Genomic DNA, 144,179 nt, shown 5'->3' with positions numbered 1-144,179 from the left:
GGTCTGGGACCTCATACAAAAGGCAGTTTAAGAATAGACCAAGCTTTTGTCAATGGCATTACAACAACGCCAGCGAAAAAATGTAACGATAAAATTAGTGAACATGGTGAATGGAAGTCTCATATAAAATGTGAAGACATAATGTGAACCAGAAAAAAGCAGGCTGTAGAGAGTGGTAATGAAAACAGTGCTGAAGTGTAGAGAAATCTAAATAAACTAAAACAATGTGACTGTATCGCCTATATAACCACCGTTTAGATGGTTATATAGGCGACTACAGGATGATACAGGATAGGATGATACAAAGGCGACTGTATCGCTTATATGCCTCCGCATATTCCCACAACGGGTATATACCCTCGTTCACTGTCCTAAAAATAAACAAGTTTGATTTAAATCCCTTCAGCTGTTTTCAAGTATCACATTTTTACCAGCCATGACAGGTTTCATATCGATCGGTGAAGCAGTTTCAGGGAAGGGAATTTTTTAAATATCGGCTTTCAAGCTAATATGGCTGCCATACCACATGGCATATGACCTTTAAAATGTACACTACACTCTGCATTTGTATGGGAAGGGGATCATGTTTAGTGAAGTTTCATATTGATCAGATAAGGTTTGTTTTTATATTCAAGACTCGCAGAAGTACCCGGCATTGCCGGGCGGGGGAGGGGAGGGGAACGGGGGGGAGGGGAACGGGGGGGGGATGGGAGGGGAACGGGGGGGAGGGTAGAAGAGTGGGAGGGGGAGGGGAAGAGGGGGGGATGGGGAGGGTGAGGGATGGGAGGGGGTGGGAGGGGGGAGAGGGGGAGGGGGGAGGGGGGAGGGAAGGGGGGAGGGGGGGATGGGGGAGGGGAGGGGGGAGGGGAGGGGGAAGGGGGTAGGAGGGGAGGGGGGAAGGGGGAGGGGGAGGGGGAGGGGGAGAGGGGAGAGGGAAGAGGGGGGATGGGGAGGGTGAGGGATGGGAGGGGGAGGGGGAGGGGGTGGGAGGGGGGGGTGGGGGAGGGAAAGGGGGGAGGGGAGGGATGGGAGGGGGAGGGGGAGGGGTGGGAGGGGGAGGGGGGACCCGGCAGAAGTACCCGGCATTGCTGGGTGGGGGAGGGGAGGGGAGGGGAGGGGGAAAAGGAAGGGGGAGGGGAGAAGGGGAGGGGGTAGGGTGGAGGGGGGAAGGGAGGGGGGAGGGGGAAGGGGGAGGGGAGGGGGAGGGGGAGGGGGAAAGGGAGGGGGAGGGTGAAAAGGGAGGGGGAGGGGGAAAAGGGAGGGGGAGGGGGAGGGGGAAAAGGGAGGGGAAGGGGGAAAAGGGAGGGGGAGGGGGAAAATGGAGGGGGAGGGGAGAAGGGGAGGGGGAGGGGAGAAGGGGAGGGGTAGGGTGGAGGGGGGTAGGGTGGAGGGGGAAGGGAAGGGGGATGGAGGGGGGAGGGGGAAGGGGGAGGGAAGGGGATGGCCAGTCAACAATGACGTTGCAGTTCTCATGGTCGGAGAGCAGCACAACAATCGGACATAGTCCTGCATATTCGCAACAGCACGACGCGGATTTTGGAGACTCACCGATCCTGTGACGTCCTCCAGTACCGGCGTTGCCGGGCGGGGGAAGGGAGACCGTACATTCCAAACCTGTACATTCGCCCTCTCGACTCAAGCTCACTCGGACAAAAGCCTCGCACAAATTACACCGTGAAGGCCCAATGGTCATGTCTATGCCACAAATCACAGGTGCACTGAATTGAAAATACTAGGGCATGCCCGTACTATATATAAGCTAGGACGTGCCCGTACGTGGGTGCCCGTTCCTTGCCAAAAAAAAAAAATAATAATAATTTGTGTAGGGGTGTGTGTGTGTAAACATCCTAGGGCGTGCCCGTACGTGGGTGCAAAAAAACATGCGTGCAAACAACAACAACAACAAGAAACTTTGAAACCACGTGGCAGTAACGACCACAGAACCCCCCCCCCCCTCTATTTACATGAATGGTTTGGTCCATTCGCAACGACCACAGAACCCCCCCCCCTCTATTTACATGCAATGGTTTGGTCCATTCGCAACGCCAAAGCGAACGGCGAACGGCTAAATCGCCATAGCTCGGTAAGTACTTGTCCGATTAATTTCAAACCTTGAAAAGGCACATCCTCGGGTCCTCAGCAATATACCTGGCAAGTTTAAAGTATATCGGACCCGTGGTTGTCGAGAAACAGCGGTCACAGACAAACAAACAAACGTACAAACGTACAAACGTACAAACAAACACACAGAGATTACTGGAATTATAGATAGATATAGAATGCTCATACTCCGTGAAAAGTGAAGCCGCCGTGTCGCCATCTTGGTCAGCACGACTTGACCAACTCGCTTCGCGGATCTCGTTTTGTGCGGCAATAAACTGCTCCAATCGGTTACGGAAGGGTTTTGGAAAGACGTTTCACAGCTGTTTCAAAGACATTTAATTCATATCGCACAAAATCGTTACAAAACACGATCACATAAAAGGTGAAAAAACGTGTGACGTGTGACGGGATGAAACATCACGTGATCGCTCTGAGCGAATCAGTCTGGCGGCGGTAATGGAACATCACGTGATCGCTCTGAGCGAATCAGCGAGCTGCTCTGGAACCGGCTGAGATTAGCAGGTACTTCGCTGAAATGCGCTGAGGTAAATATGAATAAAAAATATGGATCGTCAAATATTTTGAGTTCGGCCATGTTCGTCCCAGGCTCAATGGCCATGTCTATGTCAAATATCAAGCACGTCAGCCTCTCCGTTTAGGAGTCTATCGGTAACATTACACACACACACACACACACACACACAAACTGTGTTTTATAAAAGACTAGCAGAAGTACCCGGCATTGCCGGGCGGGGGAGGGGAGTGGGTGGGGGAAGGGGAGGGGAGGGGAACCGTGGGGGGGGGGGGGGAGCGAGCCCCTTGGCAAAGCGAGCGATTTTTTTTTTTCATCGTCATAGCGTCATAGCGTTCATAGCGTCATAGCGTTCATAGCGTCATATCGATTATCGTTCATAGCGTCATAGCGTTCATAGCGTCATAGCGATTTTTTTTTTTCATAGCGTCATAGCGTCATAGCGGTCATAGCGTCATATCGTTCATAGCGTTTCATCGCGATTTTTTTTTTCATAGCGTCATAGCGTTCATAGCGTCATATTGTTCATAGCGTTCATAGTGTCATAGCATTCATAGCGTCATCACGTGCGTCATAGCGTTCATAGCGTCATAGCGATTTTTTTTTTCATAGCGTCATAGCGGTCATAGCATCATATCGTTTCATAGTGTCAAAGCGATTTTTTTTTTCATAGCGTCATAGCGGTCATAGCATCATATCGTTTCATAGTGTCATCGCGATTTTTTTTTTCATAGCGTCATAGCGTCATCGCGTTCATAGCATCATATCGTTCATAGCGTCATTGCGTTCATAGCGTCATAGCGTCATCACGTGATCGCTCTGAGCGAATCAGCGCCCACCTGCTCTGATTCTGTTGATTCCGTGCGCTGAAATGCGCTGAGGTAAATATGAATTAAAAATATGGATCGTCAAATATTTTGAGTTCGGCCATGTTCATCCCAGGCTCAATGGCCATGTCTATGCCAAATATCAAGCACGTAAGCCTCTCCGTTTAGGAGTCTATCGGTAACATTACACACACACACACACACACACACACACAAACTGTGTTTTATATATATAGATGGCTGCCAAACCACGTGACCTACGACATCATCATATGCAATAGTGGCGTTAAAATGACATTTGTAAAATTTCACATCAATAGGGTACGTGATTTCAGAGATATAATTATTTAATATTTTCCTTCAATCCAATATGGCTGCCACACCATGTGATTAATGATGTTTTCGTAATCATCTTTTAATCACAATGCCTAGTCAATGGCACATGTAAAGTTTCAAGTCTCTTTTGGGTCTCACCATCTGCCATGATCTTTCTTGGGAAAACCACATTTCCAAGCTGGCCTCCAAAGCCAGTCGCCGACTGGGCATCCTCCCGTCGTGCGAAGTCCTTCCTAGGCACACCTGAGCTCCTCACCACAAACAAGGCTTTCATCCGCAGCTCAATGGAATACTGTTCTCCCCTATGGGCTGGTGCTCCTGCCTCACACCTGGCTCGGCTTCACGCTGTTGAATCCAAAGCTTTCAGAATCATTGGAATCTCCCGCGATAAAGCTATCTCTGAGGGCCTTTCACTCACTCACCGCAGGCAGGTAGGTGGTCTTTCTGTCTTCTACCGACTCCTCTCCGGCCTTGCTCCCCCAGCTCTCTCTGTGCTCTGTCCCCCAAATATTCCTACAGGTCGCACAAGATCTGCCTGCAACCCTCTTATGGTTAAACTGCCGAAATCTCGGCTCTCTGCTCACCTTCACTCTTTCATTCCTCTTTTCTCCCGCCTCTGGAACAAACTCCCACACTCACTTCAATCACACTCCTCCCTCCAGGTCTTCAAAACAGCTGTTCACCACCATCTCTTATCTTCCCCCATCCAAAACCTTGATCTTTTCTACCCCCACTAATTCACCCCAGATCCACCTTGTTTGAAATTCCAACTTCTTTCCTGGAAGTCTTGGCAGTGTCCATATGTTTTATACCTCTCCCACCTCCCCCCAAGCCCTCTCCCTCCCACAGTTCTCTCGATGTCCCTGCTCTCAAATGATGTGTTTGTGTCCTTCCCCCCTCTCTCCCGCATCTTGTCTACCGCTCCCCTTATTTTGTGTTTTATGTGTCGGTTTGACTTTTTGTGTGATTAATGCTTAACCGAAAAAAATATATTGCTGGTCTCTGGTCAGACCAAAGTTCCAGAATTGATGCGGCGATGTGTTTGTTTTTTTGGAAAAGCATGGATTGCACATATAAAAGTGTTGTTTTTTGTGTCCTCGTGCCTTGCGGTCCTCCTCATCTGCCGTGGCGCCGTCCAGAGAGAAATTAAAGGCAGCCAATGGGACAGGTCGGCCTTTTTGTAAATAATGAACACAAGCTTAATAAGTTATTTTAAAATGTATTTATTCTGAAAATCATTAAGTTCTTCAAGCATATTATAGACTGCCATTTCGTTCTCGAGATCGCCTCGCCGTACATCAAACATTTCAATGCGTCGATCGCGTGCGTCAACACTGCCGAAGATTGCCGAAGCATTTGAATGCTGAAAAAATGGCGCATGCGCAAATGACTACACCCCTGGACCAATCTTCGTGTACGGGATGACGCTGCATGTGTATCAAAGCCGCGCATGTGCAGATGGGCTGTATGGTGTGGTTCAAATCGGCGCATGCGCAGCTGGGCTAAACGGCTAACGCGGAGGGCACTTGAATCCATGCCGATGGTCTCGCACGATCTCTTCTCCCAGTCCACTAGATTATCACAGACAACTAAAGGACAAACGAGATAGGATCCAGGCCTAACTAACGAGACCAATCGCAGCTCTCTAGGCCTTCTGGTTGCTTCACACGAACCCAACAAAGAACGTCTTCGTTTAAATAAATGACAATATCCAGCCGATTGGATTCATGACGGCACACAAAACTACTCATATTTTTTTTGTTTTGTTGTTGTTGTTGTTGTTGTTGTTGTTGTTGTATACAGAGTCGGGGCTCGTGAAAGAGCTAACATTTATCAAACAAACAAATCAAACAAACAAGCAAACAAAGTATATAAAAAGGGGAGCGGTCGACAAGATGGGGAGAGAGGGGAAGCACACAAACAGGTTTTTTTTTTTTTTTTTTTTTTTGTATACTGAATCGAGGCTCGTGAAAGAGCTGACATTTACTTCACAAACAAATCAACCAGACAAACAAAATATATAGTGGGGCGGCTTAGCCCAAATATTCAAAAGAATTGTGCATTTTGTGATACAAGCACCAAATTTGGCACAAATGTACATTAATATGTTGCGAACATTTTCAGATATTGGGCCACTTGAAATTCCGTAATTTTTTTTTTCAAATTTTTTCAAATTTCGTAATTTCAAATTTTTCGGGTGACACCGTCACAATTTCGGTCTTCGAGGCCGGCCGATAGGCAAAGTGTGACCGGAAGGGACGAGGTTCTCCTGACCACGTGGCCCTCGATCTGGGAAGCGAGAGGCATTCCATTAGTGGACGCGCCCCTCACGCCCGACTTTTGGGCGGCCCCGGCAGGCCGTTTGTTTGACGTTCCGTGACAGGCCCCGCACCCCCACCTCCGGGCCGACCGGAAGCTTGTGCTGAGTACATCATACCTGAACAACTCAGTGAGGCAGAACACAGCAGTGCACACCAGGGTGACCCCTTCAGTGCATAAACCAATTAACCTGTCCACTGCAGGGCATATAGAAATGAAGTTATTTTCTGCATATAATAATAATATAAGTTCAGTTCTATATAACAATTTCTGTTATCACCACTACCACTACAACTACCACGACTACAAGCTTTGTCTGGAATTTTGTGGACTAACAGACAAACAGACATACAGACAAGCTGGGATCAAAACATTACCTCCTTCCACCATTGAGTGTAGAGGTAAACATCATGGAAATTATATCATGCCCTAGATTTAATTCATGCTTACCCGTGTATTTGCTTCACTGGTTCACAAGGTCTTTTGCATACATGTAATTCAGACTCTCGTCTTCATTGCTGACCACACAATGTTCGCAACATATTAATGTACATTTGTGCCAAATTTGGTGCTTGTATCACAAAATGCACAATTCTTTTGAATATTTGGGCTAAGCCGCCCCACTATATCGGCCGGCCTCGAAGACCGAAATTGTGACGGTGTCACCCGAAAAATTTGAAATTACGAAATTTGAAAAAATTTGAAAAAAAAAATTACGGAATTTCAAGTGGCCCAATATCTGAAAATGTTCGCAACATATTAATGTACATTTGTGCCAAATTTGGTGCTTGTATCACAAAATGCACAACAGGTTTGCTATGCTGCTACACTAATATAAAAAGAGGGAGCGGAAGACAAGAGAAGGGGAAGCACACAAACACTTGAGAGCACACAACATTTAAGGGCAGGGAGATGTGTGGGAGGGAGAGGGCTTGGGGGGAGGAGACGTGGGAAGGGGGGGGGGGGGTGGGAGAAGTATAAAACACAAGGACACCAAGGACTTCCAGGACCAGGAGGTTTGCTCCAGGACATTTCCAGGACAATTCCAGGACATTTGAGAGCAGGGGCATCGGGAGATGTGTGGGAGGGAGAGGGCCTGGGGGGGGGGGGGGGGCAGGATAGGTATAAAATGCAAGGACACCAAGGACTTCCAGGAAAGAAGTCGACACCTCAAAAAGTGGATTTGGGGTGAAATTAGCGGGGGTAGAAAAGTTCAAGGTTTTGGATTGGGGAAGATAAGAGATGGTGGTGAACAGCCGTTTTAAAGACCTGGAGGGAGGACTGGGATTGAAGAGAGTGAGGGAGTTTGTTCCAGAGGCGGGAGAAAAGAGGAATGAAGGAGTGAAGGTGAGCAGAGAGTCTTGATTTTGGCAGTTTAACCATAAGAGGGTTGCAGGCAGATCGTGTGCGACCTGTAGGAATATTTGGGGGACAGAGCCCAGAGAGAGCTGGGGGAGCAGGCCGGAGAGGAGTCGGTAGAAGACGGAAAGACCACCAACCTGCCTGCGGGGAGTAAGTGAAAGGCCCTCGGAGATAGCGTCATTGCGGGAGATTCCAATGATTCTGAATGCTTTGGTTTCAACAGCGTGAAGACGAGCTAGGTGTGAGGCAGGAGCACCAGCCCAGAGGGGAGAGCAGTACTCCATTGAGCTGCGGATGAAAGCTTTGTATGTGGTGAGGAGCTCAGGTGTGCCAAGGAAGGACTTCGCACGACAGAGGATGCCCAGTCGGCGACTGGCTTTGGAGGCCAGCTTGGAAATGTGGTTTTCCCAGGAAAAATCATGGCAGATAGTGAGACCCAAAAGCTTGAGTGACAGAACTTCTTGGAGAGGATTATTCAGAAAATAGATGGGAGGGTTGTCCAGTCGGTCTTTTCGGAGAGACATCGTAAGAGTGTGAGATTTGTCAGGATTGAAAGACATGTTCCACTTGTTTGCCCAGACTGTGATTTTGTCCAGGTCTGCAGAGAGTGAGGAGGCTGCAGACTGCCGATCTGAGGGATGAGGAATGGAGCGGCAGAGAGTGGAGTCATCAACAAAGAGATAGAGAGGATTTTCAAGAGAGTCAGAGAGATCATTGATGAAGACCAGAAAAAGCACAGGGCCCAGAACACTGCCTTGGGGAACTCCAGCCTGAACAGGAAGAGGAGATGAGAGAAACCCATTCAGGGCCACACGTTGACTACGACTAGAGAGGAAGTCTGCCAGCCATGCATGGAGATTTCCATGGATAACAAAGGAGGAGAGTTTCGTGAGCAGAGCGGGGTGCCAGACCGCATCGAAGGCACGTGATATGTCGAGGGAGACAACTCCAATTTCCTGTTTGGCATTGAGGACCTCCATCCATTGTTGAGACAGCAGAAGCAGCATGTCCAGAGTAGAGTGACCTGGTCTGAAACCAAATTGATGATCAGAGATCAAGCCATTGGAGAAGAGGAAAGATTTCATATCCGAAGCAATGATGGATTCCATGACTTTGCTGATAATTGGGAGAAGGCTGATTGGTCTGTAGTTGCTAGGATCTGTTTTTGCACCTTTTTTGTGCAAAGCGGTGATGTTGGATGATTTCCAAGCAGATGGCAGTTGAACTTGAGCAAAAGAGAGGGTGAAGAGAACAGAGAGAGGGAGTGAAAGAGCAGAAGAACAGGATTTTAGGACCCGTGGGCTGATGCCGTCAGGTCCAGTTGCAGAATCAGAGTCGAGGGTTGACAGAAACTTTTCCACCTTGTCAGGAGGAAAGGACACGGAGTCCAGGAGCAGCTGGGTACGCCTGGGTACGGTGGGTACAGAGAGGGATGGATTTGGGACACAAGATTTAGAGGCAAACACAGAGTTGAGGCATTCAGCCTTTTCACGTGCGAGTCAGCTGTGTAGCCGTTTGAGGTAAGGGCGGGGATGGAGGGGGAACAAACACCAGAAACAGATTTGACCAGACGCCACCAGGATTTGGAAGAGGGGAGACAGATAAGATAGTTCGGTCTTGAGAACAGAGAGATATTGTTTCCTGGCTCTCCTGAGGGTGGACACACACTTGTTTCGGGCTTTGTGAAAGGAAATGAGATTTCCTTCCGTTGGATTTGCTTTCCAGGAGACGAAGGCAAGTTGTTTCTGGGCAACAGCCTCACCACAAGATTCCATGTACCCTGGACGGGAGGAAGGGTATGACAATTGAAGACGAGATGGGATAAATCTGTGCATGAGAGAGAGCAATTTACTTTGGAAGATTTCCCAGGATGAGTTGATGTCAGAGGTGGTAGCGATGGGAGACCAGTCCAGATGATTGATGGCTGCTTGAAGACCGTGCCAGTTGGCCTGTGTGAAATGCCAGACTCGCGACGCTGAGCAGGCTCCCTGAGAATGGTCAGAGAGATGTCCACTTTAACAAGCACATGATCAGATGAGCCGATTGGAGCAGAAGAAGAGCAGCTTTGAAACGTCCGTCTTTGGAACGGCTGGTTGGATTTGGACAAATTAAACATAGTTTTGTAGGGGAAAACCGTGCGCGAACGTCGATACCAATGGCGACCCTCACAGACCCGTATTCCCGATACAGCGTGCCGGCCCGGCAACATGCATACATTATATGGCTCCTCACGCTCGAAATCGCGTTTTCGGCGAGAACGTGACGTCACGGCTCACTTAATTGCAATTATCTCGTCTCGGTGCCGCCTCAAGTATACGCGATTACTTGAGGCGGCGCGGCAACGGCATTGTTTATGTTTAATGTTTTCTATAATTTATGATGTGCTCTATATTATATAGACGGCGCGCGCCGTTGTATGTACCGTTGGAAATTTGAAGAAAAAAAATGTTGACGCGCGAGGTCAAAATCGATGTGCACGCTGACCAGAGACCGAAAATATATATTTTTTGGCCTTAGCTCTTTCACGAGCCTCGATCTTGTATACAAAAAAAAAAGGCCAATCGACGAGAACGCGGGAATAATAATTGTGTCCGTTAAAGAAGACGAATCTCATTCCTCTCCCTCAACATTCTCTGAAAAGGATTTTATTCGGACATTTTATGCAGTCGATTTCCCCCAAGTTAACGATGCTTTAGAAATTGCTCGATGACCTTTTTGGATCATTTTTTGAAAACTCATAAAGGTGTTATCGACATCGCGGTGGGTGAGACGATACGTGCGGCGCTCCAAATGGCGTCCGTCATCCCTCTCAGACAAAATGATCGTGAGACGACATCGCGGTGGGTGAGGCGATATGTGCGGAGCTCCAAATGGCGTCCGTCATCCCTCTCCCTCTCAGACAAAATGATCGTGAGACGACATCGCGGTGGGTGAGGTGATATGTGCAGCGCTCCAAATGGCGTCCGTCAACCCTCTCAGACAAAATGATCGTGAGATGACATCGCGGTGGGTGAGGCGATATGTGCGGCGCTCCAAATGGCGTCCGTCATCCCTCTCAGACAAAATGATCGTGAGACGACATCGCGGTGGGTGAGACGATACGTGCGGCGCTCCAAATGGCGTCCGTCATCCCTCTCAGACAAAATGATCATGAGACGACATCGCGGTGGGTGAGGCGATACGTGCGGCACTCCAAATGGCGTCCGTCATCCCTCTCAGACAAAATGATCATGAGACGACATCACGGTGGGTGAGGCGATACGTGCGGCGCTCCAAATGGCGTCCGTCATCCCTCTCAGACAAAATGATCATGAGACGACATCGCGGTGGGTGAGACGATACGTGCGGCGCTCCAAATGGCGTCCGTCACCCCTCTCCCTCTCAGACAAAATGACCGTGAGACGACATCACAGTGGGTGAGGCAATACGTGCGGCGCTCCAAATGGCGTCCGTCATCCCTCTCAGACAAAATGATCATGACATGACATCGCGGTGGGTGAGGCGATATGTGCGGAGCTCCAAATGGCATCCGTCATCCCTCTCCCTCTCAGACAAAATGATCGTGAGACGACATCGCGGTGGGTGAGGCGATACGTGCAGCGCTCCAAATGGCGTCCGTCAACCCTCTCAGACAAAATGATCGTGAGATGACATCGCGGTGGGTGAGGCGATGCGTGCGGCGCTCCAAATGGTGTCTGTCATCCCTCTCAGACAAAATGATCGTGAGACGACATCGCGGTGGGTGAGGCGATACGTGCGGCGCTCCAAATGGCATCCGTCATCCCTCTCAGCCAAAATGATCGTGAGACGACATCGCGGTGGGTGAGGTGATACATGCGGCGCTCCAAATGGCGTCCGTCATCCCTCTCAGACAAAATGATCGTGACGACATCGCAGTGGGTGAGGTGATATGTGCGGCGCTCCAAATGGCGTCCGTCATCCCTCTCCCTCTCAGACAAAATGATCGTGAGACGACATCACGTTGGGTGAGGCGATACGTGCGGCGCTCCAAATGGCGTCCGTCATCCCTCTCAGACAAAATGATTGTGAAACGACATCGCTTCCCCAGTTCAAAACTGAGACTTGTGTGAAAATTCCGTTGCTTGGCTGAGATGTGTATGTTGAATGAGTTTGTTATAAAAAAAATCTTTTTAAATGACTTCATCGTGTTGTTTTCTTTCTTCGGAAGCTTAAAACCAACTTCAAGAACAAATATGTATTAATTGTACACGGCTCCTTTCCTATGCCATCTCCAGGCGCTGCATGACGTCATTGCCGGGCACCGAAGGGGGCTCGGTAATGACGCGTGCTGAAAGGGAGTACTCAGTTTTCACTCTGGTTGTTTTCTCGTTTTCTTTTTTGTTTGTTTTCTGGGTTGTCCAGCCGATATCTCAGCCATCCTTTGAGTTAGGAAGCTGAAATTTCGGCACAATAGTGAGCAAGTCCTTTGTCAAAAACGGTATTTTTTGTTTGTTGATTAATCAATTAATTGATGAGTTATTTAATTATTAGCGATTAATTAAGTACTTATACATTTACTTTATCTTCTGGCCATTATCTCAGGCACCTTTTGAGTTAGGAAACTGATATTTGGACATGCCAATGACCAAGTGATTTGGCTGTCAAAGCTATTTTTGATTTATTGATTAATCGATTAATCGATTAATTATTTAATTATTTGATTAATGACTAAAATTTTTTTAAAGTTAGATTCGGATGAAATGGTGGTGGTTTATGTGTTCTATTAGGCAATTGATTAATTATTTATTTTCATTATCAATTATTTATTGATTAATCAATTAATATTTTAATTTTTTAATTAATGAATTATTTAATTTCATTTCTAAAAGATACATCTTCGGATGAAGCACTAGTCGTTTAGTTATGCTATTAGCCAATTGATTAAGAAAATATTTTATGATAATATTTTATTGATTTTACTTATGCAATTAATCAAAAATGGCCTCTAAAGGTGGTTATTTTTTTTATAATTAATCAATCAATTATTGTACACTCCTCCCTCCCAATACAGCCTCAATGAGCTGCGCTGCGGTACTGCCGGGCACCAGAGACGCCCCGGCAATGCTGCACTGTGGGATATTTAATTATTTGGCATGGGGACGGTGTACTTTGAATGTACTGTACTTGTTTAAGGTATTCTTCAAGAAAACAGATCTGTTCTGTCCTCTGTCCAGATCCTGGGGGAATGATGCAATAAATTGTTCCCAAGGTGTTTGTGTTCAGATATAAAAGCTCTATCATTGGAATTAGATTTTTGCTTAACACCCTTCACAGGGGCGGATCCAGAAATTTCAAGACGGAGGAAGAATTTAAAGACTTAAAAAATAAAAAATGTAAATTTAAAATTTTAAAAGAAATTTTTTTAAATTGATTGTCAGAAACACCATTTCGTGTGTTTTTGGAGGTTTCTGCAGTTCCTTGTGTTGTTCCCTGGTCCAACAGTTCAGAAGATTCGTGATGCCTAATGGTCAGATAGAGGAACTTGTGAAACGACTTGCCCAGCTGTTCCTTCTGCTATACAACAACAACAGGCATTTTAAGGCCATTTTCCCTGTTTGAGCGGGGGTTAGCCTTGCGGTCCCCATGATAATCTTCTCCATTTTGCCCTATTTTCTGCATCTCCCCTTGCCCGCATTTCATCTTCGACCATCTTTAGCCAAGTCTTTCTCGGTCTTCCTCGCCCTCTACTTCCTTCTACATTCATTTCCATCACTCTTCTCAACCAGTCACTTTCAATTTCATCCTTCCTCAACACATGACCAAACCACCTCAACCTGTTCTTCTTCACAGCATCAATCACAGGCTCTATTCCCATCATCTTTCGCAATTCATCATTTGTCTTCCTCTCAACGATACTCCGCACATCCACCGAACCATTCGCATTTCCACCCTTTCCAGCCTTCGTTGCTGCTCTATGTTCATTACCCATGTCTCGCTCCCATAAATCATAACACTTCTCACACATGCAGCATACACCTTTCCCTTCAGCTTCAACGACACTCCCCTCCTCATCAGCACACCACTCAGTTCCCAAAACTTCTTCCATGCACATCTCACTCTAGCAACCGTTGCCGAGTCTGATCCACCTTCTCCATTCAGCATGTCTCCGAGGTAGCAAAATGTTTTCACACCTTCCAGCTTCACGCCGTCTCCAAGATCCAACTCAACACTTCCTCCATCTGCAGCTCCCTCTGTGCACACCTTACATTTGAATGTAGCTGCCACACTGGTTAATGACCCTCTCAGACCACTACATTTTTGATGAACCCACTCAGCGCACATTGTACATTGAATGGAGTTCACTCCTTCTGCTATAAGTTGATGAATTTTGTATGTGTGTGTGCACGTGCGTGTTTGTATGTGTGTGTGCATGTGCGTGTTTGTATGTGTGTGCGTGTGCGTGTTTGTATGTGTGTGTGCGTGTTTGTATGTGTGTGCGTGTTTGTATGTGTGTTTGTGTGTGGGTGTGCGTGTTTGTGTGTGGGTGTGCGTGTTTGTTTGTGTGTGTGTGCGTGTTTGTGTGTGTTTGTATGTGTGTGTGTGCATGTTTGTATGTGTGTGTGTGTGCGTGTTTGTGTGTGGGTGTGCGTTTGTGTGTGCATGTGCATGTTTGTATGTGTGTGTGTGTGTGTTTGTATGTGTGTGTGTTTGTATGTGTGTGTGCATGTTTGTATGTGTGTGTGCGTGTTTGTATGTGTGTGTGCGTGTTTGTATGTGTGTGCGTGTTTGTATGTGTGTGTGCATGTTTGTATGTGCGTGTTTGTGTGTGGGTGTGCATGTGTGTGTTTGTGTCTGGGTGTGTGGCATGTTTTTGTTTAGTTCTTCTGGAGCTTCCTAATTTGTGTAGTTCTCGCGAAATGATTGTTATGATCTCCTAAGTTAATTAGGCTAATTAACTTCAAACTAGGGCATTGCCCGTACTATATCTATATCTAAAATTATATCCCCCCCCCCCTCTATTTACATGAAATGGTTTGGTCCAAAGCGAACGGCTTGCGAGTACGGTGACAATCCCCCCCCTCTATTTACATGCAATGGTTTGGTCCAAAGCGAACGGCTTCCGGAGTTTGGTAAAGAAATCGCCATCGCGTGCACAAACGCGCAGGAAAGCGAATGAATCGCAAATTCGTTTTTATTAGTTGTAAAACATAGTTTAACGCCAACATAGTTTGCAAACGTGAAATAAATGAATACGCTCTCAAATGTGCCATCCGAGGCAGAGTGTGCCCGCCACGTTCGGCACACGCGATCGTTCGCTGCTCTCTGATTGGTTGAATCGTTTTTTGGACATAGCTCGGTAAGTAATTGTCCGATTAATATGAAACCTTGAAAAGGCACATCCTCGGGTCCCCAGCAATATACCTGGCAAGTTAAAAGTATATCGGACCCGTGGTTGTCGAGAAACAGCGGTCACAGACAAACGTACAAACGTACAGACAGAGATTACTGGAATTATAGATAGATAATCCGGAAGAATTCCCGTGACGAAATTTATGTGACGAAAGTACACTTGGCAAAAAAAGAAACGCAAGTTGATGAGACGCATTTTTTTAATGTGCATTGTTGTACACATATTTATCAATGACAAAGATTTGTAATACCATTTCAAGCACCTGTATTTTCAACCACATTTCTTGAGTGTCATGCCTCACTGAACCACCACAATGGGGGTTCAATGGATTTTCAAACAATCACTTACTGTGGCTTCCAAGGCTAAATTGCATAAGAATGTTGATGTTCCTGTGGTAGTCTATGGTCCATGGAGGCTTGAATCGAATTCACTCAGCAGACGACAATGCCACGAGTTGTTAGGGTAGGGTAGGGGTAGGGTTGTTAGGGTAGGGTTAGGGTTGGGTTAGGGTAAGGTAGGGTAGGGTCGGGTTAGGGTAGAGTAGGGGTAGAGTTGTTAGGGGAGGGTTAGGGTCGGGTTAGGGTAAGGTAGGGTTGTTAGGGTGGGGTAAGGTAGGGTTAGGGTAGGGTCGGGTTAGGGTAGAGTAGGGGTAGAGTTGTTAGGGTCGGGTTAGGGTAGAGTAGGGGTAGAGTTGTTAGGGTAGGGTTAGGGTTGGGTTAGGGTAAGGTAGGGTTTTTAGGGTGGGTTAGGGTAGGGGAGGGTCAGGATTGGGTTAGGATAAGGTAGGGTTGCCAGGGTAGGGTAGGGGTAGGGTTGTTAGGGTAGGGCTAGGGTACTAGGGCCGCGGCCCCCATAAATGGCACTTACGCGAGCTTTTTCCATTCAGTGAGCCTGAAATATGGCATTTTTAGAGCCGGATTTCGTGCGAAAGAGTTGGAGGCGCCCCAAACACGGAAACTGAAAGCCAAAGTGTATGTAATTCAATGGGATGTTTATTATTTAATTAACTGAGTGCCATGGCACCATTTGATTACTTTTCTAAGGTTTAAGGTAAGATTGCAGGTGCCAAATTAGGTAACTCCCCTATTATTTGGCCCTACTAATTATTATTTTTTATTTACTAGGATTTTGGCATTTCAAATTTTTGAAATGAAATTCAAATTTCATTGGCTAATTTAAAAGTTTGAAAATAATTACTAATACTCGCTTCTGATTGGATGAGACATAAGTTTTCATATCTCCGTTATTTAATGAGGTAGAAACTTGAAATTTGACATGTCCGACCGCAAATGTAACCCTAGGCACGTGTTAAAATGGGTGATATCGACAAAAAACTATAGGTTCGATTCCCGACATGCTACAGTGCCCAAATTTTAAGTGCTACAACCTTCATATTTGGCACGTTGGACTACAAATGGTATGCGAACAACGTGTGAAAATATTGGCACTGTAGGATGACGAGAACCGACGTTATAGCGTTTTTTCGATTTGTTAGCTTGGATAAGGCAAAATTGGATGAGCGCCCTCTGGTGGCGAGTTGGCGGCATTACACATTAATAGAACATTCACTTAACTTTGGATGAGCGCCCTCTGGTGGGTAGGGTAGCGTTACAACACTTTATGGCATTTTTGTCCACTTTACGGCATTTTATGCCACTTTACGGCATTTTATGGCACTTGTGGGTAGTTGTTTTTTTGGCACTTTGCGGGATTTTATGGCACTTTATGCCCACTTATGGCTATTTTACGGCACTTTATGCCCATTTACGGCACTTTATGACTATTTATGGCATTTTATGCCTATTTATGGCATTTTATGGCACTTTGCACATTTTATGCCCATTTAAGGCTATTTTACGGCACTTTATGCCCATTTACGGCACTTTGTGACACTTTACAACACTTGTGGGTTGTTATTGTTTTGATATTGTACGGCACTTTGTCATTTTATGACACCTTACGGCACTTTATGCCCATTTATGGCTATTTTACGGCACTTTATGCCCATTTACAGAATTTTATGGCACTTTATGCCCATTTATGGCTATTTTACGTCACTTTATGCCCATTTACGGCTATTTTATGGCACTTTATGCCCATTTATGACACTTTACGGCACGTTTAGCCCATTTATGGCTATTTTACGGCACTTTATGCCCATTTGCGGCACTTTTACTTTGCGACACTTTATGGCACTTTACGACACTTGTGGGTTGTTATTGTTTTTCCATTTTACGGCACTTTACGTCATTTTATGACACCTTACAGCACTTTATGCCCATTTATGGCTATTTTACGGCACTTTATGCCCACTCATGGCTATTTTACGGCACTTTATGCCCATTTACGGCTATTTTATGGCACTTTAAGCCCATTTATGACTACGGCAATTTATGCCCATTTATGGCTATTTTACGGCACTTTATGCCCATTTACGGCTATTTTATGGCACTTTGCGACACTTTACAACACTTGTGGGTTGTTATTGTTTTGCCATTTTACGGCACTTTACGTCATTTTGACACTTTACGGCACTTTATGGCTATTTTACGCCACTTTATGCCCATTTACGGCTATTTCATGGCACTTTTAGCCCATTTATGGCTATTTTACGGCACTTTATGCCCATTTGCGGCACTTTTACTATTACTTTGCGACACTTGTGGGTTGTTATTGTTTTGACATTTTACGGCACTTTACGTCATTTTATGACACATTACAGCACTTTATGGCCATTTATGGCAATTTTACAGCACTTTATGCCCATTTATGGCTATTTTACGGCACTTTATGCCCATTTACGGCTATTTTATGGCACTTTAAGCCCATTTATGATTACGGCAATTTATGCCCATTTATGGCTATTTTACGGCACTTTATGCCCATTTACGGCACTTTACAACACTTGTGGGTTGTTATTGTTTTGACATTTTACGGCACTTTACGTCATTTTGACACTTTACGGCACTATGCCCATTTATGGCTATTTTCATCACTATGCCCATTTACGGCACTTTATGCCCACTTAACGGCACTTTATGCCCACTTATGTCTTTTTTACGGCACTTTATGCCCATTTACGGCACTTTATGCCCACTTATGGCGATTTTACGGCACTTGTGGGTTGTTAATGTTTTGACATTTTATGACACTTTATGCCCATTTACGACACTTTTACTTCACTTTATGCTAATTTACGGCACTTTACGCCCATTCTACGGCACGTTATGCCTATTTATGACACTTTATGGCACGGTACGTCATTTTATGACACTTTAGGCCCATTTTTCGTCACTTTATGCCGACATGCCTATTTTACAGCACTTTATGCCCACTTACTGCATTTTATGCCTATTTACGGCACCTTATGCCCACGTATTTTTTACGGCACTTTACGCCCATTTTACGGCACTTCATGCCCATTTATGACACTTTACGCCAATTTAACACTTTGCTGTTATGCCCATTTACGGCACTTTATGCCCACCTATGGCTATTTTACGGCACTTTATGCCCATTTACGACACTTTGCGGCACTTGTGGGTTGTTAATGTTTTGCCATTTTACGGCACTTTACGTCATTTTATGACACGTTACGGCACTTTATGCCCATTTAACGTCACTTTATGCCCATTTATGGCACTTTGCCTATATACGGCATTTTATGGCACGTTATGCCTATTTCCGGCATTTTATGCCCATTTATAACACTTTACGGCACTTTTAGCCCATTTATGGTTATTTTACGGCACTTTTACTTTGGGACACTTTACAACACTTGTGAGTAGTCATTGTTTTTGCATTTTACGACACTTATTAGAATTGTTTTGGTATTTTACGGCACTATAGATCACTGACACTTTTGGGTTGTTGTTTTGCCATTTTACGGCACTTTACGTAATTTTATGACACAATCCATTTATGGCTATTTTACGTCACTTTATGCCCATTTACGGCACTTTTACTCTTACTTTGCGACACTTTACAACACGTGGGTTTTTTTTTTTGTATACAAGATCGAGGCTCCTGACAGAGCTAACATTAATCACACAAAAAGTCAAACCGACACAAAAAACACAAAATAAGGGGAGCGGCAGACAAGATGGGAAGAGGGGGCAGGACACAAACAACATTTGAGAGCAGGGACATCGGGAGAAATGTGGGAGGGAGAAGGCTTGGGGGGAGGTGGGAGAGGTATAAAACATATGGACACTGCAAGGACTTCCAGGAAAGAAGTTGGAATTTCGAAAAAGGTGTATCTGGGGTGAATTAGCAGGGGTAGAAAAGATCAAGGTTTTGGATGGGGGAAGATAAGAGATGGTGGTGAACAGCTGTTTTAAAGACCTGGAGGGAGGAGTGGGATTGAAGGGCGTGGGGGAGTTTGTTCCAGAGACGGGAGAAAAGGGAAATTAAAGTTAAGGTGAGCAGAGAGCCTAGATTTTGGCAGTTTAACCATAAGAGGGTTGCAGGCAGATCTTGTGCAACCTGAAGGAATATTGGGGGGACCGAGCACAGAGAGCTGGGGGAGCAAGGCCGGAGAGGAGTCGGTAGAAGACAGAAAGACCACCAACCTGTCTGCGGTGAGTGAGTGAAAGGCCCTCTGAGTTAACTTCATCGCAGGAGATTCCAATGATTCTGAAAGCTTTGGTTTCAACAGCGTGAAGCCGAGCTAGGTGTGAGGCAGGAGCACCAGCCCAGAGGGGGGGGGGGAACAGTATTCCATTGAGCTGCGGATGAAAGCCTTGTATGTGGTGAGGAGCTCAGGTGTGCCAAGGAAGGACTTCACACGACGGAGGATGCCGAGTCGGCGACTGGCTTTGGAGGCCAGCTTGGAAATGTGGTTTTCCCAAAAAAGATCATGGCAGATAGTGAGACCCAAAAGCTTGAGCAACAGAACTTCTTGGAGAGGATTGTTGAGAAAGTAGATGGGAGAGTTTTCCAGTAGGTCTTTTCGGAGAGACATTGTAAGTGTGAGATTTGTCAGGATTGAAAGACGTGTTCCACTTGTTTGACCAGTCTGTGATTTTGTCCAGGTCTGCAGAGAGTGAGGCGGCTGCAGACTGCCGATTAGAGGGATGAGGAATGGAGCGGCAGATAGTAGAGTCATCAGCAAAGAGATAGAGAGGATTTTCCAGAGTCGGAGAGATCATTGATGAAGACCAGAAAAAGCACAGCGCCCAGAACACTACCTTGGGGAACTCCAGCCAGAACAGGCAGGGGAGATGAGAGAAATCCATTCAGGGCCACACGTTGCCTACGACCAGAGAGGAAGTCCGCAAGCCAAGCGTGGAGATTTCCATGGATACCATAGGAGGAGAGGTTGGTGAGCAGAGCTGGGTGCCAGACCGTATCGAAGGCACGTGATATGTCAAGTGAGACGGCTCTGATTTCCTGTTTAGCATTGAGGACCTCCATCCTTTGTTGAGACAGCAGAAGCAACATGTTCAGAGTAGAATGACCTGGTCTGAATCCAAACTGATGATCAGAGATCAAGCCATTGGAGAAGAGGAAGGATTTGATATCCAAAGCAATGATGGATTCCATGACTGCTGATAATTAATTGGAAGCAGGCTGATTGGTCTGTAGTTGCAAGGATCTGTTTTTGCACCTTTTTTGTGTGAAGCGGTAATGTTTGCTGATTTCCAAGATGCTGGCAGATGACCTTGAGCAAAAGAGAGGGTGAAAAGAACAGAGAGAGGGTGAGATAGAGCGGCAGAGCAGGATTTTCGGACCCGTGGGCTGATGCCGTCTGGTCCAGTTGCATAATCAGAGTCGAGGTTTGACAAAAACGTCTCCACCTTGTCAGGAGAGAAGGACACAGATTCCAGGAGCAGTTGGGTCTGACTGGGTAAGGTGGGAACAGAGAGAGATGGGTTTGGGACACATGATTTTGAGGCAAACACAGAGTTGAGGCATTCAGCTATATCACATGCGGTGTCAACTGTGTAGCCATTTGAAGTAAGGGAGGGGATGGAAGGGGCACAAACACCAGAAACGGATTTGACCAGACACCACAAGGATTTGGAGGAAGGAGACATGTTTGAGAGTTCAATCTTGTGTGGAAAGATAGTGCTTCCTGGCACTCCTGAGGGTAGACACACACTTGTTTCGAGCTTGGTGGAAGGAACTGAGATTGCCTTCAGTTGGATTTGCCTTGCAAGAGGCAAAGGCAAGTTGTTTCAGGGCAACTGCCTCACCACAAGATTCAGTGGACCATGGACGGGATAAAGGGTAAGACAAATTAAGACGAGATGGGATAAATCTGTGCATGAGAGAGAGCAGTTTGCTTTGGAAGAATTCCCAGGAATAATTGATGTCAGAGGCAGTAGAGATGGGAGACCAGTCCAGATGATTGATGGCTGCTTGCAGCCCATGCCTGTCGGCGCTGAGTGAAATGCCAGACTCGCCGGCGCTGAGGAGGCTCTCTGAGAAACCACCAGCCCGATTCAATTCAGAAAAATATCAATTACAAAACTCATGTGATCCTTTTTCTCGGTCTCCAGTTTTCGTTCTATTCTGAACGAAAAACTGAAAATTCTGATATTCTGAAAATTTCGTCCACTTTAACAAGCACATGATCAGAATAACCGATTGGAGCAGAAGAGATTTGCAGGGAAGTTTGTCATAACCAAGTCCAGAAGAGAAGATACTCCATTGACTGAGATCCGGGTCGGGAAATTGACAGATTGTGTCAGTCCCAATGAGTCACAGAAGTCCTTTGCTGAGGTGCCATGGCTGGTGAGAGATGAACCCACACCCAGCCAGCTGGCATGATGACAGTTGAAGTCACCACATATGAGGAAGAGAGAGTTTGGATGAGTTGATAGAAGTTGGTCCATGTTGTCCGACAGCGAAATGTAAATGGAGTCATCACTGTTTGGAGGACGGTACAGAACACATATGAACAAAAGGTGGGAGCGGAGAGGAAGCCGTAGCCAGAGGTACTCCTGGGGGTGGGGTGGAGAGAGGGCAGTGCAAGGAGAATGCTTGCAAGGAGAATGAATGAGAGTTTTTGATAAAGATAGCCACCCCACCACCAGGACGAGGCTCAGGTCTATCATACTGGAGGAGGGAGTAACCAGGAAGAGATATTAAGGAATCAGCGACATCTTGAAGGAGGAAAGTTTCTGTTAAGCAGATCAAGTCTGGATTGTCAGAAGCAACCTGAATGGAGAGATCAATCAGGTTTGAGCGAAGGCCACGGATGTTTGAGGTCCATACCGTTAAGGAGGAGAGAGGGGGAGCATCGGGTGCAGGACAGGGGAAGGGAGGGGTAGGGTCAGATGAAGGATGAGAAGGGGAGGTAGGAAGAGCAGTTGATAGTGTGTCAGACATTACAGAAGAGTTACAAGAAAGGGAAGGATGAGGAGGACGAAAGGTTTGATGGTGATGGGATGAGGCACAGTGAGGGGTTGTTTGAGGGGGGGGGGGGCAGAGGAAAGTAGAAGGTTGGGGGAGGTGGAGGTATGAGATAGAAGGGAGACAAAGTGGGGAGGAGGCAGCTTTGAGAAGGAGGTGGGAGGAGGAAGAATTTGATGGGATGGTTGGGGGGGAGATTTGAAGGGGAGGGGTTGGGGGGGAGTTTTGAATGGGAGGGGCAAGGGGGGAGTTTATGAGGGGAAGGGCAGGGGGGGAGATTTGGAGGGGAGGGGCAAGGGGGGAGTTTAGAAAGTGGATGATTAATGAACGACGAACATTTATAACAAATTGGGTTTATTGTGATTTTCAAGTTCGCGATCAGTTTAAGAACGATGGAGGAGGGGTGGAATGAATGTGAATTTAGAGCATGTAGTGATTTAGAATTATAAGAGATTGAATATTTTTTTGAAGTGGAATGACTTGGAGAGGAAATTGAAAAGAGCCTTTTAAATGGGAAGAAAAACAACGTGTTGTAATATACCACTGAATAAAACACTGCAGGGGAAAGTTTAAACATATTTAAACAGAACCATGAAGAACAGCCTAATATTCACAAACAAAAAAAACCCAACGGGGAGAGGGAGCCTAGAGGGACAACGAGTCACGTGAACAGGGCAAAACATATCTGGGGAATGGCATGAAAATGGGGGTGAAATGGGGGTGAAACACGTGGTCGAAGAACGAACGAACGAAAAGAACAGAGGAGGAAATGTTTTTGTTTTTTTTGAGTTAAGATTTTAAACAAGGAAGTATGGGGTGAAAAGACTGTGGAAAAAAACTGAGAAGAGTAGCAGGACCACAATCGACCGCTGAGAGAAAACAAAGCCTCCAGGTAGGAAGCTTAAAGAACAACAACAAGGCCGCAATATATCGCGGCACGAAATACTCGACCACTCTCTACAGGTATGAAAGATTAACACCGATAATCTACCAAGGGACGCACTATAGGTACACATGTCGGGAATCAAACCAGGTTCCACAACAGAGTAACAAGCAGTTTATTAAAAGACCAATCACAGCTGTGGAGAATGGTGGGAATATACAGCTCAATCGAACAGCTTAGGTCCCAGACACTCTGAAAATGGCTTGGAAAAGACAGTCCTTATATACATTTGAAAACAGATAAAGGTCTCTGCTAAACCTGCACATTCAGCGCTTTGAGACAGAATGGGCTAACAGCCCCTACCGAGGTTCCATCCTGGGGGAGTGCTGAGCTCAAGGGAAAATGTGGGAGCAAGGCATTGAGACATTCCCAAGACCTTATCTTCTCAACCAGACCTTCTTTCGAGGGCAGAGGGTTGTGAAAGACGTGTTTTCACGAGGGAGTTTAACAGAGCAAGCAGTTTCTACATTCATTTCTTGCCACAAGTTTGGTTGTAAAGCATATTCGAAAAGCCATGTAAAGCTTAATTTCAACATGTAGTGGTGAAGCGAACATTATTAAAAATACAAACGTTAATCATACAAGCCAAAAGGTCAGAATAAAAGCATGTTTCCGACATCACCCCAATTTTGTCTCGAAGAGGCAATGTATCTAAAGAGACAACTTGCCACATCGGGCTTTATTCGCAAGCAAAAGAGAATAGTGTTGCATGTGTGTCCTCCCAAGGGCATGCCACGCGCTCATAGTGCCACGCATGCACACTTGAAAGGTATGTCGCGATCGCGCATGCTTTGGAACATGAAAGTCCAGAACATAAAATTCCATTAACGTTTCAGATCCACAACGAGGACGTCTGGTCCGAATGAGGATGTGCTCCACAGAGGGCCACCACCTCCCCTGCAGAACTGGCTCACCCCACTCTCGCACAAACGCAGTCCTTGCAGATCTTCGAGGTTAATCGAGGACCATGTTCATGAGAGCCCGTACATGCTGTTGTTCTGGGGAATACACAACGTCATCAATATCTTGTGTCATCTGCTCCTGGTCAGAGTTCAGAGCATTACAATTTGAAGTAAAGAGAGAAACTTCCTTTGTGTCAAAGTCATCCATGGATGCATACTCAGCGTCGGGATCCAGAGTATCAGGTCCTTCGACAGCCAGACCCAGCGTCACAATCAGATCCAGAGTCGGAGCGATCGGGGTTATGCAGCTGTGTGCTTGCAATACATAAGAAGCATTAGCCAATTCCCGCAGGGGATTTACAACAAAATCATCACAATCTTTAGCAGCAAAATCATCACAATCTTCAGAAGCGACGAACACATCAGCATCGCCCAGGGGCTCATTCAGGTCGACGGCCCAGGACCGGTTCGAATCAGCGACCAAGACCATGGTCTTTGCCGGCGGTTTCTTCGTCATCCATCCTGAAAAGTACTTTCTCACACACAAGACGACTAAAGCCTTCATTAGTGCCCCCCAGATCACTATCCCGATTATTACCGCCAGTGCGGTCAACAACCACTTTACTATCGTGCCTGTCCATCCTGAAAACCAATTGGTAAGCCAATCAACGTTCAAAGAATTTTCTCGCACTATTCGATGAACAGACAATGCGTGGCTCGTCTTTCTCAATCTTACTATTGCGGCTGACACCCCTTCGGATGGATCTGGTATGTATGTGCAACATTTTCCTTCTACTACCCCACATACTCCTCCCTTCTCTGCCAAAAGCATGTCCAAAGCCACCCGCTTCTGCATTACCATTGTGCGCATATGAACTACTGTGTCCAATAATTCATCATGGGCTGTGGTGGTGTCGTTAGCCACCTTTTCTAGAGCCAAGGCCAACTTATCTATCCGGAAGCTATTCATAACTGTGCCTGCTCCTGGGAAAAAGAAACCCATCACCTTTTCCCATCCTGCTCCGTGTAGTTTTGTGGTTCCGTCTTCGTTCCATACTGCCCTCCTATGTCGCCTATTCAGGACTTTGAATCTAAATCGTCCAGTATCTCAACGTCGGGAAGAACCGAGCCAAGATAACATGTGCCACCCCAATTATTTGGTAAATAGGGGTATGCCTTATCGTCGCATATAAACATTGTCCCATGGGGTGGGACCAGGTGGGTGGATAAACACTGGATTCCCGTTGTCACCACATTGATCCTACTAACCCCCCTAGAAAATGATATAGCCGTTATATTGTGGTTGTGTTTATCTTGCAGTACTATTCGTAGCGTAATCCCGGTGCTCCCCTTTTCCAACTTCCCAGGGAGAGTGTAGGCACATTCTGATTCCCCCATAAGCAGGTGGCCGGAGCCCTGGAGGCAGACCATCCCTTTCTGTGGTTTGACCCAGACAGGGGTGGGCCTCTCGGCCACATGGGCAATCATTGAAGGGCGATAATTAAACTGCCGATTACAACTCTTATCGTTGCCAACCCCCTCCCTTTCCAGAGTGGTGACGAAACATGGGGGATCGATAGGCTGTGAGCAAAGATCGTTAAGGGACAAGGGTAGCACTATCATTTGTATCCCAGTGGTGCTGGTATCGGGGAAGTGCATGCGTGACCAGCACTGAGTCCTTTTCTGGATGGCCGCCACCTCTCTTGCTACCCTCCAATATGTGTTTGCATCCTTTTCTGGGGCCTTGTCCTGGGGGTGCGGTGTGAGTACGTATTCGATGGTCGCGATATCGCCATACTTAAAAAGCCATGTAGTCCATGCTTGACATCGAATCCTCATAGTCGTGCCTTTCTCTCGGTGTGTGCACGTCTGCAGTTTAAAATCAGGTGTCCCCCATGTGTACCCTGGTTCGACCTCTTCTCTGGTGCGGACTCGGCCCCACCCAAGGGACACGAGTTGCTTCCACAGTACCTGGTCCCACATATTTCCATCCAACACCGTCCAACTCACGCCTATCCAATTTTTGTGCAATTTTTCCTCAAAACATGGTAATGATATCTCCTGTCCCAATGTGACAGTGAGGTTTTGTGTGCCCCACTCATGATATGTGCCCCACCTTACCGCGCTACCAATAGATGCTGCCGCTATCAGTAGCATGACACCTGTGACTGAAAACATCATTGCTGTGGTGTCGTGTCTGGTGCTTGGATAGCCAACTTACAGTGCGTGGCGTGGATCCAGGAGGGCTTACCCTCGCAAAAGACAGCGGTTGATGTAGTCAGCAATACCTGGAATGGTCCCGTCCACCTTGGTTCCAGGGCGTTATTGCAGGTGAAGTGCTTCACGAGCACCTGGTCTCCGGCTTGGAAGGTGTGGATGGCCATGCTTCTATTGGTTCAGGCATAATCTCTTGGATCAATCAATTGCACAAAATTGTGCATCCAACAGAAACCATTATTCCAATGGTTATTTTCAACAAACCAATTTTCCTAATCCACTTTTTCAATTTTCATTTCAATTTCAATTCAATCCAATTTTCTCTAATCCCTCTCTCAGCATCTCATGCACCTGTTCCATACACCTGTTCCCTGCACCTGTTTCAGCCTCTGGCCCAATATCTACTATGAATCCCAATTTCCCAATATCCCAATAGTTGCCTAATATCTACTATGAATCCCAATATCCCAATAGTTGCCCAATATCTACTATGAATCCCAATATCCCAATATCTACATTTTAATTCTTTCAACTAGGATTTCAACTAGAATTACTACTAGAACAAGAAGAATTACTTCAACAATCCAACAAACCACCATTAACCTCCCTTTTTATTTATTTATTTTTCATAAATAAACAAATAAAAAATAACCTGGTCTGTTTATTGAAAATAAAAATAGTTCTCATATGTCTTACTGTCTGGTGTTTCTCACCCACTGTGACTCGCTCTCGTCAATTCTCACTGTTTGTCTGAGTGCAGGTGTCCTGTTTTACTCCTTCCTCTGTTGGTGTGTCTAGAGATGCCCTCTGTTGACAATGGGACAATGATGTTGTCAACAACCAGGCCACAACATAAAACAGAGATCCGCAACATCCTGGCCGATTAACATGTCCACACTCGCCACCCGACGTTCTTCTACAATGACATTGTACACGGCACCACAACAACGATTCTTCCCTGCTGCCATTCCACTCTCAACCACATTTCCAGCGAAGATCACATCACTATATTTCACACCTTACCTTCCTGGAACAGCTGGTGGTCCTCCGAGAGATGCATTCCGATGTTAAATCACTTCAGCACCTGAGCACTCATTGGCCCTCCATGGAATCGCACCATGGACTTACAATCACACAGACAGACAACAGAGGCGAACCACAAGCCCCAGAACCCAACCAGACTCAAACTCACTTCCAAAGGACACCACTTCTCCAGACTGGTGCAGTCTAATCCACAGTCTCTATATGCCAGCTCATTTATTAAACGAAATGCAAACAAAAGTCGTTTGCCAACAAAGGGCAAATTCTGCCAACCTCATGCAGAAATCAGCACCCCACCTCTCCAATTACCTTCTGACATTGGAAGGGATCCAATGTGATGACCTCGTCTTCCTTTCAACTCGGAGCACACTGACGTCATCTTACATTTCTCCCGTCCCATATGCACTGGACTAAAGGAATTAGGATCGTATTCTATCCTACTTGTCAACCCACAGCAATATTAGCAATTAGATAATCATTTTAGGAAATAGAGAAAAATTAATGCAGCAAAAATCAGCGCAACTGAAAAATTGATATCCAAAATCAACATAAAACCAGGCAGTTTCTCACCAGCCCAGCTACCATCTTTGTTTGCTCTCCCTCCAGTGGCATCAGTCGCTGGTTCGCTTGCTTGACTATTTCCTTAATTGTCCTCTGTCCTTGTAGCTTCAAGACTACAGCTTTAATGCTTCAATATTTCAATACCACTCCAATCCTTCCTACCTGTGCTTTTTTACCTAGCCCCTTCCTGTGAGCCTATTTATTTTCTCTTCAGGATCACCTGTCCTGTTTGTTTCTACCTGGATTTCTGTTTTCCTGTGCTTTATCTCACTGGAGTTTCAGCACTGTCCTAACCCTGGTCTCCATCTGCCTTGACCTTGTAGTTGCCACTACAACTCCTGCCAGGCTAGCCTGTTTCACCGCTGCCTGGCTCTTCATCGCTTCCTCTTTCCACCACCCCGAACAGTTTCCAATAGTCAGATGGGAAGGTTTCTCTTGTCTAGAGCTTTGTCTAGAGCTTCCTGGCTTGACCTTGTAAAACCCCTCCTGCCAAGCCTAACTGGTACCTGCGCTCTTCCTTTTTCCTGGCCCTGTCCCTTGGGTCTTCTTCGTTAGCCCGCAGCCTATACTTTCCCTGGTATGCAATGGCATACCCCATCTTGTCTAGACTGCCCTGTCCTGGAAAGTTCTTGGTTTTACCGGCGTTGCCCTGCAGCAGCCTAACCTCACATCCCCCCCTTCCTGCTAACTGACCCCTATCCTTGGTAGATCAATAAAACAACTCGTTACTCCGAGCCAAATAGGCCTGCACTTACAATTTGTTCGTGATCCAAGCACGAAGCGACGAAAGGGGAGACAGACAAAGCCTGGGTGAGTGAACAGAGCTCAATTTGAAATGACCCCTCAGCATGAAAGCTCACCTTAATCAAATCAGTGCTGGCCAGCCTCTCTCCGCAGGGTCTGTCTCTCAAATCTCACTCAGAGTTGGATCCCACTTCTGACACCAGGATGTTGGGAATCAAACCAGGTTCCACAACAATCAAAGAGTAACAAGCAGTTTATTAAAAGACCAATCACAGCTGTGGAGAATGGTGGGAATATACAGCTCAATCAAACAGCATAGGTCCCAGACACTCTGAAAATGGCTTGGAAAAGACAGTCCTTATATACATTTGAAAACAGATAAAGGTCTCCGCTAAACCTGCACATTCAGCGCTTTGAGACAGAATGGGCTAACAGCCCCTACCGTGGTTCCATCCTGGGGGAGTGCTGAGCTAAAGGGAAAATGTGGGAGCAAGGCATTGAGACATTCCCAAGACCTTATCTTCTCAACCAGACCTTCTTTCGAGGGCACAGGGTTGTGAAAGATGTGTTTTCACAAGGGAGTTTAACAGAGCAAGCAGTTTCTACATTCCTTGCCACAAGTTTGGTTGTAAAGCATATTCGAAAAGCCATGTAAAGCTTAATTTCAACATATAGTGGTGAAGCGAACATTATTAAAAATACAAACGTTAATCACATAAGCAGGGCCGTCTTAAGGCATGGGCACACTGGGCAGTTGCCCAGGGGCTCCGAGTTGCCCAGGGGCCCCACGATTCTTGGCGCACCATGCTGCCATATTGTTCATGAGATCTTTTGGCAGAGTCGATAATTGCTCGACCTCTCGCTGGGAAAGCCTGGGATTAAGTTATGAAATAAGACTGCAGCAGATTACATTTCATTTTATATGCAAATGGTATCATATACATTAACCTTATTTCATTAAGATTTCCACTCATTTATTCAGTGTGTAAAATACGAAACAAGTTTCACTGCGCGTCCCGATTGCCATTTGTTGAATGACGTCACGCACTTCTCTCAAATATATCCAGCAAGTGCCATCAGCATTTCACAGCGCCAACTATTTGGCTTGTTACTTTTGTGAATTGTGAATAGTGAGCATCTTCCATACTTATGTAATAAGGTATGTACAGTTTAAAATCGGTGTCAATTATAATGCATTAACAACCAATATTCACCCTTTGCTACATCAGGATTCAATGACTGGAAACACAGCAATCTTATTGTAGAACATGAAAATGGAAAAGAACATCGCAAGTGCATGATGGCATATTTGATTCGGCATAAAGAAACTGGATGTGTAGATTCTTTATTAATCAAACATCAGCGCTCAGAGCAGGAGTACTGGCATAAAGTGTTGACATGTGTGGTTTCTGTCATTCGCTTTCTTGCCTCCAGATGTTTGGCATTTCGTGGAGAGAATCAAACTATTGGTTCGGCAAAAAATGGAAACCTTTTAGGTATTCTCGAGCTGTTGAGTGAATTTGACCCTTTTCTGGAAGAGCATCTCAAACTGCATGGAAATGCTGGAAAGGAGAACCCATTTGTGAGGAATTTATTGAATTAATGGGTCAACATGTTCTTTGTGCTATTCTTGAAGAAATAAGAGTCAAAGTATTATTCAATAAGTGTGGATTCCACTCCAGACATCTCACACATTGATCAACTGACATTTACCGTCCGGTACATTCGAGGATGTGAGCCTGTGGAGCGTTTCATCAAGTTCATCGCCATCTTTTCTCATGGAGCAAAGAATCTAGCAGACACTGTTGTGGATTTCCTGAATGGGAAGAAAATTCTGCCATCAAACTGCCGTGGTCAGTCGTATGACAATGCCTCAAATATGTCTGGACGCTGTACTGGATTGCAGGCATGGATCCATCACTGAATGAGTTCATCATCTATGTCCCCTGTGCTGGACACAGCTTGAACTTAGTGGGAATAAAAGCGGCAGAGCGCTGTCTACAGATTGTAAAATGATTTGACTTTGTTCAGCTTGACTTTGTTCAGCGTCTGTATTCCTTTTTCTTGGCTTCTACACATCGATGGAATGTTTTGGCATCATCTTTAGGAATAGATCATATTGTGGTCAAGCGTCTGCCTGACACGAGATGGTCGCCACATTTTGATGCTGTCCATGCTCTGCATAGAGGTTTCGAGAAAATTAAACATGCACTGGATTCGGTATCAGCTGACACAGCCCAGGAAGTGAACACAAGGCAAGAGGCAGAAGGATTGAGCGAGAAAATAGATAACCTGGAAACGATTTTTCTGACAATTCTTTGGAACGACATTCTCGAAAGAGTGAGCAAAACAAGGTCCTGCAGTCAAAAGATGTGGGCTTACTTGTTGCCATGAATCTTCTTGAGTCTCTGAAAACGAATCTTCAGGAAATTAGAGACAAATTTAGTGAATATGAACTGAAGGCCAGGAGTAGGTGTCCAGATTCGGATTACAGCGATGTGAAGAAACGGGTGCGAAAGCGAAGTGTACGTCTTACTACATATGTCGGATCAGAAGAAGAGATACTTCTAAACAAAAGTGAAAAGTTCAGGGTGGAAACATTCCTTCCTGTTCTGGACTCTCTGAACTCTGACCTGACAAAACGTGCAGATGCTTATTCATGGATTGGAAATCTGTTTTCCATCTTCAGTCAATTGAAAACGATTGGTTCTGATGAGTTAAACAAAAAGTGTGAACACTTGGCTAATGTGTATCACAAAGACCTTGATTATGGTGACCTTCTAAATGAATGCCAGCAACTCAAGCACTATATGGTTCTTGATGAAAATTGTGACTCTCCCTGCATTGTACAGAAAAATAATTTCAGACAACTTGAAATCTGTGTTTCCCAATGTTGAAATTGCACTCAGTGTTCATGTGCATGATGGTGACCAACTGTACAGGGGAACGTTCATTTTCAAGATTGAAGCTTACAAAGAATCAGCTTCGCAGCACAATGCAGCAGTAGTGCTTTCACTCATGGCTTTCACTCATGTGCATGGAAAATGACATCCTGAAGACTATTAACTTCAAGCCAATCATAAATCAATTCTCTGCAGAGAAATTTCGCAAACGTTTGCATAATAATAAATAATTCATACTGTTCCATCTCCGTCTGTACGGTGTACCAATTATTATCATTTATATGTTGAAATGTTTTTTTTTCCAAGGCTTATGTTACCGGTATATTGTTGAAAAGTTTGTGTTGATTAATCCTCGCTTTACAGCATTTTTTTTTATTTATGTTTAAACTGATTTTGTTGAAAGTACCAATAAATCTAGAGGTTTAATTTTATTGACCGTTTACATTTTTATTCCCGTGGGTGGGTGGGAAGGGGCCCCCAGTGGATTGCTTTGCCCAGGGCCTACAATGCTCTTAAGACGGCCCTGCATATAAGCCAAAAGGTCATAATAAAAGCATGTTTCCGACACACACACGTAAGATAAATACAGTTTCGACAAAAAATACAATTGTGAACAATTACTTAACTTCGAGTGTGCGTGAAGGTCGGGACAGCTTTGAAAAACCGTGACTTCCCCCGCAAGATCTCCAACCTGAATGGCATGGCTGACAACATCTGTCTGACAACATCAACATCATTATATAAAAAGAAAATAATTAAAAAAATTATTATATTTATTATTATTATTAATGTTATTATTATTATTATCCAATTATTATTAGAAAAAATATATAAAATATATTGTTATATTTACTTATATCTATATAAATAAAACAGTTTGTGTGTGTGTTACCTATAGACTCCTAAACGGAAAGGCTCACGTACTTGATTTTTGGCATAGACATGGCCATTGGGCCTGGGAAGGATATGGCCTACCTAAAAATGACCTTTGATGACGAGATCCATATTTTTTATTCATATTTAACTGAGCGCATTTCAGCGAGGAACATTATACACTGAATCTCAGCCTGTGCCAGAGCAGCTCACTGATTTGCTCAGAGCGATCACGTGATGTTCCATCCTCGCCGCCAGACTCGCTCACGTACTTGATTTTTGGCATAGACATGGCCATTGGGCCTACCTAAAAATGACCTCCGATGACGAGATCCATATTTTTTATTCATATTTAACGGTGCATTTGAGAAGAATTCTGGTATTAACACTTTCTGGAGCATCTAAATATCTATAAAGCTCAGTTGACTTTTTGCTCCACCAAATAACAGCGAAACTGAGTTGAGTAAAGGTGAAACTTCTACAGATGCTGTGATAAATAACTACCTCTGTCGGTTTGAATGTTTGAAGGAGAATAGACGTCTAGATCAATTTTTGAATTAATTTTATATCCCGATTTATATATTCACCTTCCCCCCTCCCTTCCCCCCCCCCCCCCCCCCCACTCCCTCCAGTCCCCTTCCCCCCCTCCTCTCCCCTACCTTCCCAGGCCCAAAGGCCATGTCTATGCCAAAAATCAAGTACGTGAGCCTCTCTGTTTAGGAGTCTATAGGTAACACACACACACAAACTGTGTTTTATTTATATAGATATATATATTTCTTTCCATTAATTTTGACTGGAAAACAGCCAGTTGTTAGAATTATAAGTGTTTTAAAAATTAAAACACCGATTTTAATTGTGTGTGTGTGTGTGTGTGTGTGTGTGTGTGTGTGTGTGTGTGTGTGTGTGTGTGTGTGTGTGTGTGTGTGTGTGTGTGTGTGTGTGTGTGTGTGTGTGTGTGTATATATATATATATATATACATAATAATAATATACAACCATTAGCCGAGTTAAACGTTTTAATTGAATATAACCTTTTTTTATTGACTCCGCCCAACCACAATTTTTTTCAAAATGGGGCAGATAGCGCGTGGTTCTCGAACAGGACGGAGGTATTTTGGTGTACATCTTCACCTAATAAAGAATACATCTTCACCTAATGTGTGTTGGCGGCCATGTGAATGAGGGACAAATTATGCGGTTTTTTGAAAACGAGTTGGAACCACGATTTATTTAAAATGACTGCTTTTTTATCGAGTTGTTCTAATATAAAATATTCTAATATAAAATATTATAAAATATAAATAGGCCGAGTTAAACGTTTTGATTGAATATAACCTTTTTTATTGACTCCCACAAACCACAATTTTTTCAAACTGGGGCAGATAGCGCGTGGTTTTCAAACGAACAGGACCGAGCTATTTTGGTGGCATTCAAATTCGAGGTGATTTGTTCCTGAAATAGAACCGACATTAAGACCATGACTGGCGTAAGTACAACAAGCGTTACGCCTCGGTCCCCCGTCGGTGAAGTGATGTGAGTTGACAAAGTGGAAGACGCAGGAAACATGGAAGAGTCGATTAATATTTGCGAGTGGGTTGGACACACCCACACACCAGATTAGAAGTTAGTAGTTCGTTTATTTTTCAAGATATTCCACTCACAAGGCTCTGACATATATGGTGGCGGCCATCTTGGATGTTGACGTGGCGACCCTATTTACAATAGTGTTCTTCCTTATGCCTAGATCCACCCACACACCGGATTATAAGTTAGTAGTTCATTTATTTTTCAAGATATTCCGCTCACAAGGCTCTGACATATATGGTGGCGGCCATCTTGGATGTTGACGTGGCGACCCTATTTACAATAGTGTTCTTCCTTATGCCTAGATAAACCCACACACCGGATTAGAAGTTAGTAGTTCATTTATTTTTCAAGATATTCCGCTCACAAGGTTCAACGCACTCACACACGCAAGCACGGACGGGCGCACGCACGCACACACGGACGGAGGGGAAAACCATAGTCCCCCTTTCGCTCCGCGGTGCGACGGGGGACAATTACCATGCGTTGCCTATAGGACAACAACCCTAACAAGTTACGTGTGTTGCCGGCCCTGGGAAGGGGGGGGGGGGCGGGAGGCGGTTAGGAAGGGGGAAAAGGGTTGTTCGGGTAGGTGTGTTTTACATAAATCGATGGGTTGTTATATTTCATTGTATTTTTTTTTTTTTTTTGTATAACAACCCTAATAACTCGATGGATTTTAGTGTTATTATAACAAAAAACCCCCCCAAAAAATAAAACAAATGTGTAACAGAAAAAAACGAATGTTAAAAAAAAAAAATGTAACAACCCATCGATTTATGCAGTTGCCTCCTTACCGTTCATTATTTATTTTATATTTACAATTAACCATGTTTTAATAATGACTGTTAATACTTCCTTTAATTTATCCTCAGACACAAAATAAAGAAACCTGCAGATTTTATCTACAAACTAATCATTTACAACAGCATCTACGCAGAAAACACAATATGCAATCCATAGATGCAAAGTCTTGTCGGAAACAAGACAATCTTCCACCAACTCGGTATGTGCTGATTAATATGATGGTATTTTCATTCTGTTTCACTTTCATTGTTTATGTGTGTTTGTGTTTGTTTAACAATTCGAGTTGTTAGGCTTCACAAGTGTCCTGTACCTGCTTGCAAAAAAATGATCACCAGAGTGGACAAGCACCTCAAAAAAAAACATGGCTTGACAGTAAGTTACTTTTTGATGCAGATGTTATTTCACATTCATTTATGCATGGGAGTGATGTATGAATGAATATTTTAAATAATTTATTTTAAACTTTATTAATTTTCATTCTAATTCCTTTGTGTCATGTATTTTCAGACAAAAGAAGGACAATATAATATTTACATGGGTATTGTTAAAAATCGAAATAGCACTTTAGGGCAAGTTGAGGAGTTGGCGGCAACTGCATCAGGGCTAGGGCAATTTGAGGAGCCGGGGCCAAGTACAAGAGGGCTAGGGCAAGGTTTGTTTGGACAAGGGCAATATTCTAATCTAACTAGATACCTCACTGCAGAACTAAACTCTGATGTGGAAATAGAAAGATATTTTAAATTTGAAGAAATATGCAACTCCAAAGCAGCATTTATGGGCTTCGTCAAAGAACTCAAAAAAATAACAAGATGTTTCTTCAAGATGTAAATACATAAGAGCTTTGACAATAATGGAGTTGGCTATGGGTAAGTTTTCAATGTATTTTCTTTCTTTTTTTTCATTGATATTTTGTTTTTTTTCATTGATATGCACTACGTCTTACTCATGTGTTAGCATCATAAATGTTAATTTCTATTTTCTTTTTTTCTTTTAACTTTGGCAAAAGAAGAAAAGCATCTTGGAGTCTCTGACGAAACTGCTACTCAGGGAGCTGTGGAGGAAGTGGAATAGACGTGTGGCAAATTAAGTTCTACATCAGAAGATGAAATAGAGCTGCAACAACAAGCTGAGGAGGAACAGTTAGACTATCAACACGTTGAAGGACCCTCCAGTTGAGTTTGATGGAGACGTATAATCGTATATCTTCAAAAGAAGTTAATGCTTGAAGAAGATGTTAGGGTTGCGTCCTCGCCAAAATGTGACGACGACAATGACGAAATTAATGAAAATTCTACATTCAGTTTTCATGATTATCAATACAACTCCAAAGACAGTGAGGAGGAGGAAAACAACTCCGTTTCATCAACATGTACATCCACATCGACACATACATCTCCTGTTCCACCTACAACTCCAACTACGCCAACTCATTCGCCTGCTCGACCTACTACACCTCCACAACCTGCACCTCCCAGAAAACATTGCCGAACACACCGAACAACTCTACATCGACTGTTCCACCGACAACTCCACCTATGCCAAGTACTCATCCAGCTACACATGCTACACCTCCACAACCTGCACCTCCCCAGAAAACATTGCCGAACACACCTAACAACTCTACATCTACATCTTCTCCACCTAAAACTCAACCTACGCCAAGTACTCATACTGCTCGACCTGCTACACCTCCACAACCAGCACCTCGCCATAAAACCTTGCCCAACCCACGTAATACTTCTACATCTTCTCCACCTACAACTTCACCTTCGCCAAGTACTCGTACTGCTCGACCTGCTACACCTCCACAACCAGCTACACCTCCACAACCAGCACCTCGCCATAAAACCTTGCCCAACCCACGTAATACATCTACATCTTCTCCACCTATGCCAAGTACTCGTACTGCTCGACCTGCTACACCTCCACAACCAGCACCTCGCCATAAAACCTTGCCCAACCCACGTAATACATCTACATCTTCTCCACCTACAACTCTACCTACGCCAAGTACTCGTACTGCTCGACCTGCTACACCCCCACAACCAGCACGTCGCCATAAAACCTTGCCCAACCCACGTAATACATCTACATCTGCTCCACCTACAACAAGTACTCATCCAGCTACACATGCTCATTCTTCACATCAGCAGGTACATTGTCCTAATGCTGCACCACCTGCATCTGCCTATTACACAGTTGTTCCTTTTGTTGCATTTGTTCGTTGATAAAAAATTTATCTGTTAATTCTTGTCATTCTCAGATTCCAAGAAAAGCTATCATTGTTTTGCTTGTCATTGCTCGTCATTGTAATTGTAATGAGGGGCCACCACAACATGACTACTAATCAGTAGGAAATAGTCACTTACCCCCGTGTAGTCGCTTCAGTCAATAAATTTTGACGTTTTGAAAACGAAAGTGGGGAAAACGTATGCGTGCAAAACCTGCCTAATGTGTTAGTGACCATGAATCATGACGAAAACGGAAACGGAAAGAGAATTCCAGCTTTAGCGACTCAAGATCATCCCATAATGGATCGGGGTTAAGATAATCAACGTATATGTGCCTCACCCAACATTAACCTAAACAATAGAAGGTATGTGCCTCACTAACTAGTGACTGATAATTATAAAAGCCCAAATTTCCCACGGTGAATACGATGAGCGGAAATGGCACAAACACTCCAAGCAAAAATGGCACGGAGTTGTACAAACGTTTTTTTCGGCGAAACAAAACGTGTATAGACATTCTATTATGAATTGACAGTAACTAGACACAATAACCAATCACCGGATAACAAAATGTCATTTTCCATAAAATTCGACTTGAGCAAGAATTGCACGAAGGTGACGATATGCAGTAATACTTGTGTAAATTCACTATTATGGCCCTTGATAAACAACTACAATGATATGTGACGGTTGCAACGTGCAACAGCAAGTCAAATAAATCGTGTTCCCTTTTTACAGACGGGTGAAGATGTGGCTATTTGGGATGAGCACGACCTTTGCCATCATGTCAATTTGGTCCTGGGCCACCATGAAACGGCTGGAATAAAATGGATAATTGCGGGCTGGACAAAACCTACAAATGTTGTTAGAGCTATCGGTCGCTGTTTCACGAGTGTTCCACTTGTCACTGGTGAAGCCAGAGCGCAGATTGCCTGATGCGCCCATCATGCAACCACCACAAAATCCCTTGCCACATCCACAAGTTAGGGCAGTCGACGATACAGGTGACGCTCGCCAAACTCAAGAAGACGTCGGTGAAGCGATGCATATTCCGGGACCTGGTGCTGCAGTTGCAGTAGGTGACGGAGATGACGAGCAAGAAGACGTCGGTGAAGCGATGCATATTCCGGCACCTGCTGCTGCAGTTGCAGTCGGTTACGGAGACGACGAGCAATCACAATCACAATGATTTGTTTGTGTACGACGACGACGACGACGACGACGACGTACATGCACATCCATGACAAGACCATTTTGCTTAATGAACCCTGACCATCGTGATTTGAACGTGAATAAACACACATTGTCAATGTTAATCGCACATTACCTGACCTGAAGTGTCGTGTCGCACACAACACAACAGCAGCTTGGTAAATTTGTTTTTGTTTTGTATAACTTGAATTACAGTAGTCACTACAAGTAAGTGTGCCTTCCTTGTTTCCCACATCAAACTTTAACATTGTTGAATAGCACATACATACATACATACTCCCATTGCATCATTGAAGCAACCATTGGACAAAAGTTGAGGCACAATGTGCATTTTTTGCACATCCTTCGACTTGTATCGTATTTATCCCTGCCCCAGTTTACCGGATAGGTAAACACAGGCCGGAAATGTGGCCTCATTACATAATTTATTCCATGATTCAATTACATCACATAACTTATCACATCACATCATTCCATGATTTGTCAAACAGAACGTCATACATAATGTGTCTTTCTCTTTCACTGCTACAAACCTATTATGCAACTATCATGTAGTTATCCTTATATAAACAGGTCGAAGTTACAATGTCTGTGTCCCTGTTTGCAGACTTTGCAAATGGATAAAATAAAGGCAAGATGAAGTTGACGCCGGAGTGGAGCAAGCATGCTGCCTTGTGGATGGGCAAATGGATCAGACAAGACATGAATGTGAAAAACAAAGAAAAAGTTAATTTCTCTTTTTTACTCAAATGAATGACAATCGAAACACGTTAGCACGAATTCATCTTTTCTAATATGGAATACTAAGATTTATTGTATACATACGGGGTTGTTTTGTTGTTATAATATAATATTTTATTGTTATATTTTGTTATATTTTTTGTTATTTGTTATTTATTTTGTTCTGCATATTGTTTGTTATATATTTTATTTTGTTACAATATTTTGTTGGTATATTGGTGATGGTGATGTAATGGTTGGTGTAATGGTGATGGTTGATGATGGAAATGAATGTAGAAGGAAGTAGAGGACGGGGAAGACCGAGAAAGACTTGGCTAAAGATGGTGGAAGAAGAAATGCGGGCAAGGGGGTTAACAAGGAGAGATGCAGAAAATAGGGCAAAATGGAGAAGATTGTCATGGGGACCGCAAGGCTAACCCCCGCTCTAGCAGGTAAAATGGCCTTTAAAATGCATGTTGTTGTTTGTTGTATTTTGTTGGTATAATATAATATTGGTATAATATAATATTTTGTTGGTATAATATTTGTTAATAAATATTTCTATTCTATTCCATGAAACCTTCCAGCTTATTTAAAGTGAACATACATGTTGTAATATGCACATTATTTAAAAATACAGTACAGCAAATTATGTTAGTGTACAAAATAATACATGGTATATGGATGCAATATTATTGAATAAAACGCATCGCAATATAATCAACAATGCTGTATTAAATTATATCATTTTGTGTGCTCAATAAATAGGCACTACAATTTGGTTAATTACAAATGTACACTACTTGGTATCTGTATAATAAATAAATAATCCGTGACAAAGGTGTATTGTACACGTCACATGTCCTTTCAACATCATGTAAATATTGTTTTTCCTTCCATGTAACTAACTGCGTGTACGCAATTCTTTGTTCCTTCGGTCATTTGTGATGACTGTGCAAATTCACATAATAATTAATGATTTTACAGATGCCACACATCATCATGAAAAGTCTGAAGGAGAATAACTTGGAGTCAACCGTGCAGCAAGTCATGCGTCGCAGGACCAGCATCATTTCATTGACTCGTCTGCGTAGCATCAAATGCCAGAATTCGACCTATATGATGGCCCAGGCAGGTGAAGTGTACGACTTACACTTACTGTACGTGTATTTTCAATGGAATTATTATTATTAACAGTGCCATATTACTACTTATTCAGAATGACTTGTAAACCTTATATCTTAAGTAATAAAGCATGAATGACGTCGCCGTCACGCCATTTGTCATTGCAAAGCAAACGGTCTTTTGCAGCATTCAAGGAAATCATTAATGATTATGCATTTTTTAAAGCTACTTTCATCAGTATTGAATGCAATGTTGACAATTTAACACCCCATCTATCCAAATAATGAGGATGAACCAACTAACTAACTGATTGTCAAATATTGATGACTTGCAGATTCTTCATATAAAACAAGTGACACCCACAAGGATGCCAACATCAGCAGGTGGAAAAATAAGGAAAGTTGAGATGTTATTTCATCGCATAATACTGCTCAGGTGCGTATCATTTGTTTGTGTACGGTGTCACAAATGTAGTGAGTGTTCTGTATTTGACACAATGTTTAAATCGTGTAACGTATTCCTTGCACCTTTCCATCTTTAGCAAATGTTGATTGATTGACTGATTTGATGTCGTTTCATGTAAAAAGTACGTGCTGTGCTGTGCTGTGCGTGTGTAATAATTAATGCAGCAGTATTCGTAGCAATTTGCTGTCGCTCAGCCTGTCTTAAACCTGACTATGCATTTGCATTTGCATTGTTGTTGCAGTGAAATTCGTGATGGCTCATTGTTTTATGTCAAAGGTAAAACAACTAAGGAGAACAACGTGATATTCCGCAAGCAATCAACGGTGGATTGGAACATTTGTTCTTATCAACGAACCAGTGGACACCAACAATCACATGTACAGAGTACCAATGGTCGAAACAGACTTCCGTTCCTCCCCGTTATGCCAGATTGGCTAGGGATTAAAATCGTTAAGTACTCACAGGCTCGTGTAGTCGAAGGGCAAACGACAGCCTTGTACGCCGTTGTTGGTGATATGACCCTCAGTCACCAAAGCATCGATGTTGGATGTGGCAATCCAGAATGTGATGGTGTCCACTCCAACACAATAACCTGCTTTGCACTGGACACTGGAATGACGACTGATATGTGTGTTCAGCAGCCGCATATCATCTGCTCAGCTGAACATATCAGGTGTCAAGTATTTATCCAGAGACCTGGGTACATACTTTATGCATCAGGCATACCTCATGGTAAGACAATCACTGTTTGCAAAAACGTTAATATTGTTACGGTTTCACGCGACCCTCCTGCCCTTACCAAGGGGAGATTAAGCCCCTTGTTATTTTTGGGTCGTTGCAACCGAGAGACTTGAATCGCCCCTCCCGGGCAGACGCAGGGTAGGGTTCCGGGACAATTATCGCACGTACCGAAGTACCTACGCCGCCGCGGAAGTGGGGATCAAGCCTCGCACGAACCACGCGTAATTTGAGTACGTCCGAGCGGATGGCGCGGCGTACCACGTGGTCCGTGCAGATCTCTGGTATTGGAACCCGATTCGGGTGGTTTTATTTGTACCACGCTTAGTCAATGATGGAAAACACAAAAGCGGTAGAATCAAAGGAAGAACACAGGTTTAATAATTATTTACACTACTATGTAGAAGTCGAAGAGAGACAGAGCAGAACTTAACCAGTCTTAACTTATGCCCAGACACGGGCCCAATCACACTCACAGGGGGGAAATGAAGGGAGGATGATGTTCACGCGCTGAACACGCCGACTTGGTCGTCCAGGAACGGCTTCGCCCGGCGTGGCTCTCCCCGGTCACAGCATGTCCCTCGATGAAGGCAAGCAGGCGGCGGGAGGGATCCTTGCAGTGCGTCTCTCGAACAAAGGGGCAGAGCAGGCAGGCGGGAAAATGTACGCGTCTCTTGCCAGGCTTGGCGGTTTCTCACAGCGCGATGAATTAACGGCGCGCTTTTACTCGGGTAACTCAATAGAGGTTCTGCCTCAAGCTCAACCGAGCGTTTAACTTGTAAGAGCGCCTCATAACTTCGTTCATGCGCGTCTTCTCTCTCTCTTTGAACTCTCTCAACTCTTGAACCCTCTTTCTCTTCTCTTTGGTTCAGTGCACCTCCGTCAGAACTTGTTCAACTCTCAAGCGCCTCTCCCATAACTACTCAAGCTCATCACCCAGCGCAGGTCCTCCATGATTGTGGGACGGCAGTGAGTGTTCAGGGAGCTTTACAGAATCTACAGCTAGGAGTGCACCAGCTGGGAGCACAAGCTCCTATACCACCACTGCCCTCTCCAGCCCAGGTTAAAATCTGGACTCAACATGCGCCTGATGACGCTGCACCAGCAGCGCGACGCCCTAAATCAGGTAAAGTGCGGTAATGCATATTTCAGTGACAATCCCGGCTGCCTGGAGTTGGAAGGACAGCTGAGCATCGAGGCTATGGTAGCGGAGGCACGCACGGCCAGTCGGCCTGCAGCATCCGGAACCAGAGCCCTACTAGATGCTAGTGGTTGCATCTTCAAACGTGAACAAGTTCAGGTGGCTCCCAGGGATATTGCACTGAACCATGTGGCCGAGAACGCTGCGCACCACATTACGTGGAGTATCGAGTCATCTAGCACCACGGTCACCTATGACAAACATGTTAATCATGTGGTGCACACAGACCACACTGTGGTGGCGTTGCCACCACACCAAGCTGTATACCCGTTGTTCATACACCAGAACGGAATGTTGAACATTAGGGACTGTTACGCCTTACCTACAACCACGGTAGGCGGTAAACTGCTTACTGGAGTTCTCAACACGTATGGTGTCGCCGACGGACCGGCGAAGGACATCAGCCGATACCTCCGCATGAGTAGAGAACGGCAAGTTACAGACTTGACTTACATTCTTTATGTAAGAATGACCTTGTTCAACTCTCTTTATGCACCATTGGACAATGCCTCTCTCCTCAGAACTTGTTCAACTTCTTTCAGCGCACCTCTCCCATAACTGGGGTGGGGGCTTTGCGCAAAGGGTTTTATTGCCACGCCCTTAGCCCCCATCGAATGTTCTAACCTTCCAGCCATGATTGGCGGCTCGCGCTTACCGTCGGCTTCTCCTCCGCCTTCCTTCGGTCTTGCCTCGACTTGTCAGGCCTGCCTCGTGTTAATTTGCGCCAAAAACCACAGTATCGAGGCGGCATAAGCAATGGAAGGACCTAACTCTCATTATTCTACTCAACGCAAAACTAACACAGGAAAAGGACTATGCTTACACATACTAAGAAATAACTGAACTATCGTGAGGCTACGTGTTGTAGTGTGACTAAACTATGAGGGGGAAATTAACCTATATTGTACAAACTCAAAACCGCAACAATATCATTGACTTGAACTTTTAGAATTAATTTGTTCTTTTATTTACCATGGTTGGTGGAAATGTTCTTGTAACTAGATAATGCAAATATCAGCTGAAGCAAAACATTTACAGTCAGTGTCATTGTTATGAGGGGCCACCACAACATATGCAGTAATACTTGTGTAATTTCACTATTATGGCCCTTGATAAACAACTACAATGATAAGAGACCCTTGCAACACACAACACGCATGTCAAATAAATCGTGTTCCCTTTTTGCAGACGGGAGAAGATGTGGCTATTTGGGATGAGGACGACCTTTGCCATCATGTCAATTTGGTCCTGCACCACCATGAAACGGCTGGAATAAAATGGATAATTGCGGGCTGGACAAAACCTACAAATGTTGGAGAGTTATCGGTCGCTGTTTCACGAGTGTTCCACTTGTCACTGGTGAAGCCAGAGCGCAGATTGCCTGATGCGCCCATCATGCAACCACCACAAAATCCCTTGCCACATCCACAAGTTAGGGCAGTCGACGATGCAGGTGACGCTCGCCAAAGTCAAGAAGACGGTGAAGTGATGCATATTCCGGCACTTGTTGCAGTAGGTGATGAAGACGACGAGCAATCGCAATCACAATCACTTGTTTGTAAATGACGACGAGGTACGTGCACATCCATGACAACAGACCATTTTGCTTAATGAACCCTGACCATTGTGATGTGAATGTGAATAAACACACATTGTCAATGTTAATCGCCCATGACCTGACCTGAAATGTCGTGTCGCACACAACGCAACACAACACAACAGCAGCTTGGTAAATTTGTTTTTGTTTTGTTTAACTTGAATTACAGTTAGTCACTACAAGTAAGTGTGCCTTCCTCGTTTCCCACATCAAACTTTAACATTGTTGAATAGCACATACATACATACATACATACATACATACATACATACATACATACATACTCCCATTGCCTCATTGAAGCAACCATTGGACAAAAGTTGAAGCACTATGTGCATTTTGCACGTCCTTCGACTTGTATCTTATTTATCCCTGCCCCAGTTTACCGGATAGGTAAACACAGGCCGGAAATGTGGCGTCATTACATAATTTATTCCACGATTCAATCACATCACATCACATAACTCATCACATCACATCACATCATTCCATGATTTGTCAAATAGAACAACGTCATACATAACACGTGTCTTTCTCTTTCACTGCTACAAACCTATTATGCAACTGTCATGTAGTTATCCTCATACAAACAGGTCGAAGTTACAATGTCTGTGTCCCTGTATGCAGACTTTGCAAATGGATAAAAGAAAGGCAAGATGAAGTTGACGTCCGAGTGGAGCAAGCATGCTGCCTTGTGGATGGGCAAATGGATCAGACAAGACATGAATGTGGGAAAAAAAAGAAGTTAATTTCTCTTTTTTACTCAAATGAATGACAATCGAACCACGTCAGCAAGAATTCATCTTTTCTAATATAGAATACTAAGATTTCTTGTGTACATGCGGTGTTGTTTTGTTGGTGGCTAATAAACAAAAAGTTTTGTTCATTTGGAGCTTGTTTGTCAATGGAGTTTGAAATATATCTATGTTTGTCCATACAGTGCATTCAGAAAGTATTCAGACCCCTTCACTTTTTTCACATTTTGTTATGTTGCAGCCTTATGCTGAAATCGTTTACATTCATTTTTTCCCTCATCAATGCACACTCAGATTTTTGAAATTGTTGTGTTGTTATTATTAATATTACAATTATTATTAATAATATAATTAACTGTGTCACGATTGCTTGAACCAGATGATACTGCCTTGCCTGCACCTTGTGTTAAACGAGGAAGGCTTGCTTGCTTGCACAGTTAAATATTCTGTGTTGGTACTACATATCGAGTTTATAGGGCAGCCATCGATACTAGCTAACTGGTACTCGTCCTCCATCGATGGTACCTAGTAGTAAATATTTGTCTTGCATCGATGCTATGCAGAACTTGGCCTCCAACCACTGTGATGTAAATGTAAATGTGTACTCAGCAAGCATTTGTCAAAAACACTCTCCGAATCTGTGTAATAATGCAAATCGTTGCCTCGGCTCAGGTCTCTCTCAGAAGATGTTGATAAATGTTTAACACACATGAGCCCTTTCCACACAGGTGTTATACAACGTACGACGTGACAATACAACATTGTGATGCAGTTTCAAAACAATAATATACTTGTCCCTCAAAAGTAATAGAATAGTACACCTCCTCACATCGTGGTGGTCACACTGTAGATGGGACCGTCATGATAAAAAAACATTTTGCCTTTACAGGAACATGATGACGGATGCAGATCAAGGCGAAAGCATGATGGACACGAGGAAAAGGCAAACAGTAAGCCCACTAAATATGATAATGTCATTATGAGAAATAAAGATACTTTGAAGGAACACGTCGTTTGGTGCAGCTTGTACGTACACATTTCTAATGATCGTCTGGTTATTTAACTCCCTCCTGGTTATTGTCCCCCGTCGCACCGCGGAGCAAAAGGGGAACTATGGTTTTCCCCTCCGTCCGTGCATGCATTCGTGCGTAAGCGAAGGACCGAATTCTAATTTGGTGTGTGGGTGCAACCCACGTCAAAATCCAAGATGGCCGCCGCCATGTATGTCTGACGCCATGTATGTCTGAACATTGTGAGCGGAATATCTTGAAAAATAAGCGAAGTACCAACTTCTAATCTGGTGTGTGGGTGTATCTAGGCATAAGGAAGAACGCTATTGAAAATTGGGTCGTCAAGTAAAATCCAAGATGGCCGCCACCATATATATGTCTGAACCTTGTGAGCGGAATATCTTAGGTAATCATCCACTGTAAAAGAAAAAACCTGGGAAGACTACATTGCATACTTCGAAAGGTATTTCATTTGATATTATGTGTCCACTTATCTACATTCATTTGTCTTCTAATACATTGTATTACTTTCATTGTACTATCATTTTCAAACCTTCCATCAAAATTGACTGCTGATATTGTCCTTTTTCAGTGTACTACACTTGTTACTCAGAGATTCCAACATCACACCAGAATTGCAACTAAAAATGCCAAGAACCAAACATCAGACTCCTGCAAAAAAAAAGACAATTGCATAAAGCATATATACAGAACATTCGGAAGTCCTTAGTTCCTCAAACCGAGCAAAAAGGGAAGGAAGAACAAATGCAATGTTATATATCAGAGCCACTAACACCAACATTTAAAGACAGTGATATGCCCTTAACTTCAGCATCAACTATATCCAACACAACCATTCCTGAAAGTACACTAATGAATACTTCCTCTTCAAGTCAAGTGCAACCACAACTGTCACTAATTCATGACCAGTCATTTGCAACCCTAAACACTTATGATGTACTCATTGGTGAGATTCCAATTGCTGGTATGGATAAAATTTCATACTTTATGGGATTAATTCCTCCTCGTTTCATATATGGAGCAACAACGAGCAGTGAAGACATTGGCCTATACAAAGTTGACAGTGGCAAAACGTGTACGCAGATACATTATGTTACTGGTCACTATGTCGTTTCACATCAAGACAGTAATAACCACATTACAATATATGATTCACTTTTTTATGAGAAATGTATTCAATCTTTACTACCCCAGTTAAGAACATTGTACTCTACGATATCTGGTGCATCTTCATCTTGCCTTCAAACAATCAAGTACGTCATACCTCAATCACAAGGAAACACTTCAGATTGTGGTCTGTTTGCAGCAGCTAATGCACAATTATTACTGACAGATGTACATCCTCCATCAGTCACTTTACATCAGCACAACCTTAGTCAACATTTCCACCACTGCTTAGTAAATGATGCAGTTACACCTTTTCCCACTCTCGGTATGCTCCACCTCAATATAGGTTCTTATTTCACTCTAGCTAGTCTGTTGGGAGCCGTTGGTGAGGTATGTGGATGGACAAAAGGACCACCGAAGCACTCGGAAACATAGTGGTGGGATGATGAAGTTGGAAAGAGGATTGACGAGAAGAGGAAGAAGTTCAAGGAGTGGCAGAAGGCGAAGGGTACGGGAGCAGAAACAGCAGAGCATGAAAGTTATAAGGCAGCCAGGAAGGCTGCAAAGAAAGAGGTAGCAAAGGCGCAGGAGGCATGTAGGAAAATGTTCGGAGAACGCTTGGATTCGGAAGAGGGTCAGAAAGCAGTATTCAGGATTGCAAAGCAGATAGCGAAAGAGAGGTGTGATGTGATGGGGGTGAGTTGCTTGAAGGATGAAGTGGGACAAATCGTTGTCGACCCAGATGGAATTAAAGGAAGATGGAAAAGATATATGGAAATGCTGTTGAATACAGAGAATGAATGGGATGGCAACATAGAGAGTAACCCAGTTTTAGGACCGGCAGAGAAGATAACTGAGAAGGAAGTTGAGGAAGCGATAAAAGCAATGAAGGGTAGAAAAGCGGGAGGGCCGACGGGAGTTGTGGGAGATATGTTGAAGGCAGCAGGAAAGTTGGGGTGTGAAGAGAATGACAGAGATCTGTAATCTGGTGGTGAAAGAAGGCCGCATTCCAGTGGATTGGGAACCGAGTACCCTCGTTCCTCTATACAAGGGGAAAGGTGACCCTCTGGAGTGTGGCTCGTACCGAGCGATAAAGTTATTGGAGCATGGAATGAAGGTATTGGAAAGGGTGTTGGAGAGGCAGATAAGGAAGAAAGTGAAGATCGACGAAATGCAGTTTGGATTCATGCCAGGAAGAGGAACGACAGACGCGCTTTTCATTGTGAGGCAGTTGCAGGAGAAGGACATGGAGAAGAGGAAGAAGTTGTTTCTTGGGTTTGCTGATCTGGAGAAAGCATTCGATCGGGTTCCACGCAAAGTATTGACATGGGCATTGAGGAAGTTAGGAGTGGAGGAATGGTTGATCAGAGTAGTGACGGCAATGTATAAAAGAGCGCACAGCTGTAAGGACGGAGGACGGGAACAGTGGTGAGTTTGAGGTGAAGGTGGGAGACGGGAGTGCATCAGGGGTCGGTACTAAGTCCACTACTATTTGTAGCTGTGATGGAGGTGCTGGCTCAGAACATAAAGGAGGGTTTACCGTGGGAGTTGTTGTATGCAGATGATCTGGTGTTGATTGCGGAAAGTATGGATGGACTGAAGGAAAAGATGAACACGTGGAAGGAATGTATGGAGACAAAAGGTCTGAAGGTGAATATCGGAAAGACGAAGGTGATGGCAAGTGGTAAAGCATGTGGTGAGGTGGAAAGAACTGGGAAGTAGCCCTGTGCTGTGTGTAGGAAGGGTGTCGGAGTGAACTCCATTCAGTGTACAATGTGTGCTGAGTGGGTTCATCAAAAATGTAGTGGTCTGAGAGGGTCATTTACCAGTGTGGCAGCTACATTCAAATGTAAGGTGTGCACAGAGGGAGCTGCAGATGGAGGAAATGTTGAGTTGGATCTTGGAGACGGCGTGAAGCTGGAAGGTGTGAAAACATTTTGCTACCTCGGAGACATGCTGAATGGAGAAGGTGGATCAGACTCGGCAACGGTTGCTCGAGTGAGATGTGCATGGAAGAAGTTTCGGGAATTGAGTGGCGTGCTGATGATGAGGGGAGTGTCGTTGAAGCTGAAGGGAAAGGTGTATGCTGCATGTGTGAGAAGTGTTATGATTTATGGGAGCGAGACATGGGTAATGAACGTAGAGCAGCAACGAAGGTTGGAAAGGGTGGAAATGCAAATGGTTCGACGGATGTGCAGAGTATCGTTGAGAGAGATGAAGACAAATGATGAATTGCGAAAGATGATGGGAATAGAGCCTGTGATTGATGCTGTGAAGAGGAACAGGTTGAGATGGTTTGGTCATGTGTTGAGGAAGGATGAAAGTGACTGGTTGAGAAGAGTGATGGAAATGAATGTAGAAGGAAGTAGAAGACGGGGAAGACCGAGAAAGACTTGGCTAAAGATGGTGGAAGAAGAAATGCGGGCAAGGGGGTTAACAAGGAGAAAAAAAACAAAACAAAAAAAAAACAAGGTTAACCCACAGGGTTAACAAGGAGAGATGCAGAAAATAGGGCAAAATGGAGAAGATTGTCATGGGGACCGCAAGGCTAACCCCTGCTCTAGCAGGGAAAATGGCCTTTAAAATGCATGTTGTTGTTGTTGTATTTCACTCAGTACTTTCAGCAACATCAGAAAGACCACAGACAAAAGAGAAAACTTGACCACCATAATGGCGAGAAGCCTGCCAAGATACAAAACACCATGGAATAAAAAACACATAAGTGAAAAATAACACTGAAAAGCATGACGAGAATGTAAACACAAGAACAAAGAAGATTTGTCATTATCAAAGAGATGATCAGAAAAAAGAACACCATAAGGCTCCTAAGACAAGAAAACGAGACAACCCGTCATCAAATTGATTATGAAAAGAAAGTAAAAGAGCAAAAAGTCAATACTGTAACGATGAACAAAACCCCTAATCTCAGAAATGATGAGAAGAAACAACACCATATGGCTCATAACACCAAAAAGAACAAAGCCTGTGATCAGAGTGATCATCAGAAAAAAGCAGAAGACCGTAAAGCCAATACGATAAGAATGAAGACAACCCGTAATCAAAGAGATGATAAGCAGAAAGACCAACACCATAACGCTTATAAGAAAAGAAACGACACAACCAATCAAATTGATTATGAAAATAAAATAAAAGAGCAAAAGGCCAATACGGTAACGATGAAGAAAACCTGTCATCTGAAAGATGATAAGAAAGAAGACGACCGCATGGCTCGTAGCATCACAAACAACCAAGCCCTTTCTTATTTTACTCACTAAGTCCAGCAACATCAGAAAGACCACAGACAACCAGCGTTACGCCTAGGTCCCCCGTCGGGGAAGTGATGTGAATTGACAAAGTGGAAGACGCAGAAAACATGCTACGATATGATATTTCGCTCAAGGTTCAGACATACATGGCGGCGCCCATCTTGGATTTTGACGTGGCGACCCAATTTTCAATAGCGTTCTTCCTGATGCCGAGATACACCCACAAACCAAATTAGAAGTTGGTACTTCGCTTATTTTTCAAGATATTCATCTCAAGTTTCAGACATACATTGCGGCGCCCATCTTGGATTTTGACGTGGCGACCCAATTTTCAATAGCGTTCTTCCTGATGCTGAGATACACCCACACACCAAATTAAAAGTTGGTACTTCGCTTATTTTTCAAGATATTCATCTCACAAGGTTCAGACATACATGGCGGCGGCCATCTTGGATTTTGACGTGGCGACCCAATTTTAAACAGCCTTCTTGCTTGTGCCTAGATACACCCACACACCAGATTAGAAGTTGGTACTTTGCTTATTTTTCAAGATATTTCGCTCACAAGGTTCAGACATATATATGGTGGCGGCCATCTTGGATTTTGACGTGGCGACCCAATTTTGAATAGCGTTCTTCCTTATGCCGAGATACACCCACACACCAAATTAGAAGTTGGTACTTCGCTTATTTTTCAAGATATTCATCTGAAGGTTCAGACATACATGGCGGCGGCCATCTTGGATTTTGACGTGGCGACCCAATTTTAAACAGCGTCCTTCCTTGTGCCTAGATCACTGATCTCTATAATAACTGGATGGGTGGACTAATGGTGATTGGCATATTCTCGTTGAGGCAACAGGAAGTGACCTGGCACCATCTTGACACCCCCAAAACAATCGTTCATTCGACTTGTTGCGTGCTTGCGGACCTGGTGAATGCTGCCATAAAAGCTAGATATTTATTGTAATTTTGGATTGCAAATCAACTCTTTTAAGGATTTTATTGTGACAAGCGACAGGATGCCTGCGTGCGTTTCGTTTGGTTGTACAAACCGCGATGAGCGCAACAAAAGAGAGAAAGGAGTGACTTTCCATCAGTAAGTTTTAAATTTTTTCTTCATGACTGATTTTCAATGTCTGTCGGGCCTTGTCGTCAGGCTCACGTAGCCCTAGCGGACCGCATATTGTGAATTGTCATTGATGAAATATTAACCTGCACAGTGACATTGCCCGGGTCTGCTAGTTCGCTAGGACTAAGTTGACCAGCAATTGTATAATTTATGCACTAAAATGTAATTGTTGACTTTATTCATTTGTGGAATGACTCGTTGACAGTGATCTCAATGTATCAGCGTACAGAGGCACATATTAGAGCAGGAAATATTTAATTGCATGGGTTTATCCCTGGTCTGTTCTAACTTGTTATAACAGATCTTCAACTCGCAGAACTGCTGTTGATAATCAGGCAAAGAACAAAATAATTTTGGCCTAGCAGCAAACAAAAATACAGACTATAATTTCAAATTTTACTTTTATTTTTATGTCAACCGACAAGTATTGTTTATAGTAAATTTTGTTCTCCCTGTGTGGGAATTCCCATTTTCATTTTATCATGACCGACTATTGTTATATTTCATGACAACATCTGTCAACCAATGCAAGGATGACTTTAACAGAATGTATTTGGCATGCAGGTTCCCACACTGTGATCCAGAAAGGCTACGGAGGTGGGTGTTGAACATAAAGAGGGACAAGTGGCTACCTAATTCAAGATCACGTCTGTGTTCCGACCATTTCACAGACGACAGTTTTGACAGGACTGGTCAAACAGTTCGTCTGAGGCCAAATGCAGTTCCCACCATTTTTGGATTTCCTGACCACCTTCAGAAGGTAAATGCAAATGTCATGATCTCGAGTACATTTTCAACAACAAATTAAGTTTCATGTCTTTTGTCATTTGATGTTAGCTGATGTAATTGCTATCGATTTCACTGCATTACACAAGACGATGTGAATTCAGCAGTCTCAGGATGCCTTCTTGAGACGATTCCAACGCAATCAGCCTTGTGTTTCTATTGTCAATTAGTTCCTGAGATATTACGCAAAATGTGATTCTAAGGTTTTTTGAGATCCTGATCTCGTACAGCTCGTATTATAAAGCACCAGAGCATTTGTAAAGTTGTTCTGGATAGATATATACTGGAATATAATTATTTTTAATATTTAATTTCCAGAAAGCTACAACTCGCAGACAAACCAAATAGTGTAGGCTGTTATGTCATTTCGTGTTTTTTTTTTTGTTAAAAGCAAAATTCCACTTGATTCCTTGTCTTTGGGGTGTCACATGTTCGAAAAAATAGGTTGTTAATTTTTTAAAACGGATTAAGGGTGTCAAATCCAAGATGGCCGCCAAAATATATAAATTCCATTAAAACTGGTATTCTGAACACAGTATGAGGTCCAAATTAATGATAATACCCATAATTTCAATACCAAGGAGTTAAAAAACAATAAATTTCAATATGGCAGTCAAATTCAAAATGGTGGAAAAATCCAAGATGGCCGCCACTTCTTAAATAACCACAGTACAAAAACTTAATGTTCTTGATAACACAAATTGTGAATGATGAAATAGGTCCATTTTGGTGGTAATGCCCACATAAGTAATGCTAGGCCGTTGGGGAAACATGTTACTGATTCGTTGAAATCGGTGGATGCCAGCCATAGTGAGAAATAGTGAGAAAATCCAATATGGCTACCACTGTTTTACACAAAGGTCCACATTGCTATAACAATGATAGCGTAATGTAATTTCCTGTTTGACCATATTTAAATATTCCTGTCTCACAATCATCCGTTTTACCTTACAAGTCGTCGTGTTCATCTCCCACAATGTTCTGAGCTGATTGTTCATTGTTGCTACAGCCGTAGTTCAAACAGCTACAGACCTCTGTGCATGGGAGTTTATTGCTGCGGCAACTACAGGAGTTTCCTTTGCATCTTGATTTGCAGCCACATTTTACCAGCTTAGTCATAGCCTCTGGTGCTGGAGGGTTCAAACACATCACCGGAAGAAATCTATTTTCCTCTGACTTCCATCCGTAGTCAGTGGGAGAAGGAAGGGACGGTTGACTTTCGCATGCCTGCATCCATATCATTGCAATATAATGTGCTCGCAGAATGTGTGGTGTCAATGATCCAGAGGTTGGAGGCAGACTCTCTCCCTCGGCCTGTCGATTTGAGTACAAGAACCATCGTAGTGCATTTACTTTGGTGTGTGTTTTGGATCTGTACAACAAGCAAACGAACCTTTCCAGTTGGTCAATTGCGTTTGGAGAGGGTGTAGCAGCAGATTTGCAAAGTGAAGCAAGTGAATCCAGTATCATATCATCGCAGGACATGAACACCTTCATACACCAGTCCTTTGTCCTGCCGCCAACCTGCCACACATATCTGATCCTGTGAAATAATGAAACCCGAGAATATCTGAGGCGCGGTTAACTCCTAACTTTTCAAAGATAGGTTTGACTGCAATTTTCCTATTCAGTTTTCCTTTTCCGGTAAGGAAATATGTCTCAGCAGGTAGCTGTGGATACATGTGGATCATCAGCAAGAAGACATCGGTATCTGGAGAGTCTATTACAAGCTCTACATCGCCGTTAACTGTTAGGGCATGGAGCAAGAGTAACGTATCCGCTTCTTCATGACCGTGTTTTACCAATTCATCAGGCACACTTACATTGCCTTTTGTCTCAGTGCCGAAGGTTACCATGAACTTCTTCAATTTGTTGGCAGAGCTGTTGCTGTGATCCAGAGTCTTTGCAGCTAAATACTCTATACAAGTTCTGCCTTGGTTTTGACACTTGAAAGGAAGTCCTTCAAGGAAATATTCTGGATCAGTGTACTAGCTTGGATGTGATAGTAGGTCGAGTTTCCCTTTGTTCTCTTTTTTCTCATTTTCTCTTTCAGAGAACTTTCGACGTATCTGTCAAATACCAGTCTTACTTCGTCGTAGTTAGCTGCAATCCTGATAAGCTTTTCAAGAAATGACATGGCAAAATCACTGCATGTTTTCATTTTGTCTGTCTTGGAGATGGAGTTAACGAGGGCCATGCCATCTATGACTACAACTTTAAATTTCTCAGACATGTCGGACATGTCAGTTGAAGCTTCTTGCTCAGGCTGCGCTTCTTGTACTTCAGGCGCCTCGGCTTGGGGTGGTACTTCAGTTTGGGAGTTTTCACTCAATACTTGGTCGCCAGAAACACTTGGTATGGCATTAGCTGGATCGCTTGTGGCTTCTGTTGGGCTAGGTTGCTCCTTGGTAACTAGCGCTTCAAGATGATGAAGGACCTTAGCCTTGTCATATGCTAGGAGAAGTGACCCATCCGAAGCGAAAAGGGCACGTGGAACAATTCCAAATTCATACTTCCCAATACAGTCCTTTAGATCAAGGTCTGGACGGCTTCTTGATGCTACTATAAACCTCTGTAGGAGTCCTCGTTCTTCTTTGACTTTAATGAGTTTGTCACCTGCTTTCACTTTCTTCACTGTGTTGGCACTTTTGAAAGTGCCTATGTTCTTTCTCTTCATTGGATCCCACACTGAAAGTTTTCCTTCTGTAAGGTGTTCTTTGACAAATGTCTGGAACAACTGTTGTCTGATGGCATCGCGGTCTACTATGTCCTTTGTTACCTTTTCATCAATTACTTTCTTGGTAAGAAGGTTACACAGGTCACTCTCATCGGTTACGAATGGGTCTCCATGAACAACAAATACCTGTCAATCTAGCGGAATTTCTCATTACTCGGGTGGACTTTCCGCCTATGATCTCGTGGTGTTGGTCTCTGGTATCAGCACCTTCCATGCCATATTCTCTTTGAAACTCCTCTACTAGATTAGACAAGTCAGGTGCAATCAGGAAGAAACGGTCTAGAGCTCTCTCAATTTGGGTTATTCCAGTAATGCCTCCAATGACCTTGAGTTTGCGGTTCTCCTGCTCAATTCCGTGATCTGGACCTATTGAAGTGAATGCAGCAATCCCCTTCGTCACACAGAAATTCCCTTTCAGGAGTTCTGCCCAGACATCTGGAAAAATTGTTCTGTTTGCTGCATTGTTGACAGGTACAAAGGGAGCAAACGTGCGTAGTTCAGATGGTCGTGAGCAAAGAAGTACTTGATAAGAGCTTCAGTAAGATAAGCTTGATAAGAGCTTGATATTTTGAATTTGACTGCCATATTGAAATTAATTGTTTTTGAACTCCTTGGTATTGAAATTATGGGTACTAGGGCATGCCCGTACTATATATATATCTAAAATTATATCCCCCCCCTCTATTTACATGAAATGGTTTGGTCCAAAGCGAACGGCTTGCGAGTACGGTGACAATCCCCCCCCTCTATTTACATGAAATGGTTTGGTCCAAAGCGAACGGCTTGCGAGTACGGTGACAATCCCCCCCCCCCTCTATTTACATGAAATGGTTTGGTCCAAAGCGAACGGCTTGCGGAGTTTGGTAAAGAAATCGCCATAGCGTGCACAAACGCGCAGGAAAGCGAAAGAATCGCAAATTAGTTTTAAAACATAGTTTAACGCCAACATAGCGGCAACATAGTTTGCCAACGTGAAATAAATGAATACGCTCTCAAATGTGCTGTCCGAGGCAGAGTCTGTTCGCCACGTTCGGCACACGTGATAGCTCGCTGCTCTCTGATTGGTTGAATCGTTTTTTGGACATAGCTCGGTAACTACTTGTCCGATTAATATGAAACCTTGAAAAGGCACATCCTCAGGTCCCCAGCAATATACCTGGCAAGTTTCAAGTATATCGGACCGGTAGTTGTCGAGAAACAGCGGTCGCATACACACAGACACACACACACACAGAGATTACTGGAATTATAGATAGATTATCATTAATTTGGACCTCATACTGTGTTCAGAATACCAGTTTTAATGGAATTTATATATTTTGGCGGCCATCTTGGATTTGACACCCTTAATCCGTTTTAAAAAATTAACAACCTATTTTTTCGAACATGTGACACCCCAAAGACAAGGAATCAAGTGGAATTTTGCTTTTAACAAAAAAAAAACACGACAGCCATTTTTAAGACATAGCAGCCTACACTAAAAGTCAGGAACGACTGCACCACTGAACCAGGCTCCAGCACAGAGTCCACTCAACCTGATCCAACATCTGAGTCCATGTGCCACCAAGACCACTCCTATGCCACGATGGCATCTCCAAGAAAATTGAAACACAAATTGGATGACGCCAGTGCTCAGCTGCAAAGTTGCAATAAGAAACTAAAACTTGAAAAGCAGAAAACAAGGCGTTTGTTGCAAAAAGTGAATGATATGAGTGTGGTTGTGACATCTTTGCGTGATAAGAACTTGATCACCACAAATTGTGCAGAAATGTTGGAGACAACATTCAGTGGTATTCCAAAAGAAGTCATGAAGAGAATTCTGAGCAATACGAATAAATCTGCATCCTATCCAGAGGAACTAAGATCATTTGCTATGACTCTTCAGTTTTACTCCAGTAAAGCATATGACTATGTGAGAGAGTCTTTTGATTTGGCCTTGCCACATCCACGTCAAATTAGGTCATGGTACAAGGGCATCGAAGGAGATCCAGGTTTCACCAAGGCTGCATTTAATGCCCTACAAATGCGCGCCAAAGACTACGCAAGCCAAGGGAAGGAGGTTGTGTGTGCCATCATGTTTGATGAGATTGCAATTCGCAAGCATGTTGAATTCGCCAATGGAAGATACCATGGATATGTCGACATCGGTAGTGGGAAATTTGATGATTCTACACCGGTGGCAAGAGATGCTCTGGTGTTCATGGCCGTATCGGTGAATGAATCTTGGAAAATACCCTTGGGATATTTCCTCATAGTTGCCATGAATGGCGAGCACCGCGCTAATGTTGTCACGGAATGCTTTCACCGTCTACATGAGGCAGGTGTTCGAGCCGTCTCGCTTACATGTGATGGACCTTCTTGTCACCTGGCCATGATGCGTTGTTTGGGTGCAAAAATCGATGTCACTGCATTGGATCCATCTTTCGCCCATCCAGCTGATCCAACCCAAAGAGTGCATGTGATTCTGGATGCCTGCCACATGTTGAAGCTGTTGCGGAATGCATTGGCAGACGGTGGACTTTTCCAGACCAGTGATTGCAGGACTGTAAGGTGGCAGCACATTGAAGAGTTGAACGCTCTCCAAAAATCCGAAGGACTTCGTCTTGGAAATAAACTGAGGAGTGCTCACATACAGTGGAAGAAGCAGAAGATGAAGGTAAATCTCGCTGCGCAAGTTTTCAGTGCCAGTGTTGCTGATGCATTGCAATACTGCAATGAGGGTCTCCAACTGCCACAGTTCAAGGGATGTGAAGCGACAGTGGAATTTATCAGGCACATCGACAGTGCCTTTGATGTGTTGAACAGCAGAAATCCCCTTGGGAAAGGCTTCAAAGCACCTATGAGGAAAACCAACAAAGACAGATGGTGGAAAATAATGGAAGGAGCCAAAAAATTCCTCCTCAGTCTGAAAGATAGATCAGGCTCTCTGATGCATCTCGGTCCTCGGAAGACAGGGTTCATTGGTTTTATTGTTAGCATGGAGAGCACAATCAACTTGTTCTCTGAACTTGTTGATTCACCAAATGCCCCTCTGACATATCTCCTGACATACAAATTCAGTCAGGATCACATCGAACTATTCTTTGCAGCTGTACGGGCACGAGGTGGCTTCAACAACAATCCCACAGTGAGACAGTTCAAGGCGGCGTATAAGCGCCTTCTGGTCCGACATGCAGTTGTTACGTGGTCCCCTCGGTGACTACCTGGTCTCGGTGACCCCCGGACCGTGAGAGGACCTTCGCCAGAAAGTAGTATTATATAGATGCGCTTTCGCAACGCAATACCTATGAATTCCACCCCAAGAGACACTGATGTTCAAGAATATATTTCCCAAGGGTAATGATACCCAACAATTTCAATGACACAACCACGGAGATTTTCCCCGAGCAATCAACAATACACAACCATCAACAATCTTTCAAGGACAATCAATTCCCTATGAATAAGATGGCCATCTTATGTACGTGTGTCCCGGTGAGTACTCACGACACCCTTTTGGTCTCGGTCCCGCACAATGTCTCTGGGCCCCTCCTGACCAAGATGGTAGTCGGCGTCGCCGCACTCGGGCGGTTGAACGAACCCCGGGTGGACGTCTCCACCGGGCAGGTATCGTACCAGGCCCCGCGGCTGCAGCCTCTCGGGGCTACGCGAAGCGGGTGCGGTAAAGCAAGCCAAAAGCCCCACGCCACTTGCCAGGCGTGCTAGGCCCCAACCTGCGACTCGGACGCGCCTTTTTAGACGGGGCTGCGAACGGTACCAGACGCGGGGTCGATGCACGGCTCCACATCAACTTGACGTCTCCACCGGGTCGGTACACGTCCCGGTACCTCCTCTCGCCAGACGGGCTTCGGAACGCCGCTTTGTCACGCAGCGCAAGGTCGATGCCACCTTTGGTTCGAGCGGGGCGAGGAAGATCAAGAAGAATACCCGTCCTTTTTTCCTCGTGTCGTTTCCTCTTCCGTTTCCGGTCACTTCCGTTTCCGGCCACTGGTTCAGAAGGGCTCCTGACCCTCCAATCACAACAACCCTTAATATACTACACACGGATAAGCAAAGATCTGAATATTAATTCACATAGATATGTAACACAGTCAAGAACGGAACAGGAAATTGTGCAATCTTGGACAGAACTGATGTTGTCCACATTGACAACGTATCGCAATCCACAGTTAACGTGGCAAGAAAATATGACCTGCTCATCAGAGATCCCACTGCAGATGAACATGATTATGCAGATACACCGAATTTTGAGGAGGTGTCAGAGTACAAAGAAGCTGCGGTCAACTTCATTGCTGGTTTTGTGGTGCGCATGATGCGGAAAAGAACAAGTTGCATGCAGTGCACGAAAGCATTGGGTGCTATCAATGGAGAGAGCCACCAGTTTGTGGCCATGAAGGACCGTGGAGGCCTGGAGAAGGCATCCTCAAGCATCGTCTCCGTATGCATGGAAACTGAGAAATGTTTTCAACGTATGATGAAAATATCGGATGGAAAACTTCCACAAGGTCAAGGAATCTGTTCCGCAGTGGCAAGGAGTGTACTAAAAAACTCATCTGCAATGAATCTTTTTCCTGATCTCCATTCGCACCAGTTCGATACAGCAGTGGAAGACAACCACATCCACAAGCTGGTGACCATGGCTTCATCCTGCTACAGCAAAATAAAGCTTTTCCACATGGGAAAAGAACACACAGAAATTATTACTGGTGATAAAGTGCGAAAGCAAATGTCAAGATTAGTGCTGTTCAAGCATCAGTGAATTGAATCTAGTTGTGTGTTTTGTGCACTGATCTCTATAATAACTAGAGATGAGTGGTTTGCGTCCATGTAGTGTTCATCATTGTGAACTTCAGTATTTTGTGGAACATTAATGTCCACAAGTCCTGTTTATATACTGTCAAATGTGACATGGATGTTGTATATGTTTGTTATTACTTACCTAGTTAATATCGTGACATCATTTTTGCACATGTAATTTTTATTTGCACAAATATTTGGGTTTGTTATTATTGTTTCAGTGAAAGTTGCATCTTGCCAAATTTATTAATAATTCCTATACATGTGTTTTGTAATTACTTTGTTTCATTTTGTAATTGTTGGAATCTCGCTCTTGATGTATTGGTACTATATCTACAAGACAAATTCTTTTGCACAATAAATCATACAATAAATTTGTTATAAATAATAATTAAGTTTTGTTGCTGCATTTTCCAAGATTGTTCAAAAGTATGTTAAAATGCTTGTTTGAATGGCGTTTTAAGCTGAACTTAACCTTGTAATTCACTTCGGATACACTGAATAACAACATCTTCTCAATCCATGTATACATCATTATGATAAATTTTCAGATATCTGACGCTGAATAGAAACCAAAATGCACCTCCTCATTTAACTGAAACTTAGACAATTATTAATGAGGATAACCTGGAGTTGCCAAGAACAAACAACCTATAGTAACCATAACTATTATACACTATATACACCATATGAAGTAGGTGCAATTTATGTTTTAATATAGCACTGGTTCTGTTATGAAACACGTATTTGAATGCGTTGCTAATGAACATCCGCAAAGTGAGTTGGACAGTTCTCACTAAAAGCCTAAAATTTATCCTTCCAAAGCGTTTTGATATTCAAGTATGATTCAAGCGCTATATAAAACATCATATTATATATCTTTTATGTTTATTATAATAATAGTTATTGTCATTTGCATGCAGTGTTTGGTGACGGTCATCGTATAGTTAGTACAAGGCATCGCTCTTTTTGGGGGTTCCAAGATGGCGGCGGTTTTGCATCATCCAATGAGACGTCTCCACCCATCCAGTTATTATAGAGATCAGTGGCCTAGAAACACCCACACACCAAATTAGACGTTGGTACTTCACTTATTTTTCAAGATATTCATCTCACAAGGTTCAGACATACATGGCATCAGACATACATGGCGGTGGCCATCTTGGATTTTGACGTGGGTTGCACCCACACACCAAGTTTGAATGCAGTCCTTCACTTACACACGCCCGCACGCACGCAAACACGCATGCACACACGCACGGACGGACGGACACACGGACGGAGGGGAAAGCCATAGTCCCCCTTTCGCTCTGCGGTGCAACGGGGGACAATAAAAAGTGGAGGTGCAATCTGTAGATAGCGGGGCATTCTGTGAATGAGTGACGTTTCGGTGGCCATTCTTATTGGTGGGTTAATTAAGGTGTTAATTTTATTTTAAGACGTTTTTGTTGGATAAACATAACGACATAATCATATACGTTTGCTCTAATATAATAAGATGGCGGATTTTCTTGAAGGGACCTCCCGTGGTTGGTTTTTTAGCGCGAGGATGGGATGGAAGTGACGTTTGAAGTTGCTTTGGGTTATTTTTATGTACGTCCGTGTTGAACGCACGTTGTGTGCTGCGCTCGCCTTGGGGTAATTTATCCTGATCGGCTCTGGATTGAACTCACTCACTGCCCTTTGAAGAAACCCGCTTCCTGGTCCTTTGGTTCATCATTATTGGGTTTATAATTTGACAATGCACGACACCATTGATGAAAATACGATAATTTTTTGGTTCCAATGCGATCCTTTCACTTTTCAGATCCGGCAGCTATAACACAAACATGGAAGCCATTTACACAGAGTCGATCAACCGCGTCTTGGGGTTGAGACGAAACACGATTGTTCTTTAGTTTTTCTAACGCATCCAAACCGTGAAAGTGGAAATTCCTGATCCTCTCATTTTGGTCCTACTAATACATTCCGATAAGGACTTGAGCAGGAAAAAATTTGCATTCTGAATTAATTTGTTTGTTTTCTATTTGTGTTTGGGAGTTTCAGGTGCAGTAGATTAGCGCTGAAGTACTCGCTATGCATTGTGGGCCCTTGCACGTGACCCCTTAATTAACACAGCTGTGTAGTGTTAAGTGATAAGTGATGTGCTAACTTAAGCTGACAGTGGTTTCATTGAAATCCGTTAACAACAGTTTAGATACAGAAGTGAGTGACATTGACCCGGCATGATTTTTATTTCGCTATAAGTTTCTTATAAAAACGTTTATATAAAAGACCTTTCATACATGCTTCAACTAAAGGGTAATGCATGTGCCTTTGTGGGTTTTGTTTGTCTTTCAGGATCTCAGCTTTGCTGTGTATTTTATCCATCTCCCCTGTGTGCATTACTGCCTCTACCCCTTTGACAAAGGTAAACGTGTTACCTCCACCACCGAAGGTGGATGGACGTTGTTTTCACCCGTCTGTCTCTGTCTTATCGAACTCCAAGGGAGTACATTAATGAAATGTGGGTGGGTGTGTGGATGTGTTGAAACACCCCTTTTGAAGATAATTTAGGGGTGCTCATCACAAAAAAATAAGCGTAACGAAAATGGTGGTTCCATCAGCACAATTCTATTTCAATTTAATCAATTTCCTCTATTGCATCGCTGGGTCTTTGAGCTGCCATTTTTTCGGCCTATTCAAATGTGCCTTGCTTGTCTTGTAACATGCCACTGCAGTTTCTGCTCAAACTTTTTCACTCACTCACATCATCTAATGTCTAATCTTCATCCCTACAAATTGCTGTATACAATGGTATTGTCGGTGCTTTATTGTTTTCAAAATAGGAGCTTCGAGGACTTTATGTATTATATGATGCAATTTGCCACAATGCCCTCACACGGACTAATTCAAGTCTATAATTGAAGTGGTGCGATTTAAAAAAGAGAGCAGGAAATCTATATAGTATGACTGATTACATCAGGGCTCCTTCGTTCACCGCTGTTATGTCTGACCTCGTGGCATATATAGAGCCTTGCAAAATCTATATATATAAAACACTGTGTGTGTGTGTGTGTGTGTGTGTGTGTGTGTGTGTGTGTGTGTGTGTGTGTGTGTGTGTGTGTAATGTTACCGATAGACTCCGAAACGGAGAGGCTCACGTGCTTGATATTTGGCATAGACAATAAATAGACATGGCCATCGAGCCTGGGAAGAACATGGCCGACCTAAAAAAAATTATTTCATAATATTTTTTTACCATATTTTTACCTCAGCGCATTTCAGCGAGGAATATTATGCACGGAATCTGAGGCGGTGGCAGAGCAGCACGCCGATTCGCTCAGAGCGATCACGTGATGTTCCTTGCCGCCATAAACTCACAGCAAGTAGCATAGATTTTAGCATGATTAGCATTTAGCATAGATAGTAGCATGTTTCACATATATTTTTTTTCAGTGAGGAATATTATACACGGAATCTGAGCCAGTGGCAGAGCAGCGCGCCGATTCGCTCAGAGCGATCGCGTGATGTTCCTTGCCACCATAATCGAAAAGCGATTGCGTTTTTTCACATTTCAGCGAGGAACATTGCCATTCACACCACATAGGCTCTGAGATATCAAGCCGCCACCTTAACAGTTAAGCCAACACCAGGCATTGTTGCAAACCGAGACATTTTATTTCAGTGCGCCTTACGTTTGAAGAAAAAGTGGAGAGATGAGAGAGAGATGAGAGACCCACACCATATCTCTGAAAGTGAGAGAGGCGGAGGAGCAATGAGGGAAGAGCCCTCTCCCTCTTCCCCCCACAGATCTCCCGATGTCCCTGTTCTCTGCTGCTGTTCTCCCTGTTCTGTGCTTCCCTTTCTCTCCCCATCTTGTCTCCAACTCCCTTTATTGTATGTTTTGTTTGTCCGATTGTTTTTTAAATGTCATTGATGTTAGCTCTTTCACGAGCCTCGATCTTGTATACAAAAAAAAAAAAAAGAAGGTTTTTTTTTCTTTCATCTTTAGATCCATATTTTTTGCCATAACGTAGCGCATTATGGCTCTCTCGAGCTCGAGTTAGCCAATCACCTGGGAGCATGAGGCCACGTTGGCCACGCCCACGACACGACGCAGAGTTGCAATCGTGCGTTTGCGTCGTTTCTTACAACGTGTAAACGTGGTATTTTGTCTACGAGTATTTTGAATTTGGTATTTTGAATTTGTCTACGAGTGAGTGACTGGAAGACTGACTGTGATAAAGGCAATGGCACCGAAGAAAAGAAATTTGTCACGTTCAACCTCCCGAGCAAGGAAAATCGCTGATCGGAGACTCCATGAAACCGATGAAGATACTTTTCACCCATCGACGAGCCAATCAAGAACGTGTCTCTAGATTCAGACAGCGAGAGACAAAAGATGAGACAGAGGCACGTCTAAACGCCAATCAACAACGTCTGGCGAGGGCCAGACAGCGAGAGACAGAAGATGAGACAGAGGCACGTCTGAACGCTTAATCAACAACGTGTGGCGAGGGCCAGACAGCGAGAGACAGAAGATGACAGAGGCACGTCTAAACGCCAATCAACAACGTCTGGCGAGGGCCAGACAGCGAGAGACAGAAGATGAGACAGAGGCACGTCTGAACGCTTAATCAACAACGTGTGGCGAGGGCCAGACAGCAGGAGACAGAAGAACAGCGGCAAAACGACAACAACTGGCAACCATCAGGCAGACGGCAGCCGGCCATTGCATGGGAGAAGGCTGCATTCAGTTACAATCCGAACACTGACTACTCCTCAAACGTTGATATTGGCTCCATGTCGTTCACCTGTCAGTTTGGCCATGCCTTGAAATGGAAGGGAGAAACACCAGGAATGTGTTGCAGGGGAGGCAATGTCCTTTTGCCTTCTCTCCAATCTTCACCGGAACCTTTGAAAGAACTACTTCAATCAACTACGACTCAATCCAGACACTTCCTGAAGGAAATCCGTAATTACAACTCTTCATTCCAAATGACTTCATTTGGAGCAGATCGCGTCGTCACTGAGCAAGGATTCATGCCTACATTCAAGGTGCAAGGCCAGGTATACCACCTCATTGGCTCTATCCACCCTCAACCAGGTGAGCAACCAAAATTTTTACAAATCTATTTTATGGGTGACCACCGAGAAGAAGCTGCCCGACGAGGACAGAACTTCCCCAACCTACGCTCTGAACTAATCCCCGCCTTACAAGATATGCTCCACTCAAATAATGCGCTGGTCAACAGCTTCAAGTCGACATTGGAGAGAATGCCTTCACCTGATTACAAGGTCGTAATTCGAGCTGACAAACGTCCTCACGGAGAGCACGAACGTCGGTTTAACGAGCCAGTCAACAATGACATTGCAGTTCTCATGGTAGGAGAGCAGTACAACAATCGCGACATCATCCTGCATCTTCGCGACAACAGCACGAAGCGGATTTCGGAGACTCGCCGATTCTATGATGCCCTCCAGTACCCTCTGATTTTCTGGAAAGGACAAGATGGCTATCATTTTGAAGTTGAACAAGCTGGCGGCCGGGGAAAGAATATCTGCGAATGACTTCTATGCCTTCCACATCATGGTCAGAAAGAATTCCACGAATCATATCCTGCAGTGCCGTGATCTATTCCACCAGTTCATCGTCGACATGTATGCCAAAATCGAAAGTGAGACTCCTCTTTATCCGGCTCCACCAATGTCAACTGAGGGCAGAATCGTACACAAACCTCAGGAATGCTGTCAACAATGACGGAGATGTTCAGAACATGGGACAACTGGTCATCTTGCCATCCACGTTCACCGGAGGTCCCCGATACATGCACGAGCGGACCCAGGATGCGATGGCATACGTACGCAATTACGGTCGCCCGACCTTTTCCTTACCTTCACCTGTAATCCGAAGTGGGAAGAAACTAAGCGAGAGTTGATGATCAACCAGCAGCCAACACATCGCCATGACATTGTCGCAAGGGTATTCCACCAGAAACAGAAGGAACTCATACAGACGATTAAGAAGGGCAAAGTTTTCAGGACTGTCCGATGCTTCATGTACACCATTGAATGGCAGAAACGAGGCCTGCCCCATGCCCACATTCTGGTGTGGCTAGAAGAAAAGATCCACGCTTCCACTGTAGACTCTATCAGTGCTGAACTTCCAAACCCTGATGAGGATCCAGAGCTGTTCAACATCGTCAAAACGCAGATGGTGCATGGCCCTTGCGGCCGGCTGAATCCATCGTCTCCATGTATGAAGGACGGTAAATGCACCAAGCGATATCCTCTGGCATTTCTCAAGGAAACGCAGACTGGTCTGGATGGATATGGTTAGGGGAGTTACGGCTTAATATAGTCAATATAGTTACCGGCCGGACTAAAGCACCAAATTTTCACAGGAGTTAGAACATTGATTTAGGAAGATAATTAGCCTCTCCAAACAACTTTTGGCCCCCTATGAGGCCCACAGTGGCCCGTGCAAGATGATACACTTTGGTCTCCATTTATGGATCAAGGGAAGTAACTCAACTTATCTAAAATGATTTTTAATAAATAGATGATAATGTCTGTGTGCTCTAAAACATATCAGAAATCATAAACATGCATCAAATACCATTTTAGGTGTATAAAACTCTCAAATAGTTATATTTTAACAGTATAATAAATGATTAATATCGAATTATCTCCTTTGGAAGAGCAATAAACCTTTGGAAGAGCAATAAACCTGGAAGAGCAATAAACCTGGAAGAGCAATAAACCTGGAAGAGCAATAAACCTAAATTGTTCCTCCCCTATACGGGTGTTTATGATGACGTTTGATATCTATGTACATAGCATCTAAATATCTGCTTTATGATTAATATAAATGGTATACCTCAACTGTAAACATACTTTTTTTTCCAGGAGGATTCTTTCCCGGCGCATGCATATTGAATCAATCAAGGCCGCCGAAAATCTTCAAGCGTTCTTCTGATAAATCATCCAAAATCAACTGGAATAGGGACTGTCAGGAGCAGGAAACCCAAACATATCGTGGATTATAAATATATGTTCGGTATGTATCCTTATTTTTTTTATTTTTGTAATTGACTTTTAATACTATCGGTTCATATAGGACGCGCTACATGAGTGTCGCCAATGAAAGTAGATTCGTCCCAGCGCCATGTGGCAAACTTAACTAATATTATATTATACCTTATTAACCCATACCTATATTAGCATGGGTTGACCATTGTTTGTACATATATATGGATACCTATATTTTAATCCTTTACTGTTACAGTGATTACAAAATGGATGAGGCCGAGGAAATCGATTGGTCCAGGTGTGTAATCTGCCAAGAATAAAAGAGGGATTTACCCAAATGTCCAAAGAACAGGCAAAACTCAGATTCATTGTCAATATACGCATCGTTTTTAGAGAACGTACAGAAATTTCAAGATCTCGATGTTATGCCCGTTAAAGTTTCATTCTCGAAGGACGTCACCGCAGAAATTCTCCATCAGAACAACGCATGTTGGCACAACTCCTGTCGCCAGCTGTTTACAGACACAATGTTAACACGTGCGGTAAACAAGAAGCGAAAACATGACAACGTCTCTGGTAACGTAGTGAGATCTTCGAAAAGACAGTCCCTCTCCTCGTCTGATACTAAATCAAGCTACAGTACTATCATCACCATGTCTTGTGTATTTTGTTATGAAAACACCAATGAAGATTTACATGAATGTTGTACGCACAATATAGATGTAAGGTTGAGAACGATGGCAAACGAGATTGAGGACACGGATCTTCTAGCCAAACTCGCTGGTGGAGATGTGATAGCCATCGAGGCAAAATACCACTCATCGTGTATGACGAAGTATAAAAATGTGTATCGTTCGCACATACGAAACAGGAACAGGAATGCTGACAGTAGTCATGAACGAGCCAAAGGAAGAGCATTTGTAGAGCTGGTTGACCACATCGAGGAACAAATAATGTCAGAAACAAATATGTTCAGACTCAAAGATCTGTATGATCTTCACCAAAGTAGGCTACAACAATAGGGGTGTGATTACACCACAAACAAAACATGTCTGAAAGAAAAAATTATCGCCCATTTTATGGAATATGGAATTCAGGAACAGACCGTTAATAAGAATGTTTCTAATATTTCCAGATGGAGTGAGAAAACTGATCAAAGAAGCGTTAGAAACACGTGACTACGGTGCCAAAGCACTCATATTTTCCAGAGTTGCTAAAATGTGCAGAAACGAAATTTTCAAAGATACAATAAGCTTTGATGGAAACTTTTCAGAAAATTGCCAAGATATAGCCCCAAACACTAATCTCAATGTTGTTGTATGGTGCCAATTTGAAAGGAGACATATATGAGACACAACCATGCAATACTATCACTCAACTTCTGATCCACAATGGGAAGTCGGCCTAAGCCAAAAGCAGCTTCCTCATCTTCAGCGCCTTCCAAACAACAACATTCTCACTTGCACGAACCGCCCGCTCCTGTATATATAGGATTGAACATTCACACATCAACGAGGAGCAAGACTATGATCGAGAAGTTTGAAAAGTTAGGTGTTAGCATATCATATAAGCGTGTACTAGAAATCGAAAAATCAATTTCTCAAAAACAGCTGGCCCAGTTTGACAGTGATGGTCTAGTACCTCGGTTCTTAACCTGTGGGGCGCGCCCCCCAAGGGGGGCGTGAGCAATTTTCAGAGGGGGCGCGGGACGGCAGTATAAACGTCTAAATAACCCCAAACGGAAATTATAATCCCCCTACTGAAAAAAATTAATTAACCGAAAAGATAGCGCCTTATATAATTCCTAGTTTGTTTCAGTCTCAACTAACACTTTTTTTTCTTCCGACAGATTATTAACTGGAATCTAAGTCAATGGCAATGAGTGCGAAAAAGAGGAAATACCAAGACGAGTACATCAAGTTCGGATTTGTGGCACTTCAAAAGGGTGACGCAGAGGTTCCTCAGTGCGTTATATGTTACAAGACTCTGAGCAATGATGCCATGCGGCCAACACGTTTGGAACGCCACTTGAGGACAACCCATCCTGAACTAGCAGACAAATCACAGGCATTCTTTGTGGCGAAAAGGGAAGCCTTGAAGCGAGCTAAGTTGGACAGCAGTGGGACATTTCGGCAACAGATGTCAAAGATCATTGAGGCGTCCTACGAGATTGCCCTGCTAGTAGCAAAGAACAAGAAGAGCCATACAATCGGAGAGACTCTCATTAAACCGAGTCTACTGCGAGTGGCAGAGCTCATCCTGGGGAAGGATAGTGTGAACAAACTCTCGGCTATCTCCCTGTCGAACGATACCATCAAGGGACGGATCAATGAAATGTCTCAGGACATCAAAGAACAAGTGACTGACCAGATAAGGGCCTCGCCTGTCTTTGCCATCCAATGCGACGAAACGACAGACGTGGCTCAGTGTTCTCAGCTGCTCATGTATGCTCGTTTCATATTAGGTGACAGCGTGAAGGAGGAAATGATATTTTGTCATCCCCTGGAAACTTACACGACAGCAGCGGATGTCTTTGAAGTGGTATCGAAGTTCTTCGAAGAAAATCGACTTTCATGGGACGCGTTGGTAGGTGTTTGCACAGACGAAGCTCCGGCCATGCTTGGCTCGCGTTCGGGTTTCGTTACAAAGGTGAAACAAAAGAGTCCCTCTGCTATTGGTACACACTGCGTTATCCATTGTGAGTCCTTAGCATCTAAGACCCTGCCCCCTGAAATGAGGGATTTCCTGAACCTGGCTATCAAGGTAGTCAACTTTATCAAAGGTGGAGCCTTAAACAGTCGCCTGTTCAAACAGCTGTGCAAGGACTTGGACTGCGATCATCTAAGCCTTGCTTTTCCACACAAACGTGCATTGGCTTTCGAAGGGAAACATGTTGGGGCGAGTCTACGAGCTGAGGGAAGAAGTGGCAACATTCCTAGACGTGCAGCGGAAGGCGGATCTCTACAAAATGTTCCAGTCCCGAGAATGTCAACTGTCTCTAGCTTACCTCGTAGACATCTTCGAAGCACTCAACGGTATCAACCAAAAACTGCAAGGGAAGCACATAAACATTATCACGCAATACGACGCCATTCGAGCCTTCATGGCTAAACTCGACCTCTGGAAATGCCGAATGGAGGCCGGAAACATAGCTTGTTTCCCAAACTTGGACTCTGCCGTTCCGGACGGCGTTCTCGATTCAAAGTTAAAGAACCAAATCATCGATCATCTGACTGAACTCAAAGCGGATTTCATCCGCTACTTTCCTGACTTGGACGAAAAGCGAAAGACCTGGAAATTCATCAGAAACCCATTCCAATGCGACGTAGCTGATGTTTCGGACGAGGTCCAGGAGGAGTTTCTGGAGCTGAAGTTCAACTCCTTGGCTGAGGATGACTTTGAAATTCTGGACCTGGAGACATTCTGGGTCAAGTATCTTCCTGTTTATCCTCTGATCTCGCTTCAAGCTGTTCGGATTCTGACGATGTTCGGATCCACGTATCTCTGCGAGGCTGCATTCTCCGCGCTGGTCGCTGTCAAGACCAAATACAGAAGCAGGCTGAATGTTGAAGGAGATCTGTGCTGTGCTCTCTCTGGCACGCGACCACGAATTAAGGATCTGATAGCTAAAAAGCAATGCCAACCATCTCACTAAAATTTAGTGAGATTTTTGGCATTGCTTCTTTAGTGACTAAATTGTTGTTTCATTGATTTTGCGTCCTTTGACGTGACATTTCAACAAACGTGTTTTGTGTAGTTACCCTTTCCTTTCATAGATCCGTGCCTTAAGCTTGTTTGCGTTTTGATGCAATAAAACGAGGTTTGTAATCTCTCCTTTGTTATTTTGAAAGAACATTATCTGTTCAGGGGTACCAGATCCAGTGTTTGAAATAAGCCAGGGCCCGCCAGGGCCCGGCCCTGGCTGCCATGCTTAGGGCCCTGGCTGTTAACAGAATCTACGTCAATAGCCAGGGCCCAGGGCCCAGCCCTGGCTAGCTTCAATATCAACGAACAAACCCCTCAGAATGCACCACAGAGCACCTAGAATTCAAAAATTTCCTGGGGGATGAACCCCCCAGACGAGAGGGGACACCCCTCTCGTGCTCTCCCCAACGAGCGGCTTCGTCAGATGTAGGTGGAGGGGGGCGTGGAGACGAGCAACAATTGCTAAAGGGGGCGCGACACTAGAAAGGTTAAGAACCCCTGGTCTAGTATGTCCGCTGCAACTTCGGCATGATCTTGTAACTGTGGGCGCGATTGACAACATAGATCATAACCCGTCAAGCACAACAGCCTCTGCATCACTGCATGGAACAGCAATGACAATTATGCAGCATCCCACTGAACATAATAAGGGTCAAGATCGTCATGAAATTAATGCCGATGCATCTAGGTCAACGTACGATCTACCAGATAGCTACACCATAGTTCCTCCGCTCTGCAAGGCAACTATCCAAGTACCTAAAATCACGACGCAAACGAGTGAATCTAATCTTCACGATGCTATTGGAGAGGAGAATGACTGGCTGGCTTCAACATCAGAACTTGTAACGCACGAGAAGTTTGATGATTACGAGGCTATGTCTTGGTCGGCATTTCACGCAGCCAAAGAAGGATCACCAACTTCTCCACCAGCCATTATTTCCCTTCTTCCTCTCTTCATGGAAAAGGCAGACTCTCCTGCAGTGATCAAACATGGCATGGACATCCTAATATCGGCAACACGCTTCTTGAATCCTGGTCAGATGTCAATACTAGCCTGCGACTGTCCCATATATGCCCAATGCAAGTATCTTCAGTGGCGCTTTCCAGAATTATATGGCGAGGGGAAAATGCTGATCATGCTAGGCGGCCTCCATACTGAAAAGGCACTGTTGAACAGTTTAGGTGATCCGATGGACAAATCTGGATGGACTGAATCTCTTGTTGAATCCTCATTAGCAACTACTGGAACAGCAGACTCGTTTCATAAAGTGTCGCACATTACCCGGACAAGACACGCCCACCAGGTTAGTTAAAATGGTCACTGTCTCCATGCCTGCATGTCACAATAATTATTGTCACAGTCATTAAACAATTAAAATCACACGTATAATAATATTGTAAATGAACATCTTCAAAAATATGTATGTTATTACTAATTTACTCATAAATTTGTCTTTTTTCAGGTAACAGCGTGCGCACTCTTTCATCTCAGACAGGAAGCGTTCGAAGAATACAAGCAAGAGTTCGGAGATACTGAGTATGAACAGTGGCGTGGCGAAATGTTGGATAAGAGTCTAACGTTCTTTTATTGGGATCTGATTCTACGGACGGAATTGACTATTAACATTCATACGATCTCACCGTGAGAAGAACTTCGATCTGTATGTACGCTCTCTCGAGGCTCTCATGTTCCTGTTTTTCGCACTTGACCACCACAATTACAGCAGGTGGGCGTCCGTCCACATACGAGACCTCACATCACCAAGCAGCAACGCCAAAGACCTTCTTCGGAAAGCTTGGTTGGTACAGAAGACCTGCCACAGATTCTCAACCATGCCTCTCGACCAAGCCCACGAGCAACAAAACACCATCGTAAAAGGAAGCGGGGGCATAATTGGCTTAACAGAAAGTCCGGCAGCGTTAAAAGACTGGGTAGTGGCAGGACCCGAAAAAGCTCATCTATTAGTAGAATTTGAGGACAATTTTTTGACACATCCTGTACAAAATGAAAAGCACCATGAAGAGAATACGTCCACACAAAGCAGCTTTCACCACCAATCTCGTTCTCTAATCGACACCATCAATGCATATGGAAATCCATTCTGTGAGAGCGGCTCTGAACTGATCATTCTAAACACACGCGATTGTGCGAGCAAAGAAGTGGTAGCTACAATCAAGTCGTTGGTCTGTTGGTAATAAAAAGTATAACGCGTTCAAAAAAGCTGTGTTTGAAGACCAAACGAAGACAATACACGATGTCATAAAGAAACATAATCCGATACTGTTTAAAATGTCAGACAAAAAAATCAGTCAAATCAAAACAACTTGCGGGATTGAAAAACGATGTCGCTCTCTTTGGTAGACTCTATATTGCCAATCAGCAACGCAATGGAGATATCAAACTGTTCTTCCGTCATGAAAACCAGTTGTTCCCTCCCTCCCTGTCTGACCAGGGGAAGCTCCATAGCATAACAAAGTCGGACTTGTTAACATCATTGGAGATTCCTCCGACCGAGTCAAACGTAAACAGCACACATGATTGTAAAATCTTCGACGGCGGGGCTCTCATTCACATGCTTCGGCCAACGACAATGACGACGTTTGACCAATATTGCAAGAATGTGTTCTTGCCCTATATCGAAAAAGAGGCATCACGATCGCGCATCGACATTGTTTGGGATGAATATCGTGTGAAGAGCATCAAGGCGAGTACACGTCAGAAAAGAGGCGAAGGTGTAAGACGAAAAGTTACCTCTAGCGCAAAAATACCCAGAAAATGGCCTGACTTTCTTCGTGACAATCGAAACAAAACGGAATTGTTTCAATTTCTAAACCGTGAAGTAGAGGAACATTCTTTTTCCAGACCGGTGATAACTTCGGGCAATGACAGTTCGGTTGGACCGTGTGATCACAAGGAAGCTTACACCAGGATTGTTGTCCATCTGATAGACGCAGCTAAACATGGACACAAGAATATTGTGGTAAAAACTGTTGATACCGACGTGATTGTTATTTTGGTAGGATTGTTTTCACAAATAGTTGATGATCACCCCTTACTGCAAATAAATGTGGAGTTTGGAGTAGGCAAGGACCTCAAAGTCATCTCGATCAACAAACTTCATGAGTTCCTCGGACATGATAGATCCAATTCGTTACCATTTTTTCACGCATTCAGCGGCAGTGATTCCACTTCAGGTTTCAGGGGCAAAGGCAAAAAGACAATATTCAAAATATGGAAGTCGTTCCCTGAGGCAACACAAACGTTCCTCAAAATATCAAGAAACCCATTTGCAGCCATCAACATATCTTCGGACGTCTTCAAAGCACTCGAACGATTTACTGTACTCGTATATGACAAAACATCCGATAGCGAATCCGTGAATCAAACACGTTTGAACCTCTTCTGCAAAAAATCCTGCAGTTTCGAAAATCTTCCACCGACTCAAGACGCTCGTTTCCTTCACGTTCTGCGAGCAATATACCAATCAGCAGTCTGGATGATGGCACACAAGGTAATAATATAAATATACCACATGACAGTCTTCATTCCTTGATCTTCCATCTTATAAAGTTCTGCTAAATAATTTACCTAGCACTGTTACATTCTACATAATTATTCTTTTTCAGTCGCTGCAAAATCTCCCATCACCGCTACAATGGGGATGGGAGGAAGACGATGAACAGAGCCTACAACCCACATGGATGACCTTTCCCGAGGCGGCCGAGACTTGTGGCGAACTGATTAAGTGCCGATGTACCGGAAACGGCGTTCGGTGTAAATGTAAAAAGAGTGACCTTCCATGCACCAGGCTGTGCACATGTAACTGTGAAATATCTTAATAACAGTTCCGGTAATGATTAAATGTTATGATAGCGTTTACATGCAACGTAACTCTGTAAATGGCACATTACATCACTCCTTTATCCTTACTTTGCAACTGTAGAATAAATATTCTTGGATAATTACAGGAAAAATCAAGCTAAAGATCGTGCATTATGCTTTGATGGAATATAAGCTATTTCAAGAGAGGTAATTCGATATTAATCATTTATTATACTGTTAAAATATAACTATTTGAGAGTTTTATACACCTAAAATGGTATTTGATGCATGTTTATGATTTCTGATATGTTTTAGAGCACACAGACATTATCATCTATTTATTAAAAATCATTTTAGATAAGTTGAGTTACTTCCCTTGATCCATAAATGGAGACCAAAGTGTATCATCTTGCACGGGCCACTGTGGGCCTCATAGGGGGCCAAAAGTTGTTTGAAGAGGCTAATTATCTTCCTAAATCAATGTTCTAACTCCTGTGAAAATTTGGTGCTTTAGTCCGGCCGGTAATTTCAAATTTCATAACTCCCCTAACTAATACCCACTTTACCGGAGGAGAAAGCCTGAAAGCGGTGGATCTGAAACATCTATTTCAATTTCCGAGACCAGAAGCATAGACGTTGACAACCGATGGATTGTACCATACTGTCCACTTCTCTCTAAAATGTTCAAGGCTCATCTCAATGTTGAGTTCTGCAACTCAGTGAAATCAATCAAATACGTGTGCAAATACGTCAACAAAGGTTCGGACATGGCGATGTTCGGCCTTCAGAGGAACAAAAACGACAAGATCGAGTCATATCAGCTGGGGCGTTACGTCAGTAGTAACGAAGCTATCTGGAGAGTTCTCAATTTCCCTATCCACGAATGCTACCCAACCGTTGTACACCTTTCCGTACATCTTGAGAATGGCCAGAGAGTGTATTTCACAGAAGGCAACGCAAGGCAAAAAGCAGCAGAACCACCAAGTTCAACTACACTTACCGCATTCTTCCAATTGTGTCAACAAGACGAATTCGCCAAAACACTCATCTACAATGAAGTCCCACAGTACTACACCTGGGTGGTTGGTAGTATGACGGGGAAAAGACGTACACAAGGAGCACGAGTTGTGGGACATCCCGACATTCGCCGTTCAGATGCAATTTGACGAGTCTACACTGTACATCCAAACAATTTCGAATGCTTCTTCCTGCGCCTTCTACTCCATCATGTCAAAGGACCCATCTCTTTCCAAGAACTGAGAACGTTCAACGGCCAGGTTTGCGACACCTTCCACCAAGCCTGCCACCTGCATGGCCTTCTGGAGGATGACAGCCACTGGGATGCCACTAGAAGAAGCAGCAGTCTCATGCTCTCCAGCCCTGTTGAGAAATCTCTTTGCCATCATGCTACAAACTTGGGTCCTCTCCAATCTGGTTCAACTGTGGAATAACCATCGTGACGATCTCAGCGAGGACATTCTCCACAGGGCAAGACAGGTTCATGCTGAAGCAGACTACTCCGATGCGATCTACAATGAAGCCTTAGTACTCATAGAAGACAAGCTGCTTTCTCTTGGAGGACATTCACTGGAGGTCATTGGCCTTCCTGTAACACAGCGACAACAGAATCACCTGGCTCGGGAAGTACTCCGAGAGACTTCATACAACGCACAAGAGTTGGAAAACTACATCAATGAAAAGGAGCCAAGATTGACAGTGGAGCGAGAACAGATCTACATGCAAGTGCTGGCGAGCATACACTCTTCTGAAGGTGGATTGTTCTTTCTGGACGCACCTGGAGGCACTGGAAAAACGTTCCTTATGAACCTCCTCCTGTCAAAAATCAGGCAGAAAAAGATGATTGCTCTGGCTGTTGCCTCTTCCGGAATTGCTGCCATTCTTCTCCCCGGGGGCCGGACCGCCCACTCAACCTTCAAGCTCCCCCTCAACCTCACCAACACGGAGCAGCCAATGTGCAACATCTCCAAGTCATCGGCTGTCGCAGAAGTATTTCGGCAATGCCAACTCATTGTCTGGGACGAGTGCACAATGTCTCACAGAGTTGCACTGGAGGCAGTTGACCGCACACTGCAAGATATTCGAAACGATCAGACTGTCATGGGAGGCATTACTCTTCTGATGGCAGGGGATTTCCGACAGACCCTGCCTGTCATACCACGCGGGACCAAGGCAGATGAACTTCGTTCCTGTATAAAGGCATCTCCTCTATGGTCAAAAGTGACGAAGTCGAAACTCAGCACAAACATGCGTGTCACCCTTCATGGAGATGTAGCCGCAGGCGCCTTTTCAGCGAAGCTGTTACAGATCGGAAACGGAGATTTGGAGACGTGCCCTGAAGATGGACTGGACATCGTACCATGCGGCAACAATGTCACCACAACTGACGAACTCAAGGTGAACGTCTTCCCCAACATCCCCGCCAACTACAGAAATCACTCCTGGCTCTGTGAAAGGGCAATTCTAGCCCCAAAGAACGATGGTGACAAAATCAATTTGGATCTTCTGCAGACTATTCCTGGGGATCTAAGAACTTATCGATCTGTCGACTCAATCCAAAACGACCACGAGACTGTCCATTACCCGCTAGAGTTCCTCAATTCGCTACAGCCTCTGGGTGTGCCTCCCCACATACTCCATCTAAAGGAAGGTGCTCCAATCATGCTCCTGAGAAATATCGATCCTCCAAAACTGTGCAACGGCACACGACTGGCTATCAAAAAGTTGATGCCTCACGTAATTGAGGCCAACATACTTACGGGAAACTAGCGGGGAACAGGTCTTCATTCCGAGGATACCAATCATACCATCTGATCTGCCATTCGAGTTCAAAAGGCTCCAATTCCCCATACGGCTCAGCTTTGCCATGACCATCAACAAGGCGCAAGGACAATCTCTCAAGGTGGTCGGACTGAACCTTGATTCCCCGTGCTTCTCCCATGGCCAACTATACGTAGGATGTAGTCGGGTAGGACAAGAGAACAATCTATACATCCTATCCGAACAAGGAGACAAAGAACATTGTTTACAAGGAAGCACTGCGTAATTAACTACGTGTCTGGTGTGTTGTGATTGTGAGAATATCGATTCTGATTCTGCTCTGATTTTTATGTGTATTTGTGTGTATTTTATGTGATTTTATGTATTTATGTGTATAAAAAAAAAACACAAAAAAGGCACGAAGGAAAATAGTTAATTACTCCGACACATTTAGCTGCGGTGATTGAAAAATCACCGGACAATTGTTGCTGTTTTGATGCTTTTTACTGCCGTTTTGATGCTTTTACATTGCTGTTTTGATGCTTTTTCACTGCTGTTCTGATGCTTTTTCACTGCTGTTTTGATGCTTTTCCACAGCTGTTCTGATGCTTTTTTGCCGTTTTTTAAAATATAAAAATCTCATTTCAAAAAAAAAAAATACAAAAAAATCTCACAATGATGACATATAATTCACAGAAAACGTTGAAGCAACCGCGTAATGTTGCGGTGATGTTTAACTCCGAGTGAGAATAGTTCTAAATTTTAAAAACTTTCATCTGATATTTGTGATTTATTTCAAACAAACTATTTCCCATCAACACGGCCATGTATTCCTATTAACGTTATGTAAAGTACATAAATTGTGTGGATTACGTCATTTGTGGATGTGAATTGCCAGTAACCATCTATATCCCTCCCCCCCCCCTCCCTCCTCTTCTCCCCCTCCCCCCCCCCCCCCCGTTCCCCTCCCCTCCCCCACCCGGCAATGCCGGGTACTTCTGCTAGTAATGCCATAAAAGCAAGCTGTTCCTAATCAACCAATTTTGTTTGTAAGCCATGGCGATACAGTCGCAAGTGGTGTAATTGACTTTATATCAGAGTGGACACCATTTTTTAAATTAAAATTACAAATGCTAAGGTGATAAAATAAACACGTTATTCTTCAACCGTTTCATTGGAGTGCTTGCATGAGTGCTTTAGACACTTCACTTACATGGAGCCTGTATATTGTTTGTTCATAACAGAATGGATGACCGCAAGAAAAGGCGGCGTGACCACAATCGACGTTGGAAAAAGGCAAAGCGATCAGTCGTCGTTGAAAAACTTGTTTCCAAAGATCTACCACGACACAGTGATGTTGATGGTGACAGTGCTCCAACTAATTCTCCTGGGAACATCTTAAACTCCAATGTTACAGTTTCTGATAATTCCCACTGTGAACCAAGTATTGAAAATGCAATCTGTGCAAGTACCTCCCAACACACAAAAGAATCAGACAGTGCCAATGAAAATGAACATTGGAGCTGGGACTTCATTGATGATCATGTGACCCTGTCATCACATTCGCATTCAGATGATGCAGAGCAAAACTGTGATGTTTCACTGGCAGAAGACCTAGCTTCCTGGGTTAATGAATTTCAGGTTAAGTACAATGCAGTTGATGCTCTTCTTAAATTGTTAAAGTCCCATCATGAAAGTTTGCCCACCACAGCGAGAGCATTACTGAAAACTGCAACGAATGTACCAATGGAGATCAAATCAGGAATGCAATATGTATACTTTGGTGTGAAAGACAATTTGGTGAAGAACTTTAACAAATATCCATCAGAAAAAACGTACAAGTTCTGGAAATATCGTTAAACATCGATGGTGTACCTCTATTTAAAAGCACGAACATGTCAACATGGCCAGTGTTATGTGCAATTCATCTGAAACCTGTCAAAGCTTTTCCAGTGGCACTTACATGTGGCAAGACAAAACCAAGCAATTTAGACTTTCTACAAGATACTGTGAAAGATTTGGACCAAATCCTCAAACATGGTATAGAGCATGATGGAAAGAGAATGCCTATTAAATTAAGGTGTATTGTTTGTGATGCACCTGCGAGGTCGTTGTCAAAGCTCACCAAATTGTATTCTGGATACTTTGGCTGTGACAGATGTGCACAGAAAGGTGTCTGGATTGGAAGAATGCCTTATTAAGATATCAACTTCATTGGTCGGACTGATCAGTCATTCCAAGATCAGTCTCGGAAAGAACACCACCACGGAGTGTCTCCCTTTTGCAATCTGCTGCAGATAGACACGATTAAGCAGTTTCCCATAGACTACATGCACCAGGCATGCCTCGGAGTACAAAAACGGGCGATTCTACTCTGGAAGAGGGGACCCAGAGCCACGAGGATGTCGGCACAACAGATTAGCCAACTCAATATAAGGCTATTGGAGCTCCAAAACTGTCCCAAAGGTGTCTTCACGAAAGCCAAGATCTTTAGACGAAATTGATCGGTGGAAAGCTACGGAATTAAGACAATTCATGCTCTATACTGGAAAACTTGTACTGAAAGACATTTTAATGGCAGACTTGTACATGCATTTCATGGCATTCAATGTTGCTATGTGCATCCTTGTTTGTCCTAGACTAGCATCGGAAACACTTAGTCTATGCGTGTCAATTGTTGTTATTCTTTGTCACCAGAGGACGTGAAATCTATGGTCCCGAATTTCTGGTGTACAATGTGCACAGCATGCTCCATATCGCAGACGATGTGGAGGAATTTGGCAGCCTGGATGCATGTGCAGCTTTCAAATTTGAGAGTTACAATCACCAACTGAAGAGGATGGTTCGATCAGGGAAGAATCCGCTAGCACAGATGGTGAAAAGAATCGGTGAGGCACATGCAGTTCATCAAACCTTTTCAGCACCTTCCAAATGCAGCTCCATTTCGATACACAATCCAAACAACACATACATCGTAGATGGATCATCTTGCTGTGAGGTTGTGGCTGTCACCAACAGTACAGATGAAGACAACAAGAGGATACTCTTGTGCCGAGTGTATGAGAGATCCTCGCCTGTCTTTGTGGAGCCATGTGATTCGAGGATCATTGGTGTGTTCGGTGTTCATACACGCAATGCAAAGATGAAGCATCTGTCGGAAAACCTCCTCACCAGAAAGGCTATGATGGTTTCAAAGGACCATGGCACACAGGCTGTGTTCCTCACCATACTGCATGAATTTTAATCAGTAAGTTCATTCAGGTTGTTAATGCCTCCACCAAAGGCGGATGGAGGTTATGTTTTCACCCCTTTCTGTCCGTTTGTATGTGAACAAGACATCTCAAAAAGTTGTTTATTTTGGACAATTTTTTTTTGGGGGATTTCGGAATTTGGACGGATTTGGATGAAACTTGGTGGACTGTTTGGGTGTGTTTTGGAAGACCGAATTGATTCGATTTTGGTGAATACCTGAATATGGATTCGGATACAAGAATTAATTTTTAAGGTGATTCTTCACCATTGGGAGATCTGGCAAAAAGCGATACATAACATTAAAAAAAGTTATGGACGACTTATGACAACTTGGTGGATGAGTTGGTTAGGTGACAAGAACGAGCTGATTAGATTTTGGTTCAGGTCCGAATCCAGATCGGGCCTATTAAAAAAAAAAAAACCCCCCACCTTTAGAGGCCATTTTTCCCCACAAAGCGGGGGTTGGCCTTTTTCGGGGACCGTGGTTGTTGTTTTTCTTGGTCCCCTTTTTGAAGCAATGTTTTACGGCCGGATGCCCTTCCTGCCGCCAACCCTTTTTGTCGCCTTTTACGACAAGCAGGGAATTACCAGCAAGCTGGTACTCAATTAGCCGACCTCAGAAGGATGACAGGCTGAGTCAACCCCCCTGGCGTTAATTCAGCGATCGACCGGGATTCGAACCCAGGATCCTAGGATCCTAGGCTGGCACCCTAGCCACTAGCCCAACACCAGAGCTCAACACCCAACACCAGAACACCAGGGCCTATTAGTGGGATGCAAAACAAACTGTTCAGCCTGGCGGAGGCATGCGCTCTACTGAGTGCCGTTCTAGTTTGGATTTGTTTTCAATTTATTTATTGTTAAGTTGCATAGCTTTTTCATGCATAGTAAACTAAGCTGCATGTTGAAACTAGAATTCAAGGCCAAAATAACAGGTAAACACAATTTTTTTTTGTGTGTGGGCTTGTTTAACATGTGGCACCCCTGAAGTGCAGGATAAAAGACTAGATATCTGGTTGTTGTGTTTGGGGTGGCCTCACAGGTTTTAGTGATGAAAATACATTCCATAGCCCTGGGGTTAAAGATAAAGAAGGGGTCCTCATTTTTTGTGTAAATGTATTGTTACAGACACGACTTTGATGTTAAAGTGGGCCGAGCGGAATGGCGTCGTGTCCGCACAAATTACCCGACTATACTCGACGTTGACGAAGTCGCGCGATGCTGGCTCAATAAGAAAAAGAAGACACCCGGCTGGATCACAATAACACAATACGACACCAGGGGTTCAGTTCTCAAGACCTCCGGAGGAGGTTATATTAAGGCGGAAGGTTAGATTACAACTACAAGAGGGACAGCATAGAAAGACAAGCACTTAGACACAATCTTATATTATTCCCAACAGACGACAGATAAACGGGACAAAGCTGACTCACACGGGGATTGATGGAAAGGACAGGCGGGTAGCGATGGCTCCAGGTGCACCTGGGCTCAAAGGTCAGAATCGACTCGGTCCGGTCCAGAGATGCGGGGAGGTCGCAGCGCTCGGATGGCGTCTTGTCTGCTCAAGCTGGGGGCGCATCTGACTCAGCGCTCGCAGGTGGCTTTCCTTCTCCAAGCTGGGTGCGCATCTCTCGTCACATCTGGCGCGTGGCCGCGTATATCCGGCGGGGAGTGACACGCCCTCGGCTCGTTAGCTCCGCCTCGTGGAATCGGCACGTTGCTTCTCATTGGGTGCGTGCGGGGGGTTTACCAGGCTCCGCCCTTGACGAGGAGCTGACAAGGAGCCCCTTCGTGGTAACCCCGTGGAGCGCATGGTCTGGAGCTAATCGAGCCGGTGTGAGGACGCATCCTCCCCCGCTCCGCCGCCATCTCCTCTGTTGTTGTTGTAATTGTTGGGGAAGAAGATGGAAGGAGGTATGGGAAAGGTCCTAAACTCACTACTGATGCCATATAATCACATTCTGGTGCAACGAAGAGTCATAATTAATGGAAACGAGGCCTTAACTGACATAGATTAAGAATAACTAGGAAGATGTCCGAAAGTTGTCTACGTGTGGTGCGGTGGACCTGGGCACGACATTTAATGGGGGAATAAGGGGAAGGTCGGCTCTACTGATTGTTATTTACATGCAATGGGACTAGGGAATGGGGGATTGGGGAAAGTTGGGGAGTATTGGAGAAAATAGGGGAATATTTACAAGCGGATATGGAGGCCAAATTCCATATTCGCAACATTGCACCCTTCTCTACCCTCGGGGCGTCCCGACCCGAGAAATTTTTACCTACTTTAGTGTGGCACGCAATGTAGTTCCCTCTACTATTAACTCTACCCTGAGTGCGACAGTTTTACAGATATTCACAAATGAGTAAATATGTCCCCCTGCGACGTTGCACCCTTCTCCTCACAGAAACACACCCACAGGATAACCGAATCCGGAAAGAATCCTCAAACTAAACATACAGCCGGTAGGGAGCATTATTTACAAGATTACGCTGATATCTACACTACGATCCAGGACCTGTTTTTGGAGGAACACATGCAGATGTTATGCATAGAGAGAGCGCGCTTGCCAACATCGATACACCAACCCACGAGTGCTCTGTGGCCGACGGCCTTTAATAACGTGCAGAGCACCCTTCCCGAGCATCAAAAGCACCACCCCACCACCAATCGGTGCAGTCACCATTGTTCATTGGAATAAAAATAAATTCGACAACCCCTAACCCTGCAGGTGTCTCTTGCTCTTCTTGTGGTGCACTTGGTGTTAACTAAAAGTGGTTCACCTGTATGGCATAGGTGCCACGTTGACCCATAGGTCCATCCCCGGGTGGTGCTTGGCCGCAAACGAACTGCGGTCCATTGTGGGTGGCCACAAACATTGCGGTCCATATGGTGTATCGATCCCGGCAGCAAACAGCGAAAGTGCAGGCCCACAACTGCGCAGCCAGCACCTCTCTCTCCTCTCTCTCTACCCCAAAGCCAGATCCTCGGAGGTGGGAGACAAAAGAAGCAGACAAGTGAGTAAGGTGGTAAGGGCGCAAAAGTGCACGCAATGTAAGGTGATGCACACTGGGGGCACATGGGAACCAGGTGAGACAGGTACGTTCCTATCGTACGCCCCCCCCCCCCCACCAGGTAACCTACATGGCCCCTCCCTTACCCCTTACTGTATCCACAAAACACAACACTACCCATAAACATCTACTTTACAAATCAACAAACATCCCTACTGTCTTCCCCGTTCCTCCCATAAACCAAATTCGTCTTCTCTCCCTCCTAACCAATCAAATTTGCCATTTTCAACTCAACATCAAAATTTGCCATCACCAATTCATCATCAGTCCCTCCTAGGGAGGGAGAGATGGAATCACCCCAATGTCTCATCCACGTCGTGATGCGTCTCACAAATCCAACAGCAATTCTCATTTCTGCAACACAAACAAAGAAAACACAGGTGTGGAGTCATCATCATCACCACAGGCAAGTGGCTGCGTATGGTGCGACAGGTTCATCAATCCTAACTATCTCCTAAATGACTTTAACAACTTTACACTACCCGGGGTCTTTCTCCGGCCAAACCATTGGCCCTCTTACACTATGGGTTCTAAAAACCAATTCCCATTGGCCAAACTGTGGTGCTCTTCAATTTGGGGTCTCACTCCCCCGATTCCTCTCCCGGTGCCCTCGTACAATTTCTGGGCTGCGACTTGTACCTCTCCCAGTGGGTCTACCCACCTGCACACCTCCACCACTGCAGTTGCCTCCGAGCTTACCTGCTCCTTACCCTAACCTAACTACCAGGGGAAGGCCCTCTGGCTCTCTCCCCACTCCGTGCCCTCTCTGGCACTGGGCTGCCCGATCCACACCCGGGATCCTCAGGCACCCACTCACAACTACCGGCTCCCAGAGCCCACCTGCGGCCTCACCTGGCCGACATCCTCACAGTGGTGGAGTGCCCAACCAACTACACACACTAACAGGCTACACGCCCAGCCATTTCCACAACACTAATGCACCCATTCACAACACCATTCTGCAACCGCACCACAAATGCCAATATCCAACCACAATTTACCTGCACCCTCTACCTAACACTTACACTACCCGCCCCGGGTACTCGTGAAAGGGGTCTACTCTTCCCCCATCCACACCTTCGCACCATGCACACCACTCCGTACCACTTACTCCAACTCTCTCCACACACCTGTACCTGCACACCTGTGCTCTCACACCTGGTGCCACCTGCACCCTTCTCTCCCCAAGCGCATTCGCGCTGATCCACACACTCACTACTCATACACTGCTCCACACACCTGTCCAGTTGCACACCTGTGCAATCACACCTGTTCCATCCTCACACACACGGCATCATCTCGGCTAACTACTCCCTTCTGAAACTTGCGCTTCCCAGTCGTCCCTTTAAACTATTGCGCTCCCACGTCATTATCATCCACACTAATCTACCTGCGTCCCCACTACAGGTATCAGTCACTAACTAAACTTAACGTTACCTACTGTCATCTTCGCTAGATCCCTATCAATATAACCTAACCCACCCGGGCTAGTTTTCACTGCCATACACCCCATAAACTATTGCTCCTTTGCCCCCCCTGTGAGGGATGGTGGATTTGCCATCCCACCACATCGGGGGTCTCTCACTACCAATTTTGCACATCAAATTTCAACAAATCAAAAATTTGGCCAATCACTGCCCATCATCTGCCAATCACTACTGCCAATCCCTTGCCAATCATCAAATTTTGTTTTTCTCTAATTTTGGGTCCAAAACACTAACCTCATCACCCAGTCGACTCACCAATACCTCTCGGTGCGCCAATCCCTGTCCAAAGCCCGGCTTCGTAAAGCCAAGCAATGGATGCTGGTTGTTTTGTGCCAGCGGCTGGATGCGTCCGGCACTCGGTGCAGGGACGGGGGCTTACTCGGGCCGAGATCCCACGCATCACATCGGCGTGGAGCCATCCAATGTCCCGATCTCGACCTGCCGGCACGTCTCAACAAAACGTGGTCGCCATAACGACCCTTCCTATCGGGCTGCCAGCTCCGCCTAGTGGAGCCTGGACGCGGCCGTTCAAAGCGAGGCCCGGCACGCACCGAGGGCCCGCTTCGGCTAAACGTCGCTCTAACCTCTAACCCGTGTAACGTCGATGCTTCACCTGCATGCTTACACCCCGCAGCCCGTTCCTTCCTCACACATCCAGCCGTGCCCATGCTCCTCGTACCTTTCCTTACACACCCAGGTACACCCATTCCACTCACAGCCTTGGTCACACACCTGACCACCGAACACTTTGGCACACATTCGTTGCTCGCACACCTCACCAATACACCTCTTCGCGCCCCCTCCTCGGTCACCTCCTCTGTGACAATCACAGGTGTGCCCTCATTCGCACACCCAACCACGTGCCTCACCACCAACTCCAGCGTGCATTCCCACTCACGCTCTACCATTCCAGGTGTGCATCCTTCCATCCCAGGTGTACATCCTCGCTCACCTGTCACAACTAACTCACGCTCCATGTCACTCTCACTACTTTCACCTCCATTCCTGACAGCGCACTCACCCTTACTCTTGACAGCGCACTCTTTCCTCGTGCACCTGTCCGTCACACACCTTTCTCGCGCACACTCTCCCGTTACACCCTCTGTAACACTCACCACAGGTGGACACTCTTCCTTACTTCTGACAGCGCACTCTTTCCTCATGCACCTGTCCGTCACACACCTTTCTCGCGCACACTCTCCCGTTACACCCTCTGTAACACTTACCACACCGCGCTTCCATGTGCTCCCTCGCACACTCGCTACGACCGACTCACTCTCGCCAGCACCCTCACTCCTTGGCACGCACTTTTTCCTCACACACCCCAGAGTCGGACTTTCTCGCACACCTCCTTTTTCGCACACCAGACCTGTCGCACACTTCACCAACGGCCTCTCACGAACACCCGGGTCTATCTCGACCCCCAAGCCTCTTAAATCACCTGGCGCATCATACGCACGACCATATTGGTCACCACTTACACCGGGTCCTCTTCCTCTTCGCTTCTCCTCCATCACCTGCGAATCCCTCATCCGGTTAACGAGCACATCACGATCCAAACACAGACTTTGGACCAATTCTTTTATCTCCTCTTTTATCTCTTTGTTATCCCCTCTCCGTCGCTTCTTAATTTCGCTCACCCCTTCTTCCACTTCTTCTAATTTGTGCTTCACCTCTTTTATTCCCCGGTACGTCTCCTCAAGCTCATCCTCTAAGGCTACCTTGACCGTTTCCAGGTGCGTCCTCACCTGCCGGTCCTTCGTCTCCATTACCTCTACCACCTCGTCCAACCTCGTTGTCAGTCCCTCACGTACCATCTGACATTCCCTCTTTGTCGCTATTAAGTCGTTTTTTATGTCGTTTTGTGTCGCTTTTAAACCTCCTAATACCGCAGTGTTCCTTTGAACCTGCTCCGTTAGTCCTTTTTGTCCCTCCGTCAGCTGTTCCACCTCCTGCGTCAGGACCTCTATGCCCCCTTGTAACTTTACAGTCCCCTTTCTCACCTCCTTCTCCATGTGCTCCTTACAGTGCCTCACCTCCTCGCGCACTCCTCCGACCTCCTCACTCACTCCTCTTCTGATCTCCTCTCCCATCACTTGCATCTCCTGCCCAGATGCCACCCTCATCTGCTCCATTTCCTCCCTGTGAGCATCCAGTTTGGTTTCTACCCCCATTCTGACCCCCTCTATCTGCTGCTCCATTTGTTTAACTTCCCTTTCCGCTTGGTCCCTCATGTCCCTCAATTTGCCTTCCATACTGTTTTCTAACCCCTCTAACCCATTTTTCACTCCCTCTATCTGATTCTCCTGGGCAGCCATTCTATTTTCTACCCCCTCTAACCCATGTTTCACCTCTTTTATCCCGTTGTCTAACCCCTCAAATTTCTTTTCTAATCCCTCACCGGTACCCCTCATTTGGCCCTCCAATCGCTCACCCTGAGCATCCATCCGGTTCCCCAATTGGTTACTCTGCAGTTTGAGGGACGCCTGCATTTGCGCCATAAATTGCTCCATGAGGACCTGCATCTGGGCCATCCCTCCCACTTGTGCAGCGGGTGCGGCCGCCGTAGCTATGTGCGAGGCGCCATTTCGCGCGTCTGCTACCCCCGCTGTTTCGCTCTCCTCATGTCCCTCATGTCCCTCAATTTGGTCCTGGACCGACCCTGCTTCACTCTCCCTAACCGGACCCCAGCCGTCTTGATCCGCCATAGCGCGACTTGCAAAATTCGAGTTTCGTAAAACAAAACGAATTTCGGCCGCTCCAAATTTTGACCAAATTTTTTTTTTTTCCTCTATTCGTTTTTTTTTTTCAAAATTTGGTCGGGCCTCGAATCTCACTCCCGACACCAATTGTTACAGACACGACTTTGATGTTAAAGTGGGCCGAGCGGAATGGCGTCGTGTCCGCACAAATTACCCGACTATACTCGACGTTGACGAAGTCGCGCGATGCTGGCTCAATAAGAAAAAGAAGACACCCGGCTGGATCACAATAACACAATACGACACCAGGGGTTCAGTTCTCAAGACCTCCGGAGGAGGTTATATTAAGGCGGAAGGTTAGATTACAACTACAAGAGGGACAGCATAGAAAGACAAGCACTTAGACACAATCTTATATTATTCCCAACAGACGACAGATAAACGGGACAAAGCTGACTCACACGGGGATTGATGGAAAGGACAGGCGGGTAGCGATGGCTCCAGGTGCACCTGGGCTCAAAGGTCAGAATCGACTCGGTCCGGTCCAGAGATGCGGGGAGGTCGCAGCGCTCGGATGGCGTCTTGTCTGCTCAAGCTGGGGGCGCATCTGACTCAGCGCTCGCAGGTGGCTTTCCTTCTCCAAGCTGGGTGCGCATCTCTCGTCACATCTGGCGCGTGGCCGCGTATATCCGGCGGGGAGTGACACGCCCTCGGCTCGTTAGCTCCGCCTCGTGGAATCGGCACGTTGCTTCTCATTGGGTGCGTGCGGGGGGTTTACCAGGCTCCGCCCTTGACGAGGAGCTGACAAGGAGCCCCTTCGTGGTAACCCCGTGGAGCGCATGGTCTGGAGCTAATCGAGCCGGTGTGAGGACGCATCCTCCCCCGCTCCGCCGCCATCTCCTCTGTTGTTGTTGTAATTGTTGGGGAAGAAGATGGAAGGAGGTATGGGAAAGGTCCTAAACTCACTACTGATGCCATATAATCACATTCTGGTGCAACGAAGAGTCATAATTAATGGAAACGAGGCCTTAACTGACATAGATTAAGAATAACTAGGAAGATGTCCGAAAGTTGTCTACGTGTGGTGCGGTGGACCTGGGCACGACATTTAATGGGGGAATAAGGGGAAGGTCGGCTCTACTGATTGTTATTTACATGCAATGGGACTAGGGAATGGGGGATTGGGGAAAGTTGGGGAGTATTGGAGAAAATAGGGGAATATTTACAAGCGGATATGGAGGCCAAATTCCATATTCGCAACAGTATGTATCACATAGCGTTGCTCAGATGCTGAGGGTACCACAAGTGAAAACCAATAATGTAATATGTGATTGTGTATATGGTTAACTTAATTATGGATTGTGGTGATGCATATTTAAGTCCCTCTTATAAATATATAATTACTGTTTCTATAGGTAGTTAAAAAAAAAAAAAATTGAAAATGAATTGTTTATTGCCATTAATATATATATTTTTTTTTCTGATTGATCCATTATGGCTGAGAGATAAAGTGTTACGCAGTGTGAATTGCTGCATGGTATGAGGTTTTGAAGTCTGTAATTGCATTTCAAGGATGATGGCAGCAAGCCACGTTGGATCCAAAAGCGATATAGACTTATATTTATTTAAAATATAGACTTCATTATGGATTACCCTGTACATCATATAATACACGATATAAATGGAGAAGCCAATCATATCAAAATTCATGAGCAAGCATTTTAATACGACAAACCAGATAATCATCTAGGCATCCATTAACAAGGGGTGCAACACGACTCGGTAGATCCTTATGACTTGGTGAGGTGATCTAAAAAAACCGGTGCACAACAACAACAACAACAACAACAACAACAACATGCATTTTAAGGCCATGTTCCCTGCTAGAGTGGGGGTTAGCCTTGCGGTCCCCATGACAATCTTCTCCATTTTGCCCTATTTTCTGCATCTCTCCTTGTTAACCCCCTTGCCCGCATTTCTTCTTCCACCATCTTTAGCCAAGTCTTTCTCAGTCTTCCCCGTCCTCTACTTCCTTCTACATTAACTTCCATCACTCTTCTCAACCAGTCACTTTCATCCTTCCTCAATACATGACCAAACCATCTCAACCTGTTCCTCTTCACAGCATCAATCACAGGCAATATTCCCATCATCTTTCGCAATTCATCATTTGTCTTCATTTGGGTCATCATCATTCATCATTTGGGTAAAACGTCATAATTTCACAGGATGGTTTCCGATGGAGTCTGGATGGGGTCGGTGGATTAATCCATCCATAAGTGTATCAACTTCGCTGGAAATATAAATTGATAAAATGCAATGTTCATCCATGTTGCTGTTTTTTTTAATACTGTATTTTATTTAGATGCCCGTCAAATAATTTGTTGTGGTGGAGTTTGTGAGTTAGAAGACTGTGGAGGTGGTTCACTCTTCATGGCTGGAGAAAGTAGATAATGTAAGTAGGATTTTATAGACAGCAGATGTTCTGAGATACATTTGGGTCATCCTACTATTAATTTCCAATTGATCACTGTCTGACAGCAATACAAATTTTTATTACGGAACCAAAGCATCAAAAACTACATATATTGAACAAACAGTTTCTAACGGAGACCCCAACGCCATTCAAGCATATTCTGCCCGATGTGGCAATAAATGTGAATTGTTGCTTCAAGCCCAGCTCGATGACAGAAGATGCCATTTGCATTTTTGCCGGACAGTTTTGGACAGTTTCAAATGGAGCACCTCGCCTACCAACCCCATTCAGAATCCATTATGGGCATGTCCGCAACTTGCTAGTTTAAATAATGAAACTTGTTGCATCCGACTGATAAAACGTATACAGTACTCACCAGTTAAAGAATGTTGAAAGATGCACTTCATCATTTAATTAACTTATTTTTCCATTTTTAGGATTTCATTTACTACTGGCCCAGGTTGTCTGCATCAAAACGTGCAAAAGTGGGGGAATTGCCTGACAAATTGAAATGGAAAACATATCCTGTCAGGATAATGAGCTCTTCTGGTAAGGAACTTGGCCTTTGATGTTTTAAATAAAGGTCGTCTCACTGAGCCGATATTGTTGTACACCGCTCCTTTCCTATTCCATCTCCAGGCGCTGCATGACATCATTGCTGGGCACCTAAGGGGACCCGGCGATGATGCGCGCTAAAAGGGAGTACTCAGTTTTCACTCCGGTTTATCTCTTGTTTGTTTTCTTAATTATTTGGTTAGTTAATTAATTTTTGTAAAGTTACAGCTTCGGATGACACGGTGGTGGTTTAGGTATGCTATTGGCCAAAATATTAATAATTTTATTATTTTACGATAATTATTTATTTATTTTAATTATGCAATTAATCAACTATTGTACACCTCTCCCTCCCAATACTGTCTCTGTGCAGCATGGCAGCATCGCTGGACGCCAAAGGCGCCCTGGCAATGCTGAATGCTGGAAAATATGTTTATTTATTTGGCATAGGGGCAGTGGACTTTGAATGTATCTGTTCTCGGGTTTTTCTTTGTGGCAAATTAAAAGCTGTTCCCCTTAATCTCCTCTCTGCCCTCCGCTCCCCACCACTGCAGATACATCAAATAGATGTTGATGAGTACACCTTTTGCAAAGATATTAATCATGCAAAAATGTGAAACTTGATATCTAAATTATGAAATTCAGACAATAAAGAGTCCAAATAGAATGATATTGAAAAGTTTATACTTTGAGACTGACAATATATTCACTTTTTGATTGTGCACATTTCTTTAGATACATATGCTCAGGCAATTCAGCATGCGAGATGGGCAGAATGCACATCACATGTTGAGTCTGAGGAAGAACTTGGAGAGAGGAGGAAAAAAAGACCTTGTCGCTTTGAGCATGATGGAGATCATTTTAGTGATCGAGCAGATGGTATAAGTACAGCATAGATCACAATATCCAATCTCGCATGAATATATTGACTCATTAAATTGGCTTTTATTAGACTATTCGACATGTTGACTTGTTACTTTGCTGACAGATTTAATCAAAACACAGCATGTTGTACTTGACAAACAATGTGCTGTTTAATTTGACAAATGATTTAATTTGACAAAGAGTTTAATTTGCCCAAAGTCATTTTATATCTCATAGGAAGTCATCACCTTTAACATTTAATTTCACCTTTATCTGCCAACCTTGCTGCTAATATATGGCATGAGCAAAAATCAATTCCGCTTCACTGTGAAGGTTAGTGTTGGGTGCTTTTCTTTGAACCTCCACTTAAAATTGGTGAAATAAAGCATTTTGAAAATTTAGAATTATTCTCACTCAAATATCAACATCACTGTAATGCATATTGCCATGTTGTTATCTCCACCACCAAAGGTGGATGGAGGTTGTGTTTTCATCCATGTGTCTGTATGTGAACAGAGTATCTCAAAGTTGTGGACAAATTTGGACAAACCTTGGTTGATAGATTGGGTGTGTGACAAGGACGAAGTGATTAGATTTTGGGGAAGATTCAGATCAGAAACTGGATCCGAATAATATATATTTTAAAGTGATTCTTCACCATTGATAGACAGGGCCAAAACGATATAGAGCACAATATCAAAGTTGTGGACGAATTATGACAAAATGTGGATGACTTGGTTGAGTAACAAGAACAAGCCAATTCGGTTTTGGTTCAGGTCCGTGAGATACAATACCCTGTCAGTGGTAATCAAAACAGTTCAGGTCCGTGTGGGATACAAAATACTATCGGTGGGATACAAATTATAAACTGTTCAGTCTGGCAGAAGGGGTGTTGCAAAACATTTTACCTTTTTTTCCCCCGAGGCATGCTTCCTTTGATGCACGTTAAAATACCAACCGTAACGGGTTCTCGGGGGGGTGGGGGGGGGGGGGGGGGAAGGTAAAATGTACACCCCTTATGTGCTCTACTGAGGGCTGTTCTAGTTTGAGCCTTCTTTATAGGGGAAGAAAATTTGCAATATCAGCTCCACCAAGTATTGCTATTGGATACATATATACAGTACATTGGGGTCCTCCCTCACCGACCTTAACCCTACTTCCCAAGATATGCCACTTAGGCAGAAACCGTAGTTGTAGTTCCCGTAGGCACCTACAAAATTTGGTTGGGTTTGCTTGAGTAGTTTTTAATTTTTTTGAGGCACATATAAAGAAATATTCATATAAATTCAATTTTATAGTTTAGATTTATGTTGTGGTATTATATGCAGGAGTGCTGTAAAGTGTAATTGAATATTCAATTTCTGGTTTCTGCTTTATTTAATGTAGACGAATCTTTTGAAGATGTCGTCAGACCTAAAATGGCCACAAAAGTGTCGACACTACCAAAGGCACCATTGTATATCGGACTACCCTCACCAAGTACATCAAAACTCTTGTCCAATGTGATCGACTCCACAGATAGTGATCTAACAACTCATCTGCAGCTATTAGACTCACCATCATGCAGCATTTTGAGTGAAAGATCACCCAGTACGGGTAAGTGAAATGTTTATTATCTTTCAATTTGTGAATGTCCAGCATAAACTAGACAGGATGAACAGTAATAAAATTGCATTTCTATATCATTCTACATATCTGTCTACATATCATTCATAATTACATTTAATGTCATTGCAGGAATAAATGCACCATCCACTGCATCAACAAGCTACAAAATGGATGATGACATCAATGACAGTAACAACAACCAAAAACTATAAATCTTGACAGTGAATAATGTTTCAAAAACAAATCTATTTAAGGAAGTGGATATAATTATATATGTATGTATATATATATATATATATATATATATATATATATATATATATATATATATATATATATATATATATATATATATATATATATATATATATATATATACACACTTTAACATATCATTTGACAACCTTATTGTACTGCCAATTTGTTTTTGAAGTTTCAAAAATATAAAGGAGAACGTTATTTTTCTTTTTGGGCCAATGTTATTGTAGGGAGTGCTTGTTAATCTCACAATTTCATACCCTTGGCTTGATGTCACATCGAAATTATTTCTGCATTCTGTTGTGCTATTTTAAGACTTCTAACTGTTTCAAATGTATTATTGTGACAGATTTTCAGGCGATAGTGTTAATGAAACAACAAAATATTGGACAATCAGATTGAGCAGACATCAATGCTACGGATGTTGGTCACAACAAGACCACCTGAATGAGGTTGAGGATATCCTTCCAGAGCCTGTTAACACAGAACTGCAGCTGATTGCTTTGTGCGATAGGATCTCCAAAGAGGAGACTTTAAAAAAGCAGTTGGTATGTATGAATCACATATTAATAAAAAAGAAAATAACCACCTTTAGAGGCCATTTTTCCCCGCAAAGCGGGGGTTGGCCTTTTTCGGGAACCGTGGTTGTTGTTGTTTTTTGGTCCCCTTTTTGAAGCAATGTTTTACAGCCGGATGCCCTTCCTGCCGCCAACCCTTTTTGTCACCTTTTACGACAAGCAGGGAATTACCAGTGAACTGGTACTCAATTTGCCGACCTCGGAAGGATGACAGGCTGAGTCAACCCCCCTGGCGTTAATTCAGCGATCGACCGGGATTCGAACCCAGGATCCTAGGCATCCGAAGGTGGCACCCTAGCCGCTAGCCCAACACCAGGGATTATGTATGAATCACATATTGATGTAAATAATTTGGTACACATTTCCATGGAAACAGTGAGTGCCACAATTTGTGTGGGACACCTTTTTCTGAGCTATTAAACTATATTTGGTAAGTTGACACAATTGGTAGCCAAGGTTATAGTCATCAAACCCATGGTGACATTGAGTATTTTTCTTCTTTAGATTGCATATCTTGCCTCTTTGGGTGGTGCAGACCTTGAGGCAAGTGTGCGCCGGATGCTACGCAAAATCAGAACAAATTAACTTTGGTCCAGTTACGGTTTAAAAGGGAGAAAAGGAAAAATAATTTTGAGCACCTTCCCTTAATGAAATTGGTCATTGGTAAGTTGAACAAATTATTACCTCCACCACCAAAGTTGGATGAAGGTTATGTTTTCACCTCAATATTTGTTTGGCTGTCTGTTTATCTGTCTATGCGCAGGATATCTCAAAGTTTTGAGGGATTTGGCCGAAATTTGGTGGACAGTTGGGGTGTTCGATTTCGGTGAAGATCCGGATCTGGATCCGAATATGAGAATTTTTTAAGTGATTCTTCACAGTTCAGTGATAGTGTCAAAAGCTATATATAATAGGAAATCTCTAAGTTGTGGACGAATTCGGACAAAACTTGATGGATGACTTGGAAAGGTGCCAAGAACAAGCCGATTCGATTTAAGTTAAGCTCTGGATCCAGTTCTGGCCTTTCAGTGAATATATAATAAAAAAAATAACCACCTTCAGAGGCCATTTTTCCCCGCAAAGCAGGGGTTGGCCTTTTTCAGGAACCGTGGTTGTTGTTGTTTTTTGGTCCCCTTTTTGAAGCAATGTTTTACGGCCGGATGCCCTTCCTGACGCCAACCCTTTTTGCCGCCTTTAACGACAAACAGGGAATTATCAGTAAACTGGTACTCAATTAGCCGACCTCGGAAGGATGACAGGCTGAGTCAACCCCCCTGGCGTTAATTCAGCGATCGACCGGGATTCGAACCCAGGATCCTAGGATCCTAAGCTGGCACCCTCGCCGCTAGCCCAACACCAGGGCAAATACAAAAGTGAATACAAAACGTAAACTGTCAGCCTGGCTCTCTTGTCCCTCTACCGAGTGCCGTTCTACTTTTTAGTGTGACAGAAATCTGAGACCCTTCCATTGTTTATTGCCTGTGGATGGAAGCAAACAATTAAGGTTCATGAGTTGAGGTGTGAGGTACAATGTACACTTCGTATTACAACGTGTTATAACACCATAGTTCATCAGCAAATATTTAATTTTAGTTTTGTTCCCTGCATTCAATTTGGATTTGTTGATCAAATACACTGTTATAAACATAATATTCATGTTACATTCTTTTCTTTTAGGAGCATGCATTAGAAATAATCCAAAGGTGAAAATAGCCGATATAGAGTCGGAGATTGGGGAAACCCTGAAGCATGCACCAAGCCAAGCACGAGAAAAGAGCAGAAAGGTGAACGATATGCAAGCATCATATTTGTCACATGCAGGAAAGGTGGTTTAAATATGTCACCAGCAAAACATTCATGGTGATTTAATTGTCGTGCACCAATATATTCTGAACACAAACCAGTAATTATATAATTCATCATTCTCTGATGTAAAAATATGTTAAATAGCTGACCCCTTTTCAAAACAATAAAAAGTCGATGGTATTCATTCATTCACTTAGCACACACAATCAAATTGGTGAGGACCAACTCCTCTGTTTTTGATGGGGTTTTTTATTTGATCCAATATGGCCGCCAAACTACGTGGGTGATGATGACATCATAAATTTAGATCATTTAACCCTTCAATACGCTGAGTCAATAAATCACAAATTTTTTTTTTGTTTGTTTTGGTACACAAGATCGAGGCTCGTGTCGGAGCTAACATCACAAAAAGAGCAAACGGACACACAAAACATACAATAAAAAGGGCAGGAGACAAGATGGGGGGAGAGAGAGGGAAGCACACAAGTACAACAGCAGAGAACAGGGACATCAGAAAATCTGTGGGAGGGAGCGGGCTTGGGGGGAGGAGACAAGGGAAGGCGGAGGGGATGTGGGAGGGGTGGGAGAGGTATAAAACACATGGACACTGCTAGAACTTCCAGGATTTGAAGTAACGGGGGTAGAAGAGATCAAGGTTTTGGATGGGGGAAGATAAGAGATGGTGGTGAACAGCTGTTTTAAAGACCTGGAGGGGGGAGTGGAATTGAAGAGGGTGAGGGAGTTTGTTCCGGAGGCGGGAGTAAAGAGGAATGAAAGAGTGAAGGTGAGCAGAGAGTCTTGATTTTGGCAATTTCACACGAAGAGGGTTGCTGGCAGATCGTGTGCGACCTGTAGGTATATCTGGGGTACACAGCACAGAGAGACCTGGGACAGCTAGGCCGGATAGGAGTCGGTAGAAGACAGAAAGACCACCTCCCTCCATGTGGTGAGTGAGTGAAAGGCCCTCGGAGTTAGCTTCATCGTGGGAGATTCCAATGATTCTGAAAGCTTTGGTTTCAACAGCGTGAAGACGAGCTAGGTGTGAGGCAGGAGCACCAGCCCAGAGGGGAGAACAGTATTCCAATGAGTTGCAGATGAAAGCCTTGTATGTGGTGAGGAGCTCAGGTGTGCCAAAGAAGGACTTCGCAATGTGCCAATAAATGGAGAATGCCCAGTCGGTGACTGGCTTTGGATGCCAGCTTGGAAATGTGGTTTTCCCAGGAAAGATCATGGCAGATAGTGAGACTCAAAAGCTTGAATGACAGAACTTCTTGGAGAGGATTGTTGAGAAAGTAGATAGGAGGGTTGTCCAGTCACTCTTTTCAGAGAGACGGAGTGAGTGTGAGATTTGTCAGGATTGAAAGACATGTTCCACTTGTTTGACCAGCCTGTGATTTTGTCCAAGTCTGCAGAGAGTGAGGAGACTGCAGACTGCCGATCTGAGGATGAGGAATGGAGCGGCAGAGAGTGGAGTCATCAGAAAAGAGATAGAGAGGATTTTCAAGAGAGTCGATATCACATGGACGAGAAAAAGCACAGGGCCCAGAACACTGCCTCCAGCCTGAACAGGAATGGGAGATGAGAGAAACCCATTCAGTGCTACACGTTGACGACGACCAGAGAGGAAGTCCGCAAGCCATGAGTGGAGATTTCCATGGATACCATAGGAGGAGAGTTTGGTGAGCAGAGCGGGTGCCAGACCGTATCGAAGGCACGTGATATGTCAAGGGAGTCAGCTCTGATTTCCTGTTTGACATTGCGGACCTCCATCCTTTGTTGAGACAGCAGAAGCAGCACGCTCAGAGTATAATGACCTGGTCTGAATCCAAATTGATGATCAGAGATCAAGACATTGGAGAAGAGATGCGCAGGAAGAGATGCGCAAGAGATGCGCAAGATTGGAGGTCTCGTCTCTTCAAAGTTGTCCATGTGCACTCGCTTTCGAAGTTAAGTAACTTTTCACAATTGTGTTTTTGTCGAAACTGTATCTTTCTCTCGGTGTATGTACCTATTGGGGTGTCTAATAGTATTCTTGGCGTTGGTTTTTCATACCTGTGTACAGAATCGTCGGTCTTTCTTATCGCGTATTCTGAGGCCTAAGTGTAGTACTAGGCTACCGTGTCCGACCTTGGCTTGAGGCTTTGTTTTTGTCTCAGCGGTTCTCCGATCGCGCTGCAATTACTTTCCGGTCTCTGTTTTTCACGGTCTTTTCATCCCATACTTCCTCGTTTTAAAATCTCAAAAAAAAAAAAAAAATTCTTTTGTTCTTATTCGTTTATTCGTTCTTATTTGTTCGTTCGTTCTTCGACCACGTTGTTTGTGATCATGTGATCACGTTGCTAAAAAATGTCTCATCTGACCCCTCAAGACCTGCATTCTGTCATATTCTATAACACCTTTTTCTTCTTCTTCGATAAAAGGATGCTTTCGACTTGCTCACCAAATCTATTCATTCCAAAAAAAAATTCCATCTCTTATAGTGCATCTTTCATTCATTCCCTAAACTCTCCAGCACTCCATCCTCCCTCCAGCGTCCTCAAACGTATTTTTGACTCGAATGTCTCAAGAAACTCATTTTGCAATAAATGTTCGTTTCCCATTAATCGTACATTTTTCAAAATCCCATTTCCCATCACCCCTCCCCTCTAAATCTACCCCCTTGGCCCTCCCCTCCAAATCATCCCCATCACCTTCAAATCTTCCCCCTTGCCCCTCCCCTCCAAATCTTCCCAATCACCCATTCCTTTCAAATCTCCCCCCACACCCCTCCCCTCCGAGACTCTCCCTCGCTCCTCTCCTCCTCAAAGCGTCCTCCCCGCTTCTTCCCCCTTCCAACTTCATCTCCCTCAACCTTCTGCCTCGCTCTTCCCCCTTGTCAAATAACACCTCACTGCGCCTCTCCCAATCACCATCAAACCTTTCGTCTGCCCCATTCTTCCCTTTCTCCAAGCTATTCTGTAATCTCCGACACACCTTCAACAGCTCTCCCTACCTCTTCCTCCTCTTCCACATCTAACCCTACCGCTCCCCTCCCCTGTTCTGTATCCGATGCTCCCCCTTCCTCTTCCTTAACAGTATGGACCTCAAACATCCGGGGCCTTCGCTCAAACTTGTCTGATCTCTCCATACAGGTTGCTTCTGACAAACCAGACGTGATCTGCTTAACAGAAACTTTCCTCCTTCATGATGTCTCTGATTCCTTGGTATCTCTCCCAGGTTACTCCCTCCTCCGGTATGATAGACCTGAGCCTCGTCCTGGAGGTGGGGTTGCTATCTTTATAAAAAACTTCCTCACTCGCCCTGCACTGCCCTCTCTCCACCTCACCCCCAGGAATACCTTTGGCTACGGCTTCCCTTTCGCTCCCACCTTTTGTTCATATGTGTGTTGTACCGTCCACCAAACAGTGATGACTCCATCTACATCTCGCTGTCTGAGAATATGGACCAACTTCTATCTACCCATCCCAACTCTCTCTTCCTCATATGTGGTGATTTCAACTGTCACCATGCCAGTTGGCTGGGTGTGGGTACCTCTCTCACCAGCCATGGCTCTTCAGCAAAGGACTTCTGTGACTCACTGGGACTGACACAATCTGTCAATTTCCCGACCCGGATTTCAGTCAACGGAGCATCTTCTCTTCTGGACTTGGTTATGACTAACTTCCCTGAAAATGTCTGCTGCTCTTCTTCTGCTCCAATCGGCTCTTCTGATCATGTGCTTGTTAAAGTGGACATCTCTCTGACCATTCTCAGAGAGCCTCCTCAGCGTCGACGAGTCTTGGATTTCACTCAGGCCAACTGGCACGGTCTTCAAGCAGCCATCAATCATCTGGACTGGTCTCCCATCTCTACTGCCTCTGACATAAATTCTTCCTGGGAATTCTTCCAAAGCAAACTGCTCTCTCTCATGCACAGATTTATCCCATCTCGTCTTCTGTTGTCATACCCTTCCTCCCTGACATGGTACACGGAATCTTGTGGTGAGGCTATTGCCCAGAAACAACTTGCTTTCGTCTCCTGGAAAGCAAATCCAACGGAAGGAAATCTCATTTCCTTTCACAAAGCCAGAAACAAGTGTGTGTCCACCCTCAGGAGAGCCAGGAAACAATATCTCTCCGTTCTCTGGACCGAACTCTATCTGTCTCCCTCTTCCAAATCCTGGTGGCGTCTGGTCAAATCTGTTTCTGGTGTTTGTTCCCCCTCCATCCCCTCCCTCACCTCAAATGGCCACACGGCTGACTCCGCACGTGAAAAAGCTGAATGCCTCAACTCTGTGTTTGCCTCTAAATCTTGTGTCCCAAACCCATCCCTCTCTGTACCCACCGTACCCAGTCGTACCCAGCTGCTCCTGGACTCTGTGTCCTTTCCTCCTGACAAGGTGGAAAAGTTTCTGTCAACCCTCGACTCTGATTCTGCAACTGGTCCTGGCGGCATCAGCCCACGGGTCCTAAAATCATGTGCTTCCGCTCTTTCACTCCCTCTTTCTGTTCTCTTCACCCTCTCTTTTGCTCAAGGTCATCTTCCATCTGCTTGGAAATCTGCCAACATCACCGCTTTGCACAAAAAAGGTGCAAAAACAGATCCCAGCAACTACAGACCAATCAGCCTTCTCCCAATTATCAGCAAAGTCATGGAATCCATCATCGCTTCAGATATGAAATCTTTCCTCTTCTCCAATGGCTTGATCTCTGATCATCAATTTGGTTTCAGAACTGGACACACTACTCTGGACATGCTGCTTCTGCTTTCTCAACAATGGATGGAGGTCCTCAATACCAAACAGGAAATTAGAGCAGTCTCCCTTGACATATCACGTGCCTTCGATACGGTCTGGCACCCTGCTCTGCTCACCAAACTCTCCTCTTTTGGTATCCATGGAAATCTCCACGCATGGCTGGCGGACTTCCTCTCTAGTCGTAGTCAACGTGTGGCCCTGAATGGGTTTCTCTCATCTCCTCTTCCTGTTCAAGCTGGAGTTCCACAAGGCAGTGTTCTGGGCCCTGTGCTTTTTCTGGTCTTCATCAATGATCTCTCTGACTCTCTTGAAAATCCTCTATCTCTTTGCTGATGACTCTACTCTCTGTCGCTCCATTCTTCATCCCTCAGATCGGCAGTCTGCAGCCTCCTCACTCTCTGCAGACCTGGACAAAATCACAGACTGGGCAAACGAGTGGAACACGTCTTTCAATCCTGACAAATCTCACACTCTTACGACGTCTCTCCGAAAAGACCGACTGGACAACCCTCCCATCCACTTTCTGAATAATCCTCTCCAAGAAGTTCTGTCACTCAAGCTTTTGGGTCTCACTATCTGCCATGATCTTTCCTGGGAAAACCACATTTCAAATCTGGCCTCCAAAGCCAGTCGCCGACTGGGCATCCTCCGTCGTGCGAATTCCTTCCTTGGCACACCTGAGCTCCTCACCACATACAAGGCTTTCATCCGCAGCTCAATGGAATACTGCTCTCCCCTCTGGGCTGGTGCTCCTGCCTCACACCTAGCGCGTCTTCACGCTGTTGAAACCAAAGCATTCAGAATCATTGGAATCTCCCGCGATGAAGCTAACTCCAAGAGCCTCTCACTCACTCACTCACCGCAGGCAGGTTTGGTGGTCTTTCCGTCTTCTACCGACTCCTCTCTGGCCTGGCCCCCCCAGCTCTCTATGGGCTCTGTCCCGCAAAAAATCCTACAGGTCGCACAAGATCTGCCTGCAACCCTCTTATGGTCAAACTGCCAAAATTAAGACTCTCTGCTCACGTTCACTCCTTCATTCCTTCATTCCTCTTTTCTCCCACCTCTGGAACAAACTCCCTCACTCTCTTCAATCCCACTCCACCCTCCAAGTCTTTAAAACAGCTGTTCACCACCATCTCTTATCTTCCCCCATCCAAAACCTTGATCTTTTCTACCCCCGCTAATTTCACCACAATTCCACTTTTTTGAAATACCAACTTCTGTCTTGGAAGTCCTTGGTGTCCTTGTGTTTTGTACTTCTCCCTCCCCCTTCCCACGCCTCCTCCCCCCAAGCCTTCTCCCTTCCACACATCTCCCTGCTCTCAAATGTTGTGTTTGTGTGCTTCCCCTTCTCTCCCCATCTTGTTTTCCACTCCCTCTTTTTATATATTTTGTTTGTCTGGTTGATTTGTTTGTGAAGTAAATGTTAGCTCTTTCACGGGCCTCGATTCACTATACAAAAAAAAAAAGAAAAAAAAAGAAAAAGAAGGATCGATTTGATATCCGAAGCAATGATGGATTCCATGACTTTGCTGATAATTGGGAGCAGGCTGATTGGTCTGTAGCTGCAAGGATCTGATTTTGCACCATATTTGTGTAAAGTGGTAATGTTGGCCGATTTCCAAGCTGATGGCAGATGACCTTGAGCAAAAGAGAGGGTGAAGAGCACAGAGAGAGGGTGAGATAGAGTGGCAGAGCAGGATTTCAGAACCCGTGGGTTGATGCCGTCTGGTCCAGTTGCAGAATCAGTCGAGGATTGACAGAAACTTCTCCACTTTGTCAGGAGAGAAGGATACATAGTCTAGGAGCAGCTGGCTATGAGTGGGTACGGTGGGTACAGAGAGGGACAGGTTTGGGACACAACATTTTGAGGCAAACACAGAGTTGAGGCATTCAGCTTTTTCACGAGCGGAGTCAGCTGTGTAGCCTTTTGAGGTAAGGGAGGGGATGGAGGGGGAACAAACACCAGAGACGAGACGCCACCAGGATTTGGAAGAGGGAGACAGGTTTGAGAGTTCAGTCTTGAGCATGGAGAGATCGTGTTTCCTGTCTCTCCTGAGGGTATACACACACTTGCTCCGGGCTTTGTGAAAGGAAATTACATTTTCTTCCGTTGGATCTGCTTTCCAGGAGGTGAAGGCAAGTTGTTTCAGGGCAACTGTCTAACCACAAGATTCCGTGTACCATGGTCGGAAGGTTATGACAGCTGAAAACGAGATGGGATAAATCTGTGCATGAAAGAGAGCAATTTACGTTGGAAGAATTCTCAGGATGAGTTGATGTCAGAGACAGGAGAGATGGGAGACCAGGCAAGATGATTGATGGCTGCTTGACGATCGGGCCAGTCAGCCCGAGTGAAATGCCAGACTCGGCGACGCTGAGGAGGCTTTCTGAGAATGGCCAGAGAGATGTCCACTTTAAAAAGCACATTATCAGAAGAACCGATTGGAGCAGAAGAAGAGCAGCAGACATTTAACACATTCATGGGTGAATTTGACCCGGGACTAATGTGATTGTCTGTTGCACTTTAACCATGCGTTTTTTTATGCATGGCCTTTCATATATGCTTCAAAAAAAGGGTAATACATGTTTTGGATAACTATAAAAAAAGAAAAAAAGAAACCTTTAGAGGCCATTTTTCCCCACAAAGCGGGGGTTGGCCTTTTTCGGGCACCGCTGTTGTTGTTGTTTTTGTTGGTCCCCTTTTTGAAGCAATGTTTTACGGCCGGATGCCCTTCCTGCCGCCAACCCTGTTTGTCGCCTTTTACGACACACAGGGAATCATCAGTGAACTGGTACTCAATTAGCCGACCTCGGAAGGATGACAGGCTGAGTCAACCCCCCTGGCGTTAATTCAGCGATCGACCGGGATTCAAACCCAGGATCCCATGATCCTAAGCTGGCACCCTAGCCGCTAAGCCAACACCAGGCTATGGATAACTATGAAGAATGATTATTTATTCTCTCCCCTCTTGACAATTTAAAAAGCACTTATTTTTTCATGTTTTTTTTGCAGATGTCGACTGCTTCAGGTGTCTAGTTCATGGAGTGCAGATAGACTGCTGGTGTGAGGATTATGGTGATCTTTGAAGAATGACATCCTCCCACCGACCTGCTTTCAAATTTCAATTGTTTTTTCAATTCTTTTCAAATTTTCAATTTTGTACCACTTGGTATTACAACGTGTTATGACACTATAGTTTATCTCCAAATATTTAATTTTAGTTTTGTTCCCTCCATTAAATTATTTTGAAGTCACAAACACAAAAAAGGAATTGCAAAATAAATGTCACAAACAAAATCTCAGTGTCCTGTTTTTATTGATATCGGAATGTTAAACCATAAAGTTATGAAACAAAAAACATTATGTAAATGTCCCTGCAATGGCGTTATAAAAGGTTGCTGTAACGTTATCGCAACATCATGTTAAAACGTTGTGTAAATGTTCCTGTAATGGTTGTGTAAACGTACCTGCAATGGCGTTATAAAACGTTGCTGCAAAGTTATAATAACGTTAACGCAACGTTATGATAAAACGTTGTGGAAACGTTAGCAAAACCCAACGTTTGAACTTTCCCGCAGCGTTGTGTAAATGTCCCTGTAAACATTGTGTAAACGTACCTGCAATGGCGTTATAAAACGTTGCTGCAATGTTATAATAACGTTAACGCAACGTTATGATAAAACGTTGTGTAAACGTCCGCAAAACCAAACATTTGAACGTTCCCGCAACGTTGTGCAAATTTTCCTGTAAACGTTGTGTAAACGTACCTGCAATGGCGTTATAAAACGTTGCTGCAATGTTATAATAACGTTAACGCAACGTTATGATAAAACGTTGTGGAAACGTCCGCAAAACCCAACGCTTGAACGTTCCCGCAACGTTGTGTAAATTTTCCTGTAAACATTGTGTAAACGTACCTGCAATGGCGTTATAAAACAATGCTGCAATGTTACAACGTTAACGCAACATTATGATAAAACATTGTGGAAACGTCCGCAAAACCCAACGTTTGAACGTTCCCGCAACGTTGTGTAAATTTTCCTGTCATTGTTGTGCAAACGTACATGCAATAACGTTATAAAAACGTTGCTGCAAAGTTGTAATAACGTCGTGATAAACATTGTGGACACAAACAAAACCTAAGATTGGAACGTGCTTAAAACGTTGGAGCAAAACGTTGCAACAACGAAAGTGAAACGTTGTAGCAACGTTGTGGCAACGCAAAAATGTTAGCCGGGTAGCCAACAGACCCATCTTCACCGATATCACGAAGCAGGTGCGTGAATTTGATCACCTGCCGCACGTCGATGGACCACGTCTTCTCCAGATGCAGACTCTGTTCAACAAAATGGCCTTTCCAACGGAAGTGTGCCCCATGGGATGTAACCTGTTCGTGGACGACTTGTTTCCTGGACCGTGTGGAACTATTGCCTGTGAACCACTACTTGAAGACATTCATCCCATCGTTCAAAGGCGTCAAAGCGAATGACAACTACTTCAAAGGTGCGAGACCCGACTGGCCATACAGGACAAAGGACCGAAAGTTGTTTGTTTCACTCGCTTTGATCATCGATACGACACGCGGACTGTGTCTTGTGACGTGTTCCAAAACTGTGCACGCAGGAGGTGAGCATCAATATATTCACGTACCAACACATCCAATCCTCGGGCACATACCAACACGATTTCTTGACCACATGGCACCGGCGGTGGTCACACCAAACCTTGTGAGAATTGGACGTTCGGGGCAATACAATAAATCGTATAACATGGTGAAACAACAAGGCGATGGACGACTGTCAACATTCTCGCTGAGAACGAAATCGCCACAAGGAACAATGAAGCGAGAAGAGACACAAGCTTGCTCTCTGACTATATGAACGATCCGATGTCCGATACTTCATGTGTCAATCAGAAACATGCGGATGCTTGTACATAAGGAATGTGATGCAGCGATACCCACCACCGGTGCAGCAACACATTGTACAGCATTCGCGATCCAGAATGTACATCCATCTCGATGATGCTTATGAACTTGCAAAAGCATTCCACTCCTGCCAAACTGTCATCGGGGAGGACAACGATGCATGGCAAGTTGCTGCTGACGATGACGTCCCAACCAAGTCGGATAAGGGGTGTTGCAAAATAAATGATACTTTCCCCCCCCCCAGATTGTATTGACCACATGCCTGCGATTTTTGAATTCAAATTTCACGTGCGTCATCATGACGTGTCGCGCACGTTGCCTGCGTGATGTCTCCGTCATGTTTGCGACTTTTTATCGTTCTTTCTCAAATTTTATTCTGCAATGGTGTTGGACAGAGCCAAACAGCGCATTGCTTGCGACGCATTTGGGATGGCTCACCGAATGGTGGCGGACATGATCCGGAATTTCAAAGCTCAGTACAGTCACGTCGCCATGTCCAACTTGAAAAATCCAATTTCCACCGCACAGGCTTCACAGGAGTTGTGGATGTCTGAAATTTCCATCAAACGGTGGTGGAATGCTGACTTGAGTGAAGAAAACGTTGGTGATCAAATGAAACAAGTTGTTGGGCGAAAGAGACGACATTCTGCCCCAGCCATGCGCAATGTCAACTCAAAAACTCATCAACGGTTTCAAAGCACGCGAAAAATCACAGACATTGGCATTGACCCGTCGCATTAATGTGCACCACACCACAGTTTGGAAAGCTTTAAAACGTGAAAAATTCAAGCCGTTCAAACGAGTTCAAGTTCCTTCGATCACAGAAATAAACGTTGAACATCGGCAGAATTTTTTCTGAGTTTTTGTCTGACTGGCAAGAAGCGGGCTGTTTGCATCTTGCACCATCCGATGAATTTTTCGTTTATTTGCTGCGAAAACCGAACTCGCAAAATGACAGAATCTGGGCTCAAATCCATCGAGAAGTTTGGGACATTTTGTGTGCTCCACAACAACGTCATCCAACATGTGTTGGATTCTTTTCATGCTTCAGATCAAAGGGAATGGTGTTTGACGTCAAAGAACACGGAAAATCATGGAACGGCACTGATTTTCGTGATCATGTTTTAAAAGAAGTCGTTTTGCCATTTTTGCAAAAACCTGAAAATCGACAAGGTCGTTTCGATCAAGTGACTTTCCTGCACGACCTTGCGGGATGCATGAAGTCGAATACAACCAATGACTTCTTGACGAAGAAAAACTTGATTTCTTTTGCAAAGATTGATTCGGAAGATGGCCAGGAAACTTTCCAGATTTGATCCCTGCAGAGAATGTTGGCACCATTGTGAAACAGCGTGCAGAAGAAATCCTTGATTCATTACCAGACAACGAGAAATTTAAACGTGAGACACTTGTCCGGGTTTTGACAAGTTCTGAACCAAACAGCTACCGAAACAGAAATGTTCGTGTCTTTGCTGAAATCTTTTAAAAGTCGACTTCAAATGGTTTCTGAAGCTAATGGTGGACATATTGACGCGTATTAAATGCGAGTTTTTAATTTTTGAATGAAATAAAGCCTTTGGTTGGATTTTCATCCGATTGAAACTTCATTTCATCTTTGGGGGAAAAAGTATCATTTATTTTGCAACACCCCTTAGAACCGCTGACTGGCTCATTGTGGTACACCGCGTACAAGACAAAGGACACCCCCCGTTCAAAGTCCCGTATGTGAAACAGCGAAGGCCTCATTGTAATTACTCAGCTGGACCGGCCCTTGTGTGTGCATTGCATTGCCGAGTCCACTGTCGGCCACTACACAGACTACTCGTCTGAGCGACATTGCAGCTACGAGCGGAACCTATCACCATGACACTACAATCGCTGTGCATTCGGTTGTGCAATGACATGCAACAGAACTTCACATGTCTGTACCTGACTCGAAAGTTGCTGGAAATAGATGCATCTCTTGAAAATGCATACATTCAGCCGCATAATACACTGGTTGAAAGTAACATTGCAAACCTACTTCCTCACCATTGCTCAAGGGTTTCCCATCAGCATTTGCATCGAAATGAAAATATCGATGTGTCCACCATCCTATCAGCTACTGACAACGATGTAGTGATACTGACGAGACACGTGTATACAGAGGCTGACAACATGGGAGCAGCACACCGCATACGGGTCGCCGAACTACCGTTACTATCGCCGGATACAAAGTGGTCGTTGCTTCTCAGACTTACTGTGCATTCTCCCGCTGAAACACCCTACACCGTGGACGTTGCGTTCAGAGGGACCAGTAGCCATGGCTGGCAGAAGCAGACAACAGCAGAAACGGAGGCACAAGCATCAGTGGGTAATGCCTGAAAAATGGCTCTGATGATATATGCCAGAAATAACAGTGACAACTCACTAGCTCGGAATGAAGCTATCAATTGGTGCGGTGGACAAACAAAAACTGCGTTGTGCAGACCATCCAGACATACTCCTAATCAGAGAGCAAGGAGGAACGGGTTATCGCTGCTGCTACAGAGACTAATACTCCTCTGCGTTGGCGCTGTCCTCAGGGATTACCGAACTACCAATGTGACACTGGACTCTGTCTTAAACATGCGAAACAACTTTTCCGTGATGATGATCAATATGGTGTGATCCGACAGCGTGATGACACCAACACTGATGATTTTCCCATTGACGGTGCCACCATAAATGACAGTAACGTCCCCGATAACGACATCGACATCGATGCTGGTGTCATAAACGACGCTGCTGCTAACCTCCTCAGAAACGATATGCCCGGTGATATCATTGATCCTGAAGATGAGCCTGAAGATGCTGCAGAAGCAGCCGACATGTACGTGAATGCTGGAGATGACTTCCTGGATAATGTGGCACCATTGACATCTACACTCACACCGCTGTACATGTCAGAAACGTCACAAACGACACAATCGACTCTTGGTCACTTCATTCTGAACGACTACCTGAGTGATGACACGAGCAACCGACACCAGAAAACGGGCTAGAGCAACGCAGAAACTCCTTCAACACATCTGTGCGGTGACACCAGGACACTCTATCCCACTGATGTATCCAGAAGGTGTATTATTCCCAACAATTTTCTGGTCGTCGGTGGGAGGGTGATTATCAAATTGCGGTAGATTTTGTGTCCGAAGGACTAATCTTCCGTTTAAATGCTGTTACTGATAATATTGTCCTTATTTTTTGTTGTGTACAGGTTAATTAAACATTAGTTAACGATATGATGGTTGAAATTCACATCTGGGATTTAATTTTTTGTGTGAAAAAAAATTTCAAAGTCTGTGTACCTATGAAATATCTCTGTCCGAGACGAACATTTTCAGAAAGTTACTTCATTTATCCGCAGTAAACAATGTGTTGAGAAAATATTAAGCCCCTGTTTCATCAAGTGATTTGTATTGTACAATGTGCTGACGAAATAAGCTAATTTGTGACCTCCTTATATTCATCACTGAACCGAAATGCACATGTCCCTGAGTTGAAGTCCCCCCCTGTTACCTTGTCCAATAAAGCCAGCCTGTGTCTGATTTTACCATATTTCATTAATGTGTCCAGTACAGTTTGCAGCATATAAGTTCTCATTTCCAGCATGGAAGAAAAAAGTTGAACAAAGAAGTGATTGAGGAAATTTTTTTCAATAATAAGTTGGTGAGTATTGCACGTCAAACAGAAATTGTCCACACTGTTATACATTCATCATTTATAAATATAAAACATTCGAAAACACTAATCACGCAACTATATTACAGAATAGTTCATTGAGGCATGGGAGTGATTGGGCGATAATTTGGGAATTAATAATGGAATCGGTGAGATTTGTGTGCATGAAATGTCTCCGCTGTTACTGTCCTCTCTGTTACTTGATTTTCGGTAACGGGGGGGACCAAGCCTAACAGTGGGGACATAATTAAGTAATTAATGATTTTGCAAGCTCATGATTGTAATATTTCCCGAGAATGTAATATATATACAATATACATCCCAATGAAGGAATGGTAGCTGTTTCATATACACCGCCCAATGAAGGGACGGCAGCTGTCTCATATGTATATGAATGTAACTATCTTTTATTAGGGTTACTATCTTGTACAATTATTTTTGTTTTCTTAATCTTAATAGTTTAAATCACCTTATTGCATTATACTGTATGCCGTCAGTATTTTACTCACCTAAATATTGACATGTGGAACTCTGACCACGCCCACTTCCGTCACAGTGCCGTGTCACTTCCTAAACTCAAGAGAATGTTCACACGCCACTAAGTGCTCATCATAAATACATTATTTGTTTCAGGTATGCCACTAAGCGCAGCTGAGAAGCAGAGGCAGTACCGGCAGAGAAGAGATCGTGATCCTGTGAGGAGAGAAGAATACTTGAAGAAGGAAAAGCTACAATGGCAGAAGAGGAAGGAGACGGGGAAGGTTAAGTTGGTGAGTGAGTTGAGTGACAGGGCTGCTCGGAAGTTAAGGAGAGAATGGAAGTTGAGGCGAGCAAAGAACAGAAAATTAGAGAAGGAACGAGCACGAACTTTGGACAAGCTGGTAACTCCGCCAGGTTCACCTACAGAAATCATAGAGGGTGTGACTTCCTCACAACGATCAACTGGAGAGCGAAGACGAAGACGAAATAAAGAAAAGATACTGAAAGAAATGGATGAAATGGCCGACAAACTTGAATACCAGACTCGACAAGCTGACAAATACAGAAAAAGATGGGAGCGACTCAGGCGAAAAATAACCGTTGAGTCTCCAAGAGCAAAGGCAATGTGCCTATTAAGAATGGCAAGCACATCAGCTGTGAAAAAGACCCTGATTTTCCATAACGTGCTGGTGGACGAAATACGACGGAAATACAAATCAACAAAACAAGAGAGACTGAAGCAAGCTTACTGTCGGTTGTTTACAGGAGCTGTGGCAAAGAAGTACCGCCTTCGCAGCTATATGCAGCAACAACTTGGATTCTCTGCCAAACGGTGGCCAAAACCTCAAAATGACCAAAATGATAGCAGCTTCCATAGGTGCAGAAGTGCAACTGTTGCTGTCCTGTACAAGAAGAAAGTTGAAGATTTCTATGCCCTGGATTACAACAGTAGGATGACAACTGGCAAGAAAAACACTGTCACCAGAAAGAAGAAGAAGCTCCAAAAGCGCCTACTCAATGACACCAGAAAGAATATTCATTCGAGATTTCTCGCAGAGAACCCAACTTCATCCATCAGTTATTCTCTCTTTTGCAGACTAAAACCATACTGGATAGTCACACCTACTGAAAAGGATAGGCAAACATGTCGGTGCAAGATACATGAAAATACACAACTTACCTTGTCTAAGCTGAAAACTCTGAAGATTCTCTCAACAGATAACATGGACACTATTGTTCATAGCATATCCTGCAACACAGAATCTCAGAGCTGCATGTATGGAGAGTGCAGAACATGCAAGAACCTAGAATTTGTTATGGATGATCCAAATGAGCAAACAACTTGGCTGCAGTGGAAGACTATAAAAGAAACACGCGTTATCAAAGAAGCTTTCAAATCTGTGACAACAACTGTGAAGACAACCATCAGTGGACCTGTCAGTGATCTCATTGACCAATGCACCAGTCAGCTCCAGCAGTTTAAGCGTCATTACCTGAACATTAATCATCAATACAAGTTCTATCGAGAGTTGAGACAAAAATTGTCTGCCAACGAATGTTTGATTCACATAGATTTTGCGGAGAACCATGTCTGCAAATTGTCCAGTGAAATTCAGAGCATGCACTTTGGTGCATCAAAGAAACAACTCAGCTTACACACTGGTGTGTATTATGTAGGTCCAAATGCAAACCCTGCACCATTCTGCACAATCTCAGAAAACTTGTACCATGGTCCAGCAGCCATATGGGAGCACCTGAAGCCAATTCTCAACAGCTTGCAGGAGAAGCACGAAGTGGACACCATGCACTTCTTCAGTGATGGGCCCACGACCCAGTACAGGCAGAAATTAAATTTCTTTCTGTTCACCAAAGAACTGGCACAAAGGAAGGTTACTTTTGGTAAGCGATGGTGATCTCATAAATAACCATGTCAAATAATCTGTATACAATTTTAGCTGTCCTCAAACAGCACATGTACATATGATTTATTACAATCCCTTCCATCTGACTATTTAGATTATGTTTTAGATGCTTGTACTACAGGGAGAGGAATTATGGATGACCCTTAACCAATCATTTCATCAATAATTTTTTGGAATGTTGTTTTACAGGGACATGGAATTTCCATGAGGCAGGCCATGGGAAGGGGGCACCTGATGGAGTTGGCGCAACTGTGAAACGAATGGCCGACAACCTGGTACAGAGAGGGAAAGATTGCCCAGATGCGGTGACAATGATTAATCTGTTAGAGGAGGCACACAGTCGCATTGAGCTGCACTTGGTAGACGTAAAGGATATTGACTCTGCAGTGACCAAATCAGCAAAACTGCACCTTCCGAGTGTCCCAGGCACAATGAAAATCCATCAAATCTTAACAACAAAACATGGATGCATACAGTTTCGAGATCTCAGTTGCTTGTGCACCAAAGGAGAAATATGTCTATGTTTTAAACCAAAAACATTCACTTTCCCGAACCAACTGCAATGTGCCATGGAAGATGATGTACCAGATCCTGAACCAGAGCGGATGCCAGATCCTGAATCAGAGAGTGTGCCAGATCCTGAATCAGAGAGTGTGCCAGATCCTGAATCAGAGAGTGTGCCAGATCCTGAATCAGAGAGTGTGCCAGATCCTGAATCAGAGAGTGTACCAGATGGTGTGCTGAAGAGTCTTACTGATTCAACTGATATCTCACTACTTAACAAGTATGTTGTGGTGAGCTATGATGGTCGACCATATCCTGGAATTGTCATTGATGAAGACCATGAAGATCTTGAAGTGAAATGCATGCATAAAGTCGGCAAGAACAGATTTTTTTGGCCCAAGTTGGATGATATATGTTGGTACAATAAGGATAACTTCATATGTGAAATACCACCACCGGAAAAAGTGACCCTCAGACATCTCCAAATCAATCCCTCAATTTGGCATGCAATTCAATGCCACTTCTCATGAAGAGTTCCATCAACTACAATAATGATTCTTGTCCACATTATGCATTTCATTTCTTTCTATTGTCATGTGGATCAATTTGATGTCCCTTCTGTTACTGTTGGTCCCCACTGTTACTTGGTGTCCCCTCTGTTACTGCATGCAAAAATGGATATATTTCTGAACCTGCACTCATTTCTACCATTGCATCTGTTCTATTCCACTCCTGCAACTATACAAGTTTTGGATGTATTCACATAATTAAAACTGTTCTTGTATTTAAGGACCAAATTTTGAATATAGCTAGCACTGTGTGGTACAGACAGGATACGCTAGATATTAATTGCAATATTATACACCACCATCAATGATTATTACAACGAAAAGTTCCACATATGATAAGAGGACTTATTGCCTCATGTTTGTGCACAATTGTAGAAATGAGCAAGTATTTTAGTATAAGTTGCAATATCACCCTTGACCGTAACAGAGGGGACAAAATGTATTGCGCATTGCTTCTTATTATCTCTGGCATTTAATAAATTTACTTCAAACAGTTTTCGCATGGGTATAGTGTTTCTTCTTAATCATTTTTGCATCATTATAAGAATTTTTTTTTCTTAATTTAACATATTTTTTTTGGGGATTTTAAATATCCAAAATCTACCGCAATTTGATATTCACCCGGGACAGTCGATCATCGGAGCACTGCCATCTGCACTGTATACAAAACTGCAGAAACATCATGGAGGACAAATGGCCACATTGCAAGATCACATGTACGTTCGTTTACGCAACAACTCTCTGCTTACATCGCACAACTGCGAATATTTGCAATGGACTTTTGATGTTTTGCTGAACCATCAACTCAACTACAACTCTGCTGCTGTCACTGTAAAAAAAAAAAGGCCTGGAACACCTTTCGTCCTCCAAACATCGGCTTCAGCACCAATCCGGACAGCTCCATCAAATTTGATGAACTCGACTCCAGACAACAAGTCAACCTGCTTGCTGCATTGATGAAAGACGTGGACGGATTTGATTACTTCATTACCGCGACTTGCAATGACAGCAAAACATTTGGAGTAGCGCCCATCACACGAGCAATCGAAGAGCTCTATCGTCCAAATTATGGCAACCCACATTACCCGAACGTCGAGCACATCAATCAGTCGTACTGCGTCATCATGTGCAGGGCATGGAAGAGAACCAGCCGCTACTTTCTACATTGGCTGCAGCAAAGCCCAAAACAACCGTGTGGAGAGGTGCAGACGCTGTGGGCACGCTACGAGTTTGTCCACCGGCAGTCCTGGTAATCGGCACCATACCCATGGCTTTCTAAAGGTGAAGAATGGGGACGAAAAGACAAAACTCCGCTGGATACGATGTCAGCTCTCGAATATCTTCACCACAGATGTTAGTACGAACATTGAGAGTTACTGGAAGACGGTTCCGTCAAAAACTTTCAGGAATACTGCGACATGTACGCTCTGTGCAAGAAAGTCCAGGTGCACGACTGCAACCACGCCCATTCCCGGTGTCAGAAGCAAGTAGCCGACGGTACCTGGAGGTGTCGTGTACAACACCCACCTGCATTCCGGTACGACTTCGATGAACGACCAAACCTGTATGATCGAGATGACCTGAAATTATTGGAAGAGCGCTCACTGGCAAAACGAGATGTTTTTGGGAACTTGAAAGTGACCAAAATGCTGACTCGAGGAAAATACACATACCCGACTCAACCTAAGGAAACCTTCGTCCCCACGATACCACGATTCTGGCTCGCCATGCAATCGCACGAAGGTTCAGCTGTGTGACACGCGATTCCAAGTGGCGTATGTGTGCAAGTATGCTGCCGGTGTGGACGAGAAGAGAGAAGCTGATTTCAAAGGCAACAGCAAGGACCCGTCAAACGACACGGTTCATGCACAGCTCGGTGACCTCACGAAAAAAAATCAAAAAAATCACATGACAAGCAATGAAGAGCAGCAAGGATGGAGGAGAACCTATGGCGAGGGAAATTGGTTTGCCCGAGATGATGTGGCACAGTCTCCGTCTGCCTTTCATGACAACCAATGTGGAATACACACACGGGTCGACAAGCACCAGAGTATAGGCCAGCTGTGACAAAAAAACGTGCACGACAGCATGATGTGGACGCCATAGGAGGAGGGACACCTGAAGAAGTGCAAGCACGACAAGGGCTCGCAACGTGGCGCCAGTTTACTTACAATCAGACCATCGTCATTCGGCAATTGCTCGACGGATACTACTACCGAGACAACACCTGGAAGTTCTCGGTTCGTCCACCAGTTGATGCTTTTTGATGATCTGCACTCCTATAACCGATGGTTCTGCATGAAAACGTGCAAGCGGTACGAGATCGACGCCACCCTCACCTCATGCTGGATCAGCGGGAACATGGAACGAATACGCCTGCGCCAAGCACATGTAAAGGACGCTGTGGCATTCGTGGAACAACAAACGCATAGCGACATCCCGTCACATGCTGAACAAGCTGCTCAAATGTAGCAGGCCATATTCGCTCCCCTACATGCTGAATATGAACATGATGACTGTGGTGAAAAGTCCAACTTCCATCGGAAATTCGTCGATGTCACCAAAGTGAATAACATCATGGTATTCACAGCCATAACACCATTTGTGTTGCCAAGTTTCCTCGTCCATCTCTTCCTCAGCATGGGCAAATTCCACACAGAAGTTGATCTCTACTCCTGCCCCGACCTGAAATGTGCTTTCGTAAAAGCTGGCCTGATTCCTGACGGAGTAACTGACATTGCAAGTATTCACTACCTGGCACGTCGATATATTGAAGAACAACTCATGTGGCTCTCAATAGGAACGAGACAGTTCTCCAGGATTGTGCATGTTGGTGGCTGGATTGAAGCAATGCCTCTAGCGACAGACACAGCAATCAGCGAAGCCACCAATGCTCAACTACAGCAGCTCAAAACGAGTCAACGACACGCAGCGGAAGATGCCCTCAGCCTTCAGAACCTGCCCAACTTTCCTGACCATGCAGCACTGAAATCTCGCATCCCTGTGCATTACGTATCTGTTCTCCAGCAAACAGAAAACCATTCAAACGAATCATTGGAGGAGCAGCAAATTGCACTCAGCAATGCCATGTGCTATTTGCTGTGTGTTGCAGGACGCACTCCAACACACAGACGATACGTCCATTCGGTTCCCTCTGTTCGTTGGTGGTCCTGGAGCAGCAAAACCTTTCTATTCCTGGTGTCAAGTGTACTCCATGTCGCTGGGATTCAACACACTTCGCATGGCATATACAGTGCATTCAGAAAGTATTCAGACCCCTTCACTTTTTTCACATTTTGTGATGTTGCAGCCTTATGCTGAAATTGTTTACATTCCTTTTTTCCCCTCATCAATCTACACTCAATACCCCACAATGACAGAGAAAACAGGATTTTTGAAAGTTTTGCATATTTATTAAAAAGAAAAAAACTGAAATATCACATTGACATAAGTATTCAGACCCTTAACTCAGTACTTAGTGGAAGCACCTTTGGCAGTGATTACAGCCTCGGGGCTTCTTGGGTATGACACGACAAGCTTTGCACACCTGGATTTGGGGATTTTCTGCCATTCTTCTCTGCAGACCCTCTCAAGCTCTGTCAGGTTGGATGGGGACCGTCGGTGGACAGCCATTTTCAGGTCTCTCCAGAGATGTTCGATTGGGTTCAAGTCAGGGCTCGAGCTGGACCTTCAAAGAGAGCAAGGAGGAACGGGTTATCACTGCTGCTACAGAGACTGTAATACACCCCTGTGTTGGCGCTGTCCTCAATGATGACCGAACTACCAATGTGACACTCCACTCAAGGACCTTCACAGAGTTGTCCCTAAGCCACTGCTACGTTGTCTTGGCTGTGTGCTTCGAGTCATTGTCCTGTTGGAAGGTGAACCTTCGGCCCAGTCGAAGGTGCTGAGCGCTCTTTCAGGTTTTCATTAAGGATATCTCTGTACTTTGCTCCGTTCATTGTTCCCTCAACCCTGACCAGTCCCCCAGTCCCTGCTGCTGAAAAACACCCCCACAGCATGATGCTGCCACCACCATGCTTCACCGTTGGGATGGTATTGGGCAGGTGATGAGCGGTGCCTGGTTTCCTCCAGACATGACACTTAGAATTGAGGCCAAACAGTTCAATCTTGGTTTCATCAGAACACAGAATCTTGTTTCTCAGTCTAAGAGTCCTTTAGGTGCTTATTTGCAAACTCCAAGCGGGCTTTCATGTGTCGTTCACTGAGGAGAGGCTTCCGTCTGGCCACTCTGCCATAAAGCCCAGGTCGGTGGAGTGTTGCAGTGATGGTTGTCCTTCTGGAAGTCTCTCCCATCTCCACACAGGATCTCTGGAGCTCAGCCAGTGACCACCTAGTTCTTGGTCACCTCTTTCCAAGGCACTTCTTCTCCCCCGATTGCTCAGTTTGGCCAGGCGGCCTGCTCTAGGAAGAGTCCTGGTTGTTCCAAACTTCTTCCATTTAAGAATTATGGTGGCCACTGTGCTCTTGGGAACCTTCAATGCAGCAGAGATTTTTTGGTAGGCCTCCCCAGATCTGTGCCTCGACACAATCCTGTCTCTGAGCTCTGCCGGCAGTTCCTTCGACCTCATGGCTTGGTTTTTGCTCTGATATACATCGTCAGCTGTGAGACCTTATATATATATACAGGTGTGTGCCTTTCCAAATCATGTCCAATGAATTGACTACCACAGGTGGACTCCAATCAAGGTGTAGAAACATCTCAAAGATGATCAAGAGAAATGGTAGGCACCTGAGCGAAATTTCAAGTGTCATAGCAAACGGTATGAATACTTATGTGAATGTGATATTTCAGTTTTTTCTTTTTAATAAATTTGCAAAACTTCCTAAAATCCTGTTTTCTCTTTGTCATTACTAGGGCATGCCCGTACTATATCTATATCTAAAATTATATCCCCCCCCTCTATATACATGAAATGGTTTGGTCCAAAGCGAACGGCTTGCGAGTACGGTGACAATCCCCCCCCTCTATTTACATGAAATGGTTTGGTCCAAAGCGAACGGCTTCGGAGTTTGGTAAAGAAATCGCCATAGCGTGCCCAAACGCGCAGGAAAGCGAAAGAATCGCAAATTTAAGGAAATGCCCGTACTTCCGTAAGGAAGAGAAAAGAAATGAAAAGGAAAAACATTCCAAACCGCGAGGGAAAACAACACGGCACGTCGACACAACAACGTGTCCTGTGATTGGCCGTACGTCGCTGCCAGTAGCTGCCCCCAAGAAAAAGCTTTCACCGTCCGGCGACTGAATTTAAGGGGAAAAATAAAACGCTCTTCGCTTAAAACAACGCCCTTCGCTCTGACTGAATTGGGACAATGTTTTTATGTTTTTAATTGAATTACTATCCGTAATGGCGCACGCTCTCACGGGAGCTCCGGAAGGTCGTATATCGCAGTTACGATGAATCGCAAATTAGTTTTTATTAGTTTTAAAACATAGTTTAACGCCAACATAGCGCCAACATAGTTTGCAAACGTGAAATAAATGAATACGCTCTCAAATGTGCCGTCCGAGGCAGAGTCTGTTCGCCACGTTCGGCACACGTGATAGCTCGCTGCTCTCTGATTGGTTGAATCGTTTTTTGGACATAGCTCGGTAACTACTTGTCCGATTAATTTCAAACCTTGAAAAGGCACATCCTCGGGTCCCCAGCAATATACCTGGCAAGTTTCAAGTATATCGGACCGGTAGTTGTCGAGAAACAGCGGTCACAGACAAACATACATACAAACATACAAACATACAAACATACAAACATACAAACATACAAACATACACACAGAGATTGCTGGAATTATAGATAGATGGGGAGTTGAGTGTGGATTGATGATGGAAAAAATGAATTTAAACGATTTCAGCATAAGGCTGCAACATAACAAAATGTGAAACAAGTGAAGGGGTCTGAATACTTTCTGAATGCACTGCACGTCTGAATGTCCTCGATGTTTTGGTGGTGAACACCTACATCGAATTACTGGCGTTTTGGCGTTTTCTGGCGTTTTGCCGGTGGTGGATATTGGTACACGCACAGTTCGGCGAATTGTAGAACAATGCCTGCACAAGCTGGCCAGGTCCCCACTGAAAACGCAGGCTCTACGACAGATCAAGATTATGTTCGTCAGAGATTGGCTCGATTCCCGGTGAATTATTCGCCGTCCTGGATATGGTCATGCGACAACTCGATGCAAGCCCCGTGCCGTTTGGTGGAACTAATTGTGGCCACGGGTGACAACCATCAGCTGGCACCAATCAAAGGACAGGCCACATGGACCAGTTGCTATGCTGACCACTTTTCGCATCTCGTCCTACAACATTACATCCGTTGTTGCCGTGACCCTCAGCTACGCCGTCTGATTGAGCTTATGCGATGTAACAAGCTGGGGGATGCAGAAATTTGGGAATTCTGCAACATCATGTGACGGCGTTGTGTTCCTCAGCAATTTGTACAAACATGGGCAGAAGTGCCGTCGGACGTATTGCAAGTATTGCAAGTATTTGGGAAGAGGGAAGCTGTGGATGTAGCCGTGGAACAATTTCTGCAAAGCAAACGCAGTGACCGAACACTGCACTCTGCAACACATACTGCTATCGATGAGGTTGAAACAACAAATGGCAACTGGCACTCAGCAAACGTCACGATCAGTCGGAAGCTCAACTACTCGTGCTCCGAACCGCAACATCTACTCCTTTATGAAAGCGCAATTATGCGTCTCACATGCAATAACACGACATATGCCACAGTTTTCACAAGGACAATTATGCCTGGTGCGTGAAATGTTGATAATGTCTTACAACCAATGCAGCTCCCGCTCCAGCTCCAGCAACGTGTCAGAATCACCCTCATCCCAGTGGGACAGCAGCCTGTGAACCCTGCAAACATTCCTGCAGAATGGGCAACATACAACATTGCACGGCGATACTCCATACTCCATGCCAAGCATTGTCTGACGCAGAATGATGGAGGGGCGAAGATACCAGTGACCACTGTGTTATTTTGTAGCCACGACCATCCACAAAGTGCAAGGCCAAACATGTGTTCGAATGGCCACCCAGATCGATGAACGACAAAGCATGTATAGACTGTGGTCTCCCAAAATGCTGTTGGTGGTTCTCAGTTGTGTGCGCAGCCTGGCGGACATTATCTTCGTCGGAGACGCAGAGGACACAATGACAGCCAGACAAACACTTCTTCGCCAATCCTCCAACCTCAGGACACTCATAGATGGGTTGCTGCAAAGCATCAACGTTCTCCACAATCCCATCCGTGTGGTTCACAGGGTCTTCAAACAGCAACTCATGAACTTGAACACAGATGACGGATTCGTGCACCTGCTTGTGAGCACAAAGGACACCGAAGTCATCGATATAGGCGAAACGTGTCGTCCAAGGAGACAGCTCACTGAACACAACACAGAACAAGGATACAGGTTCACAAAGGCCATACACTACCAGCCCTGGGGCTGTACGTCCTCATCACCGCTTTCCCCGCGACTGGCAGGGACCAAGAAAACTAGCAACAGCGGAAACTCTTCGAGCTCCAATGGCACGGAGCTATGGCACGGCTTTGTTGCAAGAACACCACAGCGATTCGACGTGTCGGATACCAGCTCTTCATTAAATGGCAACGGAGAAACAGCGAGTTGATGTGGATTAATTGCGGGACTGTAAGAACACACCAAGAGTTCCAAGATCAACACCAACATCTCATGGTAACAGAACCTGAAAACCCAAGTCCATTCCCCATCAGGTGTGTGCTGCAAGAGGACAGCTAACCTAAATTCCTGAGACTTCAGCCAGCACAATCAAGCACAATGGATGGCAAATTGTTCAACGGTGCACAGTGTCTCTAAACCTTATGGACATAGCCACACAAGTGTGTTATTGTATCTCCTCTGCAAAGCCAACTTGCATTTTTATCACTCTTTACCAACTTTATTTTGCCAATTGAACACAGGAATGCTCATCTCTCCCTCCCTTTTAGTGAGTAATGGCCTCCGCAACTGAGATAAGGGTGAGCCTTGAGGGAATTGGTGCGATGCTATGGGCATGTGACGAAACCCTCTGGGCAAGCTCCCAACAGAGATGTCTGATATGTGCACAAAGAACGAACTACCATTATACAAAGTTTTTTTTACTCGGTACGAGAGAGAGAGAGAACTCTGTTGTGTTCTACTTCTACAACCCTCATACACTATCCTAAAATGCCAATGTCATGATCAGCAATGTCATTCTCATTCTCATTCGTTCTGTAACTGAAGAATATTTGATTTGTTGTGTTCTGCAAATGAAATATAAATTGCAGTCAATCTTTGATAAATATTTGCACTGTCACTACTATATCTTTCAATATTGTGTACAAAATCACATGTATTGCATGTGTTTAAAATAGAAAGTGATAGCGGTGATAGAAATTCACCATTCCGAGGAACTCCTGCAGGGCCTTGATGGAGCGGGGACGCGGAAACGCGGTGATGGCCTCGACCTTGGTAGGCAGCGGCACGGCCCCGTTCTTGGTGATGTGGTGGCCCAAAAAATCAACGGCCGTCGTGCCGAAGTGGCATTTGGCCGGGTTGACGATTAGGCCGTGCTCGCTGAGGCGCCCGAACAGTGTTCGGAGGTGGAGGAGGTGCTCGGCCCGGGACGCGCTGGCGACGAGGATGTCGTCCAGGTAGACGAAGAGGAATGGCAGGTCGCGCAGCACGCCGTCGATCAAGCGCTGGAACGCCTGAGCCGCATTCGAGGCCAAATGGCATTCAAAGGAATTCGAATAAGCCGAACGGCGTGATGACGGCTGTTTTTGGGACGTCGGCCGGCCTGACAGGTACCTGGTGGTATCCCCGTATCAAATCGATCTTCGAAAAAATGACCCGTCCTGCCAAACGGGCGGAGAAGTCTTGAATGTGCGGGATCGGATACCTGTCGGGGGTGGTAACGTCGTTAAGGCAGCGGTAGTCGCCACATGGGCGCCAGCCGCCCCCCGGCTTCGGTACAATGTGTAGTGGCGAAGCCCACGCGCTATCGGAGCGCCGCACGATGCCGAGGTGTTCCAAAGCGTCGAACTCGGCTTTGGCCACGGCGAGCTTGGCTGGGTCGAGGCGGCGGGCTCTGGCGTAGACCGGCGGGCCCTTAGTTGGTATGTGGTGCTCGATACCATGTCGTACCGCGACGGCCGAAAACGTCGGCCGCGTGAGGGCCGGGAACTCCGCGAGCAGGCGAGCAAACTCGTTCGCCGCCAGGAGGGTGCATGCTAGCTCGGTCAGCGCGGAGCTGCTCAACGTGCATGCCAGGGAACTGAAGGTCTCGGCGTTGACGAGGCGACGCCGTTTGACGTCAACCAGCAGCCCGTGTGCGCAGAGGAAGTCGGCGCCCAGCAGAGCCATGGGCACGCTTGCGGTCACAAAAGTCCAATGAAAGCGCTGGCTGCCGAAGCAGAGGGTGACGTTGCGCGGGCCGAAGGTGCGAATGGCCGATCCATTGGCCGCCACCAAGGAGGGGCCGCAAACCGCGGACTGCCTGTCCTGATCGGAGGCGGGTATGATGCTCAGTTGGGCGCCGGTGTCACACAGGAAGCGCCGTCCGGACGTTTTGTCCCTGATAAAAAGTAAGTTGCCCGTGTGGCCGGCGCTCATGGCTGGTAATGAACGCCGGCCCGGCCGTTTCCCGACTTGCCGAAAGTGCACGGGGGTCGGCATGTCCGGGCCTTTTGTCCGAACCTGGCATGGTAGTAACACCACGCCTGGTCAGGTGTAGGCCCCGGTTGTCGTGTTGGAGGCGGTCGGCGTGGCGTAGCGGCCGCCAATTGCGCCGGCAGTTCGGCCGCCGACCGTGCCGGGTGCTCGGGCGCCATGGGCGTTGCTTCGGACGGCGGCGGGCTCCAGGTCGCTGCCCCGATGCTTTGGCCTGCCGAGGAGATCTTGTCGGCTTCCCTGGCGAGGGCGCGGGGATCCGTGATCTGCGTGCTTGCCAGGGCGAGGCGTACCTGGCTAGGCAGCTGACGGAGGAACAGCTCTTGAAAAATGAAAATCCGAGGCGTGCTCCCCCAGCAACGAGAGCATGTAATCCATTCGCTGGGACGGGCGCGTGTCGCCGAGCTCGGGCAGGTCGAGCAGGCGCCGTGCGCGTTCCGCCGATGAGAAGGCGAAAGCGTCGAGGAGGAGCTTCTTGATCGCGCCGTACTTGTCAGCAGCTGGCTGGTGGGTGCTGGAGGAGGCTGAGGGCGAGGGCCGCGGTGGCTGAGCCGAGTGCTGCTACCACATGATGGAAGCGGGTGTCATCGGCGGTGATGCCTCGCAGGGCGAACAGGGAGTCCGCCTGTGTGAACCAAACCGCCGCGTGAGCCTCCCAGAAGGTAGGCAGTTTGAGGGCAACTGCCGTGTCCATGTCGGTAGGTCACCAATGAAGGAGCTGTGCTCCAACTCGAATCGAAAGAATGGACGCGACAAAAAGCTGGAATTCGTCCGTTTCTTTATTGCATCAAATCAACTCGGGTACTCTGAAAAGCCCGTTTATCGGGCAGCATTATATACAAGCACTCGAAATCTCATGCCGGAGCGTTTGCCCTTACAAGGCGTGACTGGGCGTGTCCGGGAGACCTGGGCGAGTCTGGACATGCCCGGGAACCGCGAGACTGGGTGTCGCCGGACGGGCCGGGCGAGCCCAGCACAGCGATCGCTCCGTGGTTGCGTCCTCGGCAGGTGTAAGGGGATTGAGTATGTTCAGCGGCAACCGCTACAACAATGTAATTGTACTTAACATGACAATCATTACGATCAACTACTTTTCACAGAATTCTCAATTTTGTAGATGTTTTTATATCAATATATATACCGGTAATTGCAGGATATGATTTGCTTGTACATGTAATTCCAGGTGTTTCTCATGAAATGAAGTGGAAATATCAGGAGTTTTATGGGTGTCCCAATTCACCCCATGGTGTCCCACTACTCCCCAATCACTGTCCCATGTCTCCCCAAGGTGTGCCACTTCTACCCTTTTCTTCCTGTATTTTAAAACAATGGGAAAAAATAACAAGCAATATAATTCAAGTGAACATGAAGTGCGTTCATGTAAGGAAGGCCTTATCTCCAAATTGGATGAGTTAGATGTAGGAAAATGCGTGGGGCTTAAACAGCAGTTGGCATATAATGGCCAAGCCTAAAATGTGTCTCAGTTCTCCCCGGTCTCCCCTGGAGTTGTCAGCAAATAGATAAAGAGGATCTTTCAGAGTTAGAGAGATCAGGAATCTGAATGGTATGTGTGTGTCTGTCTGTGGGTGTGTAAATGTGTGTGTGTGTCTGTGTCCATGCAACGGTGTCTGTGTCCATGCAACGGTGTCTGTGTCCATGCAACGGTGTCTGTGTCCATGCAACGGTGTCTGTGTCCATGCAACGGTGTCTGTGTCCATGCAACGGTGTCTGTGTCCATGCAACGGTGTCTGTGTCCATGCAACGGTGTCTGTGTCCATGCAACGGTGTCTGTGTCCATGCAACGGTGTCTGTGTCCATGCAACGGTGTCTGTGTCCATGCAACGGTGTCTGTGTCCATGCAACGGTGTCTGTGTCCATGCAACGGTGTCTGTGTCCATGCAACGGTGTCTGTGTCCATGCAACGGTGTCTGTGTCCATGCAACGGTGTCTGTGTCCATGCAACGGTGTCTGTGTCCATGCAACGGTGTCTGTGTCCATGCAACGGTGTCTGTGTCCATGCAACGGTGTCTGTGTCCATGCAACGGTGTCTGTGTCCATGCAACGGTGTCTGTGTCCATGCAACGGTGTCTGTGTCCATGCAACGGTGTCTGTGTCCATGCAACGGTGTCTGTGTCCATGCAACGGTGTCTGTGTCCATGCAACGGTGTCTGTGTCCATGCAACGGTGTCTGTGTCCATGCAACGGTGTCTGTGTCCATGCAACGGTGTCTGTGTCCATGCAACGGTGTCTGTGTCCATGCAACGGTGTCTGTGTCCATGCAACGGTGTCTGTGTCCATGCAACGGTGTCTGTGTCCATGCAACGGTGTCTGTGTCCATGCAACGGTGTCTGTGTCCATGCAACGGTGTCTGTGTCCATGCAACGGTGTCTGTGTCCATGCAACGGTGTCTGTGTCCATGCAACGGTGTCTGTGTCCATGCAACGGTGTCTGTGTCCATGCAACGGTGTCTGTGTCCATGCAACGGTGTCTGTGTCCATGCAACGGTGTCTGTGTCCATGCAACGGTGTCTGTGTCCATGCAACGGTGTCTGTGTCCATGCAACGGTGTCTGTGTCCATGCAACGGTGTCTGTGTCCATGCAACGGTGTCTGTGTCCATGCAACGGTGTCTGTGTCCATGCAACGGTGTCTGTGTCCATGCAACGGTGTCTGTGTCCATGCAACGGTGTCTGTGTCCATGCAACGGTGTCTGTGTCCATGCAACGGTGTCTGTGTCCATGCAACGGTGTCTGTGTCCATGCAACGGTGTCTGTGTCCATGCAACGGTGTCTGTGTCCATGCAACGGTGTCTGTGTCCATGCAACGGTGTCTGTGTCCATGCAACGGTGTCTGTGTCCATGCAACGGTGTCTGTGTCCATGCAACGGTGTCTGTGTCCATGCAACGGTGTCTGTGTCCATGCAACGGTGTCTGTGTCCATGCAACGGTGTCTGTGTCCATGCAACGGTGTCTGTGTCCATGCAACGGTGTCTGTGTCCATGCAACGGTGTCTGTGTCCATGCAACGGTGTCTGTGTCCATGCAACGGTGTCTGTGTCCATGCAACGGTGTCTGTGTCCATGCAACGGTGTCTGTGTCCATGCAACGGTGTCTGTGTCCATGCAACGGTGTCTGTGTCCATGCAACGGTGTCTGTGTCCATGCAACGGTGTCTGTGTCCATGCAACGGTGTCTGTGTCCATGCAACGGTGTCTGTGTCCATGCAACGGTGTCTGTGTCCATGCAACGGTGTCTGTGTCCATGCAACGGTGTCTGTGTCCATGCAACGGTGTCTGTGTCCATGCAACGGTGTCTGTGTCCATGCAACGGTGTCTGTGTCCATGCAACGGTGTCTGTGTCCATGCAACGGTGTCTGTGTCCATGCAACGGTGTCTGTGTCCATGCAACGGTGTCTGTGTCCATGCAACGGTGTCTGTGTCCATGCAACGGTGTCTGTGTCCATGCAACGGTGTCTGTGTCCATGCAACGGTGTCTGTGTCCATGCAACGGTGTCTGTGTCCATGCAACGGTGTCTGTGTCCATGCAACGGTGTCTGTGTCCATGCAACGGTGTCTGTGTCCATGCAACGGTGTCTGTGTCCATGCAACGGTGTCTGTGTCCATGCAACGGTGTCTGTGTCCATGCAACGGTGTCTGTGTCCATGCAACGGTGTCTGTGTCCATGCAACGGTGTCTGTGTCCATGCAACGGTGTCTGTGTCCATGCAACGGTGTCTGTGTCCATGCAACGGTGTCTGTGTCCATGCAACGGTGTCTGTGTCCATGCAACGGTGTCTGTGTCCATGCAACGGTGTCTGTGTCCATGCAACGGTGTCTGTGTCCATGCAACGGTGTCTGTGTCCATGCAACGGTGTCTGTGTCCATGCAACGGTGTCTGTGTCCATGCAACGGTGTCTGTGTCCATGCAACGGTGTCTGTGTCCATGCAACGGTGTCTGTGTCCATGCAACGGTGTCTGTGTCCATGCAACGGTGTCTGTGTCCATGCAACGGTGTCTGTGTCCATGCAACGGTGTCTGTGTCCATGCAACGGTGTCTGTGTCCATGCAACGGTGTCTGTGTCCATGCAACGGTGTCTGTGTCCATGCAACGGTGTCTGTGTCCATGCAACGGTGTCTGTGTCCATGCAACGGTGTCTGTGTCCATGCAACGGTGTCTGTGTCCATGCAACGGTGTCTGTGTCCATGCAACGGTGTCTGTGTCCATGCAACGGTGTCTGTGTCCATGCAACGGTGTCTGTGTCCATGCAACGGTGTCTGTGTCCATGCAACGGTGTCTGTGTCCATGCAACGGTGTCTGTGTCCATGCAACGGTGTCTGTGTCCATGCAACGGTGTCTGTGTCCATGCAACGGTGTCTGTGTCCATGCAACGGTGTCTGTGTCCATGCAACGGTGTCTGTGTCCATGCAACGGTGTCTGTGTCCATGCAACGGTGTCTGTGTCCATGCAACGGTGTCTGTGTCCATGCAACGGTGTCTGTGTCCATGCAACGGTGTCTGTGTCCATGCAACGGTGTCTGTGTCCATGCAACGGTGTCTGTGTCCATGCAACGGTGTCTGTGTCCATGCAACGGTGTCTGTGTCCATGCAACGGTGTCTGTGTCCATGCAACGGTGTCTGTGTCCATGCAACGGTGTCTGTGTCCATGCAACGGTGTCTGTGTCCATGCAACGGTGTCTGTGTCCATGCAACGGTGTCTGTGTCCATGCAACGGTGTCTGTGTCCATGCAACGGTGTCTGTGTCCATGCAACGGTGTCTGTGTCCATGCAACGGTGTCTGTGTCCATGCAACGGTGTCTGTGTCCATGCAACGGTGTCTGTGTCCATGCAACGGTGTCTGTGTCCATGCAACGGTGTCTGTGTCCATGCAACGGTGTCTGTGTCCATGCAACGGTGTCTGTGTCCATGCAACGGTGTCTGTGTCCATGCAACGGTGTCTGTGTCCATGCAACGGTGTCTGTGTCCATGCAACGGTGTCTGTGTCCATGCAACGGTGTCTGTGTCCATGCAACGGTGTCTGTGTCCATGCAACGGTGTCTGTGTCCATGCAACGGTGTCTGTGTCCATGCAACGGTGTCTGTGTCCATGCAACGGTGTCTGTGTCCATGCAACGGTGTCTGTGTCCATGCAACGGTGTCTGTGTCCATGCAACGGTGTCTGTGTCCATGCAACGGTGTCTGTGTCCATGCAACGGTGTCTGTGTCCATGCAACGGTGTCTGTGTCCATGCAACGGTGTCTGTGTCCATGCAACGGTGTCTGTGTCCATGCAACGGTGTCTGTGTCCATGCAACGGTGTCTGTGTCCATGCAACGGTGTCTGTGTCCATGCAACGGTGTCTGTGTCCATGCAACGGTGTCTGTGTCCATGCAACGGTGTCTGTGTCCATGCAACGGTGTCTGTGTCCATGCAACGGTGTCTGTGTCCATGCAACGGTGTCTGTGTCCATGCAACGGTGTCTGTGTCCATGCAACGGTGTCTGTGTCCATGCAACGGTGTCTGTGTCCATGCAACGGTGTCTGTGTCCATGCAACGGTGTCTGTGTCCATGCAACGGTGTCTGTGTCCATGCAACGGTGTCTGTGTCCATGCAACGGTGTCTGTGTCCATGCAACGGTGTCTGTGTCCATGCAACGGTGTCTGTGTCCATGCAACGGTGTCTGTGTCCATGCAACGGTGTCTGTGTCCATGCAACGGTGTCTGTGTCCATGCAACGGTGTCTGTGTCCATGCAACGGTGTCTGTGTCCATGCAACGGTGTCTGTGTCCATGCAACGGTGTCTGTGTCCATGCAACGGTGTCTGTGTCCATGCAACGGTGTCTGTGTCCATGCAACGGTGTCTGTGTCCATGCAACGGTGTCTGTGTCCATGCAACGGTGTCTGTGTCCATGCAACGGTGTCTGTGTCCATGCAACGGTGTCTGTGTCCATGCAACGGTGTCTGTGTCCATGCAACGGTGTCTGTGTCCATGCAACGGTGTCTGTGTCCATGCAACGGTGTCTGTGTCCATGCAACGGTGTCTGTGTCCATGCAACGGTGTCTGTGTCCATGCAACGGTGTCTGTGTCCATGCAACGGTGTCTGTGTCCATGCAACGGTGTCTGTGTCCATGCAACGGTGTCTGTGTCCATGCAACGGTGTCTGTGTCCATGCAACGGTGTCTGTGTCCATGCAACGGTGTCTGTGTCCATGCAACGGTGTCTGTGTCCATGCAACGGTGTCTGTGTCCATGCAACGGTGTCTGTGTCCATGCAACGGTGTCTGTGTCCATGCAACGGTGTCTGTGTCCATGCAACGGTGTCTGTGTCCATGCAACGGTGTCTGTGTCCATGCAACGGTGTCTGTGTCCATGCAACGGTGTCTGTGTCCATGCAACGGTGTCTGTGTCCATGCAACGGTGTCTGTGTCCATGCAACTGTGTCTGTGTCCATGCAACTGTGTCTGTGTCCATGCAACTGTGTCTGTGTCCATGCAACTGTGTCTGTGTCCATGCAACTGTGTCTGTGTCCATGCAACTGTGTCTGTGTCCATGCAACTGTGTCTGTGTCCATGCAACTGTGTCTGTGTCCATGCAACTGTGTCTGTGTCCATGCAACTGTGTCTGTGTCCATGCAACTGTGTCTGTGTCCATGCAACTGTGTCTGTGTCCATGCAACTGTGTCTGTGTCCATGCAACTGTGTCTGTGTCCATGCAACTGTGTCTGTGTCCATGCAACTGTGTCTGTGTCCATGCAACTGTGTCTGTGTCCATGCAACTGTGTCTGTGTCCATGCAACTGTGTCTGTGTCCATGCAACTGTGTCTGTGTCCATGCAACTGTGTCTGTGTCCATGCAACTGTGTCTGTGTCCATGCAACTGTGTCTGTGTCCATGCAACTGTGTCTGTGTCCATGCAACTGTGTCTGTGTCCATGTAACTGTGTCTGTGTCCATGTAACTGTGTCTGTGTCCATGTAACTGTGTCTGTGTCCATGTAACTGTGTCTGTGTCCATGTAACTGTGTCTGTGTCCATGTAACTGTGTCTGTGTCCATGTAACTGTGTCTGTGTCCATGTAACTGTGTCTGTGTCCATGTAACTGTGTGTGTGTCCATGTAACTGTGTCTGTGTCCATGTAACTGTGTGTGTGTCCATGTAACTGTGTCTGTGTCCATGTAACTGTGTCTGTGTCCATGTAACTGTCTGTGTGTCCATGTAACTGTGTCTGTGTCCATGTAACTGTGTCTGTGTCCATGTAACTGTCTGTGTGTCCATGTAACTGTGTCTGTGTCCATGTAACTGTCTGTGTGTCCATGTAACTGTCTGTGTGTCCATGTAACTGTCTGTGTGTCCATGTAACTGTCTGTGTGTCCATGTAACTGTCTGTGTGTCCATGTAACTGTCTGTGTGTCCATGTAACTGTCTGTGTGTCCATGTAACTGTCTGTGTGTCCATGTAACTGTCTGTGTGTCCATGTAACTGTCTGTGTGTCCATGTAACTGTCTGTGTGTCCATGTAACTGTCTGTGTGTCCATGTAACTGTGTCTGTCTGTCTGTGTAACTGTGTGTATGTATGCGTGCGTCTATGTATGTCTGTGTCTATGTATGTCCGTGTCTGTGTCTGTGTCTGTGTGTGTGTGTGTGTGTGTGTGTGTGTGTGTGTGTGTGTGTGTGTGTGTGTGTGTGTGTGTGTGAGAGAGAGAGTCAGCTTCAATACGAGTTTAAGATCATGTAGGATGGGGCTCAGAACACTGCCTTGGGGCACTCCAACCTTGGCAGGGAGAGGAGACGAGAGGATTCTGTTGCGTGCCCCACGTTGGCTACGAGAGTGGAGGAAGTTATTAAGTCATGTGTGTGGAGTTAGCATTGGATGCCACAGGTAGAGAGTTTGGAGAGTAAGGCAGGATGTTCGACTGTATCAAAAGGATGAGACGTCCAGAGAAACGGCACTGATCTCATGTCTGACATTGAGGGCTTCCATCCATTGTTGGGTGAGTTGTCGTCGTTGTGTAGCCCCGGACATTTCTCTCGCAATCCCATTGCACGAATCTGCACTCATTATGGGGAACGACGGGGGTGTTTTTTGACCTTTCCTCCCCAAAATCGGTATTTGCTCTCTTCTCTGAAACTACACACACGATTTCGATGGAACTTGATCACAACCTTCATCACCCATGATGTACAAAAAGTTTGTTCACGGCAATAAACATATCAGGGTCTGAGGTGATGTAAGGGGGGTTTGAGTGACTGTTGCTCCTGATCCAGGTGAGCTTCAGGCCGAGTGACTGTTGCTCCTAGTCCTGTTTTTCTGTAATGCAGTAATGCAGAATGCAGAAACACCATTCATTGGCTTCCTGGCAGGGATCAGTGTTCTGGGCCTCTTCGACACTCATCAATTGTGAGCCTCCCAAGCTGAGGTATCTCCTCACATACAAGCTCTCCCAGGACCACATCGAGCTCTTCTTCTGTGCTGTGCGTTCAGCTAGTGGCCACAACAACCCAACAGCACGGCAGTTTGAAGCCACCTACAAGCGACTATTTGTTAGGCGTCAAATAGAAGGAGTTGGAGGCAACTGCATTGCACAAGATGACACGCCCATCCTCCATGTATCCAGTACCAAGCAGCGTGGTAAGCAAGTAGTTACCGAAGAGGAAGATATGCTTCCTTTAAGAAGGTACGACTTAGAACGCCGGCCCAGTGGAGAAGACCATGACTATGTTGATGCCCCAAATTTCTCACCTCTCTCCTCGGTGAAGGATGCTGCCATCGGCTACATAGCAGGCTATGTTGTTCGTATGACAAAGCGACGCATTCCTTGCCCTGATTGTCAGGCTGTGTTGACAACAGGAATGGAAGAAGGTGGAAGCCTGTTGATGAAAAAAATCGTGGTGGGCTAGTGAAGCCATCGTAGGATGTAGTGAGAGTATGCAATGCTGCAGAACGATCTTTTCAGAGGATGCTCGCTTCTACCCAGGGTGCCTCACCTCAATCACTGGGGAATGCATCTGCGCTTGCAACCGCAGTGTTGCATGATGTCGCATCACAACACCTGTTTGTGCAGTTGAATGAACACATGCTGGTCTGCCCACCAGATCATAATCATGTGTTTGCATTTGTCAAATGCATCGCATCATCCTTCATCAAGATTAGGATGCATAATCTTTCCAAGAGGTTCACAGAGAAGTTGACTGGACCAAAGCTTTGAAAACAGCTGTCCAAGCTGAACTTGTTTAGACATGAATGAGGGGGAAAGAGAGAAGGATAGAATGAAGGAGAAAGAGAGAAGTAGGCATATAGAATGAAGGAGAAAGCAAGGATAGAATGAAGGAGAAAGAGAAGGATACTTAGAGAAAGAGAGAAGGATAGAATGAAGGAGAAAGAGGATAGATTGGAAGAGAAAGATAAAAGCACAGATGGATGATAACAGAAGAGGGTGGGGGATATTGTTGCTCGCCATGTGAATGTTTAAAGCAATTTTGGTGGTTTACTTTTGTCGTGTAAAAACTTCCAAAAAAGACTTACTCTCTTATCTCTTAAAACCCTTTGTATTATCTTACGACAAAGCGCGCCAATGATAAAATACGTGGGTGCAATGAAAGAATACTGTAATATCTGGGGGTAGAGCAAAATCTAGAGCCAGGTAGATCTGTATAGGTAGGTATTCGTCTGTCGGGATAGGGAATCTACCTTGTAATAAGTTTTGTGTTTTAGTCCGGCTTGTCGGGTTAAGATATCTGCTTGTGAACATACCAGGATGTTCGAGTGTTAGATAGTGTAGGGATTAAGATAAACCCCTGTGTGTCACACCTGGTAATCAAACCTTTGTCCCTTATGGCAATGCACACCAACATAAACACTTAGACAGGCCCTTAGTACAACATTAAATAATTCCCTTCCCTGACAAGGACTTCGGAAGAGAACAGGCAAGAGGCCAGTTCGGGGCACCGCCGCATGGGCCGTAGCCAGCTACATCTCCGGCAGGCCTAGCAAAATAGAGTGACACGAGCTGTCACCACGCTACAGGCCTGTGATTGGTCAGCGTGGTAGGCGCGAACCTCCAGCCAACGAGTGCGGGAGGCGCAAAGCAGGAAGGTTCGGTGGAAGGCGCTGGTTGGTGGCGCGTCAAGGCTGATGTCACCGGGGAGGTTATATCAGGACGCGCCGAACGACATTTTCTCTCTTGCACATCCAGCTCTTGCTCGAGTTCTAGCTTTTGGGTTCTTCGCTGCCTCTTGCGCACGTCCCTCCCTGGCTGTCTTGTGCTCTGCGCTTTTCCTCTTGGTCTTGAGGTCCTCGTGGTCTTGGCTCGCCATCTGCGTGGTGCTTGGCGCGTTGCTGTGGTGCTGGAGCGAGGAGCCTCGTGGCGTGCAGAGGAGCTTGGAGACGCAAGACAGGACAGATAAGGACGCACCACCTCAACAATTACATAACGAACGTTTTTCTTTTGGTAATTCCTTCCTGTGTCCTGTTGTTGTCTGGTATGTGGGATCCCAATTTAGGCCCATTATTTGATTACCGTCGCGTTCCTCGTTATCGGGTGCCGTGAATAAATCTTTATATTTTTGTACATTAAATCTTGTGGTTGGTCGGTTCATTAATTCCCTGCAGGATCAAAGCCGTGGTCGGCGCGCTCCAGGTAAGCGCTTTTGCCACAGCTTTCCACTTCCCTTCCTCTTCCCGCGCTACATAGGTAAAATGCGTGTTTGGTCGTCGCCTCAAGTAAATCCGTTCTGGTCCATCCGCGGTCCCTGGTGTTAACTGAAGGGTTCGTGCGACAATACATTTATGGAGAAAAATAAATAACGAAAGTTCTTAAATTCACGACGTGTGTAACTTATTTTTGAGGAATGTTCTCCGTTTTGCAATACGTAATACGCGTGTATACATGCGCGACTGCGCATGTACGGATGAGGTGGGAGTACAATGGCGGCTTCCGCTGCTGTGCGGTGGCATCAAACACTCGCATAGAGCCGTGCGTAGCAAGCTATATCCAGTGTATATATATCGATGGGCTGCCCCCATACCATCCTCCAGCATGGCTCGGCAAACTGTGCACTTCCCTCTTGTCATCAATGATTTGTGAAGATGCAATAAAGAGGATCTCGATGCAGGTAGGTTCAACAGGTCTGGGCCGCTGATCTTGTGTTGTTATTTCTGTCCTCTTTGGGGGTGGGGGGTGTTGAGTGGTTCTGTGGTTTTTCCCTGTGATTGCTAAACTTTATTGTACAATGTTTTGTCTTCAGGAAATAGTGAACCACACTTAGTTTGACCATTTTCTGGGAACACCCTGGAGAAACAAGAGTCAATGTGAACGCATCGATGGTAAGTCGTGCTCTCATTAAGCTTTTCGATGGATGCATAATTTGAAGTACTAGCGTGCACTCCCGCCCTCTGGGCCGGAGTAACCTTCTCAAACCATCTTGGGGGGTGTGCAATTTTCTTGGAAAAAGAAAAAGGCACAGACTTGGAAAAAGCATTGTAATTTTTGTCGTTTTTGAAATACATTTTATTTATCATAACATATCATGAGAAAGGAACTTGATTTGTAATACCGGCGTCCACCACAGGTGGTGCTATTTCCATATCGAAGTTAATTTCGGTGACATCCACATTTGCTCTCTTTTAGTAAGAAGAGGAAAAACAGTCACAATGGAGAAGTAATTGATAGAATTTGATGCATGTACGATTTGGTCGCAATTTCATCTTCTTCGTCTATATGTTCGATATTCTATTCTATATTATTATTTATTATTTTATTAATTTTTATTATCTTCTTCTTCTTATATTCTATTATATATATAAAAGAAAGTTTTTGTTTGTTTGTTTGTCTGCATGCGCTAATATACTGAACGGTGAAAGATAGGAGGAAACCTCTGAAACAAAAAATGTCGGGACAGGCCCCGGGAAGGTTATAGGCTAGGTGGCGAGGCCGCCTCGGTCGGGCTGGGCCTATTTCACAATAAATCTTCTTCTTCTTTCAAAATTCTCTTGAAGTCCAATTTATGCACTTAACAGGAATATCTGACCGATTGCAACACATGCTTTCAAAATTTTCTCTTGCGGGGCCCGACAGAAAAAAGAACAAGGAATCGTTGAGCACTAACTGATACTGTACTGGGCTGGCGTCAGACCTATGTACAGAAGATTAAATTCATTCAAAAAGAACCCGGGCAACGCCGGGTGCATTCAGCCAGTCCTTTATATGACCATCTTAAAGCATGACTTTCAATGGTGCATTTTCTGCAGACAACGTCTTGGCTGTTCCTTCTCCATTGCAATAGTCATAAAGATATCGTTCGACCACATTTTATAAGTATTTGGGATAATTGTCTTGCTTTAAGAGGAATCCCTTTGAAATGAATGTTCATGATGCCACACAACGAAGCAAAAGGAACATGGATGTTGGAGGAGGCCTTTCGACCACATCAATTTATTCAATCTAACAGTTTAATAACTTTTAAATCAACTTCCTTGTAAAGGCCCATAATTCTCTGGCAATTATAAGAGCAATTATGCTTCCTCGGTTACTCGCAGGTTCCAAGACTGGAAATCATCGAGGAGTTGTTCCCAAATGTGATGCCCCAGGTGAGGAAAATGTTCCATTACCTAACGGGATTCAGCAGGTGGTTCCTGCACAACTCTTCTCTCGAAGTGAAGAATATTAATGCTTCGTCGGTTCCTCGCAGGTTCCAAGACTGGAAATCATCGAGAAGCTTGGCCAGGGAGCATATGGTACGGTGTCAGGCGAGGTTCGCACTGTCCTGGAATGGAATGACCCTGTCAACAAACATGAGCATGTCTTTTTGATCAGCTTTCTGCTCAGTTTGCTCAGAATCTGCTGCAGCTTGGAGAGGGGCAAATAACTGTACTTGCTGATGGTACCATAAATCCAGCTGCGATCACCACTGTGGTTATTTCAGTCAACGATTTGATAGGAAAGGTGTTCCCAAACTTACGGCACCATTATCAAAATCACAAATGGTTGTGCAAGAGGGCAATTCTGGCACCAAAAAACACCAGTCAATGCAGTAAAATAGCAACTCTTGCAAGCAATACCTGGAGACACACGTACATACAAATCTGTTGACACTGTTGTTGATCAATCTGAAGTTGTAAATTACCCCACTGAATTTCTTAATTCGCTAGAACCACCTGGCCTGCCTGATCGGCTTGAACTTAAAGTAGGAACACCAATAATGCTGCCACGCAATTTGGATCAGCCTCGACTGTGCAATGGCACAAGACTTGTGGTCAAGCAATTAATGCCCCATGTTATTGAGGCCACTATTCTCACTGGTTGTGGCAAAGGTGAGGAGCGTCTTCATTCCTCACATTCCTCTCATACCATCTGACCTACCCTTTCAGTTCAAGACTTCAGTTTCCTGTCAGGGTCAATTTCACCATGTCTATCAACAAATCACAAGGGCAAACATGAAGTGGCAGGATTGCATCTGGAAGAGTCTTGCTTTTCTCATGGTCAGCTATATGGAGGCTGTTCCAGAGTTGGAAGTCCCTGCAATCTTTTTGTTTTTACATGCCAGCTGCAACGACTCACAACATCGTCTACACTGAAGTGTTAAAGTGAAATTGCCCGTCATAAGTGGAGCTAAATTACCCAAAATGTCCTATAGATATACAGGTCAATTGCGAAATAAGCTCCGTTTAATAAGCAGTTGCGGACCATCATTGGTGGTGCGAATAGAGTGTGGCTGGACTGCGAGTCCGGCAAGCTCTCAGTTCTAAAAAAAAGGTCACAATACTCAATGACGGTATCGTGTCAAGGCGGGTGCACCTCGCCATAAAGGTGCCAAATGCCTACAGGAGTAAACCTGGAATAAAAAATCCGAGTGGCTGTTGGGAACCCACTCATAACCCAAATTCCCATAAAACCTCCCGAGCGAAGCCAGGTAGTTCTGCTAGTTATTGAATAAAACACATTGCAATATAATCAACAATGAATGAATGAATGATCGTTTTCAGGCCATTTTTCCCCGTGACAGCGGGGGTTAGCCTTGCGGGCCCCATGACAATCATGGTTCCCTGTTTGAGGCAATGTTTTTATGGCCGGATTCCCTTCCTGACGCCAACTCTTAGTCGCCTCTTACGGTGCGCGCAGGGATACGGTGTACCTATTCTAAATCGGGGTACACACCAGAATCATTCATCCCAGCAAGGTGGTACTCAATTTGCCGACCTCGGAAAGATGACAGGCTGAGTCAACCCCCCTGGTGTAAATTTAGCGATCGGCCGGGATTCGAACCCAGGATCCCAGGATCCCAAGCCGGCAACCTGACCGCTAAGCCAACACCAGGCTTTCAACAACAATCAGCCAACACCAACAATGCTGTATTAAATTATATAAATTAGTGTGCTCAATAAATAGGCACTGCAATATTGTGAATTACAAATGTACACCACTTGGTATCCCTATAATAAATAAATAATCTATGACAAAGGTGTATTGTACATGTCACATGTCCTTTCAACATCATGTAAATATTGTTTTTCCTTCCATGTAACTAACTGCGTGTACGCCATCCTTTGTTCCTCGGGTCATTTGTAATGACTGTGCAAATTGACCTAATAATGAATGATATTACAGACGTCACACATCATTATGAAATGCATAAAAGAGAACAACTTGGTGGCCGTGCAGCGAGTCATGCGTCCAGGCACCAACATGATCTTACTCGTTTGGAGCATCAAGTGCCAGAATTCGACTGATATGATGGCCCAGGTAGGTGAAGTGTACTACTTACACTTACTGTACGTGTGTATATTAAACGGGATTATAATTAACATATGACTTACAACTTACTCAGAATGACATGTGAACATTAAATCGTAAGTAATAAAGCATTATTTGACGTTGTCGTCACGCCATTTGTCATTGCAGAGCAAACTGTCTTTTGCAGCATTCAAGGAAATCATTAATGATTATGCATTTTTTAAAGCTACTTTCATCAGTAATGAAGTTGTAATGTTCACAACAAATTAACACCCGATCTATCCATCCAAATAATATAATGAAGATCAACTAACTAACAAACTATATTTATCCAATGTTGATGACTTGCAGCTTCTTCACATCAAGCTCGGGACACCAACAAGGATGCCGACATCATCAGTCGGCAACATTCGAAAACTCGAGATGTTCTTTATTCATACAATACTGCTCAGGTGCGTATCATTTGTTTGTGTATGGTGTCTAATAAATGCAGTGAGTATGTTGTGTATTTGACCAGTTGTGTATTTGACCAGTATTTAACCCCCGCTCTCACGGGGAAAATGGCCTTAAAACGATCATTCATTCATTCATGTTGTGTATTTGACACAATGTTTAAATGGTCTTGTAACCTATTGTATTGCTTGCACCTTGTCATCCTCAGAAAATGAAAAATTGATTGATTGATTTGACATCGTTTCATGTAAAAAGTACGTGCTGTGCTGTGCTGTCCTGTGCACATTGGGAGCAATTTTCTGCAGCTCAGCCTGTCGTAAAGCTGACTATGCATTCGCATTTTCATTGTTGTTGCAGAGAAATTCGTGACGGCTCACTGTTTTACGTGAAATGTAAAACAACCAAGGAGAGCAATATGATCTTTCGAAAACAATCAACGTTGGATTGGGACATTTGTTCTGGTTAATGAAACGGTGGACAAGGACAATGAAATGTACGGTGTTCCAAAGCTTGAAACAGACTGTCCATTCCTCCCTGTCATTCCAGATTGGCGATGCATTAAAATTGTCAAGTATTCGCAGGCTCGTGTCATGGAAGGGAAAATGTGCGCCTTGTACGCAGTTGTTGATGACATTAGCCTCAATCATCAAAGTATCGAAGTTGGATGTGGCAATGCATTATGTGATGGTGTTCATTCCAACACAAAAACCTGCTTTTCACTCAACGGAGGAATGACTAATGAAATGTGTCTTCAGTAGCCGCATATCCTCTGGGCAGTTAAATATCTCTGGCGGCAAGTATTTATCCCGAGACCTGGGTACCTACTTTATGCACCCAGCATACCTCATGGCAAGACTTTGTTTACAACAACGTTCAACATTGACCCTTTAGAATTAAACCCTTTAGAATTGACCCTTTAGAAACATGTGGTCACACCGTCACAGTCTGACAAAATCAAGTAACGGGCCGATTGTGAAACACGCATTTAAAGCACTCGGAAAAGATGAACAGCATGATTGGGAAACACATTTAATGCGTTATTAAAAGATTCCCTCAATACCTCTCATCACGTGTGTGTCTTGTAAATGCATGCATAATTGACTCGCACATGGAGAAAGTTGAATGGTGCCACCAACACGTATCTGCCACTGGACTGCATCAAATATCACAGCATCTAACCTGTCATCGAAAATCCAAACGGGGGGGGGGGGGGCAGGGAGAGGGGCTGCGCACCCCTTGCACCCCCATCTCCCCCTCTGGATCCACCGATGTTCACCATGGCAGCCAAGTGGCTTAAACATTAGAGTTGGTTTTTCTGCAAGTATATTTTTATAGGTATGTATGTATATCTACTGTATATACATATATATATATTTTTTTTGTATACAAGATCAAGGCTCGTGTAAGAGCTAACATTAATGACAAAAAAAAACAAACAAAAAAACGGACACATCAGACATAATAAAGGGAGCGGGAGACAAGATGGGGAGAGAGGTGGAAGCACACAAGCAGACCATTTGAAAGCAGGGACATTGGGAGATCTGTGGGAGGGAGAGGGCTTGGGGGGGAGGAGGCGTGGGAAGGGGGGTGGGGGTGGGAGGTAAAAACCACATGGACACAGAGAGGATTTCCAGGAAAGAAGTCGGTATTTCAGAAAAGTGGCTCTGGGGTGAATTAACGGGGGTATAAAACATCAAGGTTTTGGGTGGGGGAAGACAAGATATGGTGGTGAACAGCTGTTTTAAAGACCTGCAGGGAGAAGTGGAATTGAAGAGCGTGATGGAGTTTGTTCCAGAGGCGGGAGAAAAGAGGAATGAAAGAGCGAAGGTGAATCGAGTGTCTTGATTTTGGCAGTTTAACCATAAGAGGGTTGCTGACAGATCTTGTGCGACCTGTAGGAATAGTTGGGGTACAGAGCACAGACAGGGCTGGGGGAAGGGGGGGTAAAGGCCAGAGAGGAGTCAGTAGAAGATGGAAAGACCACCAACCTGCCCACGTTGAGTGAGTGAAAGGGCCCTCAGAATCAGCTTCATCACGGGAGATTCCAATGATTCTGAAAGCTTTGGTTTCAACAGCGTGAAGCCGAGCTAGGTGTGAGGCAGGAGCACCGGCCCAGAAGGGAGAGCAGTATTCCATTGAGCTGCGGATGAAAGCCTCATTTGTGGTGAGGAGCTCAGGTGTGTCACGGAAAGACTTCGCATGACGGAGGATGCCCAGTTGGCGACTGGTTTTGGAGGCCAGCTTGGAAATGTGGTTTTCCCAAGAAAGATCATGGCAGATTTTGAGACCCAAGAGCTTGAGTGACAGAACTTCTTGGAGAGGACTGTTGCAAAAGTAGATGGGAGGGTTGTCCAGATGGTCTTTTTGGAGAGACATAGTGAGTGTGAGATTTGTCAGGATTGAAAGACATGTTCCACTTGTTTGACCAGTCTGTGATTTTGTCCAGGTCTGCAGAGAGTGAGGAGGCTGCAGACTGCTGATCTGAGGGATGAGGTATGGAGTGGCAGAGAGTGGAGTCATCAGCAAAGAGATAGAAAGGATTTTCAACAGAGTCGGAGAGATCATTGATGAAGACCAGAAAAAGCACAGGTCCCAGAACACCGCCTTGGGGAACTCCAGCATGAACAGGAAGGGGAAATGAGAGAAATCCATTCAGGGCCACACGTTGACTACAACCAGAGAGGAAGCCCGCAAGCCATGCATGGAGATTTCCATTGATACCATATGAGGAGAGTTTTGTGAGCAGAGTGGGGTGCCAGACCATATCGAAGGCACATGATATGTCAAGGGAGACAGCTCTAATTTCCTGTTTGACATTGAGGACCTCCATCCATTGTTGAGACAGCAGAAGCAGCATGTCCAGAGTAGAGTGACCTGGTCTGAATCCAATTTGATGACCAGAGATCAAGCCATTGGAGAAGAGGAAGGATTTGATATCCGAAGCAATGATGGATTCCATGACTTTGCTGATCATTGGGAGCAGGCTGATTGGTCTGTAGTTGCAAGGATTTGTTTTTGCACCTTTTTGTGTAAAGCGGAAATGTTTGCTGATTTCCAAGCTGATGGCAGATGACCTGGAGCAAAAGAGAGGGTGAAGAGAACAGAGAGAGGGTGTGAAAGAGCGGCAGAGCAGGATTTTACGACCCGTGGGCTGATGCCGTCTGGTCCAGTTGCAGAATCAGAGTCAAGGATTGACAGAAACTCTCCACCTTGTCAGGAGAGGACACATAGTCCAGGAGCAGCTGGGTACGACTGGGTAAGTGGGTACAGAGAGCGTTGGGTTTGACCAGACAGCACCAGGATTTGGAGGAGGGAGACAGGTTTGAGAGTTCAGTCTTGAGAGTGGAGAGATATTGTTTCTTGACTCTCCTGAGGGTAGACACACACTTGTTCTGAGCTTTGTGGAAGGAACGGAGATTGCCTTCCATTGGATTTGCCTTCCATGAGGAGAAGGCAACTTGTTTCTGGGCAACTGCCTCACCACAACTTTCAGTGTCCCATGGACAGGAGGAAGGGTTGAAGGCAGAGTGAGGAAGAAGGTTGGAGGAGATGGAGGTATGAGTTGGAAGGGAGAGGAAGCGGGGAGGACGCCTTGAGGAGGAGGGGTGAGAGGGGAGAATTGGAGAGAAAAAAAGGAGGGTGGGGATATTTGAAGGGGAGGGGGGAAGGGTGAGTTTTGAAATGGAGGCAGTCCAGTGGCAGATACAACAGAATATAACACTTCACGGGAAAGTTTAAACATTTTAAAACTAAACAGTGAAAACTTTCTGGGGAAATTCCCTAAATGAGGGCATGAAGGATTGCTAAGGGGGATTAAGGAAAGCCAGCACAGGTTCAGAAGCAGGAACAGAAGAATAGAAGTTTGAGAGCGAGGAGAGCAGAGAGCGAAGGAACAGGCAGGTGTATAAGCAAATGTGTTTGTACAGGAGGAGAGGTCTACTTTTTAAATTCTTCGTCAATATGTTTTTTTGAAGGTTAGGTGAAAGTGGATCAGAGGAAGAAGGATAAAGTTGAAGAAGTATGGTGAGAACTGGAATGGGAAAGGTGTCGGCTGGAGAGGATCGAGTTATGAAGGAAGGAGAGAAAAAAAACGGGTGGGGCGAAACACGTTGTCAAAGAACGAACGAACACTGAAGAAGGAAATTACAATTTTTTTTCTTAATTTAAGCCTTTAAACAAAGGGTAAGATGTTCGGGCAAAGGGTAAGATGTATGGGATGAAAAAAAGACTGGAAAAAACAGTGAGAACGAAAGTAAATGGACCACAAACGACTGCCGAGAGGAGACAACAAAGCCTTGAGGCCTGGAAAACCAGGCCTGAAAAATGCAGCAGGAACCAACAGACGATTATACACAGGTATGCACGATTTCAACCAATATCTAACAAGAAACACAGTCGGCACTCACACCATAAAATAAAAATACAGTTTTGACAAGGAAGGAAGGATTTGGAAGGATTTGGAATTTGGAAGGAAGCACTCACACCATAAAATAAAAATAGTTTTGACAAAAATACAAATGGCAAAAATTCTTAACTTTGGTAGCGTGGAGAGCTTGGAAAAACACACGACCTCGCCGGCAAAACCGGAGGCGGAAGTCCCGATATAGTTACATTAATATAGTTATAATTACAACTTATAGGTAGTTATCATTATATTAATACAAGTTATAAGTTATATTAATACAAGCGTTACGCCTCGGTCCCCCGTCGGGGAAGTGATGTGAGTTGACAAAGTGGAAGACGCAGAAAACACGCTACGATATGATATTTCGATCAAGGTTCAGACATACATGGCGACGGCCATCTTGGATTTTGACGTGGACAATTTTAAGCAGCTTTCTTGCTTGTGCCTAGATACACCCACACACCAGATTAGAAGTTGGTACTTCGCTTATTTTTGAAGATATTTCGCTCACAAGGTTCAGACATATATATGGTGGCGGCCAAATTGGATTTTGACATGGTGACCCAATTTTCAATAGCGTTCTTCCTTATGCCTAGATACACCCACACCAGACTAGAAGTTGGTATTTCGCTTATTTTTCAAGATATTCATCTCACAAGGTTCAGACATACATGGCGGCGGCCATCTTGGATTATGACGTGGCGACCCAATTTTAAACAGCGTTCTTCCTTGTGCCTAGATACACCCACACACCAAATTAGAAGTTGGTACTTCACTTATTTTTCAAGATATTCATCTCAAGGTTCAGACATACATGGCGGCGGCCATCTTGGATTTTGACGTGACGACCCAATTTTCAATAGCGTTCTTCCTTATGCCTAGATACACCCACACCAGACTAGAAGTTGGTATTTCGCTTATTTTTCAAGATATTCAGCTCACAAGGTTCAGACATACATGGCATCAGACGTACATGGTGGCGGCCATCTTGGATTTTGACGTGGGTTGCACCCACACCAAATTCGAATGCGATCCTTCGCTTCCGCATGCACGCCCGCATGCACGGACGGACGGAAAAACCATAGTCCCCCTTTCACTCCGCGGTGCGACGGGGGGACAATAACGATGGTTATATGTTATATTAATATAACTATTGACACAATGAAAGCAAATTGCACAAAAAGGGCAAATAAAATAGCACATTTTTTTAGCAGACGTGGCACCGCCCGCAGCTCCCAATGCATGCAGGTGGGAAAGCAGGTCTTTGTTCGTCAATTGATGTACTTTTTAAAGGAAGGAAATAAATAAAATATACTCAAGAGGAGGGAGCAGGGGGTGTTACATCTATAATAAAAAAGGCATTTGTAATTTTAATTTAAAAAACGACATCCGCTGTGATAAAACGACAATTACACCACTTACGACTGTATTGCCATAGTTTCCAAACATCGTACTTGCTTTGATGGCGTTATTTCGCGAGTGTCTATATACGCCACAGCCAGACGTAACAGTGGTGAACAAATGAGCCTTTATGTAATATGTAATACTATATCGATTTCCCGCTCTCTTTTTTAAACACCAGAACTTTGATAATGTACTTTAATTCGTCCGTGAGGCCATTGTGGAAAATCGCATCATATAATGCATCAAATCATTTGAAGCTCCTAATTTGAAAACGATAGCAGCTGCAATAGTGATGTAAACAACGATTTGTAGATATAGTCAGGTTCACTATGTAATTTCGTTGGATTTTTTGGGGGATTTGGAAAACTATATATTTTTGGAAACTATATTGTATAGTCAGTCAGAAAACCAATGTTGCTATTTGCACAGACTCCTGTATGGCGGCCATCTTGGATTTTCAAAATTGCCGCCGTATAACTAATTTTTCTCAATATCTCAGCTTCTAAATAACATAGAGCTTTGATTCTAACGGCTAAACATACATTTTCAAGGGCCCCGAATCCAATGGTAACAAGTTCGATTAGCTAGACATGACCATAGAGCTCCTATGTTGCGGCCATCTTGGATTTTTCAAACTGGCTGCCGTAAACTTGATGTTTCTCAATATCTCAGCTTCTAAACAACATAAAGCTTTGATTCTAACGGCTAAACATACATTTTCAAGGGCCCCGAATCCAATGGTAACAAGTTCGATAAGCGAGACATGACCATAGAGCTCCTATGTGGCGGCCATCTTGGATTTTTCAAACTGGCCGCCGTAAAACTGATGTAACACCTTCTAAAGAGCACAGAGCTTTGATTCATCATTGAGTAAAGTCATCATCATCCTCATCATCGCTTTCGTTCATCACATCTTGAGAGTCATCATTTTGGCACTGGATGTCACACTGACAAAGGTCTGTACAAGCCAAGTTGTTTGTTCTGCAGGAAC

General features: G+C 45.1%; 2 protein-coding genes and 1 long non-coding RNA gene across 6 annotated transcripts; all 3 read left to right on the top strand.

Annotated features, from left to right (window-relative positions):
- Window positions 1-38,716: 38,716 nt before the first annotated feature.
- LOC137418262 (uncharacterized) lies at window positions 38,717-44,970 on the top strand. Of its 2 annotated transcripts, none has more exons than XR_013622099.1 (6): window positions 38,717-38,940; window positions 39,250-39,404; window positions 39,940-40,083; window positions 40,412-40,512; window positions 43,670-44,054; window positions 44,706-44,970. It is a non-coding gene; the product is annotated as an uncharacterized LOC137418262 (long non-coding RNA). The 2 variants fall into 2 exon arrangements; XR_013622098.1 differs by having other exon boundaries at window positions 39,940-40,087.
- Window positions 44,971-45,731: 761 nt separating this feature from the next.
- On the top strand, window positions 45,732-103,705 carry LOC137418263 (uncharacterized). 3 transcript variants are annotated; one of them, XM_078769971.1, is made up of 11 exons: window positions 45,732-45,783; window positions 51,933-52,128; window positions 66,580-66,730; window positions 90,438-90,549; window positions 91,291-91,434; window positions 92,806-93,015; window positions 93,157-93,216; window positions 93,635-93,833; window positions 94,027-94,149; window positions 95,541-95,647; window positions 103,421-103,705. In XM_078769971.1, the coding sequence occupies exons 4-8, from the start codon at window positions 90,537-90,539 to the stop codon at window positions 93,685-93,687; spliced, it is 480 nt and encodes a 159-aa protein (XP_078626097.1). In that variant the 5' UTR covers window positions 45,732-45,783; window positions 51,933-52,128; window positions 66,580-66,730; window positions 90,438-90,536; the 3' UTR covers window positions 93,688-93,833; window positions 94,027-94,149; window positions 95,541-95,647; window positions 103,421-103,705. The 3 variants fall into 3 exon arrangements, with proteins under 3 accessions (XP_078626097.1, XP_078626099.1, XP_078626098.1); XM_078769973.1 differs by lacking the exon at window positions 94,027-94,149; XM_078769972.1 differs by lacking the exons at window positions 45,732-45,783; window positions 51,933-52,128; window positions 66,580-66,730 and adding an exon at window positions 89,406-89,979.
- A 5,187-nt stretch (window positions 103,706-108,892) lies between these two features.
- LOC144893100 (uncharacterized) lies at window positions 108,893-110,822 on the top strand. The gene is made up of 3 exons (XM_078782761.1): window positions 108,893-109,022; window positions 109,668-110,660; window positions 110,758-110,822. The coding sequence occupies exons 2-3, from the start codon at window positions 109,670-109,672 to the stop codon at window positions 110,820-110,822; spliced, it is 1,056 nt and encodes a 351-aa protein (XP_078638887.1). The 5' UTR covers window positions 108,893-109,022; window positions 109,668-109,669.
- The last annotated feature ends 33,357 nt before the right edge of the window (window positions 110,823-144,179 follow it).

The sequence above is a fragment of the Myxine glutinosa genome, chromosome 1, assembly GCF_964187855.1.
Source record: "Myxine glutinosa chromosome 1, kmMyxGlut1.1, whole genome shotgun sequence".
Lineage (NCBI taxonomy): Eukaryota > Metazoa > Chordata > Myxini > Myxiniformes > Myxinidae > Myxine > Myxine glutinosa.
The sequence above is the reverse complement of the archived record's forward strand: the minus strand, read 5'-3'. Positions and strand labels throughout refer to the sequence as shown.

Bases quoted from the DNA above. Each gene is read 5' to 3' on its own strand.
- LOC137418263 (XM_078769973.1), top strand. The intron at 91,435-92,805 runs GTATAAGTACAG...TATTTAATGTAG, and splicing joins TTTTAGTGATCGAGCAGATG to ACGAATCTTTTGAAGATGTC. The intron at 93,217-93,634 runs GTAACAACAACC...TTATTGTGACAG, and splicing joins GGATGATGACATCAATGACA to ATTTTCAGGCGATAGTGTTA.
- LOC144893100 (XM_078782761.1), top strand. From the start codon at position 109,670: ATGCCACTAAGCGCAGCTGAGAAGCAGAGGCAGTACCGGCAGAGAAGA. The intron at 110,661-110,757 runs GTCGGTGCAAGA...TATTGTTCATAG, and splicing joins TGAAAAGGATAGGCAAACAT to CATATCCTGCAACACAGAAT.